Source organism: Cibotium barometz, chromosome 7 (genome assembly GCF_041138505.1).
Source record: "Cibotium barometz isolate CiBa-2024 chromosome 7, ASM4113850v1, whole genome shotgun sequence".
NCBI lineage: Eukaryota > Viridiplantae > Streptophyta > Polypodiopsida > Cyatheales > Cibotiaceae > Cibotium > Cibotium barometz.
In genome coordinates this window covers 59,610,315-59,754,493 of record NC_141052.1, presented here as the reverse complement: position 1 = coordinate 59,754,493, position 144,179 = coordinate 59,610,315, and the positions used below count along the sequence as shown (strand labels likewise).

The 144,179-nt window shown below is 41.1% G+C and overlaps 1 protein-coding gene across 6 annotated transcripts; it reads left to right on the top strand.

Moving 5' to 3' along the window:
• The first annotated feature begins 83,014 nt into the window (after positions 1-83,014).
• LOC147637262 (uncharacterized) lies at positions 83,015-140,308 on the top strand. 6 transcript variants are annotated; one of them, XM_086800882.1, is made up of 11 exons: positions 83,015-83,250; positions 83,415-83,492; positions 87,328-87,410; positions 131,126-131,227; positions 131,355-131,628; positions 131,820-131,924; positions 132,021-132,121; positions 138,012-138,150; positions 138,242-138,354; positions 138,478-138,929; positions 139,082-140,308. In XM_086800882.1, the coding sequence occupies exons 1-11, from the start codon at positions 83,188-83,190 to the stop codon at positions 139,750-139,752; spliced, it is 2,181 nt and encodes a 726-aa protein (XP_086657008.1). In that variant the 5' UTR covers positions 83,015-83,187; the 3' UTR covers positions 139,753-140,308. The 6 variants fall into 6 exon arrangements, with proteins under 6 accessions (XP_086657008.1, XP_086657015.1, XP_086657009.1 ...); XM_086800883.1 differs by having other exon boundaries at positions 83,117-83,250; positions 83,415-83,469; XM_086800887.1 differs by lacking the exon at positions 87,328-87,410 and having other exon boundaries at positions 83,142-83,250.
• Positions 140,309-144,179: the final 3,871 nt, after the last annotated feature.

Sequence of the window (144,179 nt, the reverse complement as noted above, 5' to 3'; positions counted from 1 at the left end):
TGTTTCTACAGTAGTTTACATCATGAACAGGACTCCAACTGCAGCCATACATGATGTAACTCTAGAGGAGAGGTTTACTGGCAAAAAACTTGATTTGTCTCATCTGAAAGTCTTTGGATGCATTGCATATGTGCATGTGCCAGATGAGCTGAGAACTAAGCTGGATCCAAAAGCTAAAAAATGTGTGTTTATTGGGTATTCCCTTGAGCAAAGGGATACAGGTGTTATAACCCTGCTACACGTGAGTTGAGGGTAAGCAGGGATGTTGTTTTTGATGAGATGAGCAGCTGGTATGCTGTTGAAAAAGAAGCTGTTGGGGCTGATGTGAGTGGAAATGTGGTTGCACAGAATGCAAGTCAGCAATCACAGTCTTTTTGAGTGGACCAGAAGAGTCCTCATCTAGTGGTTCCATTGATAGACCATGGAGTAGCAGGCTGTATCATAATACCAGTCCTGCAAATGTGATTAGTATATCACATAAAGACAAAGAGAAAGTGATTAAGCCCCTTAGTATGCTTGATATTTCTGCAGGGCATTCTCATGTTGATGAAGAGTCTAATGGCTCAGAGATGAGCCTTGATGAGGATCTTGGGATACCACCTATGAGAACACCTGGTGTAAAGAAGGCTATGGAAGCCATGAATGCAAAGCTATGAAGATCTAGGAGAGTGAAAAATCCTGTGCAGAGGTTTATGTATGATGGTTATGTGGCACATCACCATGCATACATGGCAAAAGTTGTGAAGGTTGTAGAGCCCACATGCATTGATGAGGCTGTTGGAAATGTGTGTTGGGAGAAAGCTATGGATGAGGAGATGGATGCACTCTATGGAAATGAGACTTGGGATTTAGTGCAATTGCCTGAAGGCAAGAAAGCCATTGGATGCAAGTTGGTGTACAAAGTAAAACATAAAAATGATGGAAGCATAAGCAGGTACAAGGCTAGATTGGTAGCCAAAGGATATGCGCAGACATATGGCATTGATTATGAGGAAACTTTCAGTCCAGTTGCGAAGATGGCAATAGTGAGAGTTGTGATAGCAGTGGCTGCATCAAAGCAATGGTCTTTACATCAGATGGACATAAAGAATGCATTCTTGCATGGGGATTTGCAGGAAGAGGTGTATATGTTGCAGCCACCTGGTTATGAGAATGTGAGTCACCCCGAGTATGTTTGCAGGTTGAAGAAAGCCTTGTATGGCTTAAAACAAGCACCAAGAGCATGGTCTGACAAGATTTCTGAATATCTTGTCACTATTGGCTTTCATGTAGCCAATGCAGACTTCTCACTGTTTGTGAGACACAGTGATAGAGGGGTTGTGCTTGTTGTCATCTATGTAGATGACCTGATCATTACGGGGGACCATGATGCAGAGATCTTTGATGTAAAGATCTTGCTTAGATAGAAGTTTGAGATGAAGGATCTAGGGAACTCAGATATTTCTTGGGCATTGAGGTGATTAGCTCACCACATGGTATTGGATTACTGCAGAGACAGTATGGCTTGGACATGTTGTCCAAGTATTATATGAGAGGCTGTAAGCCTATCTCAGTGCCATTGGATCAGAATGGCAAGTTGAGTGCAGATTCAGGATCCTACTATGTATAGGATCATAGCAGGAAGCTTGATCTACATGACGATCACCAGGCCAGATTTGAGCTATGCTGTGTTGGGTTAGTGAGTCAGTTTATGCAGGTTCCTCGGAAGCCGCATTTGGGTTAGTGAGTCAGTTTATGCACGTTCCTCAGAAGCCGCATTTGGATGCATTGAGACGCATACTGAGGTATGTGAGGTCTACTTTGCTGAAAGATCCCTGCCTCTCTCCCCGCAACGGACTCGAGGGTGCTAGCAGCGGAAGTAGAACTCCTTGCGCGGTGCAGGGTCCTCTCACTCGTGGCCTCGCCCACGGATATCTGGACAGGAGACTAATCCCTTGGTTCTTCCAAAACCGACGAACCCGAAAAAATTTCCCTTTCCCGAAAAGCACAGGTGATTCCTCCAGAATATTTTTACTCTAGCGTAGTCAAGGTCATTACTGACCAAACTGATCCGACCGAACCTAAAGTCACTTGGTCAGATCAAGGAAGAAACTTGCACTTGGATCATAGAGATCAACTCTTTTTTCCCCATCGAGAGGCACAACCGTTGATTCCTTTTTCCATAGAATAATTACTATCCGGGATTTACTTCATCTAACGTACCACAACAGAAATTGAGTCTCATTTTACGGATCCATCAGTCCAGCCTACAGTCCCATGGGTTAGCCAACCGCCCAACCACTATAGTGATGGGATCCAATTAAGAATTTGGTTAGGTTTTGTCCCGGGTACCAAGGAAAAGAGTTCCCAGGCCCCCTAGTCGGATGTTCATGCAAACTTAAAGCTAGTCACACCACTTACACACCCAATATGAAATTGCTTTCTTCACAGATTCAGCTATCTTTAAAACAATCATTTAATGAAGCCATAGTATCATCCTCCAAAATATCCGATTGATTCTTAATTTCCAATCATTCCTTCATCGGAGTATCTATGGCATCATTGGCAACCAGAACGCTCACCACCTGTCCACTCAGGGGCCTTTTCGATAGTTCCTAGCTCATAGTACCCAGCAATATATTCACTTATAAAAATTCAAGATGGAATCTCCGTTGAAGATCAGAAAGATCAACCAACAGATCCATATAAAAGAGCCATAGACTCATCCGTTGAGGACTAGCAAGGTTAATCAACCAGATCCATGCCCGGTTTCAGAAAACAACTCTTACTATGTGTGGGTATCTTCGGCGACTCAGAGCCCGAGCACCGTATGGTCAGTACCCTCTAGGATCCTTCGCAGGTCACCTAGCACTTCACTCATAGGCCGCTTCCTTGGTCCCTCATCCACCGTACCGGAAGCTCACCATTTAAATCAAACCGAGGCTAGTCAAGACCTCGGCTGACCTTGCTATGCAAGACATCCTTCATTGACTCTCCATCAGCTGTTACAATTTTATCAGTTAGGTCTCCACGACCTTATTCACAAGATGATCAAAATGCTTCCCTAGTATTCCTGACATAAAATAGTCATTTACAAACAGGTCACAAATACAGTTTCTATAATGAACTCTCCACATTGTTCCACATCAATCCATATTACTTAATCCACGTCTAATTCATATGTGTACCCATTCTCATCCAATCACATCATTTTCCATCTCATCACATTAGATTCATTCACATCACATATCATCCATTCACATCCCATATCATTCATTCATTCACATTCTGATTCACGTGACATCACATCTCATTCATTCTCATCCCGATTCACATAAATTCACTCACATCGACATCACATCCTTTCACATGCATATCCTCATTCATTCTTCCACATTCGTACTTTCACATACACATCCATATCCACTCTTCCACGTACACATTCACATCCACATCCATATCCACATCCATACATCCACATCCACATCCACATCCACATCCATACATCCACATCCATACATCTACATCCATATCCACATGCACATCCACATCCATACATCCACATCCATATCCACATCCACATCCACATCCACATCCATACATCCACATCCATACCCACATCCATACATCTACATCCATATCCACATACACATCCACATCCATACATCCACATCCACATGCACATACACATCTATACATCTACATCCATATCCACATCCATACATCCATATCCATATCCACATCCATACATCTACATCCATATCCACATCCATACATCCACATCCATACATCTACATCCATATCCATATCCACATCCACATCCATACATCCACATCCACATCCACATCCATACATCCACGTCCATACATTCACATACACATCTACATCCACATCCACATTTATTCATTCTCATACACATGCATACCCTTTCATATACATCCGCATTTACATCCAATCACATCCCATACTCATCTTATCACACCCGATTTACATATTATCACATCCCATACACATCCATTCACATGCTATTCCCATTTAATAGCTTTTTCTAGATTGATAGTGATAATAGGACTTTTTCTAAATTTCTGCCAATTGCTTGGCCTAATTAAAGATTTCTTTGCTGACAACTATTTCCATATTCCTTCTCAATTCCTTAATTGAATTATATTCAACATTCTTCTTTTGAATAAAGAATTCATGGGATTTGTAGAAATCAATTCTACCCATATTTCCACTTTTGGTAAATAATCATAAATCGAATTATACTAAAAATTCTTTTTCTTCCCATTTAATTTCTTGGATCCCAATTACCATGGGATTTTCTCTTTTTGCATTTAATTATTTACATTCCAATGTCATGGGAATTCCTCTTTTTCCATTAATTATTTCTCATAAAATAAATTTATCTGAATTAAAATATCCATTATTTCGATATGCTAGAAATTTCTCTTTGCCCGTCTAAATGATGGAATTCCAAATGTCATAAGAATTCCTCTTTGACATTTAAATATTTATCATAGATAAATAAATTTATCTAAAAATTTATCTTTGAATTTAAATAAATTATCCCATAATTTCAATATACTAGGAATTTCTCTTTTTCCATCCAAATGATGGAATTCCAAATGTAATAGGAATTCCTCTTTTAACATTTAATTATTTCTCATAGATAAATAAATTTATCTAAAAATTCATCTTTAAATTTAAATGAATTATCCAATAATTTCAATGTGATAGGAATTTCTCTTTTCCCATCCAATTGATGGAATTCCAAATGTAGTCAGAATTCCTCTTTTATCATTTAAACTTATCTATGCAAAAAGATAAATTTAACTAAATTTTCTCTTAAAAATTAAATAAAAATCTTCATTATTTCCTTTACACTAGGAGTTATACTTTTCTTATTTAATTATTTGAATTCCAATATGGTGGGATTTCCTCTTTCATCATATAAATTTATCTATGCAAAAAAAAAAATTAACTAAATCTTCTCTTGAAAATTAAATAAAAATCTTCATTAATTCCTTTACACTAGGAATTACACTTTCCTTATTTAATTATTTGAATTCCAATATGGAGGGAATTCCTCTTTCATCATATAAATTTATCTATGCAAAAAGATAAATTTAACTAAAATTTCTTTAATTTTTACATAAAATATACATTATATTAGTATTCTAATTTTTACTCTTAATTCTTTGGAATACATGGATTTCCATTATCATGGGGGATCTCTTTTAACATAAAAATAAATTACTAGAATTTCTCTTTTTTCTAATTTATTTATTAAGTATAAACATAAAAATTAATTTTTCCATGATTTCAATGAGAATCATTCAATTAATCTAGGATGATAATTCCTAGAATATGGTAGGAAGTCCTCTTTTCATATTATGAATGAAAATATTTTTATGTGTTTATTTTACAAAAATTTTGCCATAGCTCCGCTCTGCTGCTATTATTTTACTGATATTTTTCAATTTAATTGAAAGAATGAAGTTTAATATTATTGATATGATTATAATGACCACTAATTGGATCATTATCCAATTATGGATTGATTCATAATTTCTCTATGAAATAAATATCATAAAAGCATTAAAAAGCTATTATTTTGGCCTCTCCAAATAGACAAGCATAGAAATTACTTTTGGATTAGAGAAATGCTTCATGAGAAGCTTCATTTGGATTGAGAATAGGTCATAGGAATGACCTTTCTTTGGATGGGAGAGAGAGAAATGCTTAAAAACAAATAAAATTAAGCATAAATGAAAATTTATGTGTTTCTTTATTTTACAACTCATAAAAGAACTTTAATAGTAATCAAAAGCCATTCAAATTAAAGCTTCTCAAGCTTGAGAGGGGTTGAGAAGAGAAGCATTTGGAGTTTTAATAAGAAAAAGATAATAATCCACACTTTACCTTCTAATTTACTTTATTCTTTGATCATAGTAGAGGCCCCCAACCAATCAATTGGTTTGGTATGTTATAGGAGTCACCAAGGAAGATTGAAGAGAGAGAGAAGCTCTAATCTCTTCAATTTTGTAGAGGTTTTTAGAGGATAATAGAAAATATCATTATTTCATCATAATACTGGCATAGTATAGTTCTCCTATTTTTTACAAAGGGCTAAGGATCTATTTATAGGTGACGGAGGCCTCTACCCAAGTCCAACTAATTTCTAGAATTTTTTAGGTTCACTTTGGTTGAATTTGGACAAGATTTGGACCTGGTTTGGTTCCCTTTTGATTTGGTTTGATCCAAGAGAGAGGAGAGATAAAAATATCACAATATTTTTTAGTTTAGAACTCCACCACACATGTGAAACAGGCACCTCCTTAAAGGGCCCCCTTTTCCTTACACATGTGTCAACAATGAATCATTATACCCAAAATATCTCTTTTTTTTTAGTAATACTCATAGTTTTTACTAATAAACCTTGTACTCAGTCAACTCCATCTTATGTGGGCATTTACTCATTTTTGGATATTTTTCTTTTATAAATTGGATTTATCTCCTCCCCACACTTGGATTGATCCTATTGGCCCATAGGAACCTTAATTGGACCATAATCCAAAAATTTCTCAAAAACTAGACCCTTAGGCTAAGGTCCTTTATACCCATTTCTAATTAATTCCAATTGCACATTGGAAAGTTCTTTTTGAATTTCTGTTTCAGGGGAAACCATTTTAGACACTAGGAGGATTTTTATATCCAAAATTATCTCAATTTTGGACTACCTCCCTCTAGACATTTTCTCTCTCTAGGTCAAAACAGGATAAATAGAATCTTTCTTTTTTTCAGAGGGGGGAATAATTACAATAACAGAAGGGGAGGTTCTTACACTTGTACACTTTAAAGGCTAGGGGAGGAGGAATCTTACATCCTACCCCACTTAAAAAACGCGAGATGTCCTCATCTTGCAAACTAGAGGATAACTCTTTCCCTTAAGATCCAACTGATTCTGGGGTTCCTTATATTCTAGTCAACCCAATAGAATCTTGGGATATATATCCCTTATATAGAACTCATCATTAAATAACAATTCATTCAGATCATATCATTCATATCTTTAACACAATAATGGTCCATTAGAGCGAAAAATTTCTTTCTGAACATTCCTCCATGGGAATTTCAGTCAAGCAAGTTCTCAATTTGTCATCCTATTCACTTGATCCATCGGGTCAAGTGTTAACAGTAGCAATCTGACAGCACAATCCACTAATCTTATAGTGATTTACTGAGATCATTATCATCATTCTAGCTACAAACATTATCACATGGACTTATCCCATTCATCCTCATTATGGTTTTGCTCAGCTTATCACTTTTCAACCAAAATTCAGGAATCATCTTTTTCCAATCACAATCCAAATCAATTCATCAATTCTTAACCAGAATTTTAAAATCATATCAACCACATTTGAATTCATCATCTAGATAGCATTTTTGCTTATAATTTCAAGGTCTTAGATTTACTCATATTATACTGCCAGTAAAGAGCTGCAGTTATAACCTCGGTATATACGGGTAGTCACGGTCCTTGGAATTATAAGGTAAATACCATCATGTCTAGGCCTCAAGCAAGTCAGGGATTCCATACAATTACAGTACTTCCATCTGAAGACCCAATTACCAATTTACGAATTTCAGTCTGAATATCAATTTGTATGAATTTCATCACACACAATTCCAACCTTTTACTGTTACTTCATAAATTTTTGACATTTTTGGCTTCTCAGTTGGTCCACTATAGCCAATTTGCTCTGATACCACCTGAAAGATCCTTGCCCCCCTCCGCGCAACGGTGCTAGCAACGGAAGTAGCACTCCTTGCACGGTGCAGGGTCCTCTCACTCGGGTCCTTGCCCATGGATATCCAGACAGGAGACTAATCCCTCGATTCTTCCAAAACCGAACCCGAAAAAATTTTCTTTCCCGGAAAGCACGGGCGATTCCTTCAGGATATTTTTACTCTAACGTAGTCAAGGTCATTATTGACCAAACTGATCCGACCGAACCTAAAGTCACTAAGTCAGATCAAGGAAGAAACTTGCACTTGGATCATAGAGATCAACGCTTTTTTCCCCATCGAGAGGCACAACCGTTGATTCCTTTTTCCATAGAACAATTACTATCCGGGATTTACTTCATCTAGCGTACCACAACAAAAATTGAGTCTCATTTTATGGATCCATCAGTCCAACTTACTAACCCCATCCAATCCCATGGGTTAGCCAACCGCCCAACCACTGTAGTGATGGGATCCAATTAAGAATTTGGTTAGTTTTTGTACCGGGTACCAAGGAAAAGAGTTCCCAGGCCCCCTAGTCGGATGTTCATGCAAACTTAAAGCTAGTCACACCACTTACACACCCAATATGAAATTGCTTTCTTCACAGATTCAGCTATCTTTAAAACAATCATTTAATGAAGCCATAGTATCACTGATCACAATCCTTCAAAATATCCGATTGATTCTTAATTTCCAATCATTCCTTCATCAAAGTATCTATGGCATCATTGGCAACCAGAACGCTCACCACCTGTCCACTCAGGGGCCTTTTTGATAGTTTCTAGCTCATAGTACCCGGCAATATATTCACTTATAAAAATTCAAGATGGAATCTCCGTTGAAGATCAGCAAGATCAACCAACAGATCCATATAAAAGAGCCATGGACTCATCCGTTTGTTGAGGACCAGCAAGGTCAATCAACCAGATCCATGCCCGGTTTCAGAAAACAACTCTTACTCCTTATTCCAATATCTTCCACGACGCTCGTGTGGGTATCTTCGGTGACCTAGAGCCCGAGCACCGTATGGTCATTAGCACCCTCTAGGATCCTTCGCAGGTCACCTAGCGCTTCACTCATAGGCCGCTTCCTTGGTCCCTCATCCACCATACCGGAAGCTCACCATTTAAATGGTCAAGACCTCGGCCGACCTTGCTATACACGAGACGTCCTCCGTTGACTCTCCGTCAGCTGTTGCAACTTTATCAGTTAGGTCTCCACGACCTTATTCACAAGACGGTCAAAATGCTTCCCCAGCATTCTTGACATAAAATAGTCATTTATAAACAGGTCACAAATACAGTTTCTATAATGAACTCTTGTCTTTTCACATTATTCCACATCAATCCATATTCAGAAATATAGTTTCTATAATGAACTCTTGTCTTGACATAAAATAGTCATTTACAAATAGGTCACAAATACAGTTTCTATAATGAACTCTTGTCTTTCCACATTGTTCCACATCAATCCATATTACTTAATCCACGCCCAATTCATATGTGTACCCATTCTCATCCAATCACATCATTTTCCATCTCATCCATCAGATTCATTCACATCACATATCATCCATTCGCATCCCATATCATTCATTCACATTCTGATTCACATGACATCACATCTCATTCATTCTCATCCCGATTCACATCACATTACATCTCATCCATTCACTCACATCGACATCACATCCTTTCACATACACATCCTCATTCATTCTTCCACATTCACATCCACATTTGTACTTTCACATACACATCCATATCCACTCTTCCACGTACACATTCACATCCACATCCATTCTTCACATACACATCTGCATTCATACATCCACATACACATCCACATCCATACATCTCCACATCCATACATCCACATCCATACATCTACATCCATATCCACATACACATCCACATCCATACATCCACATCCACATCCACATCCATATCCACATCCATACATCCACATCCATAGCCTCATCCATACATCCACATCCATATCGACATCCATACATCTACATCCATATCCACATACACATCCACATCCATACATCCACATACATATATCCACATCTACATGCACATCCATATCCACATCCATACATCCATATCCATATCCACATCCATACATCTACATCCATACACATCCACATCCATACATCTACATCCACATCCACATCCACATCCATACATCCACATCCATACATTCACATACACATCTACACCCATATCCACATTTATTCATTCTCATACACATGCATACCCTTTCTTTCACATATACATCCACATTCACATCCAATCACATACCATACTCATCTTATCGCATCTGATTTACATATGATCACATCCCATACACATCTTATCACATCCATTCACCCATACACATCTTATCACATCCCATACACATCTTATCACATCCATTCACATGCTATTCCCATTTAATAGATTTTTCTAGATTGATGCTGATAATACGACTTTTTCTAAATTTCTGCTGATTGCTTGGCCTAATTAAAGATTTCTTTTCTCACAACTATTTCCATATTCCTTCTCAATTCCTCAATTGAATTATATTCAACATTCTTCTTTTGAATAAAATAATTCATGAGATTTGTAGAAATCAATTCTACCCATATTTTCACTTTTGGTAAATAATCATAAATCGAATTATACTAAAAATTCCTCTTCTTCCCATTTAATTTCTTGGATCCCAATAACCATGGAAATTCCTCTTTTTGCATTTAATTATTTACATTCCAATGTCATGGAAATTCCTTTTTTTCTCAATAATTATTTCTCATAAAATAAATTTATCTAAATTAAAATATCCATTATTTCAATATGCTAGAAATTTCTCTTTTCCCGTCTAAATGATGGAATTCCAAATGTCATAAGAACTCCTCTTTTGACATTTAAATATTTCTCATAGATAAAAAATTTGATCTAAAAATTCATATTTGAATTTAAATAAATTATCCCATAATTCCAATATACTAGGAATTTCTCTTTTCCCATCCAAATGATGGAATTCCAAATGTAATAGGAATTCCTCTTTTAACATTTAAATATTTCTCATAGATAAATAAATTTTTCTAAAAATTCATCTTTAAATTTAAATGAATTATCCAATAATTCCAATGTGATAGGAATTTCTCTTTTCCCATCCAATTGATGGAATTCCAAATGTAGTGGAAATTCCAAATGTAGTGGGAATTCCTCTTTTATCATTTAAACTTTCCTTATTTAAATATTTGAATTCCAATATAGTGAGAATTTCTGTTTCATCATATAAATTTATCTATGCAAAAAGATAAATTTAACTAAATTTTCCCTTGAAAATTAAATAAAAATCTTCATTAATTTCTTTACACTAGGAATTACACTTTCCTTATTTAATTATTTGAATTCCAATATGGTGGGAATTCCTCTTTTATCATATAAATTTATCTATGCAAAAAGATAAATTTAATTAAAATCTTTCTTTAATTTTTACATAAAATATACATTATATTAGTATTCTAATTTTTTCTCTTAATTCTTTGGAATACATGGATTTTCATTATCATGGGATTACTCTTTTAACATAAAAATAAATTACTAGAATTTCTCTTTTTTCTAATTTATTTATTAAGCATAAACATAAAAATCAATTTTTCCATGATTTCAATGAGAATCATTCAATTAATCTAGGATGATAATTCCTAGAATATGGTAGGAAGTCCTCTTTTCATATTATGAATGAAAATATTTTATGTGTTTATTTTATAAAAATTTTGCCATAGCTCCGCTTTACTGATATTTCTCAATTTAATTGAAAGAATGAAGTTTAATATTATTGATATGATTATAATGACCACTAATTGGATCATTATCCAATTATGGATTGATTCATAATTTCTCTATGAAATAAATATCATAAAAGCATTAAAAAGCTATTATTTTGGCCTCTCCAAATAGACAAGCATAGAAATTACTTTTGGATTAGAGAAATGCTTCATGAGAAGCTTCATTTGGATTGAGAATAGGTCATAGGAATGACCTTTCTTTGGGGGGGAGAGAGAGAAATGCTTAAAAACAAATAAAATTAAGCATAAATAGAAATTTATGTGTTTCTTTATTTTACAACTCATAAAAGAACTTCAATAGTAATCAAAAGCCATTCAAATTAAAGCTTCTTAAGCTTGAGAGGGGTTGAGAAGAGAAGCATTTGGAGTTTTAATAAGAAAAAGATAATAATCCACACTTTACCTTCTAATTTACTTGATTCTTTGATCATAGTAGAGGCCCCCAACCAATCAATTGGTTTGGTATGTTATAGGAGTCACCAAGGAAGATTGAAGAGAGAGAGAAGCTCTAATCTCTTCAATTTTGTAGAGGTTTTTAGAGGATAATAGAAAATATCATTATTTCATCATAATACTGGCATAGTATAGTTCTCCTATTTTTTTACAAAGGGCTAAGGATCTATTTATAGGTGAGGGAGGCCTCTAACCAAGTCCAACTAATTTCTAGAATTTTCCAGGTTCAGTTTGGTTGAATTTGGACAAGATTTGGACCTAGTTTGGTTCCCTTTTGATTTGGTTTGATCCAAGAGCGAGGAGAGATAAAAATATCACAATATTTTTGAGTTTAAAACTCCACCACACATGTGAAATAGGCGCCTCCTTGAAGGGCTCCCTTTTCCTTACACATGTGTCAAAAATGAATCATTATACCCAAAATATCTCATTTTTTTAGTAATACTCATAGTTTTTTACTAATAAACCTTGTACTCAGTCAACTCTTCATCTTATGTGGGCATTTACTCATTTTTGGGTATTTTTCTTTTATAAATTATATTTATCTCCTCCCCACACTTGGATTGATCCTATTGGCCCATAGGAACCTTAATTGGACCATAATCCAAAAATTTCTGAAAATCTAGACCCTTAGGCTAAGGTCCTTTATACCCATTTCTAATTAATTCCAATTGCACATTGGAAAGTTCGTTTTGAATTTTTGTTTCAAGGGAAACCATTTTAGACACTAGGAGGATTTTTATATCCAAAAATATCTCAATTTTGGACTATCTCCCTCTAGACACTTTCTCTCTCTAGGTCAAAACAGGATAAAACAGAATCTTTCTTTTTTTTCCAGAGGGGGGAATAATTACAATATCAGAAGGGGAGGTTCTTACACCTGTACACTTCAAAGGCTGGGGGGAGGAATCTTACATTTGCATTGTGGACTATTTTATGAAACTAGGACAGAGATATGTGTACATGGGTACATAGATGCTGATTGGGCCGGTAGTTTCTCAGATAGAAGATCTACTAGTGGCTTCATGTTTTCTTTAGGGAGTGTTGCTGTGACTTGGAGTAGCAAGAAGCAGCCTCCTATGGTTGCTCAGTACTACAAAGGCCGAGTACAGAGGTGCTGCTACTATGGCAACATGTGAGGTAGCTTGGTTGAGAAAGCTACTTACAGATTTGGGTCTATCAGTGACAAGTTGTCATTTTCTATGACAACATTAAAAGTATACAGTTGGCTAGGAACCTAGTTTTTCATGCTCGCACGAAGCATATAGAGGTCCACTACCATTTTGTCAAAGAGAAGGTTTTGGCAGGAGAGGTTGACCTTATTGATATCAGCACACAGGATCAGGTCACTGACATCTTCACCAAAGCATTGGGTACAGAGAAGCTTCGCAGATTCAGGGCTTTGCTTGGTGTACATGAGATGGAGTTGAGCTCGAGGGGGAGTGTTGAGATAGCGAGCTCATCTAGTGAGGCGGTGGACACTGATGACCCGCCTGGGGGATAGGCCCCACACTTACACCACTGGAATGGTTGGTGAGATCATGGGTGATATGCGGCCAGTGGGATGACAGGCTGTGTGACAGCCATTCTAGAGACTGGCATAGTTATAGCGCCAGCTCATTTAGTTGGGTTCACACTATAGAGAACCCTAGTATGTATTTGGTTGAATACCTTTTCATATAGTGTGTACTCTTATCTTTGTATATGGTGTGTTGAGTGTTGTGTGAAGAAGAAGAAGATTTTTAGCCTCTCACCTTGTGTGTTCTCTTTTAGGGTTTTGTGAGTGTGTGTGTGCTTGCAAGAGCTCAAGCTCTCTTCTTCCCTGCATCTTTTCAAAAACCAGCCTTTAGTTGCAACCACGGCAATCATAACTCTCACAGTTGCCATCTTTGCAATCGAGGAAAATGTCTCCTCATAATCAATCCCATGTGTCTACACATATCCTTTGGCTACCAATCTAGCCTTGTACCTGCTTATGCTACCATCACTGTTATGTTTCACCTTATACACCCACTTATAACCAATAGCTTTCTTGCCTTTAGGCAATGGCACCAAATCCCTAGTCTCATTTCCATACAACGCATCCATCTCCTCATCCATAGCTTTCTCCAAACACACATTTCCGATAGCCTCATCAAAACATGTGGGTTCTACAACCTGCACAACTTTTGCCATATAAGCATAGTGATGTGCTGTGAGACCCCCGCCCCCTCCGCGGTGCCCTCTCCGAGGGCGCTGGTGGCGGTGGCGGAAGCAGCATCAGCCTCTCACGACGCAGGGTAGGGATCCAAACTCGGGGCCTCGCCCACGGATATCTGGACAAGAGCCTAGTCCGGTGGTTCCTCTGAAACCAAACCTAGAAAAACTTCCCTCGCCAGGAAGGCATAGGCGATTCCACTAGGAAAATCATCTAGCAGGAGAATTAATCTAACGAGTCAAAGTTTTAACTATTCAAACTGATCCAACTGAACCTAAAGTCACATGGTCAGATCAAAGAAGAGACTTGCACTTGGTTCATAGAATCATCACTTTTTTCCTCCTTTAACGAGGCACAGCCACCGTTGATTCCCTCCCACGAAACAAGGGTCTTCCTAGGATTTAATCTAACTAATGTAACTAATCATAATGTAGGAATCCCCCGATCCAACCTAACCCCAACCGGCCCATGGGTTAGCCAACCGCCCACCGACCACTGTATTGGTGGGATTCCTTTATAAAAATTTGGTTATGTTTTTGCCCAGGTACCGAGGAAAAGAGTTCCCAGGCCCCCTAGCCGATGTTTTATGTAAAAATTAAGGTAGGCATACCACGTACACACTCAATATGAAATTGCCATTATAACAAATTCGGCTGTCTTGAAATCAATCTTTCAATGAAAATCAAATTAATAACTATCATAGTCCTCCAAAAATATTGAGCCCATTGTATTACAAAATATATCATCTGGACTCTCCGTTAAAGACCAGCTAGTCAACCAATGAGATCCAATATCAAAATGATTCATAAAAGTCATTCTTTTTAGTCCATCCGAATCTTCCTCGATGCATGCATGGGTGTCCTAGCAACTGCGAGCCCGTGCATCACCTGGTCAGAACCCTCTAGGATCCTACTTAGGTGTCCTAGCACTTCACTCAGGGACCGCTTCGTTGGGCCTCACCCATCATACCGGAAGCACACCATTTTAACCATACCAAGGCTGGACAGACTTTGTCACGGCGAGTGACGCCCTTGACGACTCCATGCTCCCCAGCTGTTGCAACAATGAACCTCTTCTTAGTTAAACACATACCAAATTCTTCCTCCAGCATTCTCATGTAAAACAGTCCTTTAAAAGAAACGAGAGGTTCTATGCAAGTAAAATTCCCGGTTTGAGATTGGTTCCACAAAACCCTTTTTCCTTAATCCATAATTTCATAATGAGAATCATTGATCTCTCATCAGGGTTATCTACCCCATCATTTGACTGAATGTCCAACTAGATTCTTGGTGATTTCAGTCAAGGAAAAACTAGGTTAATTCAACGGTAGTCTATTCTTTGTATTTAGGAACTGGAATTGGTCACAAAGTTTTTGCTTGATTTTTCAGATCGAGAGATGGACAAGTAGTTTACTGACCGTCCCTCTCATAGTCGTGGTCTACTAACCAAAATCATTCAGTTTAGTTCTAGCTTTGATTCCAAGGATTTTCTTCGAATAAACATCTATTGAACTTCTAACCGAAGAAAATTCCAACTTTATGAATTTCATTCCTTTCTTAACTATAATAGATTAAGAAATGGCTTTACATGATAATATCAGATTTTAATGAAAATACTCTTCTTCCATTTTGGAAAAATATCAATGTGGTGAATTATCCACATAAATATCTAAAGATTCTTTCTACCTATTTAATTTATCAACTCTAATTCTCTAGGTGGAATTATGGTGAAAATTCCTCTTTTGTCTCACCAAAAATTAATTCAAATCTTTCTCTACTTAAATACCATAAAAATTCTTCTTTTAACTAAATACAAATATCCATTTTTTTGCATAAGCTTAAAATTCCTCTTTTTCTCATTTAATGATTGGATTCCAATTGTCATGGGAATTCCTCTTTTATCATAAAATAAATTTATCTAAAATTTCTTTTTAAATTAAATTAAAAATTTATTAATTCAAATATGCCAAGAATTCCATTTTTACCATTTGAATGATTGAATTACAAATGTCATGGGACTTCCTTTTTTATCATTTCAATTTTCTCATGCATAAAAATAAATTTATTTAAAATTTCTCTTTAAATTTAAATAAAAATATCCATTAATTCAATTATGCCAAGAATTCCACTTTTACCATTTAAATGATTGAATTCCAAATGTCATGGTAATTTCTCTTTTATCATAAAATAAATTTATCTAAAATTTCTCTTTAAAATAAATATATTCATTATTTCAATATACCAAAATTTCTCTTTTTTCATTTAATTACATAGATCTCCCATTATCATGGAAATTCCTCTTTTTGCATAAAAATAAAAATACCAAAAATTTCTCTTTTCTTTAATTAATTATTTATGCATAAATACTAAAAAATAGTTTTCCATGAATGTGATGAAAATCATTCTTTTAGCATAGGATGACTAATCCTAAAATATGGTAGGAAGTCCTCTTTTCACATTATGCATAAAAATGAGTTATGTATTAATTTCTAAAAATTTTACCATAGCTTCGCTGCTATTACTGATAATTTTTAATATTTCTAGAAAGAATAAGACTTTGTAATACAATTATGATAGAATAACTATCCTTAGACTTAAATCCAATTTATGGAATTAAATCTAAGTTTACCATAATTTTATTAGCAAAAAAGCATAAAAAAGCCATTTTCTTAACCTCTAGCTTAACTAGCATAGAGTTTGAGTTTTGAATTGAGAATTTATCAATGAGAAGCATCCATTTGAATAAAGAATTAGTCATAGGAATGACTACTCTTTTGGGAGAGAGAGATATACATAAAAAGCATCCTAATTAAGCATAAAGATTAACTTTTTTTGTGATCAATCATTAGAATTCTTATAGAAAGCTTGATTTGCATTGAAAACAATTAATTTGAAACTTCTCAAGCTTGAGAGGGGTTGAGAAGTGAAATCTTTTGAGAATATTAATGAAAACCATGAAATTACTTCTTACCTCTAGATTTGGCTTGCTTCTTTATAATAGAAGGAAGCGCCTAACCAATCAATTGGTTTAGTGTGTTGAGAGGAAAGCTCCAAGGATCGTTGAAGATACTGGCATGGTATAGCTCACAGATGAGAATACAAAAGAATAAGGATCTATTTATAGGTGAGGAAGGCCACTAACTGAGTCCAACTAAGTTCTAGAATTTTTCAGCTTTAGTTTGGCTGAATTTGAACAAGATTTGGACCAGTTTAGCTCCCATTTTGATCCAAGTTAATCCAGGAGAGAGGAGAGATAAAAATATCTTAATATTTTTGAATTAAAAATCCTCCCACACATGTGAAGGAGGTGCCTACCTCAAAGGTCCCCTCTCCTTACCAAGGTGTTAAAAAATTCATCATTCCTCCAAAATATCTTATTTTTTTAGTAATATCTCTTAATTTTTAACAAATAAACCTTGTACTCAGTCAACTCCTCATCTTATGTGAGCATTTACTCATTTTTGGGTATTTTCTTTTATTCATTGGATTTATCTCATTCCAACACTTGGATTAATCGTATTGGCCCATAGGAACCTTAATTGGACCATAATCTAGAAATTTCTGAAAATCTCGACCCTTAGGCTAAGGTCACTTATATAATTTTAAATTGATTCCTAATGCACCTTGGAGAATTTATTTTGAACTTTTGTTTTAGGAAAATATATTTTTGATATTTTTAAAAGTTTTATATCCAAAAATATCTCAATATTGAATTACCTCTCTCTAGAATTTTTCTTCTCTCTAGACAAAAACATGGAAAATTAATATTTTCTTGTATTTAAAAATAGGAATGATTACAAGGGATTGAGGTAAAAGCTTATTCGTTATTCAGGCTGAGGAGGAATCTTACATCCTCTTCCACTCGAAAAACGCGAGATGTCCTCATCTCACAAAGTGGGGGTAATCTTTCGCCAACTCTTCTTCTTTCTCCCAGGTGGCGTCTTCTAGAGGGAAGAACTTCCACTTTACTAAAAATTCTCTGAGGACTCTACTCTTGAGAATCTTCTCCCAAACGTCAAGGATTACTTCATGTTGGAGTACCATCTCAGAGAAATCAATTGTTCGTCGTCATCAAGCACGTGACTCGGGCTGGGTACATATTTCTTAAGCAAACTGATGTGGAATGCATTATTTACCTTGAGATGGGGAGGTAGAAGAAGTTTATAAGCTAGATCACCCACTTTCTTCATAACAGCATACGGCCCACAATATCTGGGAGAGAGCTTCTTGTACTTCCCTAAAGATAAGGAACTTCTTTTTGGTCGTACTCAAATGAAGACCATATCTGATTCTTCAAACTCTCTCTCTCTGATCTCTTTTTATCTGCATACTATTTTTGCCTATCTTGGGCTACTTTAATATCTTTACGGATTAATTGCATTTGTTGGTCCATGTCATCAAGCATTTATGTGGACATCTCGACTCTGATCAATGGGTCGGACCAAGTCAACGTTGTAAGGCAATCTTGTCCATACAAAGCTTTTAAAGGACTCATCTCAATGCCTCGATAATAAGAAGCATTGTAAGCAAATTCAACCAGATGCAAATGGCTTAACCACTTCTTGGGTTCCCTGCTGCCGCAGCATGACCGAAGGATATCTTCTATTACCTAGTTCGCTCTTTCAATCTGGTCATTTATTTTGGGGTAATAGACTGTGCTAAGATCTAAGAAAGTTCCTACTGCTTCAAAGAATGCAGTCCAGATATTTGATGTGAATTTGGGATCTCTGTCAATAACTATCCTCCTAGGTTAGCCATGCAATCTGAAGATTTCTTTAAGGAAAACTTTGGCAACATCCACTAGAGTGTATGTTTCTTTCACTGGAATCAGATGGGCAACTTTGGTTAGTATGTCAACTACTACAAAAATGGAGTTGTAACCTGATTGCACTAAAGGTAATCCAGTGATAAAGTCCATATTGATACATTCCCACTTCATCTGTGGAATGTCTAGAGGCTGCAGTTTCCCTGGCATCTTGACTCTCTCTGCCTTGACTCTTTCACACATTAAGCATTTTCGCACATGATCAAGTACATCCTTTTTGAGTCCTGGGCCAGAAGAAGCTTTTCTTCACAAACATATAGGTTTTTATAAACCCTAGATGTTGAGCTATCAGGCTATCATGGGCTTCTCTCAGAATTCTTCCCTTTATTCCCTCATCATTAGGAATGCATAGCCGATTATTATAATATATGCATCCTTCATCCAGTTTTGTATACCCAAGAACTCGACTCATTTCCTGAGGAGTCTTGCGTTCCTGCATCAGTAGGGTAGCAATAGGGGGTAAAGAATTTGTCCTGCATGATTTTCTCCCTTGCTTCACTGATCAATGGATTTGGCACCATTGTAATTGCAAGCAATGGATTTGGCACCACTGTAATTGCAAGCAAGGAGGCTTTTTTGCTAAGCGAATCTCCCACCACATTTTCTTTCCCCCCCAGCGGATACTTAATTTCAAAATCAAATTCCTGCAGGGTCTGCATCCATCTCTTTTGATGCATGTTGAGATCCCTTTGGGTGAAGATCCACTTCAAACTTTGATGATCTGTCCATCAAGGTGAACCTCTGTCCCAAAAGATAATGTCTCCATAACTTCAGAGCATAACTATTGAGAGTAACTCCAAGTCATGGACAGCATAATTTCTCTCATGTGTTCTGAGTTTTTTGGATTCATAAGCCACTGCATGACCTTCCTGCATAAAAGCACTGCCTATTGCAAACCCACTGGCACCAGTAACTACCTCAAAAGGCTTGGTAAAATCTGGCAACTTAAGGACAGGATTGGTGAAAGACCAGGTTTTGTGGAAACAGGGGATGACACTGCTCATCCAATTTCCCATGTTGGAGATGTGCCATTGTCTATGCAGCAGGATGGCAAAGTGAAGTACCTTGCAGATGTACTTCATGTTTCGATCATAACAAAGAATCTGGTTTCAGTTGGCCAGATAATTGAGCAGGGTCTGCAGGTTTGGTTTAACCTTGATGGTTGTTATGTTGAAGACTTTAAAGACAAGTGCAAGTTGGTTGCAAAAGGCAACAGAGTGGGCAGAATGTTTACATTGAATGTAAACATGCCTGAAGTGAGTATTGCGATGCTTGCAAATGGTTCAACAAACACAAACATTTGGCATAAAAGAATTAGATGTGAATGTGCAGAGAATAAAGTCTATGCAGAATAAAGGAATTATGACAGGGTTGCCAAATTTTAAAGTTGAAGGTATGCAAAAAATATGTGAAGCATGCCAATTTGGAAAGCAAACAAAGCATGTATTTCCATGTGACAGAAATGTGAGCAGAAATGCACTAGATGTTGTGCATTCAGATATATGGGGTCCTACGAAGACCATGTCTATGGGAGGCTGCAGGTATTATGTGACATTTATTGATGATGACCACACAAGGAAAGTGTGGGTATACTTCATGAAGGAGAAGAGTGAGGTGTTCACTCATTTTCAGAATTTCAGAGTCATGGTTGAAAAGAAAACAGGGAAATATGTAAAGTGCCTAAGGTCAGATGGAGGGGGAGAGTACTTCTCCAATGAGTTCTCTGAATTTTTGAAGAAGAATGGTATTCAAAGACAGTTTACATGCAAATACACTCCACAGCAAAATGGAGTTGCTGAGCAAAAAAATAGGCACATTGCTGAGATTACGTGAGCATTGATGGGAGAGAAGAATATGCCGCATAGCTATTGGTTGAGGCTGTTTCTACCGCAATTTATATCATGAATAGGACTCCAACTGCAGCCATACATGATGTAACTCAAGAGGAGAGGTTTACTGGCAAAAAACCTAATTTGTCTCATCTGAAAGTCTTTGGATGCATTGCATATGTGCATGTACCAAATGAGCTGAGAACTAAGCTCGATCCAAAAGCTGAAAAATGTGTGTTTATTGGATATTCCCTTGAGCAAAAGGGATACAGGTGTTATAACCCTACTACACGTGAGTTGAGAGTAAGCAAGGATGTTGTTTTTGATGAGATGAGCAGCTGGTATGCTGCTGAAAAAGAAGCTATTAGGGCTGATGTGAGTGGGAATGTGGTTGCACAGAATGCAAGTCAGAAATCAGAGTCTTTGAGTGGACTAGAAGAGTCCTCATCTAGTGGTTCAGTTGATAGACCATGGAGTGGCAGGCTGCATCATAATACCAGTCCTGCAAATGTGATTAGTACATCACATAAACGCAAAGAGAAAGTGGGTGAGCCCCTTAGTACGCCTGACATTTCTGCAGGGCATTCTCATGTTGATGGGCAAGGCTCAGAGATGAGCCTTGAGATGAGGATCTTGGGATACCAGCTATGTAAACACCTGGTGTAAAGAAGGCTATGGAAGCCATGAATGCAAAGCTACGAAGATCTGGGAGAGTGAAGAATCCTGTGCAGAGGTTTACCTATGATAGTTATGTGGCACATAAATATGTGTACATGGCAAAAGTTGTGCAGGTTGTAGAGCCCACATGCATTGATGAGGCTGTTGGAAATGTGTGTTATTGCGCATGTTGGTAAAGTGCCATTGTCTATTCAGAATGATAAAATGAAGTACTTGGCAGATGTACTTCATGTTCCAAATATTACAAAGAACCTGGTTTTGGTGGGACAGATGGTTGACCAGCGTCTGCAAGTGAGGTTTAATCCTCAAGGATGCTTTGGAAAAGATTTCAAAAATCAGTGTCGCTTGGTTGCAAAGGGTAATAGAAGGGTAATAGAAGGATAATAGAAGTGGCAGGATGTTTACTTTGGATGTGAACATACCTGAGGTAAAGGTAGCAATGTTTACGCATGGAACAAGTGTGTCATTACACATATTGACATATGGCACAAGTGCATTGGTCATGTGAATATACAATTGTCTGAAGTCTAACATGCCCAAAATATTGTTCCAGGTTTACCAAAGTTTAAGGTTAATGGTATGCATAAAGTATGTGAAGCATGCCAGCTTGGTAAGCAGGCCAAACATACTTTCCCACACGAAAAGCATGCCAATGCAAGGCCATTATACATACAGATGTATGGAGACCGGCCAAGACTGTAACAATTGTAGGTTGCAGGTATTATGTTACATTCATTGATGACCACACTAGGAAAGTGTGGGTTTACTTTATGAAGGAGAAAAGTGAGGTGTTTTCTCACTTTCAAAGATTTAAAGCCTTGGTCTAGAAAGCAAAAGGAGTATAAGTAAAACGCATGAGATCAGATGGTGGGGGAGAATACTTCTCCACTGAGTTCAATTATTTCCTAAGAAAGCAAGAAATTAAGAGACAGTTTACATGTAGGTACACTCCACAAAATAAAATGGTGTTACAGAACGAAAGAATAGGCACATTGCAAATGTGGCACATGCCTTGATGGCTGAAAAGAATATGCCACATTGTTTTTGGGCCAGAAGTAGGTAGCTATGTTGTGTACATTATGAACAAGACATCCACTGCAGCATGTTCATGGCATGATGCCTGAACATAAGTTTACAAGCATAAGACTAGATGTGTCTCACTTGAAAGTGTTTGGGTATATTGCATATGTGCATGTTCTTTTGATAAAGTAAGAAAAATGTTGGGCAGAGAAATGCATCTTTATTGGTTATGCTATGGAGTAGAAAGGCAGAGATTGTTCTTGATGAAGTAAGAAAAACGTTGGATCCAAAGGTAGAGAAATGCATCTTTATTGGTTATGCCTTGATGGCTGAAAAGAATATGCCACATTATTTTTGGGCAAAAGCAGGTAGCTCTATTGTGTACATTATGAACAGGACACCCACTACAGCCTATTCATGGCGGCATGATGCCTGAACATAAGTTTACAAGCGTAAGACTGGAGGTGTCTCACTTGAAAGTGTTTGGGTATATTGCATGCATGCATGCTCTTAATGAAGTAAGAAAAATGTTGGATCCAAAGGGAGAGAAATGCATCTTTATTGGTTATGCTATGGAGTAGAAAGATTAGTTATGCTATGGAGAGAAATGCATCTTTATTGGTTATGCTATGGAGTAGAAAGATTAGTTATGCTATGGAGTAGAAAGGTTATAGGTGTTATAACCCTACCACTTGTGAGATGCAAGAAATCAAAGATATTGTCTTTGACAAGATGAGTAGATGGTATGCACCAATGGTGAAGGAAACAGAAGATGCAGATGTAAGAAGTGCCGATGCTACACCGCATGTAGATCAGCACAATCACAAGCGCTTAATGGACCTAGAGAGTCCTCTAGCAGTGGATCCAATGTTAGTCCATGATGGTAGGCAAGTTGAGGACAGATGTAGGTACACATGTATCATGCAAAGGGAAGGAAAAGGTAGATCAACCTTATGTTCTTGATCTATCTTAACAGGTCACTCATATGTGGATTGTGACTCTAGTAGCTCTGAGCAGAGCCTTGATGAGGAGCTTGGCATTCTAATTTATTTCTATGGTTACTCCTAGTGTAAGGATCTGTTCCTGATCTGTCTTAGCAAGTCACTCATATGTAGATGGTGACTCTAGTAGCTCCGAGGAGAGCCTTGATGAGGAGCTTGGCATTCTAATTTCTATCTATGGTTACTCCTGCTGCTGTAAGGAGAACAAAGGTTGTTTTGAGGACACATGGTAGTGATCTAGCGTATGTAGGTCTATGAGGGTTAGGTATCCTATTGACAGGTTGAGATATGATGGATATACAGCCCATCATTATGCTTACATATAGTGAAAGCAATACAAGAGTTGGAGCCCACTTGTTTTGAGAAGGCACTTGGAAATAAGAAATGGAAAGATGCCATGAATGAGGAGATGGCAGCATTGGATGCAAATGAAATGGGAGTTAGTGCCTTTGCCTAAGGAAAATGAGGCAATTAGATGTAAGTGGGTGTATAAAGTCAAGCATAGCGCGCTGATGGTTGAGTTAGTGCCTTTGCCTAAGGAAAAGAAGGCAATTGGATGTAAGTGGGTGTATAAAGTCAAGCATAGCACGCTGATGGTTGAGTTAGCAAGTATAAGGCAAGATTGGTTGCCAAGGGCTATGTGCAGACTTATGGCATTGACTATGAGGAGACATTTAGTCCGGTTGCAAGAATGGCAACCATGAGAGCTATCATTTCTATGGCTGTAGAAAAGGGTTGGTCTTTACATCAGATGGATGTAAATAATGCCTTCTTGCATGGTGATTTTTAAGAATAAGTATACATGATGTAGCCCACCAGGTTATGAGAGTGATGCACAACTAGATTTTGTGTGCAGGTTACGTAAAGCCTTGTATGGCTTGAATCAAGCACCCAAAGCATGGTCAAACAGATCGGGGATTATCTTGTTACCATTGGATTTTAGATATCAAATGTAGATTTTTCACTTTATGTGAAAAAGACAGATAGAGGGATCATACTATTAGTCATCTAGATTTTTCACTTTATGTGAAAAAGACAGATAGAGGGATCATACTATTAGTCATCTACGTGGATGACTCGATTATCATTGGTGATAGTGACGCTGACATACATGATGTCAGGAGGATTTTAAAGCAGAAGTTTAAGATGAAGGATTTAGGTGAGCTACGGTATTTCTTGGGCATAGAGATGGTGAGATCACCTCATGCATTTTGTTATGGTAGAGGCAGTATGGCTTGGACATGTTGTCCAAGTATGGTATGATAGGTTGTAAGCCTATTTTAGTGCCATTGGATCAGAACACAAAGCTTTCCATAGATACATGTGAGATTTTGGAAGACCCCACTATGTGCAAATGCATAGTGGGTAGCTTGATCTACATGAATATTACTAGGCCAGACTTGAGCTATGGTCTTGGACTTGTGAGTCAGTTTATGCAGGTGCCTAGGAAGCCACACTTGGATGTGGCTAGATGGATTCTCAGGTACATAAAGTCCACAGTTGATTATGGACTTTTTTATCAGCTGCTATAGAGATACAACTACATGGGTACACAGATGCTGATTGGGATGGTAGTGTTGTAGAGTGGAGGTCTACTTGTGGTTTTATGTTCTCATTTAGGAGTACTGCTATGAGTTGGAGTAGTAAGAAGTAACCAACAGTTGCCTTGTCGTCGAGTACTACAGAGGTAGAGTACAAGGGTGCTGCTACGGCAGCTTGTGAGGTAGCTTGGTTTCAGAAGCTACTTGGTGATATGGGTGAGCCCATGGATAGGGCAGCTGTCATTTATTGTGATAACATGAGTAGCATATAGTAACCCCATACCATTCTAGAGCAAAGCACATTGAGATGCACCATCACTTTGTGAGGGAATAAGTTCTAGTAGGTGATGTAGATCTGGTATATGTCTGCACAGATGATCAGGTGATTGACATCTTCACAAAGGCATTGGGCACAAAGAAGCTCCACAAGGTTAGGAGCTTACTTGGAGTGGTGTGTGGAGTTGAGCTCGAGGGGGAGTTTTAAGATATCAAGCTCAACTTGTGCTGCGATGGACATTGATGATCTACCTAAGTGATAGTTTTTGTAGTTATGCCACTAGCATGGTCGGTGAGACTATGGTTGATATAGCACCAATGGATGATAGGCTGTGTGACAGCCACTTTAGAGTATTATGGCATAGTTATAGCACCAACTCATATAATCAGGTTCACACTATAGACCAACCATTGTATGTTATTGTAGGAGAGTACTTTCCCTTTATGTATGTAGTCTTATCTTTTAGTTATATGTTCTCACCACCCAGGTGGACATTTTAGTGGGTCACCTGATTCAAATTAAGGGAGTTTAGGTGTCCGAGTACATCATCAGAGGGTTAGAGGATAGCTACAGAACCAATGGTCTATAGGTTTATCGATGAAGAGGCACTGGCTTCGATGTTGTTCCTTTGAGTCCCTTGTTAGAGATAGATGGTTGCACTTGGGGAACTTTTTCAAGAATAGCTGTTGATTGCAAGGTTTTGGCATTGAACTTTGTCGGGTGAGGATGGAGTGGAAGGGGTAGATGCTTTATCGGACTCAGTCACATTGATAGAGATGGTAGGTTTTTGTGGGCTTCCGAGGAAGAGGCTTGTAACTTTTTGCACTCAGCATCATAGAAATCCATTAGGGTTGGATCCTCTTCCTTGCAGTATGGTATTGTCAACTCTATGTCATTGACCATCATGATGACCCTATCGCTAGCAAAGCACAGTGGTGCTTGAGCAATAATAGTCTATTTATGCCCCAAGATCAAATCTACTTCTAACACATACTCAACCATAAAAAACTTGCAAGTAAGAGGATTATTTTCATATACATTGTATGTTCAAAGTACCCCAAACATGGCATGTTCAAGTCTTGTTTGAATGGAATTCTTTCAGGATGAGCATTGAGTGTTGGTTGACCTACTAATAAATCCCATAACTCGAGGGTCATGAGATTGTGTTCTCGTGTTGGATAAAGCTGTGCTTCGATTGTGGTGATTTTATTGGAAATTTCCAATCCAACCATGATTCTTGGAATATTTTCAGTAAGGTATGTTGGAAGTTCCAGCTCCTCCAAGGTCTCTTCCTCTCGTAATAGCAATTGCACAATGCCTGCATGAGTGTTCAAGGTGACTGTTTGCATGGATTCATCAATTGAATACAATGAGTCACGTATCCAGGACGACATCATACTCAAGGGGATCTGTGGTAACATGGAATCTAAATTCCACATCTCCACTGATTGTTTGAGTAGCATAGCTAAAGTAACCTGGAACTTCAATGTTTTACCCATTGGCTCCTCTTGCAAGACCATTGTCTTTAGGGATGATTTTAGGTTATCCCAATGACACCCAAGTGTCTATTGTCATGATGTTATGACTAGCTCGATGCCTAATCAATGCGCATTTATACTTAACATTTCCAGTAGGGAAATCTAGCCATACCATGATAGAATCTTCAAGAGGAACCATTGATGTTTCAGTTTTTGTTTCAGCTTCAGATCCCGTTTCGGTTTCATATTCCCATTCACTTCCATCCTCGTTTTGGCTCTTAGCTTTTTCAAGAGTCCCCAATGTGTACAATGGTGCACTCAGTCCTCTGACAATTTTGATTGAGGTCTGTTTGGAAACTTGTGAATTCTCAGAATCCTGTCCTATGTAACTCTTTATGTCTACCTTTAAAGATGCAAGTACTGATGCTATGCTGGCTTCACCCCATGAGAGAAGGGCACTCCTCCAAATGAGGATGCTATGCTGGTGGCTTCACCCCATGAGAGAAGGGCACTCCTCCAAATGAGGATTTGAGAGTCTCCTTTAATTTCGTAAGGGATTCATCGAATTCGTCACGTGCTTTTTCAACCGCATAATTCGTGCAATCTACCTCTAATGACTCGTCTTTAGAGAGTACGCCTTCCTCTTGAAAGAGGAAGCGATACTCCTCCGGTTCAAGCACAACCGATGATCTTGTGTGACACTCAACAATGTTATGTATGCTCTCCTGAGCTTGCTTTTTGCATTCTACATATGTCATGTTATCATGATTTTCAATTTGGGTTGTTGGGCGGGTTCGGATTGGTCTGTGAGGTGCACCTAGTGTCGAATCGGAACTTGATTCATCCTCACTTAGTGATGAACTAGAACTTGTTTCATCTTTTGAATTTCTTTGGATCGTCAGGTTTTCATTATGTTTACCCATGCGACAAGAACGAATTTTCTTTTGGGCTTTTTGTGTCGCACATGTGGGTGTCATGGTTTGTGTGGTAGCCTTTGAGATGGATGTTTTCGCATCATGTGTAGCTTTTGTCTCTTTTGGATTTATTTCCTCCACAAGCTCTCTTTTCTTATCCTTTATTGTAGCTTTGGTTTTGACAGTTTGTTGCCCCTTGTTTTTCTTGGGTTTAGAAGGTTTTGCTTGCTCTTTTGGTTTCTGCTTTAAAGCATGCTCTTCTACCCATTTTGAAGTGTTTTCTTTGGCATTCTTTTTGACTGTTTCTCGTGCCTTGGCCTTGTAAGCGTGGAAGGGTACCATGGACAATTTCTCATTTTGCACACTTAAGATGTTAAGAGTTATATTTTGCGAGACAGGTTGCAGTGAAGTAACTCGCCTTGGGCAATCTTGGAATAGGTGATTGATGCCACACCGTTCACATATGGGTTGTGAAGTATTAGTGATTATGGGCGCATGGAAGTATTCCAAACTGTGCAGTCTGCCGCTTTGTCCGGTCCACGACAATAGAAACACTGAAGTGTTTGCTTAATTGCTTCCTAAGCAGTTTCTACCCTTTTGACTGTTTCTATTTGGTGCACATGAGATGGAGGTTTTGAGTCAATTGTTGATGAATTGGGACACTGGGTAGTATCATGACCAAAGGTTTTATATGTTAACCCATTCCTAGGGTTAACAAGAGCTACCACCATTATCTTACATCAAAGAGTCAAGGTAGATACACCAAATTGTCATACATTCAAGATATGAAGCAATGGTGTCCAAATCTACAACTTGGATGAGCGCCTGTAATGGTGTGACGGAATAATTATGACGAATCCTGCTTCAAGAGCGTGTGGTAGCAGCAGGTAGGATGAAGTCCCAAGTGACGTGCTTCATGGATATATTATGAGAGTCATTGTAATAGCATTAAGCCTCTTATGAGCCTAAAGTTCCTGGCTGGCCACAGTTTAAGTGAGTTTGAACACTTATGGCCATGTATATAAGTGAATTTCTCTCATAATACGATATACTCTCCCATTGTGCAATAGAATTGCTCTTACTAATCTCTCTCTCTAATGCATGCTAATGAGTGTGTGAGTGATGTGAGGTGAGAGGAGGGACGAGTACACATAGTGCAACGCGGCAGTGTGACAATGCTTGTTGCGGGAGGTGCGGTGGAATTTCTTCTTAAGGAGTTGTAGAGCTTGGAGACCTCAAGGGTTACGAGCTCAGCCATTGGAAAGATCCTCACGACAGTTGCAGTTCACCAGATAATCTCTTGTTGGATGTGTTTTAAGGGAGTTTAGGGTGAGCCATAACATTACAATATATGCAGTACATAAAAATAGGTGCCTTGTACGCACAATGGGGATTGGGATGGTCATACTGATTGCACTGAACATAAGGCATTTAACTCATCACTTGGAGAGACATTAAGGATGTTTGGTTTTGAAGAATCTGATCCCCTCTTAGAGATGTCGGTTGAAAGCTTTTAAGCAAGGCTGCATAGAATTCGAGGAATGACAATTCCGAGATCGATTGTTCTTTAGCCATTGCTTCACTTGGTTTAGATAAGGAACATCTCGTATCATATCATCTTCCATCATGTTGTCATCTAAATGTATTGCTTCTTTACAACATTGATCGAATATTTTCGGAGATTGGACGATCAAATTGTGTAAGTTATTATTCTTTAAGCCCATCATGAAACATCTCTTCAATTGAGCATCATTTAGTTTCTCCCATGGCTCACATCGTGAGTCCAAGATTTTAATCCGAAGGATAAAATCTCTAATGGTTTCGCTTGGCTTATACTCAATTGAATAGAGTTCTATCGCTACACTCCACCAATCACCTTGTTTTGAAAAGCCGTTGAATAAAGGCCGACTTCAAGGTCCTAAAGTTTGTCTTGATCGCTAGCATCAATGTGATGAACCATCGACTAGCTTTTCCCACTAAGTATAGGTTCAACACATGTACCTTGGTGAGGCATTTTGGATTTCCAAAGGCTTCACAGCATCACTGTTCAAACATTTATATGAATTGAACAGGATCAGTTGTTCCATCATATTTACCCAACCATGATTTTGGAATCTGTATAGCCGTGTTTTTGTATGTCATTGAGGACATGTGTGAGTGCTCTTGTGGGTAGGATCTAATGTAGTCCTTTAGCAATCCCCCTTCCTAGATTAGTCAATGTGTGGGCATTGAGGGGTTGAAAAGGGTTAGTACCTATAGGATTTGTGGGAATGTTAGGTAAAGGACCGGATTCAAGTGATAGGGGGTGTAAAACCCGATGACATGCTTGTTGTTGGCATGGCAAATATTAATGGGAGTTGCAGTTGGGGCATAGATTTCAATGGCTCGAAGATGTCAGCCATTGGGTTCAATGAGACCCGAATATGGTTTGCAGTCGTTTTCACATTGTTTTGGGCGATTTTTAATGCTTTAAGGGCCGTTTTTTGCCTCGATTTTCGGGTCAAATTTTGAGGCTGTTGGTCAAGGGCCAAAACGATCGATTTTGCCTTCGGACGGTTAAGACCAAATTCGAAGAGCTCGATGTCAGCTTTCCGATGAAGACTAGACTGCATTCATCGGACTCACGGTTTAGAAGATACGAGCCTTGGAACAAGGGTGTTTTCCAGAGCTTTTTTGGCCGATGGACCCCCTTTCACATCGTGAACTAGCAGGGTGCAATTCTCGGCGTGAAGTGGACTTTATGAATTTTATCAAATTTGATTTGATTTTTTGTTAAGTGAGGCCTTAATTCATGAGACCCTTAAGGCGTGAACCGTGAAACACGCGATTTTTTTTGGGCGCGGAACCCTAGGACGTGAGATCTTAAGGCGTAAAAGTGCAAAAATGGTTCACGACGTGAAACACGTGGCTCATGTGATTTTTTATTTTATTTTTGGGTGCGGATCCCTAGGGCGTGAGACTTTAAGGCGTGAAAGTGTAGAAAATGATTCATGTCGTGAGACACGTGTCTCATGTGGTTTTTTTTTTGTGCACAAAGTGTTTCACGGTGTGAGAGTTCAAATGGTTCACAGTTTAAAACACGTGGCTCACGTGATTTTTTTTTTATTTAAAAATGGAGTCTAGAGGGAAATTCGAATTCCCTTGTTGGAGGGGGATATTTTTTGAATTTTAAAATGGGGAGATGTGGGCATTTTCCCAAGAAGGTAAGTGGGAACCAAAAAAGTCAACCTTTTTATGACACCTCCTTACACCCTCCATATCCAAAATGGACAATTGGACAACTCATTGGCATCTTCTCATTCAATGCTCATTAGCCTTAATGAGTTATATAAAAAACTGTTCAGAAATTAATCAAAAGATTAATTCTTCCACTAATCTTTCTCTTTTAGACTAATCAAGAGCTCTAATTAACTACTAATCACTAACTAATTCACACCATTGAGCACATCATTGGATAGAGCATAGAATTGCTAAGCTATGTGCATCAACTAATGTGTAAATTAATGTATAATTAAAGATTAATTAAACTCTTAATTAATGTCTCTTCTCTTTATGCAAAATTAACCTAAAGAGAGGGAATTTCATCCAATTGATGAAGAAATTGATGTAATTAGATGTTTTGATGCATCTAGATGCTCTCAAAACACTTAAAAACATTAATTTTAACTTCTTATATGATCAAATTGGATCCCAAAAAACACATTTTTTAAATGTTTTGCCTCTTGAATTGGATTAATTACTCTTAATGACAAAAATCGATCGATTAAGAGAAATTAGTTGATTTCAAGGACTTTTTGATCGTTTTAAGGAAATTTTTTAAATGATTAAGCTCTTCCTAATGCTTTCTAACACTCTAATTACCTGATGGGTGTGCTAGTCAAAGCACATGCTACGTCACTGGAGGAGACAAGATGTGTGTCATGGTGTAACACCTCTATGTGAAGCTTTGGATAAAAAAACTCAATGTGATCCTGGAGTAGGTAAAAGGGAAGGCCATGACGAGCCATATACAATAAAGATCCTCTATACACCATATCATGATGTGCAGACCATGTGTCCCCAAAGACCACTCAAGCAAGATCCTCCCATGCCGCTCTCAAAAATGAAATGAAATCCTAAATATCCTCATAATATGGAAGGATTTGCATGAAATTGGTGATGCAATTGTGTTCATGGGAGATGGGTAGTAGTTGATAAAGCAGTGACACCAATGAAACCATGCTAGATCACTAAGGAATGGAGATCAATGTGCATGTGCCGACTTATGTGCGCACAAATGGAGGCATACAATGTGAACCACTTTTTAAAAAGCGCATTACAGAGCGGCGACATTCACTTTCACATGCCTCCTCTGCTCCCTGTAATCCCCTACTCCTCGGTCCAGCCTTGCTCTTCCTTGGCCGAGATGAGCCACCTTCTGCAGGCTGATCTCAAGACCGTACTCTTGCGCTTCTATTATTGTAGACCTTCTAGATATTTTGCTTAAGCGGTTTCCCTGGCTCGCTGCCCAGCCGTGTCCACCACGACACACTTCATGACTCTGCGGCGCATCTTTTGGGTTGCTTTGCTGAGCCGACTTGCTAATAAAACACATCTTTTTCCCCCAGCTAAGCAGAGCTCCTTGCTTGCATTGCCACATGTCAAGGACTTCAAGCCATGCTTTATTTCTTTTGCTGCGTGCTAGTGGGATCCAAGCCTTATAATTTTCTCATGGTTTTTGCTGAAATCCCCTTTCACAGCTGCCCAATAGCTCAATGATGACATTGCATGCGCCGATAGCTCAGCGGTAAGAGCTCCTGATTTCGAGAAGATAGAGGTTTAACTCCTCTTTGGTGCAAATCTTTGTTATATGAAGTTCATGTTGAATATGAACAGTGATACTTCTTTTTTCAAGGTAGTTAGATGAGTAATCATTCAAAGTTGATGATAGGCCGCAAGCAAACGCTACAGCATGATGCACCGGATTTTGCCACATAGCAAGCATAGGAGTCACACAAAATACAACCAATGAGGTGTGGGGAAGCCCATCATCCCTATTACCTAAGGCAAATACCTTAGGCTATGTGCACAAAATAAATAATACGATGTGTGCAATGTGTAGCACCAAATAAATCATACAATGTGTGTAATATGCATGTACACCTAGAGTGGTCAATGAAGCTCAATATCGGCCTAGGTGTTAATTCTAGGGGTTAACATTCCCCCACCTCCTCTGATATGTGCACATCTAATCCCATCAGATATAGAAAAAGTTTCTAAGGTGGAAGTATAAGGGAGGAAGTATAGAAAAGAGATAAAATGATGTAGCATAATAGGCCGAAGAAGATCAAGAGATGTTTCAATGAAGCCCATGTCGAAAAAAGAGGTATAGTAACTTCCTCCACCTCTAATGTGAAGCACATGGCGATGAAGAGAGGCAAGAGGCTCCCCCACCTCTAATGTGTAGCCCATCCACCAGGATTCCAAATGAAGATAGGGATCTGAATGGGTTTCCATAAGTGTATTCTTGGATCCCAAACGTATGATGCTAAGGTTGGTGTCCGAGCTAATTGTAGTGTAAAAGGGTAAGTTGATGAAGCATATGTCGATGGTGAGGGTATGGTCCAAGGATCATCCAATGCGGATCCTGGATTCCAAATAAAAGTGGCTAGAGATGGTGCTCTAACAAAGGCCATAGATGTATAAGTACCATGAACCATAAGGCCTAGTGATGATGCATGTGGAGGTGATGACTCCAGATAAGGTATGGAATCGTAATGTGTACTAAGAGGCTTTCCCTCAATGAATGAGAAGTCCTCTTAATATAAGAAGAGCAAGCCAAATGATGGGAAATAGTCGCTGTCAAGGCTATCTACTGCATAGTGTCCATAGACACTGGCTCAAGATGATGTGAAGTGGCTATTGATGATGAGGATAAATGTAGCTCAACCATTGATGCAAGATAATCTGGATACCTGATGGGTGTGCTAGTCAAAGCACATGCGGAGGGGACAAGATGTGTGAAAGGTCCCTGCCCTCTCCGCGCAATGAATTCGGGGGTGCTAGCAAAGCAGAAGTAGCACTTCTTGCACAGGGCAGAGCCTCTCACTTGGGGCCTCGCCCACGGATATTCTCACAAGAGACTAATCCCTCGGTTCTTCCAAAACCTAACCCGGAAAGACTACCCTGGTGCCCCCAGTAGACATAGGCGATTCCTCTAGGATATTTTATTCTAACGTAGTCAAGGTCATCACTAACCAATTAATCCGATCGAACCCGTAAGTCTCATGGTCAGATAAAGGAAGAGACTTGCACTTGGATCATAGAGTCCAATGCTTTTTTCCTCATCAAGAGGCATAGCCGTTGATTCTTTTCCATAGAACAAGGGTTATCCGGGATTTACTTCAACTAACGTAACTTAACAGAATTGAGTCTCATTTTAGGGATCCATCAGTCCAGCCATCCAATCCCATGGGTTAGCTAACCGCCCAACCACTGAAGTGATAGGATCCATTTAGAAATTTGGTTATATTTTGCCCCAGATACTAGGGAAAAGAGTTTCCAAGCCCCCTAGCCAGCGCTTCAAGCAAACTTCAAGATAGTCACACCACTTATACAGACCCAATATGAAATTACCTGTTTCACAGATTCAGCTGTGAAATTGCATGTTTCACAGATTCAGCTGTCTTTAAAACAATCTTTTAATGAAACCATAGTATCCTCCAAAAGATCTAGCTTGAATTCTAATTTCCAATCATTCCTTCATTGGTGTACCTATAGCATCATTGGCAACCAGAACGCTCACCACCTGTTCACTCAAGGGCCTTTTCAATAGTTCCTAGCTCATAGTACTAGCGATATAATCACATAAGAAAATCCAAATAGACTCTCCGTTGAAGATCAGCCAGATCAACCAACAAATCCATATAAAAGAGCCATGGACTCATCCGTTGAGGACCAGCAAGCCAATCAACTAGATCCATGCCCGAGTTCAGAAAACAACTTTAACTCCTTGTTCCATTTTCTTCCTCAACGCACACGCGTGGGTATCTTCGGCGACCTCCCAGAGCACCGTATGGTTAGCACCCTCTAGGCTCTTTCGCAGGTCACCTAGCGCTTCACTCATAGCCCGCTTCCTTGGTCTCTCATCCACCGCACTGGAAGCTCACTATTTAAATCACATCTTTTCACATCGCATTCACATCGCATTCACATCGCATTCACATTGCATTCACATCGCATTCACATTGCATTCACATTACATTCACATTTAGGACCGTTTTCTACTTTCGATACCGATGGGACTTTTCTAAGTTTCTGTCAATTGCTTGGCCTAGTTAAAGGTACTTTTTCTCGATGGATATTTTCATATTCTTTCTCAAATTTCTCAAGTGAAATATATTCAATATTCTTCTTTTTGAGTAAAAGATTTATGGGATTTACAAAAATCAATTCTACCCATATTTTTCAATAAAAATAATAATACTCAAAATTTTACTTTTGATAAATACTCATAATTTGAACTATGCTAAAGGCATGGATCTGGTTGATTGGCCTTGCTGGTCTTCAACGAATGAGTTCATGGCTCTTTTAAATCGACCTTGTTGGGTTGATCTAGCTGATCTTCAATGGAGAGTCCATATGGATTTTATGGAATAATCGTGATTATACTCTTGGGTACTATGGGCTAGGAACTATTGAAAAGGCCCCTCAGTGAAGTAATAGGTGAGCCTAGAGGGAGCGACCAAGTGGTGAGTGTTCTGGTTACCGATGATACCATAGGTACGTCGAGGAAGGAATAGCTGAAATTGGATTTTATGGTTGGAAATTGGACCTGGAAATGGAATACTGAGGATTATGATGGAAACACTATGGTTTTATTGAAATTCTGTTTTGGAAATAGTTGAATCTGAGAAAAAGGCAATTTCATATTTGAGTGCACAAGTGGTGTGTTTGTTAATTTTTGCATAAGAGCTAGCTAGGGGCGGGACAAAACATAACCAAATTTTTATAATGGATCCGATCAAAACAGTGGTCTAACCCATGGGATTGGATGGGCTTTGGATCGATGGATTCCTATAATAAAATTCAATTCTCTTCAAGTTACGATAGTTGAAGTAAGTCACATGATAATCCTTGTTCTATGAAAAAGAATCAATGGTTGTGCCTCTTTTAATGGGAAAAAAAGCGTTGGTCTCTATAAACCAAGTGCAAGTTCCTCCTTTGAACTGGCCATGTGACCCGCGGGTTCGGTTGGAATACAAAGGATAGTTAAGGCTCTTGACTATGTTAGAAGATTTCTCTTGGAGGAATCACCTATGCTTTTTGGGCGAGGGAAGTTTTTTTCTGGGTTCTCGGTTTTGGAAGAACCGAGGGATTAGTCTCTTGTTCGGACATTCAATTAAATGGTAAAAGAAATTTTTGAAAAACAACTCCAACTCATTTTCTTCCTCGACGCACGCGTGGGTATCTTGAGCGACCCAGAGCTCGAGCACCATATGGTCAACACCCCCTAGGCTCCTTCGTAGAGGTGACCTAGCGCTTCCCTCATAGGCTGCTTCCTTGGCCCCTCATCCACCGTACCAAAAGCTCACCATTTTAACCTCGGCCGATCTTGCCACGCGAGATATTCTTCTTTGACTCTCCATCAGTTTTTATTGCAACATTTTCACTTAGGTCCTCACGGCCTCATTCCATAAGATAGTCAAAATGCGTCTCCAAGATTTCTTGACGTAAAACAATCTTTAAAAAATACGTTTCACATACAAAATACAGTTTCCAAACAAAATTCCCATCTTTCCATATCATTCCATCATTTGGTATCATTCCTCATCATTTCTCATTACTTCACATCATTCTTCATCATTTCTCATCATCTTTATCATTCGACATTATTACACATCATTCAACATCTTTCCACATTAATTCACATCACCCCACATCGTTTCCACATTCATTCACATCATCCCACATCCATTCACATCTTCCCACATTCATTCACATCATCCCACATCATTTCCACATTCATTCGCATCATCCCACATCAATCACACATCATCCACACGTCAATCCACATCAATGCACATTAACCACATCAATCCACACATCACTTTGCATCACTACACATCATTCCACACATTCATTTACATCACTCCACATCAATTTACATCTCAATCAAATTCCCACAAACAAGATGGTCTCTTTTCGCTTTGAGCGAATCAGGCTCGATTATCAACTTTCCTTGATCATTCGCATCATCCCACATTATTCCACATCAATCACACATCATCCACACATCAATCCATATCATCCACACATCAATCCACATCATCCACATCAATGCACATTAACCACATCAATCCACACATCCCACACATCACTTCTCATCACTCCACATCATTCCACACATTCATTCACATCACTCCACATCATTTTACACCTCAATACAATTCCCACAAACAAGATGGTCTCTTTTTGCTTTGAGCGAATCAGGTCTGATTGTCAACTTTCCTTGATCTAGTTATCAAAATTTTTGTTCCACAATCAACCAAGTTAAGAGTGCAGTTACTCTGCTTTTCACACAGATAGAACTTCTAAGTCTCGGCCATTACTTGGCTCAATTAAAGGCAACTTTTTCTTGACTCAATTTAATTAAGTCTAAATTTTCGTTCTCTTTTGGATCCTCGATCCTTTCAAGAATTCTAGATTCTTTTCCCAAGGAATCTAGAATAATTAGTCACAAGTATTTATGTTCATCCAACTATGCATGTTTCTGGTTTTTTCCTAGGAAATCCTTTTTTCCGTTCAGAATATACTCAAGATTCCATGTCTCGAGAGTCTAGATGTATACTTCATAATTCCAAAAGTTAATATGTTCGTGATTCCTCTTTCTGACTAAAACTTTATCCATGTTTTCTTGATGCATTCCTATGAATATTTTCACATTCTTTTCTTTATTTTCTCAAAATAAAATATACTCATTGTTCCTCTTTTTGAATAAAATATTTATACATATGATCTCATGGGATTTACAAAATCAATTATACCCATATTTCCTCTTTCAACATAAACATTTATGCATACATACTAATTCATTTTTAACTAAATGAATTATATTCATAATCATTTGCATAATTCTCATAAATTGAATGAATCTAGAAAATTTGTGCATAGCCTTCTTTATTTTTCTAGCAAATGAATAATGCTCAAAACTCCACTTTTAGCATAAAATTTATTATGCATAAATTCATTTTCTAATGATAAAAATTCTCCCATAGTTTCCCCACATTTTCTATGAAATGAGAATGCCCAAAATTCCACTTTTAATATAAAAATTAGTTTATGCAGATCCTTCATTTTCTAATGATAAGATTTTACCATAGCTTCCCCACATTTTATATGAAATGCGAATGCTTAAAATTACACTTTTAGAATAAAATTTATTATGCGTAAACCTTTATTTTTCAATAATAAAATTTTGCCATAACTTTCCCACATTTTTTATGAATTGAAAATGTTCATAATTACACTTTTAACATAAAAATTAGTTTATGCATAAACCTAAGCTTAAACATAAACATTAATTCATCATAAATCAAGAAAAGCATGGTTTTAAGAGGAAACCCATAAAATAAAATGCTTCCCAACAAGCATGAGGGAGGTTGGGAAGAAGATTACCATTCAAGAAGAGAGTAAAACATCATTGTTTTAGGCTTACCCTTGGTTTTGGCTTGATTCTTTAAGGAAATGTGTAGCCCTCAAAGATCTTTGCCACCAAGTAGAAGAGGGTAATCTCCAAGAGAATAAAAGGATTAGTGAAGCTCCAAAGCTTCACAATGGAGACATGAACTTTATTTCACAAATTTTTAAAAAATTTTGCCATAACCTCCTTTGTATGGCTGACCATTTTTTAATTTTTAACTTTCTAAAATTAATTAGAAGTTCACCAAGAGTATTTAAATCATTCTAATGTAAACATTTTCTACTTATTTAAGAGAAACATTATGAAAAACTTGATTTTATCCAATAATCAATCATCTAGGATAAAGAATGGTTGGATTTACTAAAGAAGAGAGGGGAATGCCTTTTTTCAATGAGGCATAACATCATTTCATTTTAGAGAAGACAAAATCCATAAAAAACCATAAAAGAAATAGAAAAGAGAAGAATCTCCAACTTACATAGATAATTTGAGAGCTTTCCTTTGGCTTGATGGTTTGAGGGTTCTACTCTTGTTTGAAACAAGAGTAGCCACCAATCTTTTAGAAGAGGGAAGGTCAAAAACTAATGAATAAAATTCACAGTTTTTGGCACTTGGGAGAAGCAGGGTAATAGTGAAAAATACTATTGAGTTTTAACAAAGGGGAAGGCTTCTATTTATAGGAAAAAGTGAGCTTCTAACCAAGCCAACTGATTCTAGAATTTTCCAGATCAGTTTGGTCAATTTTTGACCATTTTTGGGTCAGTTTAGTTCACTTTTTGGATCTAGTTGAAACAGGAGAGAGGAGAGATAAAAATATCTCATTATTTAGGAGTTTAAAACTCATTCAAGCATGTGAAATAGGCACCTCCTTCATGAGGGGAACTCCCCCATACTGAGGTGTCAAAAATGTATCATTTCACCTAAATATCTCTCTTTTTTAACTATTAACCTTGTCCTTAGTCAACTCTTCATCTTATATGAGTATTTACTCATTTTTGGGGGATTTTCCTTTTATTCTTCTATTTATCTCCTTCCTACATTTAGATGAATCTTATTGTCCATAGGAACCTTAATTTAAATTTTTGAAAAAATCTTGACTCCTAGGAGGATAATGCCTCTTGCACAGATTATACTTAATTTCTAATGCACCTTCTGAAAATCTTTTTGAACTTCTATTTCAGGGAAACTTATTTTAATAAGATGAGGTATTTTTCTATCCAAAAATATTTAAAAATTGAATATTCTCTCTCTAGAATATTTTCTCACTCTAGGCCAAAACTGGTAGAAACAAGATCTTTTATATTTCTGAAGAGGGATTTGATTACAGGGGAAGATGCTGGACATCTTGAGAGGTTGGGGAGGATTCTTACACAGTCGATCACTTCAAAACACCACGGTCGCTCATTCATCAAAGCCATAACCATTCCTCCATAAGGGAATGCCCGTTCATGTTGAGATTTGTGTGATCTAGCATCCATTAGCATTAGCCCTTAGTGGATACATATTGTGTGCACCTTATGGATAAATATCCTAAGGTCATTTAGTCTCTAATTACCATGGTTTACATGTGTAGGCATGGCAGTTTGTTCCCTTGATGTAGGAGTCACTTTATGGTGAGACTGGTGAGATAATTAGGGGATGGTGGAGCCAATCTAGGAAGCTCACACATTTTCCCCCTAGTTCTCTATATTAACAAGGTGCTACACTCTATGGTGAAAGGATATCGGGGAGAAGAGAGCTTGAGCTCTTACAAGCACACACACACTCACACAAATCCTAGAAGAGAACACACAAGAGGCTGAAAATTCTTCTTCTTCTTCACACAAAAAAAGAGGTCTACAAAGAAGATAAAGTGACTAGCACCCATAATAGAGTATATACAAGCGGTCCATAATGTGAACATGCTAAGTGGAGTGGGTAGGTGTGGACTAGTCAATGTAGTCCAGCTATAGAATCTTTGACGAAGATATGTCGGTGCCAGCTATCAAACCCACCAATGATGTAAATGTCGAACGGTCATGCAGGGACCTCGTGAGTGTCAGCTCATGTTGAGCTTGACATCTCAACACTCCCCCCCTCAAGCTCAACTCTAGCTCATGAAATCAAAGTATATCTTGAAATCTATGGAGCTTCTCAGCTCCCAAGGCCTTCGTGAAGATGTCAATGACTTGATCCTGTGTGTGCTGACACAGGCTAAGTCGATGTTGCCTGCCAACACTCTCTCCCTGATAAAGTGGTAATGTACCTCAATGTGTTTCATCCTTGTATGAAAAACTGGGTTCATGGCCAACTATATACTACTAAGATTGTCACAATATATGATAACCTTTCACTTCACATGCAACCCCAAATCAGCAGTAGCTTGCGTAACCAAGCTACCTCACACACTACCACTGCAGCTCCTCTGTACTCGACAAGGCAACTGTGTGTTGCTTCTTGCTGCTCCATGTCACAACAACTATTAACCCATTCCTAGGGTTAACAAGATCTACCACCATTATCTTACACCAAGGGGTCATACATTCAAGATATAAAGTAATAGTGTCCAAAGCTACAACTTGGATGATGCCCGTAATTGTGTGACGGAGTATTTATGGGTGGCAATTCCCGCTTCAAGAGCATGTGGTAGTAAGTTAGGATGAAGTCCTAAGTGATTTACTTCATGGATATATTATGAGAGTAGTCATTGTAATAGCATTAGGCCTCTTATGAGCCTAAAGTGCTTGGCCGACCACAGTTTAAGTGAGTGTGAACACTTATGGCCACGTATATAAGTGAATTTCTCTCATAATACAACAGACTCTAACATTGTGCAATTGAGTCTTACTCTTGCTAATCTCTCTCCCTAATGCATGCTAGTGAGTGTGTATGAGTGAAGTGAGGTGAGAGGAGGGACGAGTACCCGTAGTGTAACACGGCAGTGTGAATGCTCACGGAAGGCACAGTGGAATTGCTTCTCAAGGAGTTGTAGATCTTGGAGACCTCAAGGGTTACGATTTTAGCCATTGGAAAGATCCTCATGATAGTTGCAGTTCACCAAGTAATCTCTTATTGGATGTGTTTCAAGGAGGGTTAGGTGAGCCATAACATTTTGGCACCATTGTTGGTGGGGAGCCATCCCTTGGCTTTTTTCATCGTTTTTTCTCTAATCTACGCATTACCCATTGCCCATTATCTTGACTAATGGTTTCCCATTAAAAAAGCTATGGATTTGATGGTGATTTAGTGTAGAATAGCTCTCTTTTTTACATTTGTAAAGAATACTTTTTGCTTAATTTTTAGCTTAAATTATTGTTTTTGTTATTGTTATTGTTAATGTGTTTTTTAATGTTCTTAAGGCTTGCACATAGTTTTTATTAGGCTTAGTTTGTATCCATTGCATCAAACAATGCAATAGAATGTAATTTTTAATGGATGTTAGCTCTCTTTAGTGTTAAACATAGAACTAAAATCATTAATTTTTAGCTTAGTTGTGTGTTTTTTATTTTAATTGTTTGCATTAGAGTGTTAGTAAGCATTAGGAGTAGCTTAATCTTTCAAAAAAAATCTCAAAACCATAAAAAAACCCTTCAATTCGACTGATTTTTCTTAATGGACTGGTTTTTGTCATTAAGGGTGATCAATCTTATTTAAGGGGCTCAAAATTAGAAAATATGTTAATTGGGGTCTAAATTGATCATGTGAGTAGTCGAAATTAGTGTTTTGAGAGCATCTACATGCATCAAAACACCTAATTATATCAATTTCTTCATCAATTAGAGAAATTTGACTTTCTTTGCTTAACTTTGCCTTTAGAAGAGACCAAAATTAAGAGTCTAATTAACCTCCTATTGTAGATTAATTTACACAATTGTTGATGGGTGTCATTTATGTGAAGGGTATAAGGGGTGTCATAAAAAGGTTGACTTTTTTTTATTCTCACTTACCTTTTTGGAAAAATGCCCACATCTCCTTAATTTTAAATTCAAAAAATATCCCCCCCCCCGGAACAAGGAAATTCGTATTTCCCACTGGACTCCAAAAAACAAAATCGAAAAATTTTCTGTACTTTCATGTCTTAAGGTTTTACGGCATGAAACAAGGTTCACGCCCAAAAAAAAAAGGTTCACGTGTGAACCATTTTCTGCACTCACGTCTTAAGGTTTCACGACATGAAACAAGGTCACACCTCCAAAGAAAAATCGAATTTAATTTTTACGCGAAACCTTAAGGCGTGAAACACTAAGTGTTTCACGATGTGAACTAAGGTTCACGTCAAAAAAAAAATCAAAAATAATTTTTCCATGAAGTCCGGTTTACAACGTGAAACACTATGTGTTTCACGGCGTGAAACAAGGTTCACGTCCAAAAAAAAAATCAAATTTAATTTTTCCATGAAGTTCGTTTCACAGCGTGAAACCAAGTTCATGCCAAAAAACAAAAAAAAATAATTTTTTTGTGAAGTTCGGTTCACGTCGTGAAACCCTAAGCATTTCACGGCATGAAACACTAGGCAACTCACGATGTGAAATAGTATATATATATATATATATATATTAAAGATAAAATCATGAAGTTCGCTTCATGCCGTGAACTGCACCCTGCTAATTCATGACGTGGGGGTTTGTCGGTCAAAAAACACCCTTGTTTGTAGGCTCGTATCTCCAAAAACGTGAATCCGCCCCAGGGCTCATCGAAAAGCTGACATCGAGCTCTTCATCTTTGGTCTTGACCATCCAAAGTCAAAATTGATCGTTTTGACCTCTGACTCGCAGCCTCAAAATTCGACCCAAAAATCGATGCAAAAAATAGCCCGAAAAGTATGAAAAATCGTTAAAAAAACAGCACAAAAAGGACGTCGATGGGCTACTTTTTTAGGGTCTAATAAAAGAGGAACTACTATCATATTTTCATTACAAATCTTTAGAAAAAAATTAAGAATTATCAGTAATAGCAGCGAAGCTATGGCAAAATTTTCATACATATCTTATTTTATGCATAATGCTAAAAGAGGACTTCCTACCATATTCTAGGATTGGACATCCTATGCAAAAAGAATAATTTTCATCATATTAATGAGAAATAATTTTTTTGTAATTATGCATAATTAATTGATTATGAGAAAAGAGTAAATTTTGGTAAATTTATTTTTATACAAAAAGAGGAATTCCCATGATATTGAGATCCAAGTAATTAAATGGTAAAAGAGGAATTTTTAGCATAATTCAAATTGACCAAACCCAAAGTCACATGGTCAGATCAAAGAAGAGACTTTTACTTGGTCTATAGAATCACCGTTAGGCACAGCCGCTGATTCCTTCCCACAGAACAAGGGTCTTTCTAGGACTTAATCTAACTAACGTAACTAATCATAACTTATTTGTATCACAGGAATCCCCCGATCCCCCAACCGGCCTATGGGTTCGTCGTCGCCAACCACCCAACCACTGTATTGGTGGGATTCCTTTATAAAAAGGTGGGTTATGTTTTGCCCGGGTACCGAGGAAAAGAGTTCCCAGGCCCCCTAGAGCCGGCGTTTCAAGCAAAATTTAAGATAGGCATACCACGTACACACCCAATATGAAATTGCCATTATAACAGATTCGGCTGTCTTTAAAACAATCTTTCAATGAAAAATCGTAGTATTACTGATCATAATCCGCCAAAATATTGAGTCCATTGTATTACAAAATATATCATCCGGACTCTCCATTGAAGACCAGCTGGTCAACCAATGAGATCCAATATCAAATTCAGTTCACAAAGTCATTCTTCTCAGTTTATCCGAATCTTCCTTGACGCATGCATGGGTGTCCTAGCAACTGCGAGCCCGTGCATCACTTGGTCAGAACCTTCTAGGATCCTAGTTAGGTGTCCTAGCACTTCACTGAGGGACTGCTTCGTCGATCCTCGCCCATCGTACCGAAAGCGCACCATTTTAATCATACTAAGGCTGGTCAAGACCTCGATAGGCTTTGTCGTGAGCGACGTCCCTCGATGACTCCTCGCCAGTTGTTGCAAAATGAGCCTCTTCTTAGTTAAACACATACCAAATGCTTTCTCTAGCATTCTGGCATAAAACAGTTCTCTAAAAGAAAACAGAGGTTTTATGCAAGTAAAATTCCCGATTTGAGATTGGTTCCACAAAACCCTTTTTCGTTAATCCATATTTTCTTAATGAGAATCATTGATCTCTCATCAAGGTAATCTACCCATCATTTGACTGAATGTCCAACTAAATTCTTGGTGATTTCAATCAAGGGAAAACTAGGTTAATTCAACGGTAGTCTATTCTTTGTATTAAGAACTGGAATTGGTCTCACGAGGTTTTTGCTTGATTCAGATCGAGAGATGGACAAGTAGTTTACTGGCTGTCCCTCTCACAGTCGTGGTTTAACCAAAATTATTCGGTTTAATTCTAACTTTAATTCCAAGGATTTTCTTCAAATAAACATCTACATAACTTCTAACCGTAAGAAAATTCCAACTTTATGAATTTCATTCCTTCTAACCATAATAGATTAAGAAATGGTTTTATATGAGGATTTTTATAAAAATTCTTCTTCCATTTAATCTAATTTTGGGTAAATATTAAATTGGTGATTCATCCACATAAAATATCTAAAGATATTCTTTCTACCAATTTAATTTATCAACCCTAATTCTCTAGGTGGAATTATGGTAAAAAATTTCCTCTTTTGTCACCAAAATTTAATGCAAACCTTTCTCTACTTGAATACCATAAAAATTCTTCTTTTAACTAAATACAAATATCTATTTTTTTGAATAAGCTTAAAATTCCTCTTTTTCTCATTTAATGATTGAATTCCAAATGTCATGGGAATTCCTCTTTTACATAAAATAAATTTATCTAAAATTCCTCTTTTCTTTAATTAAAATAAAAATATCCATTATTTTCAATATGCCAAGAATTTCACTTTTACCATTTAAATGATTGAATTCCAAATGTCATGGGAATTCCTCTTTTATCATTTAAAATTTCTCATGCATAAAATAAATTTATCTAAAATTCCTCTTTAAATTAAATAAAAATATCCATTATTTTAATTATGCTAAGAATTTCACTTTTACCTTTTAAATGATTGAATTCCAAATATCGTGGGAGATAAAGTAAATCCCGGATAGTAATTGTTCTATGGATAGGAATCAACGGCTGTGCCTCTTGATGGGGAAAAAAGCGTTGATCCTAATGATCCAAGTGTAAGTTTCTTCCTTGATCTGACTGAGTACTTTTATAGGTGCAGTCGGATCAGTTTGATCAGTAATGGTCTTGACTACGTTAAGAGTAAAAAGTTATCCTGGTGGAATCGCCCGTGCTTTCCAGATAAAGGAAGTTTTTCCGGGTTCGATTTTGGAAAAACCAACGGATTAGTCTCTTATCCGGATATCCGTGGACGAGGCCCCGAATATGGAACCCTGTCCCACGCAAGAAGTGCTACTTCCGCTGCTAGCACGCCGAATCCGTTACGCGGTGGGAACAGGGATCTCACAAGGGTAGAGAGAAATCTGGCAGCTTCAGAACGGGACTGGTTACCAAGGCGATCTTCAACTTATCAAAAGCACTCTGGCACCTGGCAGATCACTGAAATGGGGTATTCTTTTTGAGAAGGTTAGTCAGGGGGGAAGCTATGAGAGCATACTTTGGTATAAAAATCCTATACCAACCAGTCAATCCCAAGAATCCTCTGACTTCTTTCACTGTCTTTGGGTCCGGCCAATCTATGACTGCTTCGACTTTTGCGGAATCCAGAGAAATTCCATCTTTGGATACCAGAAAGCCCAAGTATTCAACATGGTCAGCAGAGAAAGTGCATTTGCTCTTTTTGGCAAAGAGTTGATGCTTCCTTAGAATCTCAAGAACTTTTCAGACATGAGTCTCATGGTCAGCTGCATTCCTTGAGTAAATTAGAATGTCATCAAAGAAAACTAGAACAAAATCATCCAAGTATTCTTTGAGGATGTCCTGCATTAGGCGATTGAAAGTAGCTATGGCATTAGTTAATCCGAACGGCATGACAGTAAATTCATAATGCCCATAGCGAGTATTGATGGTTGTTTTTGGTATATCTTGATCATTGATCCTGATCTGGTAATACCCGGATTTGAGATCTATCTTTGTGAAGATCTAGGCTCCATTTAGCCTGTCCAAAAGCTCATCAATTCTTGGGATAGGATACTTATTCTTAACTGTCAACTCATTTAGACCTCTGTAGTCCACACAAAGTCTAAGCGTTTCATCTTTCTTTTTCTGAAAGAGAACCGGTGCACCCCAAGGTGAAACACTGGGTCTTACAAACCCTTATTCTAATAGCTGTCTAAGCTGTTCCTTGAGTTCAATGGCTTCAGGAACTGGCATTTTGTACGTGCACAGGGCTACTAGCTGAGCTCCGGGGGTTAATTCAATCACATGATCTACTTCCCGGATTGGAGACATTTCAGTTAGCTCTGTTGGGAATAGATCATCGAATTCACTTAACCATTCTAGTTCTTTAGCCTTAAGCTTTGAGTCTACTGGGTTCATTTTGACAACATGAATTTGCTGCTTCTTCCTAAGTCCTTTCAGCAACCTGGAAGCTTTTACTAATTGAAGGTCTGGGGATCTGGAAACTCTAGTTCCTTGAACTTTGTTCCCGTGAAGGTCATGGAAGGAAATGGTTCCATTGTGATAGTGTATGTCAGCTTGATTTTTGTGGAGCCAATCCATTCCAAGGATCCAGTCAAAAACTCCTAGAGGTAAGACTTTGAACTGACAGTCGGTCACATTACCATCTAGTTTGAACTGGATAAGATCTGTCTCATGGTGAGTGAAAAGAATCTTTCCACTGCCCAATTCAACTTGCATAGGTTTCCTTGATTTCTGTTCTAAGACTAGCTTACGCAAGCATCCAGGGGAAATGAAAGAATGAGAACTGCCTAAATCAATCAAAAGCTTAAAAGGCTTACCCTGATACTCTGCTGGAGTATGGATGACTGGGTTAGGCCCTTGATTTTCAATTACAGCATAGATTTGCCCTGTTTCCTCTTCTACTACATCTGAAATTGTGACTGCTCTAGCTGCTGCAGTCTAAGGTGGAACTCTTTCTCTTTGGTTGCCCCAGTTCTGGGAAGGAGTTCTAAGGTTACTCTGGACAGAGGCAGATGGCTGAGCTGGAGTTCTTCTGGGGTTTCCCTGGCTTGGGCGAGACACCCTGATTAGACTATGAAGGGGTTGGTCTCTCAACTCGGGATCCTTGACTTCCCTGTCCCCTTGACATGGCAGGAGTCAGGTAGTCTTTTAACTGGTGACCAAAACCCTGGCATCCAAAACATCGGTTTTCAGTTCTAAGCTCATCCCTCTAATTTCTTGAAAGAGGTGGGACTCCTGAGAAAGTATTCTGGGGGAAGGGTCTTCCTTCACTTCTGAATCTTCCTGCATCCTGATTCTGATTCATGCCTTGCTGTCTCTTTGGGGGTGGAAAGTTTGAAGTACTTCCCTGGGCTTAGAATCTTTTAAAGTTAGAGGGTGCAGGCTTTGGCGGGACCTTTACTACAAAGGCTTTGGCAAAATCCTTTGCCATTCTTACTACTTCAGCCATGGACACTGTCTTGGCATTTTTGACCAGTGTGTCCAAGGGTTCGTTCATTCCCCGAATGAACCTGGCCATGAGTTGCTCTTCATCTAGAGGTGGTGAATATTTGAGTAGAAGAGTAAAGGCCTGGTGATATTCCTCGATGGTATTGCTCTCCTGCTTTAGCTCTAAGAATTCGTTCATTTTGGTTTCCAAAAATCCAGGGGGACAAAATCTCTTTCTTAGATAGGTTTTTAGGTCGTTCCAGGATTGAGTATTTCTGTCTAGACGGTTGGTGTCATAGTGGTTCCTCCATGCTACCCTGGCTGTTTCTACTATTTTCAGCTGGGCAAGAGCCATTTTGCTCCGCTCATTGTAGCCTGTGACGTCAAAATATTCTTCCATGGCTTCCACCCATTTCTTCACAGCCTCGCCCAGGTTCTCCCCTTCTCCTTTGAAGGGTCCTGGCCGAGTCCTATGAAGAGCCTTGTGAACATCAAGGTCAAGCTCGTCATCTTCAGAGAGAGGGTTTGGCTGACGGCCATGGTTTCCTCATCTCATGATTCTGTCAAAAATTTATATATTTTTAAATTTTTATTTTGATATCATCCAGGAGATCCTAAGATTTAAGAGGTTCGAAAAACAATTTATTAAACAAGATAATGATCTTATTGGAGGTCTATGACATATGTCCGATAACAGATTTTTCTTTATCATATCGTCCGTAATTAATCACTTATACAACAGTTTATTTTTCTTCAGAAAACATTTTTATATTTATATAAAAGTTACAATATGTACATAGAGTAGCTCGGCTCCAGAATTCAAAATCTCCTCAGGAGACGCATATGACGACGGTACTGGGCCATAGCCATGCCCTGATACAAATGTCCACTTACTGACAAGGGAGCTATTATCTTCCATTTAGGAATAAAGCAACTAAGGAGTCTGTAGACTTGGCATGAAAGTCTGAAATTTCGAGGCGTCAAATGATATAGAATGACGCCACGCACCATTGTCAGCTTTAACAAGATCATAGCCAATGAGAGGTTCTGCCACAAAGCATTGCACGGCGGTCGCAACAAGAGGCATGGACATATTGCCCTGCAAACCACTTATGCTATAGTCTCTCCACTGGGTTAGAAAAATATAAATCCTCAAAATGGCATGCGAGTCTTGCTCGGCTTGTTCGAGTTGAAGCAGAAGAGATGAGATGCTCGAAGGCGAACGCAGTCATATCTTGAGACTGGGTGAGGTCGGGAATACCAGATAAATAAGGAACTTCCATCTATAAAAACAATTTCTTTGATTAAAAATTCTTCATTAAAGAAGCTTACGGAATGAAAATACATTATGAAAATGCTTTTTCTGAGTTCTTATTAGTTCTTATCAATTTCTGATAAGAATTTATTTATCTTTATTAGCTTTCAGCAAAGCTCTCATACCAACTGTGAGATCCCTCTGCCCCCTCCACACACCGGATTCCCAATAGCTGATAGTGGAAGCAACCCCCTAATGCGTCGGGCAGGGTTTCTCACTCGGGGCCTCGCCCACGAATGTCCGGGCACAAGACTATGCTGGTGGTCACTCCGAAAACCGAAACCAAAAAAATTTCCCATGCCCGAAAAGCGGGGACGATTCCATCTTTTTGAATTTTTCTTAACGAGTTTTCTAAAGAGATCAAAATCTAAACTATCCTCCACCTGAATAAACCAGATAGAAGGAAACTATCACTGATATAATTTGATCATCTGAGCAATTCAACGCTTTTTTCCTAATCAAGATTAGGCACAGCCGTTGATCCACTCAATAGAGAAATTTATGAGGGAATTAACTATCTACTCGAATCCTAGCGTAATCCTAAGATTTTTCAATTTGATTATTAAAACTCCACTGATTCGAGCCTATAGGTTAGCCACCACCCTACCACTGGAATCGGTGGAACCAAACAAGTACTCACCCACCCATAATTGAAATGCCTTTCTTAACTTTAGCTTTAGAAAATAGATACACACACTCCTCTTTAAAACTTTAATATATAAAAAATCCATTGACGAACAATTTACTAGTTACACATGTCATACTTCAAAATTTCCATTGAGTCTTTGTTTCTCACAAAATAGTATCACTCTGGACTCTCCGTTGAGACCAGCGAGTCAACAACGAGATCCAGTGATAGATTACAATAACATTGGTCTGTCATACAATATCTTCCTCGACATACGCATGGGTGTCCTTGGCACTGTGAGCTCGTGCATCGCCTAGTCAGAACCCTCTAGTCAGAACCCTCTGGTCAGAACCCTCCAAGATCCTCCTTAGGTGTCCTAGCACTTCACTCAGGGACCGCTTTGTCGACCCTCGCCCATCGTACCGGAAGCGCACCATTTTAACCATACTGAGGCTGGTCAAGACCTCGGTAGGCTTTGCCGCATGAGCTGTCCCTCGAACACTCCCCGTCAGCTGTTGCAACCGAACTTCCCTTAGATAAACATATATGCCAAATGCTCCCTCCAGCATTCTGGCGTAAGACAGTCCTTTAAGAAAACAGGGTTTCTATGCAAGTTTTCAGTTTTGATTTTTGTTTGAAAACCATGAATAATCTTAAATCCGTATCTCAATACTTCTAGATCCAGGTCTGAATTCCAAACAGAATTCCTCGAATTCTGTCAACTTGATCCTCAGATCAAAATCAAAAGTCCTAACTTAGTTTCAGATTCGGTGGGTGTTTTGAGTGCATTTTTCTTGAACTGAGCACATCGTCATTAACGAAGGAATTAGGTCTTGGTCAATAGTCAGAATCAGAGTTTGGGTCTGGAAAGGTTCTTCCTAAACTATCTTTCTCGAAAGGTACTATTTCAATTTCTCTTTTTCTAAATTTCGTTCAAACGAATATTTACTTTACAGATTTCTAAAACATGAATTGCTTATGAGGAATAAAATAATCTAAAAAACTAATCTCTTATGCATACTTCTATGCATGAAAATCAAATATGATAAAAGTAACACTTTTATATAAAAAATAATAATCTTTTATGCATACTTTTATGCATGATAATCAATTATGATAAAAGTAATACTTTTATAATAATAAAAAATCTTTTATGCATAAAAATCAATAATAATGAAAGTAATACTTTTATAATAAAACTAAATTTCTTTTATACAAATAATCAAAATGCATCTTCTGTGCATGAAAATGACACTTTAGAATATAGAAACCATAAGGATTACTCTTTTAGAATAATAAAAGATAATACTTATTCCTAAATTTTTTAAAAATTTCGCCATAACCTCCTTTGTATGGCTGACCATTTTTCAATTTTTAAGTCTCTAAAATTAATTAGAAATACACCAAGAGTATTTAAATCATTCTAAGTAATATTTCTCTACTTATTTAAGAGAAACATTATGAAAAACTTGATTTTATTCATTAATCATTCATCAGGATAAAGAATGGTTGGATTTACTAGAGAAGAGAGGGGAATGCCTTTTGCAATGAGGCGTAACATCATTTGCAAAATGTAGAGAAGACAAAAATGTAGAGAAGACAAAAATCATAAAAAACCATAAAAAGAATATAAAAGAGAAGAATCTCCAACTTACATTGATAATTTGAGAGCTTTCCTTTGGCTTGATGGTTTGAGGGTTCTACTCTTGTTTGAGACAAGAGTGGCCACCAATCTTCTAGAAGACAAGAGTGGCCACCAATCTTCTAGAAGAGGGAAGGTTAAAAACTAATGAATTATGAGTACAATTCACTGTTTTTGGCACTTGGGAGCTTTCCTTTGGCTTGATGGTTTGAGGGTTCTACTCTTGTTTGAGACAAGAGTGGCCACCAATCTTCTAGAAGAGGGAAGGTCAAAAACTAATGAATTATGAGTACAATTCACTGTTTTTGGCACTTGGGAGAGACAGGGTAACAGTGCAAAACACTATTGAGTTTCAACAAATGGGAGGGCTTCTATTTATAGGAAAAAGTGAGCTTCTAACCAAGCCAACTGATTCTAGAATTTTCCAGATCAGTTTGGTCAATTTTTGACCATTTTTAGGTCAGTTTTGCTCACTTTTTGGATCTAGTTGAAACAGGAGAGAGGAGAGATAAAAATATCTCATTATTTGGGAGTTTAAAACTCATTCAAGCATGTGAAATAGGCGCCTCCTTCATGAGGGGAATTACCCCATACTGAGGTGTCAAAAATGCATCATTTCACCTAAATATCTCTCTTTTTTAACTATTAACCTTGTCCTTAGTCAACTCTTCATCTTATGTGAATATTTACTCATTTTTGGGAGATTTTTCTTTTATTCTTCTATTTATCTCCTCCCTACATTTGGATGAATCTTATTGGTCCATAGGAACCTTAATTTGAAAAAAAATATTCACCCCTAGGATAATGCCTCTTGAACAGATTATACTTAATTTCTAATGCACCTTCTGGAATTCTTTTTGAACTTCTGTTTCAGGGGAACTTATTTTAATAAGATGAGAATTTTTTCCATCTAAAAATATTTAAAATCTGAATATTCTCTCTCTAGACCAAAACTGGTAGAAACAAGATCTTTTATATTTCTGAAGAGGGATTTGATTACAGGGGAAGATGCTGGACATCTTGAGAGGCTGGGGAGGAATCTTACATAAAGAAGAGGACGCTAGAAGTGCGTGTCGTCACATTGTGAAACCATTATGTCACTGATGACAATCCTCAAAGTCTCTGGTTGAATCCTTATTTCCAGTCATTCATTCATCGGTATACTTATGGCATCATTGGCAACCAAAACGCTCACCACCTGTTCACTCAGGGGCCTTTTCCATAGTTCCTAGCTCATAGTAACCGGCAATATATTCATATAATAGAATGGAATCTCCGTGGAAGATCAGCAAGATCAACCCACAGATCCATATAAAAGAGCCATGGACTCAGGACCCCTGTTCACTCAGGGGCCTTTTCCATAGTTCCTAGCTCATAGTAACCGGCAATATATTCATATAATAGAATGGAATCTCCGTGGAAGATCAGCAAGATCAACCCACAGATCCATATAAAAGAGCCATGGACTCATCCATTGAAGACCAGCAAGGTCCAAACAACCAGATCCATGCCTGGTTTCAGAAAACAACTCTTACTCCTTGTTCCCATATCTTCCTCGACGCACGTGTGGGTATCCTAGGCGACCCAGAGCCCGAGCACTGTATGGTCAGCACCCTCTAGGATCCTTCGCAGGACCTAGCGCTTCACTCATAGGCCGCTTCCTTGGTCCCTTATCCACCGTACCGAAAGCTCACCATTTTAATCGAACCGAGGCTGGTCAAGACCTCGACCGACTTTGCTACGCGAGACATCCTCCATTGACTCTCCGTCAGTAGTTGCAACTTTATCAGTTAGGTCTCCACGACTTAATCACAAGACGGTCAAAATGCTTCCCCAGCATTCTTGATATAAAACAACCATTTACAAACAGCATTTACAAACAGCCATTTACAAACAGTTTACAAATACAGTTTCTATATTAACTCTCATTTTTCCACATTATCCCTCATCAATCCACATTACTTATTCCATATTCCATTTATATGTGTACTCATCCCATCACATTATTTTCCATCTCATCACTTCAGATTCCTTCACATCACATATCATAATTTCACATCCACATCTACATGCACATTCATGCATCCTCATCCATACAATCACATCTACATGCACATTCACATCCATACATCCACGTCTATATACGTACATTCACATCTACATGCATACATCCACATCCACATTCATACATGTACATGCATACATCCACATCTCCATGCATACATCCACATCCACATTCACATTCACATCCATACATCTACATCTACATGCATACATCCACCTCCACATTCACATCCACATCTATACATCTACATCTACATGCATACATCCACCTCCACATTCACATCCACATCTATACATCTACATCTACATGCATACATCCACATCTCCATGCATACATCCACATTCACATTCTCATTCACATCCATACATCTACATCTACATGCACACATCCACATCTCCATGCATACATTCACATCCACATTCACATTCACATCCATACATCTACATCTACATGCATACATCCACCTCCACATTCACATCCACATCTATACATCTACATCTACATGCATACATCCACCTCCACATTCACATCCACATCTATACATCTACATCTACATGCATACATCCACATCTCCATGCATACATCCACATCCACATTCACATTCACATCCATATATCTACATCTACATGCATACATCCACCTCCACATTCACTTCTACATCTATACATCTACATTCCCATTCACATCCATACATCTATACTTCTACATCTATACATCTACATTCCCATTCACATCCATACATCTACATCTACATGCATACATCCACCTCCACATTCACATCCACATCTATACATCTACATCTACATGCATACATCCACCTCCACATTCACATCCACATCTATACATCTACATCTACATGCATACATCCACATCTCCATGCATACATCCACATCCACATTCACATTCACATCCATACATCTACATCTACATGCATACATCCACCTCCACATTCACATCCACATCTATACTTCTACATTCCCATTCACATCCATACATCTACATCTACATGCATACATCCACCTCCACATTCACATCCATGCATCCACATCCACATTCATACATCCATACATACCCATCCACATTTACATCCATACTCTCACCCTATCACAATCCATATACATCTTATCCCATCACATACACTTCTTACCTCATCCCATACACATCTTATCACTTCTTAACTCATCTTATCACATCCTAACTCATCTCATATGCATCTTATCACCTCTTATCACGTCCCATATCTTTTATGCATACCTCTATGCATGAAATTCAATTATGCTAAAAATAACACTTTTATAATAAAATATTAATCTTTTATGCATACCTCTATGCATGAAATTCAATTATGCTAAAAGTAACTCTTTTATAATAAAATATTCACCTTTTATGCATACCTCTATGCATGAAATTTAATTATGCTAAAAATAACACTTTTATAATAAAATATTCATCTTTTATGCATACCTCTGCATGAAATTCAATTATGCTAAAAGTAACACTTTTATAATAAAATATTCATCTTTTAATTTTTGGAGAGATTTTCTTTATTTCTTCTATTTGTCTTCTCCACACATTTGGATGAATCTGATTGGCCCCTCAAAACCTTAATTTAAAATTTTCAGAAAATCTGGACCCCTAGGATAAGGCCTCTTGAACAGATTATACTTGATTTCTAATGCACCTTCTGAAAATCTTTTTGAACTTTTGTTGTTTCGGGGGATTTATTTTAATAAGAAGAGATATTTTTCCATCCAAAAATATTCAAAATCTGAATAATCTCTCTCTAGAATATTTTCTCTCTCTAGGCCAAAACAGGTAGAAACAAGATCTTTTATATTTTTGAAGAGGGATTTGATTACAGGGGAAGATGCTGGACATCTTGAGAGGCTGGGGAGGAATCTTACAATAGTCTTACTCAAAAGTCTTCTAAATGAAGAGTATAGTAACATTGTTACCACTCTTACAAATCTATCAACATCAAAATTGGTGGATATTGAGGCTTATATCTTGGAGGAGGAAAGAAAGATTAAGAAAAGAAGCTCCAGCTCCACCTACAACAATGAAGGGGGGGACTACTTCATGAAGCAAAAGTAGAAGGGCTATATCAACACGTGGATTTTCTCCAAGGGTTTTACCAACAAAACCAATAATGGATGTGGATTCTATGGTAAGAAGAATCATAAGAAAGATAATTATTTTTAAAAACAAAAGACCAAAGATTTGATTGTTGAAGATAATCAAGAAGAAGATAATGATGAAGTGGATGCCTTAATAGAAGAGGCCAATCATGTGGTTGACTCTAATTGGGATTTTTAAGGCTACTCTTGCTACCAAGGACTTCTTGACTTGACATTTGACAGGAAACCTCCAACCAGGATTTGTATTAATCCTATGGGTATTAGATCTCTAATGTATTTAAATATGTATTAATTTTTAGAACATCTAGCATTGTATCAATCCCTAGGTATTAGAACATTTATTGTAGGGGAGTTTGTTGTAGACAACACATGTTCTCGTGCTTTATCATTGTATGAGTTCCAAAGTCAAAGGGTAGCTTGTGGATGAAGTGTGTAACTACACGTGAACATACCTTATGAGTGTACTTATGTGTAAGTGTACTTATGTAAGTGTGCTTATGTGTGTGAACCAACCCTTAGGTGGATAAGATATTATGTGTGTGTGAAGTAAGCAGTGATACCAATGGCCATGCCATGTGTCACTCACATAGTATATTTGATTGATCAAAAGATAAGGCCTTATGCCTATAAAAAGCATGTACTTTGGTGGAGGTTCTACATTAATCAATATCATTGAGTTTGTGCAATATAAGTCTCTCTCTACAACTAGTTCTCTCTCTCTCTCTCTCTCTCTCTCTCTCTCTCTCTCTCTCTCTCTCTCTCTCACACACACACACACACACACACAATGGAGTTTTATCCTCCATAGCCAAAACCTATGCTATTCATAATAGTCAAGATTGATTCCTAATAAACCTCTCCATCCATGATTAGTCTACACACCAGTCATTTTGAACCACCTCTTAGAGGTGGTTCACATGCACAAGTAAGACCTTGATTCCCAACAAAACTCTCCATCCATGATCATTTCATAGAAAAAGTGATAGTAAGTCTCAATGTGTTTTGTGCAAGCATGGAACACGAAAGTTCTTTACAATGCAATTTTTATTGTTGCATTATTGCAACTCCATTGGATGCTCCTGGATTGCTTCCATATCGTCTAAAATTCTCTTATCCACATTGATCCACATGAAGTAAAGCATGTAGCTGCTTAATAGATTAAAGAGCCATGGTATGCTATATTTGCGTGATCCGTAAGATAATTATAAATTTAAGAGAAAAATAGTTGCCTGTCAATGACCTCTTGCTAGCATAATAACTTGTCCAATCTAAGGCACAAAATGTAATCAAGATCTTGCATAAGGTATAGGTGATACCATTCTTGTGTGTGTAATCAAGATCTTGCATAGGGTATAGGAACATTTGGTATTCATGATACCATTCCTATGTATGTAATCAAGATCTTGCATAAGGTATAGGAATGGTAAAGGTGATACCACTCCTGTGTGTGTACCTTTGATGTATTTTAACATCCACACATTTGGTATTCGTGATACCATTCCTATGTATGTAATCAAGATCTTGCATAAGGTATAGGAATGGTAAAGGTGATACCACTCCTGTGTGTGTACCTTTGATGTATTTTAACATCCACACATTCCTATCTTTTAATGGTTCTCTTAGGGCTTAGAGAAACTAATCTCAATACATTAACTATATTATTTATCCACTAGTCACTTTTTCTTTCATCTTGGTGATTCATGTATATCATGGCTCATCACAAGAAGCAGCCAATTATGGCCACTTTGAGTTGTGACGCTAAGTACATGATGGTAGCTTTTACAATGACTGTGGAATGTATATAGCTCAAATGCCTTTTGGAAGACCTTGGTGTTAGACAACAGTCCCCCACCTCCAGAGTGCATTAGCTATTTGTGGAGGAACCTAGTGTTTCATCCTCAATCTTGCCTAGATGTATCCTTGGACATAGGATGAGGTAATCTATTGAGGGGGGATTTTTGGGAGTCAAGGTCTTACTTGTGCATGTGAACCACCTCTTAGAGAGGGGTCACTTATGTGTTTGTGTATGTGTGTGGTGTGAACCATCTCTTAGAGGTGGTTCACATGCATAGATAAGACCTTAAGTCCCAATAGACCTCTCCATCCATGATCAATTCAAACACAAAGTGATACTAAATTTCAATGTGTTTCGTGCAAGGATGGAACAAGATGTTCTTTACAATGCAAGTTTTATTGTTGCATTGTAACTCTATTGGCTACTCCTAGATTGCTTCCATATCCCTTGAAATTCTCTTAACTAGACTGATCCACATGAAGCAAATCATGTAGCATCTCAATAGATTAAAGAGCCATGGTAGGCTATATTTTCTTGATTCATAAGATAATTCTAAGTTTAAGAGAGAAATAGTTACCTACTATTAATGACCTGTTGAGCTATCATAATCACTTATCCAATCTAAGCCACAAAATGTAATCAAGATCTTGTTTGAGGTATAGATGATACCATTCCCTTTGTACTTTGATATATTTCAACATCCACACATTTTTATCTTTTAATGGTTCTCTTCGGGCTTAGATAAACTACTCTCAATAAATTAACTATATTATTTGTCTATTAGTGGCTTTAACTTTCATCTTGGTGATTCATAAATATCATAGCTTAAGGAAGCAACCACTTGGAGGCTATGAAGCTGACTACAAGGTAGCTACCATGATTGTGGAGTGTGTATAGCTCAAAAGACTTTTAGTAAATCTTGGTTTTGTTGGTGGTGGGATAGTAGTCCCACACCTCCATATTTACTAATAACCTGAATGCATTAGCCGCCGTTAAGAGGAACCTAGTGTTTCATGCTCAATCAGAGTCACTAAAAACATGCAACGGAATATAACCCCCCTTAGCATGCAATATCGCAAGGGAGGGAGTGTCTTCTTGTAAGTATTATAAGTGTTGGAATACTTGCTTGGTAACTTACTAATCTTACTTTTGGGATGTGCATAAACCTTTTCAACTGGAGACCACAAGCTAAATGTCTAGCCTAGTATTGCAAAGGGTAGATAAGACACCTAACCACCTGCTGATATAAAGTGATTCAACACAACCTTCTCAACTGGGAGACCCCAAGCTAAATGTCTAGCCTCATATTGAAAATGGTAGATGAGACACCTAACAAAGTGGTGCAACATAACCTTTTCAACTGAGATACCCCAAGCTAAATTTCTAGCCTTGTATTTCAAAGAGTAGATGAGACACCTAACAACATGTTGCTATAAAGTGATGCAAGAAAACCTTCTCAACTAGGAGACCTAAGATAAATGTCTACCCTTGCATTGCAAAGGGTAGATGAGACACCTAACAACCTGCTTGGTGATATAAAGTGATGCAACACAACCTTCTCAACTAGGAGACCCCAAACCAAATGTCTAGCATTGTATTGCAAAGGGTAGATGAAGTGATAAATCAAATGGTTCATCTACATTATAGAGTCATATTGTAAATGGTAGATGAATTGATAAATCAAATGGTTTAATTGCATTCTAGAGTCTAAGCCTAAAACCTCTCTTTTCTAGTGTACCAACATTCTTATAGTCTTCAAGACCAAAATTTACAAGTATCCTATGTATGTATGTACTTTGACTACAACATCACAATATCATCATCACACTGCATAAATTAATAATAATGTAATGAACCTAAATTTGTCATCTCAAATGACACATTTAATTCAGCCTTAAAGGCTGAAATATTCTCCTCATTATGGTTTGTAAGTAGCATGTTATCTCAACATATAAAATGATGGCCAAAAAAATCTTTACAAGATACTCTCAATTAGACTATTAAAAAAATTATTTGCAACCAAGTATGCACTCATTTTCTCATACCATGATCTGGGAGCATGCGTAAGGCCATATAAATCTTTCCTTAACTTGAGTACTTTAGACTCTTTCCCTTTCTCTTGAGCATAACCCTTTGCACAACAAACATAACCCGTTTTGCAACAAGCCTTGCCTCTTATAGCAGTCAATGATACCATCACACCTTTACACTTAAGCTTATAAACCCACTTTGTTCCAATGGCCTTTTTACCATAATGCAAGTATACCAAATACCAACTCATTTTTTAGGATTAAGTTGTGCTCATCTTGCATTTTAGGGATTGAGTCATACTAATCCTAGATGGCCTACATCTATCTAATGATCATTTTCATGTGCTTTCTTAAAGGAGTTAGGTTCCTCTTTAATTTATATATTGGATTGCATGGTCCACAAAAGAATAAGATGCATGATGAGAACCTACACATGTCCTACTAGGCAAAGGTGTAGCTAATTCACTACCCCCTATAATGTTTGTATACTAGCATTTTGGCATACTCTTAGATGCCTATAATAGCTTCCCTTTCTTCATCCAATGCATCATCCACAATTTCCTCATCAATAGGCTAATCTATGGGCTGAAATTTGAGTTGATTTTCAATTGGTATGGGCTGATTTGTAGCACCTTATTGAGAATTCATTTGCTCCACATATGGCTACCCGACATTGTACAAAGTTAGGAGTGTATCAAAGATGTCATGTAAGCATACATTTTTGTTTTAGCCTTGTGAATGGCTTGAATTTGTTCATAAGACAATAGCTCATAGTACTTCCTAAGTTTACTTACATTGAGGAATCCTTCCATATGGGCTCCATCAAGGGTCTCTAGGCATGCTACTCCTCTCATAATGAGTTTGTAGATCCTAAAAGGACCTATTCCTTTTAACTTCAATTTCCTTTTGTTATAAAGTAGGGACTAAGTCCCCTTCCTTCTTGAATCTCTTAGTTTTGATGTTATCATCAAACCACCTTTTTCTTCTTTTTTTCTTGGTGTACATGCCCCACCACAGAGTGTAGCCTCACTTCATCAAGTTTCTCAAGCTTTACAAGTCATTCAAAAAACTCCTTGTTGTCCGTCCCTTCCATTTTCTTTGCTACCCTCAAAGTTGGGATCATGAATTCTACTAGGAGTATAGCATCAAGTCTAAAGACTAGGTTACATGGAGCAGTCCCAATCAAAGCTTTGTAGGTGGTTCTAGAAGTCCATAAAGTGGATGAGAGCTTTTGCTCCCAATCTGTACTTGATGCTTCACCTATCTTTAAGCACACTGCATAGGACCTTGTTAGTGCTTTGAGCCTACTCGTTTGTTTCTAAATAGTATGGGTAAGACTTGTGGTGCATTACATTAGTTCTTCTAAGATAAATTCTACATCACTTTAGAAATTGGTCCCTTAGCTTGGACTAATTATATCAAGAAGACATCCGAATCTAGTGATAATGTGATGAACTTGGCAGTCATTACCACATCCGCTTTTACTATGGCCTTAGCTCTAGACCACATCTAAATCTAGTGATGATGTGCTCATAAATGAACTTGGCAAGGTCGTTACCACATCTCCTCTTACTGTGGCCTTAACCTCAGTCCCTTAGTCACATATGATATCCCCACAATGATGTATCGTGCTTGTGTGCCTCTAGCAGGGCTAATGGTTCCTGCATTGAGACCAGCTGGTCTCAGCATCAGCAAACGAGATCCAGTTAACAGATTACAATAATCATTTTGTCCATCATACATATCTTCCACGACATACGCATGGGTGTCCTAGGCCCTGCAAGCCGGTGCATCACCTGGTCTCAGAACCCTCCAGGATCCTCCTTAGGTGTCATGGCACTTCACTCAAGGACCGCTTCATCGGCCCTCATCCATCATACCGGAAGCGCACCATTTTTCAACCATACCGAGGCTGGTCAAGACAGGCTTTGCCACACATGAGCTGTCCTTTGAACACTCCCCGCCAGCTGTTGCAACCGAACCTCCCTTAGAAGAACATATACCAAATGCTCCCTCCAGCATCCTGGTGTAAGACAGTCCTTAAAGAAAACAGGGTTTCTATCCAAGATATCAATTTGATTTTCTTTTGAATACAAGGAGTATTACTTGAATCAATATCCCCAAAACTTCTTAATCGTAATTTTGAATTTCATACCAGAATTCCTCGAATTCTATAACCTTGATCCACAGATCAATTTGAAGGGTCTCAACTTAGTTTCAGATTTGGCGGGAGTTTTGAGTGTATTTTTCTAAATTGGTCACATCTTCTTTCCTCGAAACTGACGAAAGAGTTTGGTCTTAGTCATAGTCTAATTCAAGATTCGAGTCGGATAAGATTTTCCCTGAAGTATCTTTCTCGAAAAGGTTTGATAATTCAATTACTATTTTAATGAATTTCTTTCTTTAAATATTCACTTAACTGATTTCTAAATTAGTTACGAATTCTAATGAGGAATAAATTAATCATTTATCTGAATATTTCGATCTCAATAGATTTCTTGAACTTTCTTTTTACAATCCGTGTGAATATAAAATGATAGAAATTTCTCTCTTAGAGTATTTAATTATTCATTTATCAAATACTCATAGAATTTAAACATAGAATTTAAGAGAGTTCTAATTTTGATATAAAAATTCTTTATGCATCTATTTATGTATAAAAATCAACTATAATGGGAATTACACTTTAAAAAAAATCCTTTCATGCATATATTATGTATAAAATCAAATTTAATAGGAATAATACTTTTAAAACAAAAAGAATTTCTTTATGAATCTATTTATGCATAAAAATTAATTTTTATAAGAATAACGCTTTTATAATTAAAAAATTTCCTTTATGCATCATTCTATGCATAGAAATCAAATTTAATAAGAATAACACTTTTATAAAAAAATTCCTTTATGCACCTTTCTATGCATAAAAATTCAAATCTAATAAGAATAACACTTTTGTAATTAAAAAAATCCTTTATGCATCTTTTTATGCATAACAATCAAATTTAATAAGAATAACACTTTTATAATAAAAAAATTTGCATTATGCATCTTTCTATGCATAGAATCACTTTTAATGAGAATAACACTTTAATAATAAAAAAATTTCCATTATGCATCTTTCTATGCATAGAAATTAAATTTAATAAGAAAAACACTTTTATAATAAAAAAATTTCCATTATGCATCTTTCTATGCACAGAAATTAAATTTAATAAGAATAACACTTTTATAATTTAAAAAATTTCCATTATACACCTTTCTATGCATAGAAATCAATTTTAATAATTAATATCAGTGATATCCATGCATATTCATAGGTGAATATGTACATGGAGTAATTAGAATATTTCTTTTAGATGCAAAAATGGTGGGAATTACTCTTCTGGAATAGTATAAAAACAAACTTTCTTTTCCACAAAATTTTGGAAAATTTTGCCATAACCTCCTTTGTATGGCTAACCATTTCTCATTTTTATCATTCTTTATTTAACTTAGATTCCCCCAAATTAGATTTATAGAACTCTAATCTACATAATTTTCTAAATTCAAAAGAGTAAACAATAAGAAGAGTATAATTAATACCTTAGTTAATCTTTCTAGGATTGAGAAAGGTTGGGATGTAAAGAAGAGAAGGGGGTGGCCTTTTTATCAAGGCATAGCATTTGAATTTAATTCAGCATTAGCAAAACATAAAAATCAAGAAAACCATAGACTTTTCATTAAAATTTGTAAATAAAGTAAGAAAATTAGCTTACATGGAGCTTGTAAGCTCTCCTTTGGCTTGAGGGATTGAGGGTTCTACTCTTGTTTGAAGCAAGAGTGGCCACCAATTCACTTTGGAGAGGATTAGGCCAAAAATAATTGAATTATTAAAAAAATTCAATATAGATGGCTGAGGGCAGGAGTGAAGTAACAGTGCATAAACACCACTAAGATTTTACTAAGGGGGAGGCTTCTATTTATAGAAAAAGTGAGCCTCTAACCAAGCAAACTGATTCTAGAATTTTTCAGATTAATTTGGTCAATTTTTGACCATTTTTGGGTCAGTTCAGCTTACTTTTTGGATCTAGTTTTGAAACAAGAGAGAGGAGAGATGAAAATATCTCATTTTATTGATTAAAAATTAGGAGTAATGATGAGAAAAAGGCACCTACTTCATGAGGGGAGATTCCCATGCTGAGGTGTCAAATTTTAATTTTTTAATTCTTTTCTTTGGTTCTTAGTCCACTCTTCATCTTTTGTGAGCATTTACTCATTTTTTTGGGGGGGGGGGGGGGTTCTTTTATTCTTAAATTTATCTCCTCCCTACATTTGGATTAATCTTATTGGTCCATAGGAATTTTAATCCAAAATTTTCAGAAAATATTGACCCTTAGGCTAAGATCTTTTGTGCACATTATAATTTATTTCTAATGCACCTTAGGAATTTCTTTTTAAACTTCTGTTTCGGGGGAATTCATTTTAATAAGAAGGGATATTTTTCCATCCAAAGATATCTAAAAATTGAATTATCTCTCGCTAGAACATTTTCTCTCTCTAGGCCAAACAGGTAGAAACAAGATCTTTTATTATGCTGAAAAGGGGATTGATTACAGGGGAAGAAATTAGACATCTTGAGGGGCTGGGTAGGAATCTTACATCCTCCCCCACTTGAAAAACACAAGATGTCCTCATCTCACAAACTAGGGGTAATCTCGCATCAGTTTCGCTTCTTTCTCCTAGGCAGGTGGCGTCTTCAAAAGGATAGAAGTTCCATTTGACTAATAATTCTCTCAATATTCTATTGATGAAAACCTTCTCTCAAACATCAAGGATTTCTTTAGGTTGGAGTTCCATCCACCCTTGGGTTGAAGAAGTTAAGAGTTCATCATTAAGCACATGATTCAGGCTCGGTACATACTTCTTAAGTAGGCTGACTTGAAATACATTATGTACTTTGAGATGAGGAGGCAGAAGAAGTTCATAGGCTAAGTCACCTATCTGACCTCTTCTTATCTGCATACTGCTTCTATCTATCCTGGGCAGCTTTTATATCCTTGCAGATTGACTGTATCTGCTACTCCATGTCATCAAGCATCTATCTAGAGATCTCGAATGGTGTTAGGCAGTCTTGTCCACATAGGGAAAGGGCTCATCCCGATACTTCGGTGATAAGAAGCATTGTAGGCGAATTCGACTAGGTGCAGATAGCTTAGCCACTTCTTGGGTTCCCTGCCACCACAGCATGACCGAAGTATATCTTTGATTACTTGGTTCACCCTTTCTGTTTGACCATCGGTCTCGGGGTGGTAACCTGTGCTGAGATCCAAGAAAGTTCCTATTGCTTCGAAGAATGTAGTCCAGAATCTTGACGTGAATTTGGAATCTCGATCACTTACTATTCTCTTGGGCCATGCAATCTGAAGATTTCCTTGAGGAACACTCTGGCCACATCCACTGCAGTAGTGTAGGTTTCTTTTACTAGGATCAGATGGGCAAGTTTGGTTAGTCTGTCAACTACCACGAAGATGGAGTTGTAACGTTCTTCCACTGAAGGTAGTCCAATAATAAAATCCATACTGATACATTCCCACTTCATCTAGGGGATGTCTAATGGATGTAACTTCCCAGGCATTTTTACTCTCTCGGCTTAGACTTTCTAACATATGAGGCATTGACGTACATGATTAAGTACATCTTTTTTTAGTCCAAGCCAAAAGAAGCTTTTCTTTATAGACATGTAGGTCGATGAAACCTGGATGTCCTGCTATAAGGCTATCATGGGCTTCATTCAGAATTTGACCCTCAGTTCCCTCATCATTGGGAATGCAGAGCCTGCTATTATAAGACATAATTCCTTCATCCAAGATGTACCCTTGAACTCGGTTCAACTCCTGAGGAGTTTTGCTTTCCTGCATAATTAGGGTAGCAATAGGACCAAAGAATCTATCCTGCATGATCTTCTCTCTTACTTCATTAATCAATGGATTTGACACCACTGTGATTGCAAGAAAGGAGGCTTTTCTGCTGAGGGCATCTGCTACCACATTTTCTTTGCCTGGGCGGTACTTGATTTCAAAATCAAATTCCTACAGGGTCTGCATCCACCTTCTTTGCGCATGTTGAGATCCTTCTGAGTGAAGATCCACTTTAAGCTCTGATGAGATCCTTCTAAGTGAAGATCCACTTTAAGCTCTGATGATCTGTCATCAAAGTGAATCTTTGACCCAGTAGGTAATGTCTCCACCATTTCAGGGCATAGACTACTGAAAGTAGCTCTAGGTCATGGACAGCATAATTTCTCTCATGCGTTCTGAGTTTTTGGGATTCATAGGCCACTGCATAACCTTCCTGCATGATCCACTTTAAGCTCTGATGATCTGTCATCAAAGTGAATCTTTGACCCAGTAGGTAATGTCTCCACCATTTCAGGGCATAGACTACTGAAAGTAGCTCTAGGTCATGGACAGCATAATTTCTCTCATGCGTTCTGAGTTTTTGGGATTCATAGGCCACTGCATAACCTTCCTGCATGAGCGCACCTCCCAGGGCAAAACCACTGGCATCAGTTACTACCTCAAAGGGTAGAGAGAAATTTGGTAAATTCAAAACGAGATTGGTTACCAAGGCGGTCCTCAGCTTATCAAAAGTGCTCTAACACCTGGTAGACCATTGAAACGGGGTATTCTTCTTAAGAAGATTAGTCACGGGGGAAGCTATGAGAGCATACTTAGGTATAAAAATTCTATACCAACCAGTTAATCCCAAGAATCCCCTGACTTATTTCACTGTCTTTGGTTCAGGCCAATCTATGACTACTTAGACTTTTGCAAAATCTGGAGAAATCCCATCTTTGGATACCAGAAAGCCCAAGTATTCAACATGGTCGGCAGAGAAAGTGCATTTTCTCTTTTTTGCAAAGAGTTGGTGCTTCCTTAGAATCTCAACAACTTTACGAACACGAGCTTCATGGGTCAGTTGCATTCTTTGAGTAAATCAAAATATCATCAAAGAAAACAAGAACAAAATCATCCAGTATTCTCTGAGAATGTCATGCATTAGGTGATTGAATGTAGCTGAGGCATTTGTCAATCTAAATGGCATGACAGTAAATTCATAGTGCCCATATTGAGTAGCATTGATGGCTGTCTTCGGGATATCTGTTGAAATTTGAGAATAATGATGAGCTAGGGTGGATCATACACTAGAATCAACATGATTAACAAAGTGATTAAGAAATGATTAAGACGTAATTAGTGAATAATTAGCAGATAGATTAATGTAGGCATGGATACTCAAAAACCAGCAAATTCTCATTAGGGCTATGCCTCAATTTATAGAGTTTACATCAAGCATCAAATCCCATTGATTTCTCCATGATTTACTCCCTGAATATCTCCACCTTTTGCCTGATTCTCTCCACCTCTTCTCTTTTCCCTGAATATCTCCCAGAATAACTCCACACTCCTAAATTCCCTCATGCTACCCATTATTCTCTCCCAGTAGATTCTTCTAACCTTTTCACAGGTTCTTTCACAATTACATCTCCTCTTTTACAGCCTCTATCCAAGAGCTTGTTCCCACACACACCCTATTCACTTGTATATTTCAACATATCTTGATCATTAATTCTGATCTGGTAATACCCTGATTTGAGATCTATCTTTGTGAAGATCTGGGCTCCATTTAGCCTGTCCAGAAGCTCATCAATTCTAGGGATAGGATACTTATTCTTAACTATCATCTGATTGAGACCTCTGTAATCCACATAGAGTCTTAACGTTCCATCCTTCTTTTTCTGAAAGAGAACTGGCACTCCCCATGGTGAAACACTGGGTTGTACAAACCCTTGTTCTAACAGCTGCTACCTAAGCTATCCTTGAGTTCAATGGCTTCAGGGGACTAGCATTTTGTACGTGCGTTGGGCTACTGGTTGAGCTCCGGGGGTCAATTCTATCACATGATCTACTTCCCAAATTGGAGGCATCTCTGTTAGCTCTGTTGGGAATAAATCATCATACTCACAACCATTCTGGTTCTTTAGTCTTTAACTTTGTGTCTACCAGATTCATTTTGACAACATAAATGAGCTTCTTCTTTCTAAGTCCTTTCAGTAACCTAGAAGCTTTTACTAATTGCAGATCTAGGGATTCAAAAATTCCAGTTTCTTGAACTTTGTTCCCGTGAAGGTCACGGAAGGAAATGGCTCCATTGTGATAGTGAATGTCAGCTTGATTTTTGTGGAGCCAATCCATTCCAAGGATTCCTTCAAAAACTCCCAAAGGTAAGACTTTGAACTGGAAGTCAGTTACATTCCCATCTAGATTAAACTGAATAACGATCTGTCTCATGGTGAGTGAAAAGAATCTTCCCATTGACCACTTCAACTTGCATATTTCCCTGATTTCTGTTCTAAGACTAGCTTACACAAGCATCCTGGGGAAATAAATGAATAAGTACTACCTGAATCAATCAAAAGCTTAAATGGCTTACCCTTATACTCAGCTAGAGCATGGATGACAGAGAATTGATGATTTGGCCCTTGGTTTTCAATCGCGGCATAAATGTGACCTCTTTCCTCTTCCACTACTTCTGCTATCGTAACTGCTCTAGCTACTGCAAATTGGGGCGGAACTCTTCCTCTTTGGTTACCCTAGTTCTTAGAGGGAGTTCTAAGATTACTCTGAATAGAGGCAGATGGTTGAGAGCTGGAGTCCTCCTGGGATTGCCCTGATTTTGGCAAGATAGACTGATATGAAAGGGCTGGTCTCTGCACTCTGGGTCCTTGACTTCCCTGTCCTCTTGACATGGCAGGAGTCGGCGGGCAGTCTTTAAGCTAGTGATCGAAACCCTAACACCCAAAACACCTGTTCTCACTTCTAAGCTCATCCCTCTGAATCCTTGAAAAAGGTGGGGCTCCTGAGAAAGTGTTCTGAGGAGGGAAGGGTCTTCCTTCACTTTTGAATCTCCCAGCATCTTGATTCTGATTAGGGCCTTGCTGCCTCTTTCGGGGTGGAAAGTTTGAAGCACCCGCCGGGGACTGGAACCTTTTAAAGTTTGAGGGTGTAGGCTTCGACGGGACCTTAACAACAAATGCTTTGGCAAAGTCCTTTGCCATTCTGACAGCTTCTGCCATTGAGACTGGTTTGGCATTTTTCACTAAAGTGTCCAATGGCTCGTTCATCCCTCGAATGAATCTGGCCACCATCAGCTACTCTTCATCCAAAAGTGGAGAATATTTGAGGAGAAGGGCAAATGCCTGATGGTATTCTTCAATCGTCCGGCTATCTTGCTTTAGTTCCAAGAACTCATTCATTTTGGTTTCCAGGAAGCCCAGAGGACAGAACCTCTTCCTGAGGTAAGCTTTAAGATCTGACCAGGTCTGGGTATTTTGGTCAAGATGGTTTGTCTCGCAATGGTTCCTCCATGCGACCCTGGCCGTTTCCACAGTTTTCAATCTGGCAAGATCCACTACTTCTCCTAATTGTTCCCCTTCACCCTTGAAGGGACCAGGTTGGAATTGGTGGAGGGCTTTACAAACGTCTGGATCTAACTCTTCATCATCCGGTAAGAGGATCCGAATGCCTACCACACGGGCCACTCACCTTATGATTCTGACAAAACGATATATTTGTCAACTTAACCTTGTCATCAGCTTAATGACTATTTAATTTTTGAGATTTATTTCTTAAACAAATAAATATTTCATCATAATTCTTGAAAACAAGATTCACTCTGATAATTTTATTAACCAATATTCACAACCATGAAAACAATTTGGAATCTTTTGTAAAACATCATTTATTATCAAAAGTTTTTGATATATACATAGAGCGTCTCGGCTCCAAAAGTCACTGCCTCAATCGCGTACGCATAAAAAGGCGATACTACGATGGAGACATGCTATGATATACACGATTCATCACTGATAATGGTTCTGTAATTCTTCTCCTAGGAATAAAGCGGCTAAGAAGTCTAAAAATACGACAAGAATTTCTAAAATTCTGGGGTGAGTGATTATAGAGTTGTACATAATGAATAACTCCTAGCCTTATCAAGATCATGGTTAGTGAGATATTCTATCTGAGTCTCTGTCGTAGATTGGTATTGACATGAATACTTCACCCTCCAGAGAACCACATATGCTGATGTCGCTCTACTGGATCAAGAAAGTATAGATCCTCAAAGTGACGAGCGAGTCTCACTCTGCTTTCTCGGGTTGTAGTGGAGTTGATGAGATTTTCGAAGGCAAAGGTGATCATATCCTGACTCTGGGAGAGTCCAAGAATGCTAGATAAATTTGGGGTATCCATCTAAAAATCCAGTTCAATTTATGAGTTTTCAATTTATGAAGTTCATTTCAAACATAATCTTAACAAGTGAAAACGTTATTTCCCATATTTACTTTAAAATTTTGGGCAATTTTTGCTACAGTTTCGTAAGTTTACAACAGCGCTGTGAGACCCCTCTGCCCCCTCTGCGCACCGGATTCTCGGTTGTTAGCAGTGGAAGTAGCTTCCTCTTGCGCGGGGCACGGTTTCCCACTCAGGGCCTTGCCCTCGAATGTCTGGACACACGAGACTACACTGATGGTCATTCCAAAACCAAAACCGGGAAAATTTTCCTTGCCCGAAAAACGGGGACGAATCCACCTTTTTTATTTTTTTATCGAATTTTCTAATGGAGTCAAGAGACTAAACTATCCTTCACCTGATTAAACCAAATAGAAGGAAAACTATCACTGACTTAATTTGAAGAAATCAATGCTTTTTTCTATCCGAAATCAGGCACAGTCGTTGATCTAATCATTTGAGGAAATCAACGCTTTTTTCCTAACCGAAATCAGGCACAGTCGTTGATCTACAATGTTTTTATTTAACTACTCGAATTCGAAGCGTATTCCTATTATTTCAATTTAATTATTTCAATTTAATTATTAAAACTCCACTGATTCCAGCCTACCCCATCCGGCCCATGGGTTAGCCACCACCCAACCACTGGAATCGATAATTATTCACCCACCCATAATTGAATGCCTTTCTTAACTTTTGCTTTCGAATATAGATACGCACACACTCCTCTTTAAAACTTTAACATATAAAATAATCCATTCACAAACAGTTATTGGTTACAAATGGCATAACTCAAAAATTCCATCCAGTCTCTTGTTTCTCAAAAAACAATCACTCTGGACTCTCCGTTGAGACCAGCTGGTCAGCACAACAAGATCCAGTAGAGCAGATTACAATAACCATTTCGTCCATCATACATATCTTCCACGACATACACATGGGTGTCCTAGGCACCGCGAGCCCATGCATCGCCTGGTCAGAATCCTCGAGGATCCTCCTTAGGTGTCCTGGCACTTCACTCACGGACCGTTTCGTCAGCCCTCGTCCATTGTACCGGAAGCGCACCATTTTTCAACCATACCGAGAGGTTGGTCAAGGCTTTGCCACATGAGCTGTCCTTTGAACATGGGGAGCCAGCTGTTCCAACCAAACTTCCCTTAGAAAAACATATACCAAATGCTCCCTCCAGCATCTAGGCGTAAGACAATCCTTTAAGAAAATAGGGTTTCTATGCAAGATTTCAGTTTGATTTTCTTTTGAATACAAGGAGTATTTCTTGAATCAGTATCCCCAAAACGTCTTAATCATAATTTTGAATTTCATACCAAAATTCCTTGAATTCTATAACCTTGATCCACAGATCAATTTGAAGGGTCTCAACTTAGTTTCAGATTTGGCGAGAGTTTTGACTGCATTTTTCTAAACTGGTCACATCTTCTTTCCTCGAAACTGACGGAAGGGTTTGGTCTTGGTCATAGTCTGATTCAAGGTTCGAGTCGCGGATAAGATTTTCCCTTAACTATCTTTCTCGAAAAGGTTTGATAATTCAGTTACTATTTTACTGAATTTCTTTGTTTGAATATTCACTTAACTAATTTCTAAATTAGTTACAAATTCCAATGAGGAATAAATTAATCATTTATCTGAATATTTCGATCTTGATAGATTTCCTGAACTTTCTTTTTACAATCCGTGTGAATATAAAATGATAGAAATTTCTCTCTTATAGTATTTAATTATTCATTTATCAAATACTCATAGAATTTAAACATAGAATTTAAACATAGAATTTAAGAGAATTCTAATTTTGATATAAAAAATCTTTAGGTATCTATTTATGCATAAAAATCAACTTCAATGGGAATTACACTTTTTTTTAAAATCCTTTTATGCATCTATTTATGCATAAAATCAAATTTAATAGGAATACACTTTTAAAATAAAAAGAATTTCTTTATGCATCTATTTATGCATAAAAATTAATAATTATAAGAATAATGCTTTTATAATTAAAAAATTTCTTTATGCATCTTTCTATGCATAGAAATCAAATTTAATAAGAATAATACTTTTATAAAAAAATTCCTTTATGCATCTTTCTATGCATAAAAATTCAAATCTAATAAGAATAACACTTTTGTAATAAAAAAATTTCCTTTATGTATCTTTCTATGCATAAAAATCAAATTTAATAAGAATAACACTTTTATAATAAAAAATTTCCATTATGCATCTTTCTATGCATAGAATCAATTTTAATGAGAATAACATTTTTATAATTAAAAAAATTCATTATGCATCTTTCTATGCATAGAAATTAAATTCAATAAGAATAACACTTTTATAGTAAAAAAAATTCCATTATGCATCTTTCTATGCATAAAAATTAAATTTACTAAGAATAACACTTTTATAATAAAAAAATTTCCATTATGCATCTTTCTATGCATAAAAATCAATTTTAATGAGAATAACACTTTTATAATTTAAAAAATTTTCATTATGCATCTTTCTATGCATAGAAATCAATTTTAATAATTAATATCAGTGATATCCATGCATATTCATAGGTGTTAGAATATTTCTTTTAGATGCAAAAATGGTGGGAATTACTCTTTTGGAATAACATAAAAACAAACTTTCTTTTCCACAAAATTCTAGAAAATTTTACCATAACCTCCTTTGTATGGCTGACCATTTCTCATTTTTATCATTCTTTATTTAACTTAAATTAACCCAAATTAGATTTATAGAACTCTAATCTACACAATTTTCTAAATTCAAGAAGAGAGTAAACAATAAGAAGAGTTTAATTAATGCCTTAGTTAATCTTTCTAGGATTGAGAAAGGTTGGAATGTAAAGAAGAGAAGGGGGTGGCCTTTTTATCAAAGGCATAGCATTTGAATTTAATTCAACATTAGCAAAACATAAAAATCAAGAAAACCATAGACTTTTCATTAAAATTTGTAAATAAAGTAAGAAAATTAGCTTACATGGAGCTTGTAAGCTCTCCTTGACTTGAGGGATTGAGGGTTCTACTCTTGTTTTTGAAGCAAGAGTGGCCACCAATTCACTTTGGAGAGGATTAGGCCAAAAACAATTGAATTATTTAAAAAAATTCAATGTAGATGGCTCAGGGCAGGATGGCTCAGGACCAGGAGAGTAGAGTAACAGTGCATAAATACCATTAGGCTTTTACAAAGGGGGAGGCTTAATTTATAGGAAAAAGTGAGCCTCTAACCAAGCAAACTGATTTTAGAATTTTCCACGTCAGTTTGGTCAATTTTTGACCAGTTTTGGGTCAGTTCAGCTTACTTTTTGGATCTAGTTTTGAAACAAGAGAGAGGAGAGATGAAAATATCTCATTTTATTGATTAAAAATTGGGAGTAATGATGAGAAAAAGGCACCTACTTCATGAAGGGAGATCCCCACTCTGAGGAGATGTCAAAATTCAATTTTTTAATTCTTTTCTTTGGTCCTTAGTCCACTCTTCATCTTATGTGAGCATTTACTCATTTTTGGGGGGTTTTTCTTTTATTCTTCAATTTATCTCCTTTCCCTACATTTGGATTAATCTTATTGGTCCATAGGAACTTTAATCCAAAATTTTTAGAAAATCTTGACCCTTAGGCTAAGGTCTTTTGTGCACATTATAATTTATTTCTAATGTACCTTAGGAATTTCTTTTTAAGCTTCTGTTTTGGGGGAATTTATTTTAATAAGAAGGGATATTTTTCCATCCAAAGATATCTAAAAATTGAATGATCTCTCTCTAGAATATTTTCTCTCTCTAGGCCAAAACAGGTAGAAACAAGATCTTTTATTATTCTGAAAGGGGATTGATTACAGGGGGAAGAAATTGGACATCTTGAGGGGCTGGGGAGGAATCTTACAAGTGAAGTCAAACTCAAGCAAGATAAGCGGCCACCTGGTGATTCTAACCGTCGTATATAGGGCTGATTTACCAGGTATAGAAGAGCTTGATGGTCCACGAAGAAAATGAAATTGGTCTCGCCATAAGATAATGGCAAAACTTCTTAACCGTGTAGACCATAGCAAACCCTTCTCTCTCAGTTGTGGTATAATTTCTCTCAGCATCATGGAGTTGGTAGCTGGTAAAACTGACAGGGAAATCCATCTTGTGTTCACCTAGTTGAGTCAATGTGTTCCTTTCCAAGAGGAGTTGACACAAAGGTCATCCATAAATACCTCTAGGAATTTTCGAAGATACACCTTATAGGAAGTGCACATTAAATGCTGGAAGGTTCTAGGGGCATTGGTCAGCTCGAAGGGCATGACACAATATGCATATGTGCCCCATTCGGTGGCGAAGGCTGTTTTATGCTGATCCTTTGGGTTGATCACATGGTTATAACTAGAGAATCCATCAAGGAAACTATAGGCTTCCTTTTCTCGTTCTAGCACATGTTCCATGAAGGGTAAGAGATCATGATCCCTTATGGTGGTGGCATTAACCTTTTTGAGATCTATGCACACTCTGACTTTCACATTCTTCTTAGGCACTATCACAATGGGTGATACCCATTTTGCATGTTCTATTTCATAGATGAATCCGGCATCAATGAGTCTATCAATCTCTTCTCGTACCATCTTGGAATATTAAGGGTTCATAGGATATGCCCTTTGTTTGATCGGCCTTGCTCCATCAACCATCAAAATGGTATGTTTAACTACTTCGGGAGGTACATCCTTTGTATGGGTGGAGGCACTAGGCAGGTATGCTGAGCTAAGCATATATAGAGATGTAATCTCCTACCTGTCTACCGTAGTAGCAAACCTTGTGCTGGTGCATCTAGGTAGAATTTCAAGGGTGGCAAGGATATGCATCCAATTCTCAAAGTCTTCTAGCTCTGGAAGAGGCGCATATTCCTCACTATCCTTTTCATCACATCGAGTGTCTTGTGGCACGTTTGACACAGATGGACTATAGTAGATCGGGTTGTTGTGACTGAGTCCTCTGCTGCAAATGGTCTGCCACTCATTGGGTGTACCTTCCGGATTGATCTTTACAATTTGATCTTTTCTTCAAATGTAAATGTGGTGGGTATCCCAGTCGTGGATCATCTTTGATTCTCTCATGAATGGTCATCCAAGGCATCTTTGATTCTCTCATGAATGGTCATCCAAGGATACAATCATAAGAAACAAGTTGATGTCCAAAGTTCATCACCACAAAGCTGTGGAAGTAAAAAATGTTGAGATATCGAGCTCGTCTAGTGAGGCGGTGGCCACTGATGACCCGCCTGGGGGATAGGCCCCACACTTACACCACTGGCATGGTTGGTGAGATCATGGGAGATATGCAGCCAGTGGGATGACAGGCTGTGTGACAGCCATTCTAGAGACTGGCATAGTTATAGCGCCAGCTCATTTTAGTCGGGTTCACACTATAGAGAACCCGTGTATGTATTGGTTGAGTACCTTTCATATTGTGTGTACTCTTATTCTTGTATATGGTGTGTTGAGTGTTGAGTAGAGAAGAAGAAGATTTTCAGCCTCTCACCTTGTGTGTTCTCTATTAGGGTTTTGTGAGTGTGTGTGTGTGCTTGCAAGAGCTCAAGCTCTCTTCCCCCCTGCATCTTTTTATGGTATCAGAGCCTGGTTCGTGCTAAGGGCTGAGCTGCAAGCAAGAGAACCACATGAAGCAGTACGAGGGTAAGAGCTTCAACTACTCTTCCCTATTGTGTTGGTGACTACACCCTTGTCGGGAGCTCTACGGGAGGCACCGACAAACGGTCTCTGATTGAGGAGCTTTCTTCGTGGAAGTAAAGCTATAGGGCAACTATACAGTCCTATCGGACTACAATTTTCGGGCCGAAAACGCGTTTCGGGCGCGTCTGGACCTCCGTTTTTCAGAAAGCGGGCGATTTCGAGCACTGCAGGTAAGTCATCGATTCTCTGCAGAACTCTGTTTTAAGAACTGCAGGAAGACAGATTGACTGTGCAGACACTGTGGGTGCTGCAAAGAGGTCTACAGTTGCCATTGGGTGTATGTACGCATATTAAAGTCACTGGTTGTGACATTTGAGAGTACTACAGTACCACTGTGCAGAAAATACAGCAGTTTGTGCAGAAAAACTAGAGTGCAGTTTCTGGTAAAATTGTGTGTTTGGCAAGATGTCTAATGATGGCATAACACAGATTGTGGCTGAGAAGCTGGATAAGAATAACTTCCATGCTTGGAGGTTCAGGTTAACGAATTTCCTGATGGGAAAAGGCTATTGGGACTACATAGAAGGTGAGCATGAAGAGGCACCGGAGATACCGGAGATAAATCGGACTGCTGTGCAGATGTGAAAGAGTTTAAAGACTGGAACCAAGGAGCCAGGAAAGTAATGTATTGGCTTTCCATTAGTATACAGGACACCATGATTGGGCACATTCAGGATGCCAAGTCCCCCAAGGAGGCGTGGGACACCTTGGTAAAGCTTTATGAAACAAATACCAAGGCACGTAAGATACAGTTGAAGAATGAACTTCATACTGTGGAGAAAAAGAGCATGTCTGTGAATGACTATGTGTTGAAGATAAAGGGTATTGTGGAATCCCTTGCATCTATTGGTGTGTCAGTATAGATGATGATGACAAGGTGGAAGTCTGTCTACGTGGTCTCGGGCCACAATACAAGGCGTTTAAGATGTCTATTCAGACTCGGGAAAACATTCCCAACTTTACAGATTTGGTGTCTATGCTGATTATCGAAGAGAAGAACTTGGGTGAAGACCAACAGTCTTCACAAAGCAAAAACAGTTCAGAGCAACAGGCCTTCTACACGAGTTCAGGAAGAGGACGAGGTAGAGGAGGCCGTGGACGCGGTCAAGGAGGTGGCCGAACAGGTAATTAGAATTATGGCCAGCAGCAGCAACAACAACAGTCCCAGAATCAACAACAACAACAACACGCAGGTGGAAGAGGCAAATTCAGAGGCAGGGGGAGTCAAAGAGGCCGTGGAAATTGGCAAAGGCAATATAATGATGCACGTGAATGCTATTATTGTGGTAAGCCTGGACATGTACATTCAGAATGTTATAAGAAGCAGGCTGACATGCAAAATGGGAAAGTGCAGCAAAACAACTATGCATCCTCAAGCAGAAATAATGAGGATAATGAAAGGTTGTTTGTTATGCAGCATGTTGTGAATGCCATGTTTGAAAATGTTGATGCATCACAAAAAGATAATGTATGGTATGTGGATTCAGGCGCTTCGAACCACATGACGAGTCATGGGGAGTGGTTCAAGGAGATGAAAAACCCGGAAAGACCAGGTTTTGTGGAAACAGGGGATGACACTGCTCATCCAATTGCCCACATTGGAGATGTGTCATTGTCTATGCAGGATGGCAAAGTGAAGTACCTTGTAAATGTACTTCATGTACCGAACATAACAAAGAATCTGGTTTCAGTTGGCCAAATGATTGAGCAGGGTTTGCAGGTTCGGTTTAACCCTGATGGATGTTATGTTGAAGATTTTAAAGACAAGTGGTGCAGGTTGGTTGCAAAAGGCCACAGAGTGGGCAGAATGTTTACGTTGGATGTAGACATGCCTGAGATGAGTGCTGCGATGTTTGCAAATGGTTCAGGAATTGTTGCAGACACAGACATATGGCATAAAAGAATTGGACATGTGAATGTGCAGAGATTGAAGTTTATGCAGACAAAAGGAATTGTGACAGGGTTGCCAAAATTTAAAGTGGAAGGTATGCATAAAATCTGTGAAGCATGCCAATTTGGGAAGCAAACAAAGCATGTGTTTCCACGTAACAAATATGTGAGTAGAAATGCACTAGATGTTGTGCATTCAGATGTATGGGGTCCTACGAAGACCATATCTATGGGAGGCTGCAGGTATTATGTGACTTTCATTGATGACCACACAAGGAAAGTGTGGGTATATTTCATGAAGGAGAAGAGTGAGGTGTTCACTCACTTTCAGAATTTCAGAGTTTTGGTTGAAAAGCAAACAGGGAAATATGTAAAGTGCCTAAGGTCAGATGGAGGGGGAGAGTACTTCTCCAATGAGTTCTCTGAATTTTTGAAGAAGAATGGTATTCGGAGACAATATACATGCAGATACACTCCGCAGCAAAATGGAGTTGCTGAGCGGAAAAACAGGCACATTGCTGAGATTGCGCGAGCATTGATGGAAGAGAAGAATATGCCGCATTGCTATTGGGCTGAGGCTGTTTCTACAGCAGTATACATCATGAACAGGACTCCAACTGCAGCCATACATGATGTAACTTCAGAGGAGAGGTTTACTGGCAGAAAACCAGATTTGTCTCATCTGAAAGTCTTTGGATGCATTGCATATGTGCATGTGCCAGATGAGCTGAGAACTAAGCTGGATCCAAAAGCTGAAAAATGTGTGTTTATTGGATACTCCCTTGAGCAAAAGGGATACAGGTGTTATAACCCTGCTACACGTGAGTTGAGGGTAAGCAGGGATGTTGTCTTTGATGAGATGAGCAGCTGGTATGCTGCTAAAAAAGAAGCTGTTGGGGCTGATGTAAGTGGAAGTGTGGTTGCACAGAATGCAGGTCAGCAATCACAGTCTTTGAGTGGACCAGGAGAGTCCTCATCTAGTGGGTCTATTGATAGACCATGGAGTGGCAGGCTACGTCATAATACCAGCCCTGCAAATGTGATTAGTACATCACGTAAAGGAAAAGAGAAAGTGGTTGAGCCCCTTGGTATGCCTGACATCTCTGCAGGGCATTCTCATGTTGATGGAGAGTCTAGTGGCTCAGATATGAGCCTTGATGAGGAGCTTGGGATCCCAGCTATGAGAACACCTGGTGTAAAGAAGGCTATGGAAGCCATGAATGAAAAGCTGTGAAGATCAGGGAGAGTGAAGAACCCTGTGCAGAGATTTACATATGATGGTTATGTGGCACATCACTATGCATATATGGCAAAGGTTGTGCAGGTTGTAGAGCCCACATGCATTGATGAGGCTGTTGGAAATGTGTGTTGGGAGAAAGCTATGGATGAGGAGATGGATGCACTATATGGAAATGAAACTTGGGACTTAGTGCAATTGCCTGAAGGCAAGAAAGCCATTGGATGCAAGTGGGTGTACAAAGTTAAACATAACAGTGATGGAAGCATAAACAGGTACAAGGCTAGATTGGTAGCCAAAGGATATGCGCAGACATATGGGATTGATTATGAGGAAACTTTCAGCCCAGTTGCCAAGATGGCAACGGTGAGAGTTGTGATAGCAGTGGCTGCGTCAAAGCAATGGTCTTTACATCAGATGGATGTAAAGAATGCATTCTTGCATGGGGATTTGCAAGAAGAGGTGTATATGTTGCAGCCACCTGGCTATGAGGATGTGGGTCACCCCGAGTATGTTTGCAGGTTGAAGAAAGCCTTGTATGGCTTAAAGCAAGCACCAAGAGCATGGTCTGACAAGATTTCTGAATATCTTGTCACTATTGGCTTTCATGTAGCCAATGCAGATTTCTCGCTGTACGTGAGACATGGTGATAGAGGAGTTGTGCTTGTTGTCATCTATGTAGATGACTTGATCATTACGGGGGACCATGATGCAGAGATCCTTGATGTAAAGATCCTGCTTAGACAGAAGTTCGAGATGAAGGATCTGGGGGAGCTCAGATATTTCTTGGGCATTGAGGTGATTAGGTCACCACATGGTATTGGATTACTGCAGAGACAGTATGGCTTGGACATGTTGTCCAAGTATGGTATGACAGGCTGTAAGCCTATTTCTGTGCCATTGGATCAGAATGGCAAGTTGAGTGCAGATTCAGGAGAGATCTTGGAGGATCCTACTATGTACAGATGCATAGTAGGAAGTTTGATCTACATGACGATCACCAGACCAGATTTGAGCTATGCTGTTGGGTTGGTGAGTCAGTTTATGCAGGTTCCACGGAAACCGCATTTGGATGCAGTGAGACGCATACTGAGGTATGTGAAGTCTACTTTGCATTGTGGACTATTCTATGAGACTGGGACAGAGATATGTGTACATGGGTACACAGATGCTAATTGGGCTGGTAGTATCTCAGATAGAAGATCTACCAGTGGATTCATGTTTTCTTTGGGGAGTGCTGCTGTGACTTGGAGCAGCAAGAAGCAGCCTACGGTTGCTCTATCGAGTACAGAGGCCGAGTACAGAGCTGCTATGGCAGCATGTGAGGTAGCTTGGTTGAGAAAGCTACTTGCAGATTTGGGTCTATCAGTGGATAGACAAGTTGTTATTTTCTGTGACAACATTAGCAGTATACAGTTGGCCAGGAACCCAGTCTTTCATGCTCGTACGAAGCACATAGAGGTCCACTACCACTTCGTCAGAGAGAAGGTCTTGGCAGGAGATCTTGACCTTGTTTATGTCAGCATAGAGGATCAGGTAGCTGACATCTTCACCAAAGCATTGGGTACAGAGAAGCTCCGCAGATTTAGGGCTTCGCTTGGTGTACATGAGATGGAGTTGAGCTCGAGGGGGAGTGTTGAGATATCGAGCTTATCTAGTGAGGCAGTGGCCACTGATGACCCGCCTGGGGGATAGGCCCCACACTTACACCACTGGCATGGTTGGTGAGATCATGGGAGATATGCGGCCAGTGGGATGACATGCTGTGTGACAGCCATTCTAGAGACTGGCATAGTTATAGCGCCAGCTCATTTTAGTCGGGTTCACACTATAGAGAACCCGTGTATGTATTGGTTGAGTACCTTTCATATTGTGTGTACTCTTATTCTTGTATATGGTGTGTTGAGTGTTGAGTAGAGAAGAAGAAGATTTTCAGCCTCTCACCTTGTGTGTTCTCTATTAGGGTTTTGTGAGTGTGTGTGTGTGCTTGCAAGAGCTCAAGCTCTCTTCCCCCCTGCATCTTTTCAAAAAGTGGTTCCAAGGATCTTTATCTTCAAATCCTTCAGTAGACCAATGGGTCTAATAGCTGTGGCTCCATCAGCAAGTTTGATATGCAATGTGGTGTCATCGATGGCCAGTGCTCCCCATTGTTCCCAACATTGTTTTGTAACAATGCTTACTCTTGCTTCCCCATCCAGGATTGTTGTGACCTAGAGGCCATCAATGGTTATCGACAAATCTGCATTCAATTCATAAACAATGCTTACTTCTGCTCTCCCATCGAGGATTGTTGTGACCTGGAGACCATCGAAGGTTATTGGCAAAGCTGCATTCAATTCGTAATAACAATGCTCACTCTTGCTCCCCCATCCAGGATTATTGTAACCTTGTTGGAGGCCATCAAAGGTTATCAGCAAAGCTGCATTCAATTAGTCTCCTTTGAAATACTATCCAAGCTTATTTAGTCTGACTCTGGGGGTGCTAGTTATTTTGTGGGGTATAACGAGTTCATCTTCCTCTAACTCATTAGAGTTGTCTGGTTCCATGGATTCTTGTATACCTACCCCCTAGGTGTCCTTCCATCCAGTCCTTCATATCTTTACATAAATTTGGGCTACCTTGAAGCAAGGTGACAATAGGGATTTGGATCTGAGATCAAAGGAAAGGAAGAGAGACCAGCAATGTCTTTAGGGGTAGAGGCAGTTCCGTGAGTGTGAGATCCTTATCCCCTCTGCGCATCGAACTCTCGAGTGCTGGCAGCGGAAGTAGCAACCTTGCGTGCAGGACAGAGCTTCCCACTTGGTAAAATTTTCTTTCATACACAGAGTATTTACTTAATTCATTTACCCATATTCATGGGATTTAAACAAGGATTAAAGAGAACTCTTATTTTGATATAAAAATTCTGTATGTATCTATTTATGCATAAAAATCCATTTTGATGAAAGTAACACTTTTATAATTAAAAAAATATTCTTTTATGCATTTATTTATGCATAAAAATCCATAGTTACAAATTACCTTTGTAAAATATGTCATGCCTTTTTGTGGTTGAATTATTTTGCTCTTGTTACTTTTGGTTTGTTGTCGAAAGTTGTCCCATTTTTTGGGTGATAAATGCTCTTAGGGGTTTGATTCTATAATAGAAAACTAAGTGAATTAAATAATAGTTATCAAAATTTTAATTGTAATTAAATAGAAAACTAAGTGAATTAAATAATAGTTATTAAAATTTTAATTATAATTAAATTATACTTAGCAAGGCCAAACTTTAATTGGAAATTTAATCAAATAAAATTACTTTTTAAAGTTACGAGTGATTAGATCCAACACGCACACATAAATACACACATACACACACACAAATACACACATGCACGCACGCACGCACACATACACACACACGTGTACACACATGCACACACCTTCCTAAGGGGTGGGGGTGCACACACACACACACACACACACATAAGTACTACCCTAGGGGCAAGGGCACACACACACACACACACACACAAATACACATATGCATCACATAGTACTTGAGGGGTGGGGGTGCACACACACCCACACTAATACACACGTACACATGCATACACATGAACACATCACACACACACAAATACACATATGCATCACATAGTACTTGAGGGGTGTAGACACACGTGCGCATATATATACACACACAAACACACACACACACACACACACACACACACAAGCACTACCCTAAGGGTAGGGGCACACACACACACACACAAATACACACATGCACACACAGTACCCCAGGGACGAGGATGCACACACACACACGTGTACACAAACACTAGTATACACACACACACACACACACTAATATATACACACACACACACAAATATAGACATGCACACAAACACATAGATACACACACACGCACACACATGTACACACACATTATCCTAGGGGCAAGGGGGGTGCACACACACAAATAGGCACACGCACACACTACCTGAGGAGGAAGAGGGTTTTTTTTTTTGGGGGGGGTGGGGGGGGTCTAGGAGGGAGGATCTAGGGCAAGGTTGGGAAGAGAGTGGGGAAGGGGAAGGCACATACAAACACACACACACACACACATATATATATATATATATTGTGTGTGTTTATGTATGTATTTATATTATATGTATGTAAATACACACTTGCAATTATACATGTACACACATATTCACACGTACATTCACAAACACGCTTGAGTGTATGTGTATGCAAACATATTTTTTTGAGAAACATACCCTCACACGTCCATGCACAGACGTGAGCGCAAGAGCCATTGCACAGCATGGAACTCGGGACCTTAGACAACAGTCACAACACTCAACATCATCGAGTAGTCGCATATTTCGTGAGTATCTTACTGTCTTCGTTTTGAGAGTGCAGGGCTATGCATTTACATGGCTTGCTTGCTCTTAGTCCTCACATCATGTTGCACCTCTTAATTGCTCACCCAGCATAAAGCATTGCTGAGTTAATCCCTGCAGCTCACTACCGCTTACGCCCCATGTGCAGGATGTGGACTGCTTCTACGCCCAGGCTGAAGTGTTGAGACGCCCTCATCTCCAAGGTCGGCCTGTGGGTGTTACTCAGGTTTTTGTCCACACAGCACATTGTAATCTGCATGCTCATATGAATTTGTGCGTGCGTGTGCGTGTGCATGTGTGTGTGCGTGTGCGTGTGCGTGTGCGTGTGCATATTACATACATACATACATATATGTAGATAGATAATTGATTCTATCCACGTAGATAGCATCAATTATCTCAATTGTCAACTATGATAGGAGGGCCAGGCTCTGTTGTAGTTGCGCTGCCATGGCAACCCAAGTCATCAAATTGCCATTTATCCCAATAAGCATAAAAGGCTAACCCTAAAATTGTGAGATGTGGAAATCGAGCATTTCTTGGATCATGTCCAAGGATCCAATGAGGTCATCAGCTACACTCCATGTGGATGGCATGTGAAAGCTTGAGGATACAGGCCATTTGTTATTCTTAATGCTTGAAGACACCATGTGATGTACCCATCTCCAAAAGGTACCTCTTGTCACAAATCCCTAATTTCCCGGGCTTAAGAATAGATCCTCTGCACGTACATGGCAATGGATGGGTCACCATTTGACATATGTGCGTGGCATGCCAGGTGTTATGTTGACATGTACTATGGATGGATCCTGGGGAGCCCATTGACATGGTAGGACGTATTTCCAGGCGTCAGTAGTAGTGCTTTCAATTTGAGCTTATCAAGAAAAGAAGCCCTATCTACTAATGATGCTTGGTTTTGAAGGCTTGGGCAATTTTTTGTGCAAAAGCCTATGATGTTGAGATGATGGGGATGCCTTGATGGACAAGTGTGTTGCATCACTTGTTTGCCTAAGGGGACATTTGATGCGTTTTGTAGGTGGTAAGTATTTAGTTTAAAACCTTAGTTCATATTGAATGGTTGTCGGTTCGCATAACACTAAATTTTTGGATGGACAAAGTTTTGTCTAGACGGAACCCAAATGTCCACCCTCCCTGAACAAAACTCGAAAGCCCCAAAATTTGGGCTTTGGACGTAGGAAATTCTCTTTACTCTCTCTAGAATTTTTTCCGTATTTCTCTTTTTTTGATTTTGAGAGTTTTTGCTCATATTCTTTTTTTGGTCTAGAAACGGGCGACTACATGAAGGAGTCCAAATAATGTCCAGTGCCCAGTCTCTGGCCCCGCCACGTGTATTAAATAAGTCTTGCTCAATGTGTACTCACTTATAAGTTGTCCGGTCACTTATAAGTGGTCACTTATAAGTGAGTGTGAATCTGCATCCATAATTATTAACATGCGAACTCATAAAGCTGTAAATTGAGTTTTTGGGAATACTTACCACTTGCAAAACACATGTAGAATCCCTCCCTGTCAGTCCCAAACAGGTGTGCACATACATGTCCCCACAGGGTGCCCAGGCGTTCCCGGCCCCATGGACAACACAGGCAGAAATCTCAGGCATTGTCCAGGCAAACAAGACAAGTCATCCAAAGATAAAAGCAAAGTCATGCACACACGAGTGCAATTATATTGGAAGAAACACCCATCTGCTCAGTTGTATCCGATAAAATGTCCTGGACTCATGATCCTTCCGGAACCTTCCCAGAACATAAATACACAAGATCTCCAAGATAGCTAGTCCCAGAGACTTTCATCATGTTAGGCTCCATGGCCATACATGTACACCATGTCAGGCCCCACAAGCCACACATGTACTATCATGTCAGGCTACACCAGCCATACATGTACTGTCATGTCAGGCTCCATATGCCACACAGACACACCATGTCAGGCTACACCAGCCATACATGTATGTCATGTCAGTCTCCACATGCCACACATGAACAGTAGAAAAATAGAAGCTGGAAGGAATTTTGTGACAAAGTATGTACCAGTATAAGCGTTCTTTTAAAGGGCTGAATGATGCTGGTCAGCTGTTCGATTCAGGCCATGGGCTGGCTGATTAACGAAAGCCCAAATACGTAACCTTATAATAACACGTGATTGTCTACACGAGAGCACCCATGGCTGGCATTATTAATTTAGATTTCCTGTCCACATGAGAGCGCCCATGGATGGCCTTATTAATTTAGATTTCTTGTCACTACCCATAACCCGCCTAGTTGCGTTCTGCTTGACACAACCCACTTCCTTTGACTGATATGCCACAAGGTAGAGGGTCGGGCGTAGATAGGTGGAAGTATCTAGAATTGCTTAGTTTTTTCTTTTGGTGTGCTCCTTGCCTACCGAGCGATTCTCTGGAATACCCTAATTTGCAATTTGTTGTAGAAAAACACTTGCCTTTACTCCTATTTTGAAGTGGAGTGGTGATATCTTGGACTTGATGCTACCTTGGATGCTCTTGTGATGCTCTGCTGACCTGTACCCCGAACTGAGAAGCAAACGAGGAATGAGGGAAGAGGAGGGGCCTTTATATAGGGTTGTTTCTGCTCCCTATTGATGGTCAGCTTGCTCGACCAGTCCATGACCTGTTGCCTGATATGCCCGGCCTGTCAAGACAGTTCACGTGCTTTCCTGATGGGTTGTGTTGCATGACTTGGGCATTCTACCTCTTGACTGGTCTATGATTTCTGGTGCCCGATACTCGGCCTAATATGTTCGCCATACATTTGTATACACATCAACTTCTAGTTTTTTTTCATGCAAGGAACAAACTGTCAGGGTGGATTGTGTGAAAGTCTATGCAGCGGAGATGAAGACAAAATCTGAGAACACAAGAGCAAGTGCACTGCAGAAAATTACAGCAATAGAGAAGGAGAGAGAGAGAGGCGTGTAAATCTACTATATATACACAAGAAAATCCTGAATACTGAATACAACAAGTGGGGGAGCAAGGGGCCATTTTATATGGCCCCACATGAGCAGTCGGCCTGCTCAAAAGACAGCCGACAGGACCAAAATGTCCACGACCAGCACATGTCCCTAGTCGGCCAGCTTCTCAGAGTCGGCTAGCACACAGGACAAGTCGGGGACCAGTAGGGGCAGTCGGCCAGCATCCAGGACACCCTAACCAGCAATCGGCCAGTGTCTGGATCAGCCAGGAGCCACGGAACATCCTACCACACTTGGTAAAAATAGGGAAAAAATATGGAGAGGGGGGAAAAATGAGAAAACACCTAAATGGGGCGGGCACACCCACAACAGAGGCCATGGTGTAAATATACAGACAGGAGATGACTGCAAACAAAAGCATGTCTCTTTGAACATCTATGAAGCACAAAAATGAGGATATGTAGAGACAAGGAAGAGAGAGAAAGAGTGAAATACTCCTGAACTTATTGCTTATGTCGTGTGCTTTCATAGATCTAGGACTGAGGAACAGACCAAGGAATCCTTTTGCAACCCTCTCCCAAGTAGTCAAGTAGAAAAAACTTGGACTGGTCTGCATATATGATGACTGCTGCTCTTTGAGATGTTTCTGAAGGCTGGAACCAATGCTTTTTAGATATAACCTTGGACTGATCTGCGTATATGATGACTGCTCTTTGAGATGTTTCTGAAGGCTGGAACCTTGTTATATCTAAAAAGCATTGGTTCCAGCCTTCAGAAACATCTCAGAGAGCAGTCATCATTCACGCAGATCAGTCCAAGGTTTTTCTACTTGACTACTTGGGAGAGGGTTGCAAAAGGTTTCCTTGGTCTGTTCCTCAGTCCTAGATCTATGAAAGCACACGACATAAGCAATAAGTTCAGGAGTATTTCACTCTTTCTCTCTCTTCCTTGTCTCTACATAGCCGCTTCATAGATGTTCAAAGAGACATGCTTTCTCACAATGCACCCTGACTGTTTGTTCCTTGCATGAAAAAAAAACTTTGATAGAAAGAATCTTGCATGAGTGTAAATGCTATCAACTAACCTTGAATTGCTCGTTTTTCATGCAGAAATTTTTGGTTGTCACATGCAATTATGTGGCCCGCCAACTTGGTGTGCCAAAGATGGCATCAATTCAAGAGGCAAAACAACGGTACGTCAATGTGGCATTATTTGCTCTATAATTGTCGAATTGTGATTTCTCCCAACCTGTCACATGCTAATACGGAACCTTGTTGATTATGCACCTAATGTTGATTAAGGTGCAAAGATTCACCTAATCTATTGAATGCATTAATTGCATGAATAATCGTGAATATTTACAATCATGATTCAGATCTGGACGATGTACGCTAGCTTACCTACAAATGCAAAGGACCGACTCTACTTCCTGCTCTAGTGTTACAATTTTCTGTCTTTAGGCTGAATCTATTACTTTCTTGACTCTCTCTCTCTCTCTCTCTCTCTCCACTACACAGAGATAGATTTGTGAGGTTCTCCACCGACATGTCACGCTCCCATCACAGAGGCTTGACATTCTCTCCACCATCAGATCTGTTCTAGCTGAGGTGGGTATCGTCATTAGCTGATCACAACATATCTCACTCTACACAGGATCATCTGCTGATCACATGTACTGTCGGATGTTTTCATTTTACTTTTTCTTTTAGTTTTCCATGGCTCAGTATATCCATGGCACCATTGTATCACTTTTGGTCTCATAGGCCCTCGGGGTCTTCTGTAGACGTTAATATAACTTTCTCTCTCTCTCTCTCTCTCTCTCGTGAGGCGCCCCCAACCCAGAGCACCGAGGATCTCCACCACACAAAGACAGATCCATGAGATTTTCTGACGACATGACATGCCCTCACCATAGCCATATCTGCCATCAGGAGTCTTTTTTTTTTCTGGAAACAAGGTCCTTATATTAGTTAACAGAAAAATAGCCTCAAGAGGCTAGATACAAACTCGCCTCCATATATGGAGTGAGGATCAAAGAACAAAAAAGAGGGGGAAGGATGCACTTCTCCTCCGGCTGGCCGCTCTATGAGGAGAAGGCTATCTCATACAAGGGGTGGGGGAGGGAATTCCCATCAAGAGTCATGTTTCAGTTTTCACTTTTCATGTCCTTTTTTTAAAGTTTTTCCTGTTAGAAGTCATCTCTTGTCTTTATGTGGACACCAGGGCCTTTGTTGTGGGTGTGCCCCCCCATTGTAGGTGTTTTCTCATTTTTCCTCACTCCCCGTATTTTTCCCCGCTTTTTTTCCATTTTTCTGTGGTTTGGGTGGCAACCTAGAGGTGGCAGGATGTCTTAGCATGTGGCCGACTGCAGCTGTATGCGTTTACTGATGCTGGCCGACTGTGTGGACACCTTCTTGGTGCTGGCCGTTGTACACAGTACTGGCCAATTGGTTTATTACTAGTCGTCGTGGACAAGCTCTTGTTAGCTGCCCTACAGCAGGCCGACTGCTGTATGGGGGCCATATAAAATGGCCCCACAGTCCTTGCCACATCTTGTATCGTATTCGGGATCTTCTTTGTGTATATAGAGCAGAGTTACACGCCTCTCTCTCTCTCTCTCTCTCTCTCTCTCTCTCTCGTGTTGTTTTTCTGCATTGCGTTTGCTCGTGTTCCCAGATTTGGTCATCATCTGTGCTGCGTATTCTGACATGGTATCAAAGCCCGGGCATGTGTGGTCCTGGGCGACCCCCTCGCGCCTCGGTGGCCTGCGGAGCTCGAATCGAGGGAGGGTGTTGGAAGGTTGGCGTTTTCGAGCTTGTGATCTATGGCTAGAGCGTGCCTTGGATTAGCCCATAAGTGGAAGCATGGGAAGTTGAAGCGCCATATATAGGGTGTGGTGGCACCTTGTCATAGTCATCTCCTCCGGCTGGTGTTTTGGGAGGCAGCTCACTGGGAGATGGGAGCCCGGTGGAGGGATGCTGCAGTGCCCGTTGGGGGTGTTCGTGGAGCTCAATGGTGATGCGTCTCCTACGTGCGTTAGTCTTCCGTTGCGCATTTTGACATGGTATCAAAGCCCAGGCGTGTGTGCACTGTGGTCCTAGGCGACCCCCTCGCGCCTCAGAGATGCGAGCCCGGTGGAGGGATGCTGCAGCGCCCGTTGCGGGTGTTCGTGGAGCTCGATGGTGATGCGTCTCCTACGTGCGTTAGTCTTCCGCTGCGCATTTTGACATGGTATCAGAGCCCGGGCGCGTGTGGTCCGGGGCGGCTCAGGCGTGTGTGGTCCTGGGTGACCCCCTCGCGCCTCGGTGGCTTGCGGAGCTCGAATCGAGGGAGGGTGTTGGAAGGTTGGCGATTTCGAGCTTGTGATCTATGGCTAGAGCGTGCCTTGGATTATCCCATAAGTGGAAGCATGGGAAGTTGAAGCGCCATATATAGGGTATGGTGGCACCTTGTCATAGTCATCTTCTTCGGCCGGTGTTTTGGGAGGCAGCTCACTGGGAGATGGGAGCCCGGTGGAGGGATGCTGCAGTGCCTGTTGGGGGTGTTTGTGGAGCTCGATGGTGATGCGTCTCCTACGTGCGTTAGTCTTCCGCTGCGCATTCTGACACATGGCACAGCATATCCATGGTATCATTGTACCTCATAGGCCCTTCGGGTCTTTTGTATATATCTTTCTTTCTTTGAGCCAAACGCCAATGCCCCCAACCCGCAGCATTAGGACCCACCACCACACAGATAGATCCGGGAGGTTCTCCGCCGACATGACATGCTCCCATTTCAGAGGCCTGACCCTCTTTCTGTCCTGCGGTTGGTATTGGAGGAGGGATCATAGGAGAATCATATGCTATCTGGATGTATACACACATTGGTGTTTTCCCCTTTTTTTTTTTCATTTTCTTTTCAGTTCTTCCATGGCTCAGTATATCCATGGTACCATTGTATTACTTATGGTCTCTTGGGGTCTTCCGTAGACGTTAATATAACTTTATTTTTTCTTTCCTTCTTTCTCGGCTACTCAAAAAAGTCCTCATAGAAGATATTTTGAATGGGGCGTGATGGGCTTTATTTATAGGTAAGTTTCTTGTCCAAATACCTCTAGTTGGCTAGCCTTTTGTAAGCGCAAAGATAATTTCATAAAAGTGACTTAACACGTACTTGGCTAAAAATCATCTTGCTTTACCTCCACTTCGATTATCCATTTTCGCTTGTTTTCTTTTAATTGTTTATCGGGTTTTGAAGTGGTTCTCTGTGATGAAAGACATAACATCTGTGATGAAAGACATAACAGCCCAATCATCACAAAGCTTGTTGTCATTTGGTCACTATAACATGTGGCTCAATATGATTGTGCAAGAGAGGAAATATTTTTCAATCCAAAAATGCCGAGTTTGTGGATACACGTAGAACATAGAAACGAAAAAATCCACTTCTTGCCTATCTTCCGTCCCTTTTGTAGCCCATTGCTCATTCTTGCACCGCTTTACTTCCCTTCGGTTCCTCCTTGCTTCCCCCTAGGCTCACTTTTTTTTTTTTTTGATTTTCTTTTTCAAACTTTGCTCTTGTGCATCGATTTTTTTTGTCCCCTTTGGGCCTTTGCTCTTTTCTTCAATTTTTTTTTTTTTTTTTTTTGGGGGGTTTTTTTTCCCTCCTCTTCTTCGTCGAACCTCCATCTCTTATCTCCCATTTCACAGAATGCCTCGCTAAGATCGTTGTGATTCTACGTGTGCTATATGGAAAGACACCATTCGAAATCATACATATGGTACATCCAATAGGTCCCTTGAGTGTTGACATTACAGGCCCACATGACCACGAGAGCAGGGAGGCCTTGACCTCATAGATCCTGTAGTCGAGAGCAGAGCCCCACTCAACAAGCTCGTAGTCCGCGGTGTCCAGCTTGGGGTAGAACCATGGAAGGACTTTCTCTTTAGTCGCAGATCCCAACCTGGGGTGGGCCCCTAGACTTTAGATGTGCGATGGTTCTTCTCTATGTGACCCCCCCCCCTCCCTCCTTGTGAGAGTTCAGTACCTCCTTTACCTCTTCCGCACTTGGTGTGCCGTCTGCCTAGCTCTGATTCAGTCTCTCCTGTCGAGTGAGGAAGTCACAATGACATTGTCTTTGGGATTGCTCGAACGTCCAGAAAGTTTGGTGGCACATTCTCTAATTCCTCATCTCTGACCTCGACATTGCTCACACTGTCATTTGGGGAGCAGTAGCCTAGCAGGCCGAGGCCGTGTCACGATTGTGACTAACTCTCTTAATCTCTCCCTAATTACTCCTTAATCTCTCATTAAATGTAAAGACACCTGTGAAGTATCACACCCTTGCACATGGGTCACTATCAAAGGACATAACCATTGATTCAAGAGCCACACCCCTTCACAGGGATGTGCCTCTTCAATTGTACCTTTTCGGCCTCTATTTAAGAAAGGCCCCTGTATCACTCAGTCTTTAACTGCAGCATTTGTCTTATGTTCATTAATCAAGTCTTAATCATGTTAATTAAGCTATAAAAGCTTTATAGTGGTATCAGAGCAAACTTTTTCCGCCCTGTGACATGCCCAAACCCTAACCCTAACCCTAAAATTAGTCCTAACCCTAACCCTAACCCTAAAATCAGTCAGCCCAAACCCTAAAATTGGGTGTAGCATGTATTGAATGGAAGAGTAGGAGAGAATGCCCCATCAAATTCAGCCCCAAACTCCCAATTTTCGCTGATTAATGTCGGCCAGTCATATGCAAAAAACTCTTGAATAGAGGCAAGATAGCATGCAACCCCTCAATACGGAAGCTTACCTCTTCAGCCGGCACCCTTTCATGGACAGGCACCCCTCCATTGAATAGCCGCATCCCTTTGTGGATTTTCCCCAGCCGGCTACCCGTTGAGAAGCACACAACGATTTGCTGTTTTTTTAAATTAAAAAAACAAAAAAACATAACATAACCACACCCAAAGGTTATGGGTCTAAGGTTTTAAGTTGCCACGTATACAAGCAAGTTAAAAAAAAACATAAAAAACCAACTATACGGGCTCCTCACGAACCGGTGCCAACTGGTTGTGCAGTTTTCAGTGTGTGCCACCCTGCACTCGGTTTTCAGCGTGCGCCAGCCTGTAGCCGCCTCCTTTTCTTGATGGCTTCAGCCTGCCTCAGCCCCTTCATCGTGTGCTTCCTGCTGTCCACTCCCTTCGCTTGGACCAACCGCTTCTTGTTGAAGACTTTCGTATGATTGCCGGCCACCATCTCCTTGGTGCTTCTCCTACAACAACAACATTATTTATGGCAATCTTTTTCAGTGATTTTTCCATTTTCTTGGGCATTAAAATCTCACATAATGTGGCACATTAGAATATCGGAAACCCGTCACTTCATTCTTTTGCATGCTCTCCACTCATTAGGGACCAATATCACTTTTTATGGGTTTAAGAGCATCTCCCAGATCACGTGGACTCGCATTACCCTGTTCTCCGACGGCTTATGGCAGAGGAAACCTATGAATTCAGTTATTTACAGGATACACCCTCATAGTCCATAGTGCCCCCTCCTACCCGTGTTTCTCCACTGGTCTCTGCCCCTGTTCCAGTGAGTGTGCCCCCCTCTTTATAGCCCACTCATTACCGTGTTCAGATAGCCACACCGACTTCTCACCATCCTTGGCTTCACAGATCCAGCAGCTCAACATGGATCGCCACTCCCACACGAGTTTCGTACCTGTCACCAACCTGGACATTTCCTAGTATGAAAGGGGTCTGGTGGACTCCAAGATGTCTAAATATTTGAAAAGTACAATCTTTGGGAATGGGGGATTATCCTAGAATACAAAGGATCACTCTCCTAAAATTTAGGAGAGTTGCTATTTTTGGCCCGACTTCGATGGAAATTCTGTTCGCGTTATTACATCTGGAATTGAGCAGATACCAAGAGTTGGCAAAGTGCCTTATGACAGAATGTCTACAAGTTGGGATATTTTTAGAGATAAAGTTTATGGAAGGACCCATCTCTTAGATTGGGACATGTGGCAAGAAAGTGGACCAAAGTGAGACAAGTGGCCTGACACTTGTTAGAAAGTGGATCAAAGTGAGACAAGTGGCCTCACACTTGTCACTTCAGCTATTGTGTGGCTCTCCACTTGTCATTGTAGCCTTCTCTTGCCATTTTAGCTCATGGGAGGCCCAAATCTATAAATTGGAGCCCTCTCTCTTCATTAAGAGAGACTCTCTTGCTGCACGCTAGCCTCTACCACCGTTATAGGCTGCCCTAATGATGGCTACTCTCTTTCTCTCTCTCTCTTGAAGGCTGCCCATGAAGAATACCGGTTGTTGGGGATTGTTTTGGAGGCTTCCTTCACGAAGAAATATTGAAGGCAAGGATATTTAATCATTTATTATGATTTCTAGCCATTGTACTTGTTGTACCAGCCTTTGTACCTACTGTACCAGCCATTGTATTGGCTGTACCAATCTTTGTACTTGTTGTACTTGTACCACCCATTGTACTAGCTGTACTAGCTTCTGTACTTACTGTACCAGCCACTGTACCTGCTGTACTAGTCACTGTACATGCTATACCAGCATTTGTACTTGCGGTAGCGTTGTACAATCCTTCAATAGAAATCATAATATTTCTGATCATCATTTTCCAAAATTTCGAGTTCATTGTATTACAATAATATCCTCTGGACTCTCTGTTGTTGAAGACTTGCTGGCCAACCAACAAGATCTAGTATCAAAATTTGGTTCCCAAAAATCTTTCCTTTTAGTCCATCCAAAATCTTCCTCGACGTACGTATGGGTGTCCTAGCAGTCGCGAGCCCGTGCATCGCCTGGTCAGAACCCTCTAGGATCCTCGTTAGGTGTCCTAGCACTTCACTTACAAGCTCTATTGCATGAAGACCTGTGGTTTTTGGGGAAGAATCAGTACCCACACGGAGATATATGGATTATACTGTTGGCTCGGCATTACTACAGCCTATGTTCCGGCTTGGTTGCCTCGTGTTGGGCTGTGTTATGGAATTTGTATATGGATAATCCGGCATCTCCCGTGGGGAGAGTAAGGTCCTCAAAGCTTGTACATGATATTATTCTCCTTAAGTAATAAAATACTCCAAGGGGGGAGTCGGCCCATTCCGGCCTCTATGCGGTGTCACACGTGCAAGCTCCATTTTTAGCATTTGTGGATGTTTTGTCTAGCTTTTAAATGTTTTAATATGGATTGATGGCATCAACAAGTGTGTCAAAGACCCTAGTCCCCCGGGCGCCGCGAGTTTCATTGGTATCAAAGCATAGGCTTTCTTGGAAGCGGAGGCTTCCTTCTATCAATAAGGAAGAGAAAAGATCTCAAGTGGGGACCACACTTACCATCATTGCTATTAAGCATGGCCAGCGATTTCAGAGCTTATGAAGCAAGAGCATGAGCAGTAGACAGCTTGTTGATCTAAGGATATACGAATTCACAAAATTTTATCTTGGAAGTGTGGAGTTGGCTTTATGTGCACACGTTTAGAACTCTTTCCATATGGATATTGTGGATTATATTATCAAGCTTACAGGCAAGCTATATGGAGATATATCTCAGGATACCTTAAGGATATGGTGACGAGATATTTCTTTTGGCTTCATGACCAACCTGGCAAAGAAAAGCTAAGTATACTTTGAGTTTGCAAAGTTGGTGCTTTTGCTATTTACTATGAAGCGTTTTTGATGTTCACTAACCCTTGTATAGCCATGCAAGAAGAAAGGTGGTGTTGTTTGCCTTGAGATGGTTTCAGGGAAACATTGTTTATGGCTCCCTTTATTGGGATGGATTATATCTATGGAGATTTCTTTCTTGGACGAGATTTATATGATATTGAGCTTAACAAGCAATTTCTATGGACGAATCTGTCCCAGTTTATAGAGAAGAAATATTTGGATCTCTCATGGATATGATGCTTTTATGGATAAAAGTCCACCTCTACTCCTGTCACATGCACTCTGCACTTAGTGCATGGTGACAAGATGGCTCATCATCAGAAGTGCAACAGTTGTACAGTTTTAGAACCCAATAGGATGATAATTGTCATACGCTGTGACCCCATTGTACATCCTCAGTCCAGGATAAGTCATGCACGAGCTACGTAGGTCATTCCTTAGCCTTAGCGGGTCAGTCAGTCAGTCAAGTCCCTTAACCCACTTGGAGAGAATCATTTATGCATGTAGAGTCAGTAGAAGCCTTAGGGTTTGCATCAGAAAGCACTCTGCATCCTGCATAATATGCATTCATATGCCTGTGCATCATCTAGAACATCCCAGAAGCCTTAGGGAATTTACTAGGATTTATCTAGTATTTTTCCCATATTTTATAGTATTTATTTAGCATTATTTGCATTATTTGTCATTTATAAATATAAACTTTATTAAATGACCAGCCAACTTGACCAACCTCCAGTTAGTATAAATAGGCTTGCATAGGGCTTAGTTTTTCATTCAGTCTTCAGTGTGCTAAGAGCTTTCCTCCTCAGCCCTAGGAGTTTCCCTTGCCTTCAGCACTAGACTAGTCTCATCCAGCCCTTGGAGAGTTTGAGGTTGCTTCAGCCAGCCTTTTTCATCCAACACCTGCAGTTCAGCAGTCCCTAAAGCCCTAGGCGCCTGCCATCAGCATCAGTTCAGTCCCTGATTCATCATACAGCCTGCATTTTCTGCATGTGAACCAGCCGTACAGTCACCTGCGTTTCTGTCCAGCAGCAGCAGTACACTTATGCGTTTTTGTCCAGCAGCAGAACAGCCTGCGTTTCTGTCTAGTAGCATTTACTACCTGCGTTTCAGTCCAGCAGCATCCCTACAGGTCTGTGTTTCAGTCTACATCAGTTCTCAGCCATGAATCATGAGTTTACATTAGTATCCAGCCTTCTGTGTATCATCCATACATGCAACAGTCATCTGGTGAAGGTAACACAGCATTCATAAGCATTTACAGCATTCTAACATAGCGTAGAACAGTCCACCATCTTCTTTTCTCAGCCTCAGGTGTGCAGCCCTTCCTCATGCCCTTGGGAAGAGTGCATAGGCTTGAGATCAGTTCATCGAGGTGTTTCTACAGCCGTGTACAGTTCAGCCAAGCTTCGATTCTCCGAGATCTTTCGTTTGGCTTATCTACAGTCCACAGTCATTCTCTCTAAAGAAATAAAGCAAATACTATCTCGTTATCGGGATAGGGGGCCCTTCAGTGGGTAATTCGGAACCCAATCTGGTGTACAGTTCTCATATCTCTCTCTCATATCTCTTTAAAGTTTGAAGTATTAAAGTGGATTGCTAAACTCACGAAACTCAGGATACAGAAGATGGTGTGAGCATTTGTGTGACAAGATCTTCCAATACAAAGACTTCCGCTGCATATCACATTGGTATCAGATTCAGATTGTCCACACACACCGTATCCTAGCGTGGGGGCATCCTTGGATGGTTAGATTGCGTTCCGGCACGACCACAGACTTCAGCATCATGTCTACAGAAGAGAGTACTCATCAGCCGGAAGACGTCTCCCCGAAGGAGACCATTGTCACGTGCATCCCGCACTTGGATGCCACGTAGACATTTCTGTACAGAAGGTGCAGGACCTGGGATGGTGAACTGGTCCCATGTGAGCCCAGTCCGGGACGAGTCAGCCAGGGATCCATCTCAGTCGTCCGAGGTCAGGTGTGCATTGTCCTGCACAGGAAGCAGTGCCAGTCCGCGCTGTGAGTCTCCCTCTGGAATGATGTCAGATGTGCTGAGTATCTGGTTTGCAACTGGATGCCAGGCCTCTGTAGGCATGTAGGTTGCATGTAGAGATGGGGCCAGGCCATAGGGCTACCCCAGTGCACTTGCACTTGTAGTATGGGCATGGGGGAGGTGTAGAACCACCCCCAAGGGGCCAGGAGAGCCTAAGTTTTGCCCACCAGCCAAGGCATGGGGTTGGAGGGGCTGTCGGCCAGCTGTACTACTGCTGGACAGGCAGCCGTCTGGGTCCAAAGCCCTAAACAGCAGGCGGCCAGATGTAGGGGCAGTCCCCACACCCATGCGTAGCATGCCCAGCAGCCAGGGTGCTGTCCAGAAGCATGCGCAGAATGGCCAGATTATTGCCTAGTGTGAAAGCAGCAGTTATTAAAGTGTGAAAGTATTTTATTAAAATACTCAGTCGTGGAGCTTCCTGAAGCCAGCCGACTGGATGAAGGGAGGGGTATAAAAGCCCAGCCAAGAATTCATTGTAGTCATCTCATAATTCACCAAGAGCTCCAAGCAACCAAGGGCCAGGACAGCCAAGAACATTGCTAAAGCAAAGGGGTGAAGGACTGAAGGTCAAGGGCAGATTTTCCAGCCAAGAAAAGGTCAAGTACTTTGTATTTGTTTCAGATTTACATCATTCTAATAAAGCAAATACACCATCCGTGGTGGGGGCCCTACAGAGGGTAATTGGGACCCAATACTGTGTCTTTCTCCATCTCCCCCTTCTCTCTCTATTTTCTGCACAGCGTCTTTCAGTTTTGTGCGTTAATTCCGTCACGAAAAGAGTGCTGTTTTCTGAGTTTTGAAGTACCGATCCTTCTCCGAAGCTTCCGCATATTACAGTGGTATCAGAGCTCACTTCAAGGACAAAGATTCAGCAAAGAAAACCAGAAAATTTTTTCGCTAGTGTGGTTGGTTTTTAGACGCCGGTGGACTACCCCTTTCGGAGTGACTCCTGTCCCTCGAAGGACGGTTGGTTTTTAGCCTCCGGAAGCCTCTGGAAGTCTCCCACACAGATAGTGGATGGTCAGATTGCGTTTCGGAAAGGAACTGCATTTTTCCGCTATGGCGAACTTCGGCGACGAGAGAGAACCAGAACCATGGGACCAGAGTGCACCAGGCAGCCCAGCTAGGGCAGCCGGCTTGAGTGTACAAGACATGTTCCAGCAGATGATGCGAGCAATCGCAGACCAGACAACCAAGTTGGATGAACAGAAGGCGCGGATTTTGGCTCTGGAGGAGCGTTCTCGCTCTCCAGCGTCGCGTTTTCCATCTCCTCCTCCCTCTCCTTCCGTATCCCAGATACCAGATCCTCGTCACAGGGACCCTCTCGCAGGGTCACAGCCGCAGCCAAGCTCCTTGCTTGAGATGCAGATGCGTGCATTGGAGATTCGACAACGAGAAGACGAAGCCATGCGACGAGTGGAACACGAGCGTTACCTCCGAGCTTTGGATGCCAGATTGACACCGGCGGCGCCCTCGAATCATTTTCCCGAGAAAATGAATTTCAGTAAGTATAATGGTAAACTCGATCCCACTACTCTGTATTCATGGTTACATCAATTTGAAGCTTACTTTGCCGCAGTTAGGAAATCAGATATTGACAAAGTGATCTTAGCCAGTTGGTATTTGGAAGGTGAGGCCATTCCTTGGTGGACTCAGTGGGCTCATGCCCACACCAGATCAGGTATGGCAGCTTATGGGTGGGACGAGTTCGTCCGTGACCTTAAGCAGCGGTTTTTACCGCCCCACTACCTTGAGCGACTCGAAGACGAGTTCAGGGGTGCGCGTCAGAATGCGCAACCAGTCCTTCAGTTTGCCAATAGAATTTCGACCTTGTGTCTACAATTAGGCTTATCTGATGTGGACAAGAAAGGGCAGTTTTTGTATGGCCTGGACACGCACATCCAATGGGAGGTGCGTATGTTTAGACCAGCCACCTTTGAGGACGCACTCTCGCTTGCGCAGAGTGCATAAATGAAACACAATGGTGGCAAACCCAAGACTTCCCAGCCGGCTTCTCCCAAGGCTAACGCCTCGGGGGGCAAAAGCCAGAACCAGACGGGGTCTTCCCCAGGACAGAGCCCGGGAGCCTCTGGCTCCAAGAACTCGAACAATGCGTCTAAGCTTACTCTAGACCAGAAAGCGGAGGCAGGCAAGACAGGTGGCAAGTTGAGTGCTGAGGAGCTTGCTCAGTACAGGAAGGAGGGTAGATGTTACTTTTGTCACACAAAAGGACATACTTCTCGGGATTGTCCGAAGAAGCCTCCAAAGGCCGCCGCCGCCTCCACAGCTTCCGTGGTGAGCACAGCTCCCACACAGACCCCAGTGGCTACCCCTAGTTCTTCAACCCCCGGTGCTTCAGTTGGAGCAATTATTAGCCGGGAGCTCGAAGATAAGCAGAAGGGCGCCCATGACCAGGAGTATGAGCGCAACGAATTGCTCAAGTCCTTTGGCTACATAGGTGGCCAGAGAGTCGTCGTCTTGTTTGACAGCGGCAGCACGGAGGATGTGATCACGGAAGAGGCCGCTAGGCGTGTCCGTTTCGAGCTAACTCCGGTGGACAAACAAGTTGAGGGTTTTAGCACAGGTATGACAACGAGCGTCAAGTATGAAGCTCTAGGTGCTAAATTAGTGATTCAGGGCATAGTTTGTGCGTGACTTTATGGTTGCCCCTCTTGTAGGAGCAGACATAATTTTGGGTATCCAGTGGTTTCACAAGTTTCTTCCTGATGTCAAGTGGGACAAGCACACGTTCCAGATCGATCGGAATGTGTCAAACACCCCTGTGACCATTAAGTGTGAGCCAGGTATTCCAAACTTTCCGCTCATAAGCCACTTGCAGGCTAAGCGAGCAGTCAGGAAAGGCGCATAGTGTGCGATGATTTACGTCCAGACAGCCCAGACGGTGGCCAGTGCTTCCGAGAAGTACTCGGTTCTCCATGAAGAGTTCCAGAAGATTTTTCTTCGGGACAGTCTCCCTCCCTAGCTTCCCCCGTCCAGACCGGAGGATCACAAGATTGACCTCCTCCCAGGCTCGGAACCCCCGAGCAAGTTTCCGTATCGCCTTTCTAAGGCAATGGAATTGGAGTTGGACCGCCAACTCCAAGAATTGTTGCAAGCTGGCTTCATCCGCCCCAGCGTGTCGCCATTTGTAGCACCGATCTTATTTGTCAAGAAGAAAGATGGGTCTTCTCGGTTGTGTGTCGATTATCGTGCACTCAACAAGCTGACTATCAAGAGCAGATTCCCGATGCCTCGAATTGACTATATTCTCGAGAGGCTGAATGGAGCTAAGGTGTTCTCTAAATTGGATTTAAAGAGTGGGTACCACCAGGTTCGGATTGTTGAGGGGGACATCCCCAAGACAGCTTTCCGTACAGAACGGGCCCACTATGAATTTGTGGTCATGCCATTTGGTTTGACGAACGCCCCAGCTACATTTAACCGCATGATGATGCGTATTTTCCGGGAGTTGATTGGAGTGTGTGTGTTCATATTTCTGGACGACATACTCATATTTTCAGCTACAGTTGAGCAGCATGACATTGATGTGGAGAAAGTCCTTAAGTTGCTAGAAAGCAACGAGCTCTATGTCAATGAAAAGAAGTCAGAATTTTATCTGTTCCAGGTACATTACTTGGGATATATAATCAGTGCCGAAGGCATTCGACTGGATCCGGCTAAAGTGGCCGAGATTGTTAACTGGGAAGTACCTCAGACTGCTTATGACATTAGATCATTTGTGGGTATATGCCAGGCATATTCCACCCACATTGACAAGTTTTCTGATCTCTCGGCAGACCTCACCGATCTGCTAAAGGGAGTGAAAACAAGGAGGCAAAAGATTCGAATGACTCCACGAGCGTTGGAGGCATTCCAGAACCTCAAGGTGGCTTTGTCAGAAGCGCCTTGTTTAGCCCTTGCCTCGTGGGACGAACCATTTCAGGTGATCACCGATGCGAGTAACATCGCAATTGGAGGTGTATTGCAACAGAATGGTCATCCAGTAGCTTACATGTCTCGTAAGTTACTGCCCGCCGAAAAGAATTACTCAGTCTATGATCGTGAACTCCTAGCAGTCATTCAAGCCTTGAAACATTGGAAACATTTCCTGTATGGCCGTGACTTCGAGGTCCGCATTGACCATCAGGCATTGCGCTGGATTCAGACGATGCCAAGTGCACAGTGGAGTGATCGACAACACCGCTGGAGTCAGATATTCCAGCAGTTCGGTGGCATGATTGAGTACCTTCCAGGAAAGGCCAATCCGGTGGCCGATGCTTTGAGCAGGAAGGGACAAGTATCTGCGATTCAGACCACTAGACTTGCCCTTGTTGGTACAGGACTAGAAGACATGAAGCACACGTACGCGGATTCCGAGGAATTCGGTACTCAGTGGGAACAGGCATTGGATGCCACAAGACCATGCCATTTTCTGATACGCGATGGTTGGCTTTACTACAAAGGCCGACTGTGTGTCATGAAATCATTCCGGGCAGCTCTTCTCCATGATGCCCATGACGCCATTACAGGTGGTCATAGGGGCATGAATTCGACTCTGGAGAAATTAGAACGGCAATACTATTGGCCAAAGATGAGGCGTGATGTGTTTACATATGTACAACGCTGTGACATTTGTCAAAAGGTGAAAGCTCCTCGTGGAAAGAAGATAGGGTTGTTACAGCCTTTGCCAATTCCTGAGGGTCCTTTCCAAGACATTTCGATGGACTTCGTCACAAATCTGCCTCCCAGTCCGAGTAAGCGTAATACACAGTGTTTGACTATTGTTGACAGGTTCAGCAAATTTGTTATGCTTATTCCTTGCAGGGCCAATGTGACTGCCGAGGATGTTGCCCAGCTATTCATTCGGCATTGGTACCCGATTGGTGGGATTCCTAGGACCATAGTGTCAGACCGAGATGCCAAGTTTACCAGTCATTTTTGGAGGGCATTGTTTGATAATTTTGGTACTAAGTTGAATTTTTCCAGTGCATTCCACCCACAGACAGATGGCCAGACAGAGATCTACAACCAGTTGGCCTTTGATGTGCTGAAGTGTTATGTCCACGATCAGCAAGGTAAGTGGGAATCGTTTTTGCCTTTAGTTCAAGCTGTTTTGAATGACTCTTTTTCTTCAGCAATTGGCAGGACTCCGTATGAGGCAGCGTTTGGAAGGCCTTTCCAGTCGTTGTTAACCAGGACCTCGTCTTCAGTACCGGAGGCGAACAGAGTGACGGAGTCTTACCAGGAGATCCTAGAGTCCGTCAAAGACAGATTGGCTAAAGCGCAAGAGGCCTACACTCGACAGGCCAATAAAGACCGAAGGGACATGAAGTTTTCGGAAGGAGATTGGGTATATCTTCGGATTATGAAGCAAAGATTAAAGCAGGTGGGCAAGCGATGCCCAAAGTTGTCTTTCAGGAGCTTCGGACCATTCCCCATCCGAAAAAAGATTAATGAGGTGTCTATGCAGTTAAAGCTACCTCCGAGTTGGACTATGCACGATGTATTTCATGTCAGTTGGTTGAAGCCATATGCAGGTCCACCCCCTTCAGAGGTCAAAGACGAAGCGGAACCAGACATCATTGATGAAGCAGAAGTAATGGTTCCAGAACAGATCCTTCTGCACCGTTTCAAGCATGGCTCAGGCCGAAGACTACGACAGTTCCTCACGAAGTTTCAGGACGAGGAACTCATGAAGCGGTATGGCTCGACAAAGAATTTTTCGAAGACTATCCGGCATTATTGACGGATTATTTGGAGGCTATGCAGCTTCCGTCAAGTTAAGCAGAAGGGGATGTCACGTGCATCCCGCACTTGGATGCCACGTAGACATTTCTGTACAGAAGGTGCAGGACCTGGGATGGTGAACTGGTCCCATGTGAGCCCAGTCCGGGACGAGTCAGCCAGGGATCCATCTCAGTCGTCCGAGGTCAGGTGTGCATTGTCCTGCACAGGAAGCAGTGCCAGTCCGCGCTGTGAGTCTCCCTCTGGAATGATGTCAGATGTGCTGAGTATCTGGTTTGCAACTGGATGCCAGGCCTCTGTAGGCATGTAGGTTGCATGTAGAGATGGGGCCAGGCCATAGGGCTACCCCAGTGCACTTGCACTTGTAGTATGGGCATGGGGGAGGTGTAGAACCACCCCCAAGGGGCCAGGAGAGCCTAAGTTTTGCCCACCAGCCAAGGCATGGGGTTGGAGGGGCTGTCGGCCAGCTATACTACTGCTGGACAGGCAGCCGTCTGGGTCCAAAGCCCTAAACAGCAGGCGGCCAGATGTAGGGGCAGTCCCCACACCCATGCGTAGCATGCCCAGCAGCCAGGGTGCTGTCCAGAAGCATGCGCAGAATGGCCAGATTATTGCCTAGTGTGAAAGCAGCAGTTATTAAAGTGTGAAAGTATTTTATTAAAATACTCAGTCGTGGAGCTTCCTGAAGCCAGCCGACTGGATGAAGGGAGGGGTATAAAAGCCCAGCCAAGAATTCATTGTAGTCATCTCATAATTCACCAAGAGCTCCAAGCAACCAAGGGCCAGGACAGCCAAGAACATTGCTAAAGCAAAGGGGTGAAGGACTGAAGGTCAAGGGCAGGTTTTCCAGCCAAGAAAAGGTCAAGTACTTTGTATTTGTTTCAGATTTACATCATTCTAATACAGCAAATACACCATCCGTGGTGGGGGCCCTACAGGGTAATTGGGACCCAATACTGTGTCTTTCCCCATCTTCCCCTTCTCTCTCTATTTTCTGCACAGCGTCTTTCAGTTTTGTGCGTTAATTCCGTCGCGAAAAGAGTGCTGTTTTCTGAGTTTTGAAGTACCGATCCTTCTCCGAAGCTTCCGCATATTACAACCATGTTCTTCCGCCTATAGCAGACACCATAGCTATTCTTAGAGCTCAGAACCATCTGCTCATGGAGCGTCTCCAACTCTTGGAGGCAGCAGCAGCACGTCCTCCTACAACTCCAGCAGCACCCGACTACATCTCCCTCTTCTTTCAGATGGAACAACAAAGGAGAGAGGATGAGGCCCGAAGGAAAAGAGAAAAGGCAGAAAGACGGGACTATGAGGAAGCCCAACGTAGGATCGACGAAGACCGGCGTTAGGCTGAACTCGCCGCTTGGGAACACCAACGTGAGCTTGATCGAGAAGGTATGTTACTTGAGCACCAACGAGAAAAGGAGGCTATACACTTGAGGTATCAGCAGCTCTCCTCAGTCTCCCCAGTGCCAGGAGTCCGCAGCAGCATCAACCACCATCATTCGCAGTCAACCAAACTTCAGTAAGTATGATGGTAAGTGTGATCATTTATCAGTCAATCAATTTATTCACCAGTTTAATGCTCATTTTCCTTTAGCTAGGATCACAGACCCACAAGACAGTCCACTTAGCGGCTCCCCATCTCACTGGTGAGGCGGTCACTTGGTGGCAGCATTGGTCTAGTATTCATATAGACCAGGCCTTAAGTGTCACAGCCTTTGACTGGGACATCTTTGTCCATGACCTGAAGACCAGATTTCTCCTGCCCCAGTACATGACCGGTCTGAAAGACGAGTTCTATGGACTCAAACAGAACGGATCCCTAGTGCTTCAGTTTTCTGGTAAGGTTATTACTTTAGCACATCAGTTAGGGTTATCTGAGCAGGCTAAGATGGAGCAATTCATTCGTGGATTGGACTCTAACATTCGGTTCACAGTTTGTAACTTTGAACCAAGTACATATGACCGGGCTCTGACTCTCGCTCAGAATGAAGAAATGAAGCTTAACGGGGGCAAGCCCAAGCAGTCATCTCAGTCCAGTACTAAACCCCAGCAGCAGCAATCAGCTGCACAGATAGGGAAAGGTAACGTGTCTTCTAAAGATGCTAAGAAGGACAACAGTAATAGCTCCAGTTCAGGGGGTAAGAAGGATAAAGAACCTAAGAAAACCCCTGATGAAAAGGCTAAAGCAGGCATTACTGGAGGTTATTTTCCTCCAGAGGAGCAAAAGCGGCACAAGCCGCCAAAGCTCCTTCTGCCACAGTTGCCACAGCCTTCCCAGCTCCTCCAGCCCCGCCTTCTACCTCAAATGTTGGGGTAAAGGCATTATGCCCACCCTTATAGTGTGTACAAGCCCATAAGTTATAGTACATAGTACACTTAGTACTTTTAATGTACTAAGTGCACTATGTGTACTAGTGCAATATACATGTGTGATAGGGGAGTCACACACTCTCATCTATGATGAGTTGACTTATCCCCACAACTCACTCTCTCTCTCTCTCTCTCCCTCGTTCTCTCTGTGTATGTCTCCCACATGAATCTCTAACCCTAATTCTTCTTCTCCCATTCAACTGGTATCAGAGCTCCATTCAGTGCAAGCAGATTCTTCCCTGGTCCTTTGTTGTCTTCAGAGTCTCCAGCCAATCCAGAAGTTCCAACTCGTTGAAGAAAGCACGGTGACCAGCATCTGTCCAGCAGCAGGGACTCGTCCCGCCGGAAAACTGATCCGCAGTTCTACAGTGACGGAGATCTTTGTCAGGCGAACCCTCACACCCGCCATGGTGCCGTGGATCTTCATCCCGTAAACCCTGGTGACGAAGAAGGGATTCTTCAGCCAATTGCCGGTACACTACTAGCTTCGGCGACGCGGATCTCAGCAGAAGAGAGAGATGGAAGACAGGCTGCAGAGGTCCGTCAAGGACAGAGCTACCGGCGTGCAAAATTCTGTTGAAGCAGGCTTCGTCGGAATGAGAACTGGAAAGCTAGCGCGCACAACTGGCCGCGTAGCCAACATCTAGGCGGATAGGCGAAGGCTACAGGCGAAGGCGGCAACCAACTGCCTGCACGTGGCCGTGGATCCCACCTGCTCTGTGGTCTTTGTGGGCGACCTGCATGGCCAATTCCATGATTTCGTCCATCTCCTCGACAAGGCAGCTCGTCTGCTCTTCACGACTGCCCCAGCCCTCCGTCATCCGTACAGCAGCAAACGCATCAGCTTGATTGGAGCATCCATCAAATCTGCAGCAAGGATCACCTCCAAGAACCTGCACTGCAGCTCCTTCAATTGCCCATTTCTGCAAAAGCAGCAGCAGCATCATCAACCCCTTTCTCCTGCAACAACTGAAATTCAGCCTGCAGATCAGAGAAATTCAAAAAATTAAGAGGTATTTGCCTTCAATTTTGGGAATTTCTTATCAATTCAATCAATTGAGCAGGTACAGGTGCCCAATTGCTCAATTTTTGAGCAAAATTGGCAAAATTGGGTGACATTGGTCACAATCAGGATCAATTTGCAGGAAATTGGATGTCGAAATTTGGGGCTTTTGATGTAATTGTGCAATTAAGCACTCATACATGCTGTATGATGTGAGAAATCGCACATTTGGGCAAAATTGCAGCAAATTGCAATGCAAATCAAGGGGCTTTTGTGCCGATTGTATTGATTTACAAAATTTGCAGCAAATTGCAGTGCAAATCAAGGGGCTTTTGTGCCGATTGGATTGATTTGCATGCAGGCAATCGCATTTGATGCTGTGGATAATGTGTTGGTGCCTTACAAGCTCTCAATGTGCCTGTAAATCAAGGGGCTTTCATGTATTTGATGTATATGTGGCCAGGGGGAAGCATCGCGAAGACTCTGGATGCCTTCATGTGCGTCAATGTACCATGTATGATCAGCAATTGATCTTAAATCAAGGGGCTTTTCAAGATTTTATGCTTGTTAAGCTTGGCAAAGCAGCAGGCAAGACATTTATGCCTTGAATCCTCAGAAATCAGCTTGCAGTCAAGGGGCTTTTGCCCAATTTCTGTTCGGGACTGTTTTATGCAGTGTTCGGGACTGTAAAAGTCTGATTTTCACTCATTTGGACAGCCAGGAGAGCATTTATTGCTACTGTACCTGCTGGTACAGATTTGGCACAGCTTTGTGCAAGTTTTGGCATGGCTGTACACTGATTTGAGTGAGGAAAAGGTTCAATTTCAGCTGCTGTACTTGCCGGTACAGGTTTGGTACATCACAGGTGAGCACTTGGTACTGTTGTACAGTGCTTTGGAAGGGCAATAGAGCACATTTAAGGTGCTGTCCTAAATCTGCAGCAACCAGATTTTGGTGATTTCATCACATAAAGTGGGAGAAAAGTTGCATTCTTGCTTCCGCAGTGGGAGATAAAGCTTGGGAGAACAACTGTGAGCACTTTGTGTGCTTTTGGTGCAGTGTTTGCACATTTTGCAGGGAGTCAGGCATTGACAGGTTGCATATTGCTATGGCAACCACAGGTGAGAGCTCTTCATTGCTTCACATCAAGAAGCTTGAAGGCTCGCATAATTATAATATTTGGCAAGCCCAGTGCTACAATGTGTTGCTCCAGAAAAAGCAGCACAAGCCTATCAAAGAAAGGGGTGTAATGCCCGCTTCTCTAACTGCTGAAGAGTGGGAAGATATGGATGAGCTGGCAAGATCTACTATCATGTTGTCTGTGTCAGACTCATTACTTTTCAGCATTCGTGAAGAGAAGACAGCTTGGGGAATGTGGCAGAGATTGCAGGACTTGTATGCCCAACAAAGTGCCTCAAGCAAAGTGTATTGGTTGAAGAAACTCATAAGTCTTCAAATGAAGGAAGGGGCGTCTATGACAGCCCATCTAAATGAGTTTAATGGTATTGTCAGTCAGGTCATTAATCAAAAGTTGGCAATGGACGATGAGTTCAAAGCCACTTTTCTGTTATGCACTTTGCCAGAGAGTTGGGACACATTCAGGACAGCCACTAGCAATTCGCATGCTATGCTGTCATATGCAGATGTTGAGGGTGCTCTTCTTCAAGAAGAGATGAATAGGAAAAACAACTCTGTTGGAAAGTCCAATGCAATGAATGCACGTGGGAGATCCCAGCAAAGGGGAAAAAGCCAAGAAAGGGGAAGGAGCAAGTCTCGCTCCAAAAAGGATTTGGAATGCCATTATTGTGGCAAGAAGGGACACATTAAAAAGCAATGCTACAAATGGAAAAATGATCAAAAGGAAAAGGGAAAAGGCAAGGACAAAGACAAAGATGAAGCCAAAGATGTAAAGCCAAAGGGCAAAAGTGGAGTCAAGATTGAAGAAATCAATATGTCACATGCAGGTGGCAGTGAGGATGAGGTCCTATTTACGTCTTCACTTGATGCCCATTCACTTCTTACAGGTGGTCATGGTATGCACTCATGGATCATTGATTCAGGTGCCTCCTTTCATGTCACAGGTTGCAGAGACTTGTTTGTCAGGTATACTGCTAGCAATGAAGGAGTGGTTTATTTGGGTGATAACCATGCATGCAAGATTCTTGGCAGAGGTGATGTGAGGCTTGTGTTTTCAGATGGCTCAGCTTATGCTCCATGATGTCAGGCATGTGCCTGAGATCAAGAAGAATCTGCTTTCTACTGGACAGCTTGATGATGCTGATTATGTTACCACATTTGGTCGTGGAAAGTGGAAGATTAGTAAGGGCTCACTGGTTGTTGCCAGAGGCTCTAAGGTGGACACTCTTTACTTTATGCATGCAGGTGTTTGTCACCATGCTAATGTAAATGCAACCGAGCTGCCGGAAATTTCTATGTGGCATAGCCGGTTGGGACACATGAGTGTCAAAGGAATGGAGCAATTGTCTCGTTTGGGTTACTTGCCTTCTCTAAAGTTTTCAAGTTTTCAGTTTTGTCAGCATTGTATATATGGTAGGCAACTACAGTGCCCCCACAAGAAAGCTCTTGGACAGAAAGATGCTCAGTTAGAGCTTGTGCATACAGATGTATGTGAGATGCCTCAGCTTTCTTTGGGAGGGGCAAAATACTTTGTGTCTTTTATTGATGATGCCACACGCAAGGTGTGGGTTTATCCTCTTCGTTTGAAGAGTGATACATTCTCAGTGTTTCAGAAGTTTGTTGCTCTTGTTGAGAATCAAACTGGCAAAACACTGAAGGCTTTGCGTTCCGACAATGGTGGAGAGTATATGTCCAAACAGTTTCAGGACTTTTGTGATGCTAAAGGCATCAAGAGGGAGCTCTCTACTCCTTATGATCCTCCACAAAACGGGACAGCAGAGAGGATGAACAGGACCATTCAGGAAAAGGTCCGTTCTATGTTGTCACATGCTGCGTTACCTCATGGTTTTTGGGCTGAAGCTGTTATGACAGCCGTTCACCTTATAAACAGGTCACCTAACACGAGGCTTGGTGGAAAAGTGCCAGAGGAAGTATGGACAGGGAAGCCTCCGTCATACAAGCACTTGAGAGTGTTTGGTTGCGTTGCGTACGTGCACATACGCAGGGAAATGCGCACCAAACTTGATCCTAAGTCTCACAAATGCATATTCCTAGGATATGGTGACAGAGGTGAAATGGGGTATAGACTTTGGGATCCCGTGAATAGAAAGATTATACGCAGCAATGATGTCATTTTTGATGAAACATGCATGTATAAGGAGCCTGCAAGGCAACAGGAGCCTAGCAGAGTCATCTTTGATGATGATGGACATCATGGACAACAACCAAGGGCTGTAAATCAGCCATTACAGCAGGAAAACCAGCCCTTAAATGGTGCTGAAAATGGTCCAAATGGACAGCCAGAGATGGCAGAAGATATCCCTATGGATATACCACAGTTAGAAGAAATACCGGGCATGATATTTCAGCCTTATGGCATGGAACAGGAGCCACCAATGGGTGATATGCAGGCTGGACAGCAACCTGCAAATGATGGTCATTGGGTACGGAGGTCCACAAGACCCTCCAGAGCCCCTGACAGGTTTGTTCCAGGGGTTGACTACTTGATGCTCACTGACTGTGGGGAGCCCTCATGTTATAAGGAGGCTTTACAGAGGGCAGACAAGGTTCTTTGGGAGCGTGCCATGAAGTCAGAGATGGATTCTCTGCACAAAAATGGAACATGGAAGTTGGTGCATTTGCCTGCAGGCAAGAAGGTTTTGCCATGCAAGTGGGTTTACAGGCTCAAAGTTGCACCAGATGCAAAGCCAAGATACAAAGCCAGGTTAGTGGCTAAGGGCTTCAAGCAGGAATATGGTGTGGACTTTGATGAGATCTTCTCTCCAGTGGTCAAAATGACCACACTTAGAGCTGTGTTAGCTTTGGTTGCGCATGATGATCTGGACTTGATTCAGATGGATGTGAAGACTGCTTTTCTTCACGGTGATCTCCATGAGGAGATATATATGCAACAGCCAGAGGGTTATGCAGTAAGTGGAAAGGAGAAGCTTGTATGCAAGCTGAAAAAGAGTCTTTATGGGCTCAAACAGGCACCAAGAGAATGGTATCATAAATTTGATACATTCATGAAATCTCAGAAATTCAGGAGAAGTGACATAGATCACTGCCTATACACCAAGAAAGCTTTGGATGGCAGTCTATTGATCCTTATCTTGTATGTTGATGATATGTTGATTGCCGGGAAATCTCGTAAGGAGATGGATGCCTTGAAGCAGAGGCTGCATCAAACATTTGATATGAAGGATTTGGGTGATGCAAATCACATTTTGGGTATGCGAATACTTCGGGACAGAAATCAGCATGTGTTGTATTTGTCTCAGAAGGAATACATTGGCAAAGTTTTGCAGAGGTTCAATATGGACGGGGGGAAGAAGACTAGTACTCCTTTGCCTCCATATGTGAAACTCAGTGCTATGGACAGCCCACAGTCGGATAGTGACAGGGCTAATATGGCCAAGATTCCGTATGCTTCAGCTTGTGGCAATCTCATGTATGCCATGGTTGCTACTAGGCCGGACATTGCATTTGCAGTGGGAGTGGTTTCTAGATACATGGCCAAACCTGGCAAGAAGCATTGGGAAGCAGTGAAAGGTGTCATGAGATACCTAAAGGGCACATAGGATATGTGCATTTGTTTTGGCAAACAGGATGCATTAGTGCATGGTTACACGGATTCGGATTATGCCGGTCATCCAGATAACCGGAAGTCTACTACCGGTTATGTGTTTACATTCACAGGAGGTGCTGTGTCATGGATATCCAGGATGCAGAAGTGCACAGCCTTATCTACTACAGAGGCCGAGTATATTGCAGCCACAGAGGCTTGCAAGGAGGCATTATGGCTATCTCGGTTAGTGGTTGATTTGGGTTATACAGGGGATATTCCATTGTTGCATTGTGACAGTCAGAGTGCCATCCAGTTGGCAAAGAACCCTGTTTTTCATGCAAAGACGAAGCATGTGGATGTGAAGTATCACTTCATCAGAGAGGTGATAGAGAACAAGCAAATTCAGCTTGTTAAGATTCATACGGATGACAACCCGGCTGATCTGTTGACAAAGAGTTTGCCTCCGGAGCGATTTGCTCATTGCAGACACTTGATGGGTATTGGATGAGGCCAGTTTCAGCCTTGATATGGCCTTGTATATTATCATGTACATGCTGATTTTTCTTTTCCTTCATTTAAGGGCACTTTGCCTTTAAGTGGGAGGTTGTTGGGGTAAAGGCATTATGCCCACCCTTATAGTGTGTACAAGCCCATAAGTTATAGTACATAGTACACTTAGTACTTTTAATGTACTAAGTGCACTATGTGTACTAGTGCAATATACATGTGTGATAGGGGAGTCACACACTCTCATCTATGATGAGTTGTGTAAGAAAGCATTATGGGCCCAAGGCCATGGACAACTAGTAAGTAGGTGTGAACTCTTGGGTGGAGTATAAATAGCAATGTAAATGGGATTATGGGTCATTCATGATAATGTTATCTGTTCCAAGAATCAATGGTGAGCTTCTCCCGTGAGATGCTAAGTGGTGACTCCTTCATGAGCCACTCCCTTGGTGAGGGACTAACCTACCCCTGTTACTTTCTTTCATTGGTATCAGAGCCTGGCTTTTGATCCATGATTTTTAATTTTTCTTTTCTTCTTCTCATTTCGTGAAATTTCTGCTTCATTTGATTCATGGGGGAAGGGGATATGGCTAAGGTAGAGTTTGTGGTTCAAATCTGAGCACATGGACTTATTTTTTTTTTTTGAATGAGTGGACCAAATTGGGGAAAATTTCTAATCTTGATTAGCAGTTGTTAATCAAAAACGTTTTTTTTTGGGAGCTTTCTTGCAAACCCTAGCCATGGAATCTCAACATGAGCAAAGGGCATTGAGTCTCTCATGTATCTAGCAATGTTTTATGAAGTATTTCACCTATTTTCCATGAGCAATGGGACTCCCAATGTGGCTGAAAATCACTACCAAAGCTGCCCACGTTTTTCACCAAAGTGACCCTTATCTTCATCTCCTTCAACAAATTCAAGCATTAAGGCTTCCCGGGTGACATTGGTGAGTTGCTCCATCACTTCCTTACAATTTTGAAGCATTCTTTCAAGCTATGGAGTGAATTAGGGTTTTATTACACATAAAACCCAAATTTTCAGAAATTGGACTTTAATCATGGCCATTCATGCTGCTCTTTATGCATTATGAATGCTTGAATGCTACACATAGCCATTCAATGCTATGCCTTGCATATTGGCATAAGTGAGCATAGCTTTTGGCACATTTGGGGGATTGAATAAAATATTTTGGGTTGGAAGCCCACTTTTTGGTGACATCATTTTCCAAATCCTTTCTTACAAACCATCCCTTCCCCAATGGTTTCGTCCTCGAAACCTCAATTGAATACCCCAAATTCGGAGAAGAATGTTCCATGTGGCTGAATTTACACCAACCCATATTGCTCTATCAATGCTTCATATCCCTCCAATGCTGAAATAGGTTGCCATGAAGCTTCTTCCTTAGGTAAACCTTTCCATTGAACAAGATACTCCACCAAGGTACGAGTGCGAAGTACCTTTTTCCTTGTACCCAAGATAGCTTCTGGAATGTATTCAATCATTCCCTCTTCATTCATTGGAGGTAACTCATCAACCATTTGATCGATCATACCTACATATCCTTTCAAGTGAGAGACATGAAACACATCATGAATCTTTGTTGTAGATGGAAGTAAGAGTTGATATGCAACCTCCCCAACTCTTCGTATCACTTGATAAGGACCATAATAGCGATGAGCTAGTTTGGTGTTGGTGCTTCCCTTCAAAGACGCATATCTTGACTTTGGTATTCTCAAAAGAACCCAATCTCCCACTTTGAATTCCAATGGTCTTCGATGAACATTGGCATATTGTCTCATTTTCTCTTGTGCAACCTTCAAATTACTTTTGCATTGTTGCAACAAAGCTTGCATCCTTTCAGCTTCCTCCTTGGCATTATGGTTAGAAGTCTCATATGTACCCACCAACATAGGCAAATTGACCTTGTAACCATATAAAGCCTCAAAGGGTGACATGCCAATGCTCACATGATATGTTGAGTTGTAAGCAAACTCAGCCAAAGGTAACCAATCATCCCATGTGCTTTGAGTATCATGACAATAGTGGCGTAGATATGTTTCCACCCATTTGTTTACTCTTTCTGTTTGACCATCGGTTTCGGGATGATAGGCGGTGCTTGGAGTAAGCTTGGTTCCCATATATTCAAACAATGTTCTCCAAAAAGTGCTCATGAATTTGACATCGCGATCACTCACAATTTGTGACGGCATACCATGCAACTTGAAAACCCCATCAACAAATTGCTTGGCAACATTTTGGGCTGAATATGTGACCTTGGAAGGAATGAAATGGGCCACTTTGGTCAATCTATCCACCACAACATACAAGCTGTCCCACCCTTTCTTTGTGCGTGGAAGGTTAGTAATGAAATCCATTGATATATGACTCCATTTGCCTTCGGGAATGGGCAATGGCTGAAGCAAACCTCCCGGTTTATGTGTAGGATCCTTGTTCAATTGACATGACCGGCACCCACTTACATAAGCATGAATGCTCTTCCACATCCCCTTCCAAAAGAAACTTTTCCTTATTGCATCAAAGGTTTTGTAGACACCCAAATGACCAGCCATAGGAGTACAATGCATCTCTTCCATGATCTTCTTGATAAATGATGAAGTAGAAACCAAGTAGACTTTTCCTTTGTAGTAGAGGAGACCATTTTTCAGCTCATAATGGGGTAACTCTTCACATACACCTTGCTGTAATTTCTGCACTATTTGTGAGGTTTCTTCATCAAACAAGTACTCTTCTTGTATCTCCATGATCCAATCTTTATGCACCTCAGAAATAGCATACAATGAGCAGGCCCACATACGAGACAAGGAATCGGCAACCACATTTTCTTTGCCCTTTGTGTATGTGATTTCAAAATCATAGTTTTGTAGTGTTGCTACCCACCTTCTTTGCTTAGGAGACAAATTGGGTTGTGTGAGGAAATACTTCAGCACCCTATGATCACTTCTCACATAAAAATGACTCCCATATAAGTAATGGTGCCATTTCTTGATAGCATGGAGTATAGCAATCATCTCTTGCTCATACACATGGAGTTCTCTTTCTTTGTCATTCAGCTTTCTACTTTCATAAGCAATGACTCCATGGTCTTGGTAAAGTACCGCACCAATCCCTCTTCCACTTGCATCCGCCCTTATTGTGAAAGGTTTGGTGAAGTCTGGACATACCAAAATAGGTGCTGATGTGAGCATCTTCTTCATATCTTCAAAGCTTTTGTTGGCAATGGCATCCCAAAAGAAGGTTTCCTTCTTCAATTTGTCCGTCATTGGGGCTGCAATTTCTGCATAGTGGGCAATAAAGCGCCTATAGAATGAAGATAACCCCAAAAATCCCCTCAATTGAGTAGTGTTTGAAGGAACCGGCCAATTCCTAATACATTCCACTTTCTTTGGATCCACACAAATGCCATCCTTGCTCACAATGTGACCCAAATATTCCACCTCATGTGCCATGAAGGTACATTTTGTCTCCTTAACATACAACTTGTTTTGCCTCAAGACCTCCAAAACCTCTTTCACGTGCTTCAAATGCACTTCCTCATGTTTACTATAGATAAGTATGTCGTCGAAAAAGACCAATACAAACTTGTAGAGGAAAGGTTGAAGCACTTTGTTCATCAATGCTTGAAAAGTTGCCGGTGCATTGCATAATCCAAACGGCATAACCATGAATTGGTAAAGACCCCTTTCTGTACGAAATGTTGTTTTGAACTCATCACCACTTTTCATCCTTATTTGATGGTATCCGGAACGCAAATCAATCTTTGAAAAGCATGTGGCACCCTTCAACTCATCCAAAAGATCATCCACCCTTGGTATTGGAAAACGATTTTTGATGGTGATCTTATTCAAATCACGGTAATCAATGCACATGCGGAAAGTACCATCCTTTTTCTTCACAAGTAGCACCGGAGAAGCAAAAGGAGATTGACTTGGTTCAACCCATCCCATGTCAATGAGTTCTTTGACTTGCTTTCCCACCTCTTCCTTTTCAACCTTTGACAAACGATAGGGAGGCTTGTTGATTGGTTTGGCATTTGGTTCCAAATCAATAGCGTGATCAACACTCCTCTTTGGCGGCATTGATTTTGGCATGGTAAACACGTCTTCATAATCCTTAAGTAGCTTAACTATGTCCACATTTTCGATGCAATCCTTTTTGCTATTATCTTCCTCTTTGCAAAGCTGTAGTACATAAACATAGCCCTCTTTCTTGAACTCTTTCTTCATTTGAGTAGCATTGATCATGAAGAGCTTGGACCCTTGCATTCCATTCAATGTAATAACCCCTCCATGATGCACAAAACTCATGAAACTTTTCTGTAAGTTCATGGTAAAAGAGTTCAAAGTGGACAGCCAATCACATCCAAGTACTATGTCAATTGGTCCCAACTCAATCACCAAAAGATCAACTTTGCAAGAGTAGCTCTTGGACAACTCCAATTCTGTACTTTGACACTTCATATTGCAACCCATTGAATCACCATTGGCCACTTGCACCATGTGCTTGTTTGGTAAAGAAGTTGGTTGCATTTTGAGAGTGTTCAAAGACCTTTTATTGACAAAACTATGCGTGCTTCCAGTATCAATGAGTGCATATGCTGTTCTCCCATTCACCTTGATCTTCAATCTCAATGTGTTGGCACCCTTACTTCCCGCATAAGCATCATGAGAGATTGTACACAAGGTAGTATGTGCACTATTGTTTTCATTCCACACGCATAGAGGCATCCCATCATCCATTTTGTCATGAGCAAACTTTAGTTTCCCACCCGGATCAAAAGGAAACTCGGGATTTTCTTCATCAAAACCATCATCATGAGAACCTCCACCCTCATGAGGATCTCCCCATCCTAAGGCATCATTGCATTCAAGGAATTCCTCCTCCTCATGATTAGCATTGTCCTCAGTGATAATGTAGCTTATGGAAATATCCTTGGATTTGCATACTTTGAAGTGATCCTTGTTCCATTTTTCTCCACATTTGAAACATAGACCTTTGAGCCTCATTTCATGCAAACGGTCCTCCTTGATAACCTTGCTTTTTGAACCCCCATTTGCTGGCTTGGACTCATTGTATGTAGCTTTGTTGGACATAAATGGTGGTTTAAATGGAAGTCTATTAGACCCTCTACCATACACGGTAGGAAATCTTGGAAGATTAGGTCTTGTGTTTGCATGAGAACCCATGTCAGTCCTTGTGATCACTTCCCCTTTGATATTCCCTTTGCTAGCCCACTTTGTCAAGTACTTCTCTTCATGAATTTCTGCAAGCATCATTGCCTTCTTCAAAGTGGCGGGTTCATGAGACTTGACATCACCACCAATAGGAGCTTTCAAGCCCCTTATATACTTGACAACAAGATAATGCTCATCAAAGTCGTCCAAGTATAATAGAAGCTTTAGAAACTTATGAGAATATTCCTTCACGGTAGTGATTTGCTCTAGCTTGTCCCATTCCACAATGTGATTGTCCCTTTGCATGCGAGAAGTAAACTCTTCTGCCATGTCATTCTTGAATTCTTCCCAAGTAGTGATGACATAACCATGAGATTGCTTCCTCCTCCACCAAGTGTGAGTAAAACCTTCAAGATGAAGTGAGGCGAAGTAGACTTTGGCAATCTCGCTCCTTGGGCTGATTTCGAAGTAGAGATCCATCTTGTTTGCCCACTCTTCAAAGTCTTCGATAAAATTTGATTCTCCTTTGAACTTATTAAATATGATTTTGTCCTTCACAGCATTGTCAAAATCACCATGCATTCTTGAACCCCTCTGCCGTGCTCTTGGATCATCAAATCCTCTTCCTTCACCCAAGTGTCTATGCATTTGCTCATCTTCCAATTGCCAATCACCTACATCTTTAAATCCCTTCTGTTCATACCCTCTTCTTGCATCTTGCATAAAGGATGAAGTTCTTGGAATACTGGCATTGGATCTCTCATAAGAAGCATCACCCATAGGTCTCTTGCCCTTGTCCATGTAAGAAGAATGTGGCATCATTTGAGGTGGCATCATTTGTCTTACTTTGTTCTCTTCTGGCATAGAAGGCTTTCCATCATGTTTGGCATCATAATGTACACCATCCATTGCATTCATATCGGCTTCTTGGTTGAGCTTGAGAGAAGCCAATGCACTAATGGCTTCTCCAAGTCTTTTAACCCTCTTTGCATCACGTCATCCAAGTAGTGGTGTCGCTTGTCGAACCGTTCCATGAGGTGTTCACCAAATTGTTGTTGCCGATTTGTTTGGTTATTTTCAATCCTTTGAAACATACTCTCCATAGCCATTAACATCATGTCCACTGTTAGCGGAGTAGTTCCCAAAGATTGAGGCATTTCCACTGGCTGAGATTCATCTGGAGATGGTGCTTTTATGGTTGAACTTTCTTCATTCCTCGTTGATGAACTCGTTGCCATCATTGCTTCCGGTTGTCTTTGATCATTTTCATTCCGGGCTCCCTTGTTTTGACCTCCTCTAGTCATTTCCATGCGCGTAATTGATCCCTCCTTGCGAAGACCACTTACTTGATTTTTTTTTTCTCTATTCAAACGGTATCCGATTTGGGTGATCTTTATATCGATGCGAAGCTCTTGACGAGACGAATAAGAATCCTGAAAAACAGATCTGAAAAAGTCAACAGCCTTTGACCAGTCAACTGTACCGGCTGAAAGTCAACTCTTGATGTTAACCGCTCAATTCTTATCCGATTTGGGTGATCTTTATATCGATGCGAAGCTCTTGACGAGACGAGTAAGGATCCCCAAAAACAGATTTGAAAAAGTCAACAGCCTTTGACCAGTCAACTGTTCTAGCTGAAAGTCAACTCTTAACTTTGACCGCTCAATACTACTCCGATTTGAGTGATCTTTAGCTTGTTTGAAAGAGGTTTTCGGGTAGATTGAAGAGCTTTCAGGATAGATTTAAAAAGCTTTTGAAAAACCCTAGAAATTCAAGGATTTGTCCTGACTGCAAGTAGGCAAATTTTGCAAAAATTTTACCATGGTCTCCCCTCTTTTTGCACCAAATCTCAATCAAATCAAAGCATCTCAATCAAGTATTAAAATCCTTATGCATTTGACCACTGTAAGCAAATCAATCCTCAATCATTTTTCCATCTGAGCATGTGACCTTATGGCATCAATTTTGTCCTTTTGCATAAGAAGTCGATGTAGAGGATTTGCTTATTTGCTCAAGTCGAATGAAGTGGTCGATGAAGCGCGTCGATGCTTGCCGATCTCCCGGCCAAGCACTTCTCACCCCTTCACCAAGTTTAGGCATCCCATTGATTTCGCATCTCCAGGCCAGACGAGCTATCCACAAGGGAGCAAAAGGAGCACTCCTTTATGTTCGTGCTCAAGCAGCCCCTCCCTCATTAGTAGCATCCGTTACATCTTCAGTCCCTCAGTTAGCAGACCTCCTGTCCAGCCACCAGGACATTATGCTTAGGGACGATCTCCCGCCCAGTCTCCTACCCTCTCGCCTTGAGGACCATCACATTGATTTGGTCCCTCGATCAGATCCTCCTAGTAGGTTTCCCTATCGTCTTTCCAAGACTTTAGAGGGCGAGTTAGAAAAGCAGTTATCTGAGCTTCTCCGAGCCGGATTCATTCGGCCTTCTTCCTCCCCATTTGCTGCACCTATCCTATTTGTCCAAAAGAAGGAAAAGTCTGCACGCCTTTGTGTAGACTACAAGGCATTAAACAAACTCACTATCAAGAATAAGTTTCCTATGCCCAGGATAGAGAACATTTTGGAGCGTTTAGACGGTGCCAAGTTTTTCACTAAGATCGACCTCAAGAGTGGTTACCATCAGGTCCGCATTTTTGAAGCTGACATTCCAAAAACAGCTTTTCGGACAGAGCGTGGTCACTACGAGTTCGTAGTCATGCTAGGCTTACAAATGCACCTGCAACGTTCAATAAGATGATGTCCAGGATTTTCGCAATCCACATTGGGAAGTGTGTTTTCATATTCCTTGATGACATACTAGTCTTCTCAGCCACTGCGGAGCAGCATGAGAAAGATGTGGAGAAAGTCTTGCAACTTTTGCGAGATAATCAGCTCTACATAAACGCCAAAAAGTCTGTCTTTGGTGTTAAGGAAGTTTAGTATTTGGGCTACATCATCGGTTCCGATGGGATTAGACTGGACCCATCAAAGGTTTAGGAGATCTTAGATTGGGACATTCCTAAGACCGCCCAAGAAATCCGTTCATTCGTAGGTCTTTGTCAAGCCTATAGCACCCATGTCCATCAGTTTTCCAACCTTGTAGCACCTCTTACCGACTTGCTCAAGGGGGTGAAGACTCGCAAGCAGAAAGTCTCAGTTACAGGTAAGGCACTTCATGCATTCCGTGCACTCCAGAAAGCTGCCTCCACTTAAGTGGCTTCAGACTATGCCAAGTGCCCAGTGTAGTGATCGACAGGCCAGGTGGAGTCAAATCTTCCAACAGTTTGGAGGTATGATTGAATACATCCCTGGTAAGTATAACCCAGTAGCAGATGCTCTCAGTCGAAAGTCCAGCATCCAGGCAGTCCAAGAAACTACCATTCTCGAAATCACGGGGAAGGACGTGGATGGTATGAAAGACCAATATGTCGACTCCCCTGAGTTTGGTACTCAGTATAGTGTGGCCCTCACTTTTGAGCCTGGCCACTATTCAGTACAGAACGGTTGGTTGTTCTACAAGAACCGTCTCTGTGTTACTCGGGAAAAGCGTTCTGCTCTTCTCCACGATGCCTATGACTCCTTAGTTGGAGGACATAGGGGTATCAACAGTACCCTCGAGAACTAGAACGGTCCTTTTATTGGCCAAAGATGAGGCGCGATGTCTATGCACATGTACAAGCCTGTAAGATTTGTCAAAAAGTCAAGGTTCCCCATACAAAGAAGGTAGGTTTACTTCAACCTTTGCCTATCCTCGACGGACCTTTCATCGACATATCTATGGACTTTGTAGGGCCTCTACCAGCGTCCACTGGATCCCGTAACACTCAGTGTTTTACCATTGTGGATCGCTTTAGTAAATTCTGCATGCTCATCCCATGCAAGCATACGGCCACAGCCGAGGACGTAGCCCGTCTGTTTCTCAAGCATTGGTATCCAATTTGTGGTTTGCCTAGCACCATAACATCAGATAGAGATTCCAAGTTTACCTCGCATTTCTGGAGGGCATTATTTGAAAACTTCGGAACTAAGTTGCAGTTGTCTAATGCATTCCATCCCTGGACAGATGGCCAGACAGAAATTTATAACCAGTTGGCCTTTGATGTTCTCAAGTCATACTGTCATGACCAGCAGTCCAAATGGGAGCACTATCTTCCATTGGTCCAAGTTATCTTGAACGACACTCATTCATCCAGTGTCGGATGGACTCCATATGAAGCAGCCTTTGGTCGCCGTTTTTCTTCTCTTTTGACGAGAATGGTGTCTCCATCTTTAGAGGCTAATAAAACCACGGAAGCATTTTCCGAGATCATTGAGTCAGTCAAGGACCGCTTGACCAAAGCTCAGGAAGCATATAGCAGATAGGCAAATAAGTCTAGACGAGATGTCCACTTCAAGGAAGGGGATTGGGTCTATTTGCGTATCATGAAACAGAGATTGAAACAAGTGGGCAAACGTTGTCCCAAGCTTTCATTCCGTAGTTTTGGCCCTTTTCCAATAGTTAAGAAGTTAAGTGATGTCTCCATGAAGTTAAAGTTGCCTGCCAGTTGATGTTTTCCATGTTTCTTGGCCAAAACCATATGTTGTTTGATGTTTCAGATGAACAGCAGCCAGACGTGGTAGACGAGGCAGAAGTGATTGAGCCTGAGCAGATCCTTCTTCATCGATGGAAGCATGGTTCCGGTCGACGGATTCGTTAGTTCTATACGAAATTCCGAGATCGAGGCACCCACGAAGCCGTATGGCTCGACGAGGAGTTCTTCCAGGAGTACCTCCAGTTGTTGGTGGACTACTTAGAAGCCATGAACCTGCCGCCAAGCTAATCAGGAGGGAATGTCACATGCACTCTGCACTCAGTGCATGGTGACAAGATGGCTCATCATCAGAAGTGCAACAGTTGTACAGTTTTAGAATCCAATAGGATGATAATTGTCGTACGCCGTGACCCCATTGTACATCCTCAATCCAGGATAAGTCAGGCACGAGCTACATAGGTCATTGCTCAGCCTTAGCGGGTCGGTCAGTCAGTCAGTCAAGTCCCTTAACCCACTTGGAGAGAATCATTCATGCATGTAGAGTCAGTAGAAGCCTTAGGGTTTGCATCAGAAAGCACTCTGCATCCTGCATAATATGCATTCATATGCCTGTGCATCATCTAGAACATCCCAGAAGCCTTAGGGAATTTACTAGGATTTATCTGGTATTTTTTCCATATTTTATAGTATTTATTTAGCATTATTTGCATTATTTGTCATTTATAAATATAAACTTTATTAAATCACCAGCCAACTTGACCAACCTCCAGTTAGTATAAATAGGCTTGCATAGGGCTTAGTTTTTCATTCAGTCTTCAGTGTGCTAGGAGTTTCCCTTGCCTTCAGCACTAGACTAGTCTCATCCAGCCCTTGGAGAGTTTGAGGTTGCTTCAGCCAGCCTTGTTCATCCAACACCTGCAGTTCAGCAGTCCCTACAGCCCTAGGCGCCTGCCATCAGCATTAGTTCAGTCCCTAATTCAGCATACAGCCTGCGTTTTCTGCATGTGAACCAGCCGTACAGTCACCTGCGTTTCTGTCCAGCAGTAGCAGTACACTTATGCGTTTCTGTCCAGCAGCAGAACAGCCTGCGTTTCTGTCCAGCAGTATCCCTACAGGTCTGCGTTTCAGTCCAGCAGCATCCCTACAGGTCTGCGTTTCAGTCTACATCATTTCTCAGCCCTGAATCACGAGTTTACATCAGTATCCAGCCTTCTGTGCATCATCCTTACATGCAACAGTCATCTGGTGAAGGTAACACAGCATTCATAAGCATTTACAGCATTCTAACATAGCGTAGAACAGTCCACCATCTTCTTTTCTCAGCCTCAGGTGTGCAGCCCTTCCTCATGCCCTTGGGAAGAGTGCATAGGCTCGAGATCAGTTCATCGAGGTGTTTCTACAGCCGTGTACAGTTCAGCCAAGCTTCGATCCTCCGAGATCTTGCGTTTGGCTTATCTACAGTCCACAGTCATTCTCTCTAAAGAAATAAAGCAAATACTATCTCGTTATCGGGATAGTGGGCCCTTCAGTGGGTAATTCGGGACCCAATCTGGTATACAGCTCTCATATCTCTCTCTCATATCTCTTTAAAGTTTGAAATATTAAAGTGGATTGCTAAACTCACGAAACTCAGGATACAGAAGACGGTGTGAGCATTTGTGTGACAAGATCTTCCAATACAAAGACTTCCGCTGCATATCACAACTCCAAGGTGTGTGGAGTATGTGGTAAGAGTTATGGTATACAAGTCTATGGATTCCTGGACTTCTTTTCTAGGGATTTGGATCTATCCTCAGGTTTATGGATTATTCTTTTTGGCTCCCTTTATTTGGGATGCATTGGACTTATGAAACTCATGGTTCACATACCCTGTGTAGTGTTCTCTTGTCGTCCTACGTGCTCTCTTGAAGATTGTTTTTACCATGTGTGGGTGGAACAATAGAGAGCAAATGGAAGGGAACATGGGCACTTCAGAGGGTAGTGTTGAGCACAACATGCCGTGTGTAGTGTTCTCTTTTCCTACGTGCTCTCTTGAAGATTGTTTCTACCATGTGTGGGTGGAACAATAGAGAGCAGATGGAAGGGAACATGGGCATTACAAAGGGTAGTGTTGAGCACAACATGCCGTGTGTAGTGTTCAATTGTCCTACGTGCTCTCTTGAAGATTGTTTCTACCATATCTGGGTGGAATAAGAGAGAGCAGATGGAAGGGAACATGGGCACTTGAGAGGGTAGTGTGAGTTGGTGGCCGAAATGCCTACAAACTATTGGTGGCCGAAATGCCTATAAACTATGTGTAGCAGAAATGCTTATGGAACACCAGGCTATCTATGCGTGTGAGTGATTGTTTTATCTTGTTACTTGAGCCCACCTCTCATCTAAGGCGTGTGGTCAGAGTACCAACATGGAGTGCAAGTGGTAAAGTGGACATGACGCCTGGTTGGCACGGGACTTATGTCTATGTCAAGGGTCATGTGGACCGATGCCTTGTTGGCAGGAGACTGATTTGTCTCGCCCATTTACTTGGGACATGGATTATGATATCTGGACTTATGGGATTGTTTTGTCTCGCCCTTTTTATTTGGGACATGGATTTATTTATCTTTATGCCATATTAGAATTACTATCTTCCCATACAATTGTTCATCTCACCATGCATGTGGATTCATGTTAGGATTGTGAGAGGGCAATTCAATGAACACTCCACTATACACGTGGATTCGTGTTGCGATTGTGGAGTGAATGTTTCATTGTTTCCACACCATGCTTGTTGATCAGAGTTGGGATTGTATGGGAGAACATGGGAACTGTTGGGATTGGGAGAAAGGATTGCCAGAACTATGGAGATCCAGCTTTTCTGTCACCATGGTTTGTGCTCTTGAATGGCACCAGTTTGTGTGCATAGCACATGTTTCTGTGCGAGGCACTAGTTTCTTGTGCATGGCACTTATTTAAGTGCCTTAGCACTTGGTTCGTGATTTTCATTGGCATATGATTATCTCATTGATATTGGTGATTGAGACACAATTGGCTCTTGTGCCTGTGTCTAGTATATCTTCCATGGAATTCTCGCCCATTTATTTTGGGACATGATTTTGATATTGGTATTATGGAGACTTATTTAGTCTCATCCATTTCTTTGGGACATGGATTCTTCAGATATATTGGATTTTTGAGACTATCTCGTCTCACTTGATGGGACATGATTATATCTTGAATATATGGCTTGAAGCTTAAAGTTGCGGACAACTTTTAAGAAGCTGGGGAGGATGTCACCAGCCTGGACATTTCCCAGTATGAAAGGGGTCTGGTGGACTCCAAGATGTCTAAATATTTGGAAAGTACAAGCTTTGGGAATTGGGGATTATCCTAGAATACAAAGGACCACACTCCTAAAATTTAGGAGAGTTGCTATTTTTGGCCTGCGACTCCGATGGAAATTCTGTTTGCGTCATTACATCTGGAATAATTGAGCAGATACCAAGAGTTGGCAAAGTGCCTATGACAGAATGTCTACCAGTTGGGATATTTTTAGAGATAAAGTTTATGGAAGGACCCATCTCTTAGATTGGGACATGTGGCAAGAAAGTGGACCAAAGTGAGACAAGTGGCCTGACACTTGTTAGAAAGTGGATCAAAGTGAGACAAGTGGCCTCACACTTGTCACTTCAGCTATTGTGTGGCTCTCCACTTGTCATTGTAGTCTTCTCTTGCCATTTTAGCTCATGGGAGGCCCAAATCTATAAATTGGAGCCCTCTCTCTTCATTAAGAGAGGCTCTCTTGCTGCACACTAGCCTCTACCACCGCTACAGGCTGCCCTAATGAGGGCTACTCTCTCTCTCTCTCTCTTGAAGGCTGCCCATGAAGAATACCGGCTGTTGGGGACTGTTTTGGAGGCTTCCTTCGCGAAGAAATACTGAAGGCAAGGGTGTTTAATCATTTATTATGATTTCTAGCCATTGTACTTGTTGTACCAGTCTTTGTACCTGCTGTACCAGCCATTGTACTGGCTGTATCAGTCCTTGTACTTGTTGTACTTATTGTACCACCCATTGTACCGATTGTACCAGCTTTTGTACTTGTACCAGCCACTGTACATACTGTACTAGTCATTGTACATGCTGTACCAACATTTGTACTTGCGGTACCTGTTGTACCAGCCACTGTACCGGCTGTACCAGCCATCGTACCCGCTGTACCGGCTGAACGGAGAGTTGTACTTGCTGTACCAGCTCTATTGCATGAAGACCCGTGGTTTTTGGGGAAGAATCAGTACCCACACGGAGGTATATGGATTATATTGTTGACTCGGCGTTACTACAGCCTATGTTCCGGCTTGGTTGCCTCGTGTTGGGCTGTGTTATGGCATTTGTATATGGATAATCCGGCATCTCCCGTGGGGAGAGTAAGGCCCTCAAAGCTTGTACATGATATTATTCTCCTTGGGTAATAAAATACTCCAAGGGGGGGGGGTCGGCCCATTCCGGCCTCTATGCGGTGTCACACGTGCAAGCTCCATTTTCAGCATTTGCGGATGTTTTGTCCAGCTTTTAAATGTTTTAATATGCATTGATGGTATCAACAAGTGTGTCAAAGGCCCTAGTCCCTCGGGCGCCGCGAGTTTCAGTACCAGTAGTAGTAGATGTTTCAGCAACAGTACCAACAGATGAAGACGTCATTCCTTCTGAGGTAGAAGGCGACGACCTTAAAACTCTGTATCGTCTTTTACAAGCCAGTAAAACAAAGAAATTGAAAATTAAATCCCCTGAATTTTATGGTGGTCAGCGTAATAAGCACATCTTAGACCAATGGCTTTACAAACTGCGGTTATACTTTGAAACCATGACCCTTTCTGATTCCAAAGAGGTGATTTTTGTGGTATCCCTTCTCAAAGACATTGCTGTATTGTGGTGGCAACGACGATAGCACGCCGGAAAATCGGTTACAACGTGGGAAAAATTCGAGCAGGTCCTCTGTAAGCAGTTTATACCTGCCAATGCGGATTTCCAAGCCCGTACTTGCATACGCCATTTGGACCAAAATGGTTCCTTGGCCTTTTATATCTCCCAGTTCACCAACTTGATACTGGAGATTGACTCCTTGTTTTCCCAGTAGACGAACTCCATGCCTTCGTTGAAGGTCTTAACCCCACATTGCGTGCCGATGTTCAGAAATATAATCCTTTTGATCCATACGTTATGCCGGGCGCGTTGTTGACATTAATTCTCGAAATTCGGCCTCTTCCGGTCGAGCTAATGCCTTTCAGAAAGCCAGTGGGTCTCGTATGAACCGAGATAGTCGAAGAGAATCTTCTGGCACTTCTACCTCCCAGCCTAATCCCCAATGGAATAATTCTCAACACCCTTGCCGATAAGAAGGATCGTCCTCTTTTCAGTCCTGACGTCCTCAGTCCTTCCAACCACGCAGTTTGGATCGTGGACGGGACCAAGGACGTGACCAATCTTGCAATCCTCGTCCTTCCACTGTCCCTTCTGGACAGGATCAACAAAAGATAGGATTGTGCACAATTTGCAATGGACCTCATCGTTGGTTTGAGTGCCCCAAAAGACCAACCCATCGACAGAATTCTAATGCTGAACCCTCTACTTCCGAGGAGAAATCCCCAGTTGCTAACAAAGGAAAGCATGCGGTTAATCACCATGCTATTGCACATGCTTCGTTGATCACTGCTACTGCCACAGCTCAATTTGCCTCTTCACCGTTACCCCAGCGGTCTACTCAGGTTTTGGTTCTTTAAGGTTCTATTTCCAATCACCCTATTCATGTGCTCATCGACAGTGGGTGTTCTCATAACTTTGTGGGAACCACCTTGACCTAGAGATTGAAGATTCAGACTTCTCAAAGTGCTGTTATTTATGGAGTAGAGCTTGCCGATGGTTCCATAGCCTTGTGTAACACCGTTGTGCCAAACACCTCTCCTTTCGAATTTAGCACTATCGTGACAAATTGGATTTCCAAGTCATGTCTTTGGCACATTATGATATGATTCTTGGTCTAGAATGGTTGTATCAATATGATCCCCTGATTAGTTTCCGGAACCATTCCATACAATTTGCTCAAAATGATACGCTTGTGGCACTCGAAGGTATCAGAGACCAACCCTCTACACCAACCCTTTCAGCTCTTCAAGCAAAACGGTGGGTCCACAAGAGTGGTTGTTCCTCAGCACTTTTAATGGTCTATTTAACCAAAGATCCTCCCGAGGACATGGATACGAAGATGATGTACCTCAAGCAACCTTTCTTTGCTCCATACTTGGAACTTTTTCCTCAGGAACTTCCTGCGGTTCTCCCACCTCGGCGACCAGTCAACCATGCTATTGATCTCCTTCTTGGCAGTGCACCACCTACTCGTACTCCATATCGAGTTTCTTTTACGGAATCTCAGGAGATACAGCGACAACTTACTAAACTTTTGGAGAAAGGATACATTCGACCAAGCAAAAGCCCTTTTGGAGCTCTAGTACTTTTGGTGAAAAAGAAGGATAAGTCTATGCACCTTTGCATCGACTATCGTGTCCTTAATGAGTTGACTATCAAGAATAAGTAGCCTCTTCCGCGCATTGATGAATTGTTTGATCAATTGCTTCATCCAAAGGTCTTGACTCTTCTCCAAAATTGATCTTAAGTCTGGATATCATTAGACTCGCATTCGCGAAGGTGATGAATATAAGATAGCTTTTCACACAAAATATGGTCATTATGAGTACTTGGTCATGCCATTCGGGTTAACCAATGCCCCTGGAACATTTATGAGTCTGATGAATGATCTTTTTCTTCCTTTTCTGGACAAGTTCATTATTATCTATCTTGACAACATCCTGGTGTTCAGTCATGATATGGAAGAACACAAGGCACATCTTAAGATCGTTTTCCAGGTGCTTCGTGACAATGCTCTTTACATTAATCCAGGCAAAAGTGAATTCTTCAAAACATCCTCGGAGTACCTCGGATATGTTGTTTCAGCAGACGGTATTTATGTGGATCCGAAGAAAATATAGGTTATTGTCAATTGGCCAACTTCCATAAACGTCCATGATGTTCGTTCTTTCTTGGGACTTGCTAACTTCTATCACACAAAGGTTCATTGATTTTCAAAAATAGTTGCTCCTCTCACATAACTTTTAAAGTCCGCTCCTGCATTCAAGTGGATTGAAGCTGCAACACAAGCTTTTGAAAGTTTAAAAACAGCTTTGACCACAACTCCTGTCATGGCTATTCCTGACCTTACTCTCCCTTTTGATGTTTATACGGATGCTTCCAATATTGCCACTGGTGCCGTCTTGATGCAACAAGGATGTGCTGCATTTGACAGTCATAAGCACTCTGCGATTCAAGTAAGATATCCAGTATATGACAAGGAATTTTGGGCTATTGTTCATGCCTATCGTGCATGGAAACATTATCTCCTTGGTGTGGATTCAGTGGTGAAAACAGATTATCATTCTTTACATCTTCACGCAGCCAGTTATGAATGCTAGGCAAGCGCGTTGGGTTGAATTCTTAGCCAATTTTCATATGACAATTGAGTATGTTCCTGGTCTTACCAATGTGGTTGCGGATGCTCTCAGTCGTATGCCGCCAGCTTCGGTCTTGGCTATTTTTACAGTTGAAATGGATATACCTCAAAGTTTTAAAGATCGTTATTCAAAGGATCGTGATTTTGGAAATGCATTTCGAATTCTCAATTCTCAAAATGCAACTCCTTCCGAATTGAAGATTTATGGAGCATATACATTAGTGGATGGTTTACTATATTATCAAGACTGTATTTGTGTACCTCATGATACTCATGTTCGAAGAGTCTTGGTCAAAGAACATCACAAGGTCACTTGTGCTGCACACCCATGCATCAACAAGACGTATCGTCTTTTGACGGTTACATACTATTGGCCTCAAATGAAGCAAGATGTTATTAAGTTTGTCACAGCATGTCTTTCGTGCCAACGTATGAAAGCTAGTAGACAAGTTTCAGCTGGTCTTCTTCAACCACTTCTAGTTCCCAATGAAGGCTGGGAAAGTATTAGTCTGGATTTTATCACTTCATTGCCACGTTCTTCTAAAGGCAATACACAGATTCTTGTGGTGGTTGACAGATTTTCTAAGATGGCACATTTCATTCCGTGCAAGAAAGCAGCCCAGGCTTCGGATATTGCAATACTGTTCATACAATATATCTTCAAACTTCATGGGTTGCCAAAATCTATAGTTTCTGATCAAGATCCAAAATTTACAGGACATTGCTTTACAAGCCGGCCCAACACTCTTCTATGAGGATGATGGAGGAGGCATAGCCCTCGTCCTCTTGCACCATTGCATTTCAGTGGCATTAGTGGCCACAGCCCACGTGCGATGTTGGACCCCAGAGACCTCGTCACATGCCAGTGCTGGAGTAGCCTGGCAGGCAAAGGCCGGCCCATGATGGAGGAGGTATAGGCCTCGCGCTCTCTTACCACGGCATTTCAGTGGCGTCAGTGGCCACATCCCCTGTGCGATGACATTGGACCCGAGAGATCACGTCACATGCCAACGCTGGGAGCTCATATGCAGTTTGGCCACCTGGCACATTTGGCATGTGCGCTGCAGTGAAATCATCGGAGGTCACCCGGAGTGCATGACTAGGGGCTTAGATCGCGCATGCAAAGATGGGGTGCGGCTTTTCATTGCACCTGGAGCACCGGATCCTTCTACTTGAGAGAGTAGGGATCCTTCTACTTGAGAGAGTAGGGCATCGTTATTACCTTGCATTAGGATGCGAGTTTGGCTCTGCCCTCCCCTCCCCGCTCCACCCCTATGATGTAGCTTCCCTCCAAGAGTGGTCAGCCATGGATAGAGCCCCTGTTAGAAAAGCATTTGCTTAATGCTTCGCCGTCGTGGTGTCACTGCGAGTGAAGGATGTGCTCCATCTTGTAAGGCCCCCTATATGAGGAGTGGCCATTGTGGTGAGCATCCGGGCACCTGACAGTTCCCAGTTTAGACACTAGATGATGGCTAAATGTGGCCAGATGGTTAGGAGACGACTTTTGTAGACTTTGTACCTTGCCAAGTAGGATGCATGCAAATGTGGGCCAATGGACCACGCTCTTTGGTAGAAGGAGATCTTCGTGGAATAGCTTATCCTTGGGTTGTGGAGTTGGTTCATGTACGCATGTACCCAGTCGGGGATATGGCCGACAATAGCTAGTTGAGGCTATGGCCGATAATAGTCGGCTGGTACATTGCTACCACTAGGAGACTACATATAGTCTAGTGGTCGTCCTCGTAGAGATTGCGATCTACCTTCATTGCGATAGTGCACCCTTGTATATGCAAGACATCCTCAGCTCAAAGTCCGTCTAGAACGCCATCAAAGCTCCTTACCCGGGGCACATGGGTGGGTGGACAACCATTAGTATTGTAAGCAGTAATATTGTTTACTCTCCACTTGTTTTTGCAATTCAGTGCTTTGTGTTGTGAAGATTTTGCTTCTGCTGTTCTATATTCTTACCCCTCCCCCCCCCCCCTCTTTCTTTTTCACTGTCATGGACAGAGTTGTATTACACCGTTTGCTGTTGTTTCTTTTAACTAATAGAAGGATCAAAAAAACATGTGGGTATTTATCATGAAGAATACAATTGGAGAACTTAGGGGATGATGTTCCTTTCATTACCAATCCATTAACCAACCATAAAGTTACAACTGGTCATTCTGTTTAATTTGAAGGGTAGGGAATGGTGTCTCTCTCATCACCAAACCAACCATAGAGATTCGTGCTAACATGGAGTTAACATAAGTCCACTTGTATACTCTACAGCGGTAATGCAGTGTGGTAATAACATATTACACAGAGGCCATTATTGGAGACCTCACTCTAGCCCTAGCCCTAATCAGTCATTTGAAACAACAACGCTACTCTGATTGCAGGTAGTAGTCAAGTGGATTTACCCTCAGTCAGGGGTACCCTCTTCTATAAAGGCCTGTTTGGGTCTCTTCTTTGTGGAAATCTGTGACAATGTTTTTTCTTCTTCCATTGAGCATATTTTAGATTTTCCTCACTTAATAATTAATCTTCATCTTTTCGGTGGCTTGTGGTGACCCTGTTCAGATGTCCTGACTTGGTGCTAATTAATGGAGAAGATTTAACACCGTACAGAGCTGCAAGCAAGAATATAATGGCTGTGCTGGGCCGGTTTGGTGTCTTAGAAAGGTCTATTTCTTCAGCTTATGCACCTTGCTTTGCCCAGTGTCAATGTATTTGTCTTTAGCTTTGTAGCCTTCTAGTTTGGGATGCTTCAACTCTCACACTTATCATCCCATTAACTTGGTGTCTGTAGGCGAGGTCTTGATGAAGCTGCACTAGATATTACCATGGAGGTGCTTAAGCGTTCTGCATCCATGCCAACTTGTATGGGATTCTCAGGCCATGTGCTTGGCCTGAAAGGCCAAGGGGAGATGGGTTTTGAGATTTCTGGACCCTCATGCTTTCAAGGTGCCGATCCAAGCAGAAGTGATTATTACCTTATGGTTGGAAGCCAACTTGTTGCAGAAATTCGTGCTGCTGTTGAGAAAGAAACAGGATATAGGTGTTCTTCTGGAATAGCTTCCAATGTATTATCTCATGCTTCCACTCTCTATTGTATTTTTTGTGAAGGATTGGCTATTCTTGCTCCTTACTCCATATAAAGTTATTGGCTTACGCTATGATGAGCATGTACGCTTGACAGGTTTGTAGCATGCAGTGTGCTACCTAGCTAGATTTTTGAGAAGATGACGTATTTTAAAATGGTTTGGTGTGACAGAAAATGCTTGCAAAGTTGGTCTCGTCAGTAAACAAACCAAACAAACAGACTTGCATACTGGAGTCTGCTGTATCTGCATTTCTTGAACCTCTCCATGTGCGCAAGGTAAACATAATATTGCATCTCGTTATAGCATGTGTGTCAGATTTTCACCACCATCACTACCTTTTATGACTTGATCTTTGTTGGACTGTATCACAGTTGCCCGGCATTGGCCATCAGACTGAGTCTGTGCTGAAAGATATGGGAATAACAACGGTGACCGATCTACAGCAAACCACTTTGCAACAGCTGTCAAGCAAGTACGTTTTGTAATGTTAATACAAAAGCACCATGGCATGATAGAGTAAGTGTCATGACCCTGTGTTTTTCTCTGGACAAGATGCAGATGTGCACGGGGACATGGTGGACAGTGTGAATGGCATGAGGTGGGAGTGAAGATGGAAGCCCATGTGTGGATAACCCCATGTGTGAAAGGGGGCAAAGAGATTTTAGCTTTGAAGGTTTAAAAACCTTTAAAATCATTTATTAAGCCCTTCATTAAAGAAAAACGTAGCCCATATTCTAATTTGGGGCCACGTGTGCTTTTTGGGAAAAAGGAGGGCTAGCAGGCAAAAGAGGCGCCTATCCCTACAGCAGGCGCATGTGCTTTTTGGAGGCGACTGCTGGATTCTGAAGGAGGGAGCTTCTAAGCCTTTCTCTGTCTCGCGACTGATGGCCTGAACTTCCACGTGGATGGACTACACGTGGGCTGGACAGAGGGACAGATTTGAGCAGCAGGCAGGCGGTCTGTTTACAGGTGGCATACGGGGGCTGAACAGCACGTGGAGGTTCTCCCTCTCTAGCTACAAGTCGGGTCAGCAGATGGGGGTGCTTCTTCTTTGACGGCTGGTCACCAAGGAGCGCATGTGGGCAGATTGCAGGGCAGCGCACAGCTCAGCAAGCTCACCCACTCTCTATCTCCTTTTTTGGAAAGCTAGCAGACTGCAACACTTTATCTCTCTCTCTCTCTAGCTCTTGGAGGATGCGTTTTCTTGCTCTCTCTAGGCGGCTGGCTGGTCTGCAGAAAAGTACAGCTTTGGATTCCATGTGGTCAAGACTGTTGGCCGATAAGATCTCTTCCGGAGGGTGGCAAGTTGCAGGAGAAATAGTAGAAGGGCTGAAGCTGCGGCACATGCTCTCTTTTCTCTCTCGCTCTCTCTCGCTTGGTGCACAGGAGGGCTGGACTGCAGGCGTTTAGGGCTGCGTGCTTTTCTCCTAGGTGGCCAAGGGTTGGTTTCTCTTGATACAAAGGTGGACAGAGGTTGTTTTTCCATGAACATAGACATCATGTCGATGGCGTTCAACTGATGGAACTTTCAGCTTCTCTTTGCTTTGGATTCGGGACTGTTTTGGGACAGTTTATGGGCTGTTTTTGTTTGGTCGCAAATTCAGCTATGTGCTTGGGTTTTTGGCTACAAGCACAGGTCACTTGAATATGTTTCTTGGCATGGGAGAGATGCAAGCTCGCAGGGCTGCGTGCTCATGGAGCAGATTGTTTTCTTCCTGCTAGAAAGGAACAGTGGGACCTACAGTTATGAGTATCTCTATGTTGCCAGATGTTTCATGAGGGAACAGGTAACTAGATGTATGGAAACAGGACATAAGTTTCAAAGGGAAACAGGCCTAAGGGTTTCATGTGGAAACAGGTCGTAGGTTTTCTCGAAGAGACATGTTTTTGGGTTTCTCCAGGAGATAGGTCACATGCAGGCAGAAGGTACAGGAGTGGACACATGTTTGCTACAGCCTTGCTACTGATAGGACAGGGGACAGGGAATCCATAACAGAGATGGATAGTACCCTTGGAAGGTAGAGAGGGTTTGTACAGGTGTGTCAACTGTATGGTATGCTGTGCTGTGATACTCTCTTGAGAGACAGTTTGGGAGTCTGTGTTGTGATGCAGGAGCATTGGATGTGTCAGGGTGTGATGCTGTTCATAGTGTGAGAGGCTATGGATGGTTGTGGCAGCCTTGATCATGGGAGAAAGCTTCTGTATGCAGACTCAATGTGAGAAGAGTCTTTCGATGTGAACAATGGCTGGATTTATTTGTGGATGCCGTGTGGACAAGAAGCCAAATACAGGTTCTTTGCAGGCTTCAGGAGTTCTACTGGGACGGCTGAATTACCAGCTTTATATTGTAATCAAAGCTCTTATAATCAATTAAAGAAATACCGCAAGGGGCGGCGCCACTGCGATTTGGGGCCAATCGGTGTCCGTGTACTATTTGCAGGAGCACTCTAGCTCCCTATGTTTGTTTTCCTTTTCTAGGTCCTCAATGGTGTTGAAGTGTTTTATGTGCAAATGTTTGTTCCACCGCCCTTTGCTCTCTGAAGGCCGGTTTACAAGGTTCCGTTTGCCGGGACACATCGTCGACTTTCTCAAGGAGGCGAGCCCGTGGTTGTCACATTAAAAGCTTCAACATGAGGAAAGTGAAAAGGAAGTGCAGGACACAGTGCAGGATTGTGTGTCTTTGTCCATATGAGGTGAAGAGCAAGAGCTGAAGATGAAGCTCAGGAGAAAAGACACCAAGGACAAGAAGTAGTCGGCCAGGAACAAGAAGCAATTGACGTGTTATGGTGCAGGAGATGCGTTGAAGGCTATGGCTTTCGACAGTTTGTCACCAGTGGTATCTTCATAGAGGCTTCATGGGTTCGGAAGACAGTTTCTTTCTATGTTTAGCAATGGTGATCTACTATGCTTCATCGAGGACTTGTGCTTACCACTTGGGTGGAGTGCAAGTAGGTTTTGGGTGCCTAAGGATGTATCAGATGAGGCTCAGACGGAAGCGGAGAAACTTGACGAGGTTCTTATTCCCGAGCAGATACTGGCACATTAGGTACAGGGTAAAGTTTCCCATCGCTATCCTGTGAAATTCAAGAGCTGTTCACTGCTGGATACGAAGTGGATGGAGGAGGTTCACTGATGGATGCGAAGTGGATGGAGGAGGGTGACTCAGCAGATTCACCTCAGGAGTTGCAGCTTTATCTTGATGCCTATGAGTTGGAGTCGACTCTTGTTACGACTCATTCAGGCTCAGCAGAGCATAGGTCTGGAGCATTGCCTGATGCTCAAGAGGGGGGTAGCACCTCCGCTCCCTTGTTACTGACAAGCTCATTTGTTGTCTAGGAGTCGCTTGGTGACATCTTGGTATTCACCCGAAGGTACTGAGGCTGACAGTATATCTGCTTATGGGACTTCTATGATATTGTGTACTAGTCACAGGAGATGGTGGTTGAGTATGGTTCACAGTCGCGCGCACCTGGAACTCTAACTGCAACTATGGATAACTCTATGGAGGACATAAGTCTTGCGAGAAGTCCTAGAGTTGGTTTGGTTCATGGAAATATGGATCGAACTCTGTTTGTGCATGTATGCATTCACTTTTTGAGGTAGAGGTATTTTTGTATTCTGGTTCCATTGGATCCTGGTACCATTGAGAATACATTGGGAAATACTCTGCATTGTGTCATGTGCTGCATGTATGTTGGTATGATACATCAAGTGCTTTATTATGTTCATGGATGCACCACTGGGTGTGACTCCTGCGGGATGACCATCAGACATATGTGGGAAAGTACTTAGCGGATGTAGTGTTTGGATGCATTGAATGCTTTCATATGCTCATGTTTTACCTTCAGTCATGGGTCCTGCGGGATGCCCATGGGCGTAAGGCTTGCTAACAGCCCTTAGACTGTTACTTTGGAGTAGGTAGAGCATTTTGAGGAGCATATTGTTTGCGAATGCATATGTGTGTGTCATGCATATGTGTGCCATATGTAGAATGACGCATGGTTTTATTTTTGGCTAACACAGTTAACGTGTTTCCATTTGGTTTTAGACTTTTGCTGTAGATTCTGAAGGAACAAGCAAGAGGACAGTGTGGCTTATTGTGCAGGATGATTATTTTATCATCCAGATGCATTGGACGGCCATTGTTTTTGCCATACGGGGTGTCTTTGCTCATGAGATGCTTTACTGTGCCATTGAGTGCAATCGAGGACGCTTGCTATTTTTCAAGAGGGGGGTATGTCATGACCCTGTGTTTTTCTCTGGACAAGATGCAGATGTGCACGGGGACATGGTGGACAGTGTGAATGGCATGAGGTGGGAGTGAAGATGGAAGCCCATGTGTGGATAACCCCATGTGTGAAAGGGGGCAAAGAGATTTTAGCTTTGAAGGTTTAAAAACCTTTAAAATCATTTATTAAGCCCTTCATTAAAGAAAAACGTGGCCCATATTCTAATTTGGGGCCACGTGTGCTTTTTGGGAAAAAGGAGGGCTAGCAGGCAAAAGAGGCGCCTATCCCTACAGCAGGCGCATGTGCTTTTTGGAGGCGACTGCTGGATTCTGAAGGAGGGAGCTTCTAAGCCTTTCTCTGTCGCGACTGATGGCCTGAACTTCCACGTGGATGGACTGCACGTGGGCTGGACAGAGGGACAGATTTGAGCAGCAGGCAGGCGGTCTGTTTACAGGTGGCATACGGGGGCTGAACAGCACGTGGAGGTTCTCCCTCTCTAGCTACAAGTCAGGTCAGCAGATGGGGGTGCTTCTTCTTTGACGGCTGGTCACCAAGGAGCGCATGTGGGCAGATTGCAGGGCAGCGCACAGCTCAGCAAGCTCACCCGCTCTCTATCTCCTTTTTTGGAAAGCTAGCAGACTGCAACGCTTTATCTCTCTCTCTCTCTAGCTCTTGGAGGATGCGTTTTCTTGCTCTCTCCAGGCGGCTGGCTGGTCTGCAGAAAAGTACAGCTTTGGATTCCATGTGGTCAGGACTGTTGGCCGATAAGATCTCTTCCGGAGGGTGGCAAGTTGTAGGAGAAATAGTAGAAGGGCTGAAGCTGTGGCACATGCTCTCTTTTCTCTCTCTCTCTCTCGCTTGGTGCACAGGAGGGCTGGACTGCAGGCGTTTAGGGCTGCGTGCTTTTCTCCTAGGTGGCCAAGGGTTGGTTTCTCTTGATACAAAGGTGGACAGAGGTTGTTTTTCCATGAACATAGACATCATGTCGATGGCGTTCAACTGATGGAACTTTCAGCTTCTCTTTGCTTTATATTCGGGACTGTTTTGGGACAGTTTATGGGCTGTTTTTGTTTGGTCGCAAATTCAGCTATGTGCTTGGGTTTTTGGCTACAAGCACAGGTCACTTGAATATGTTTCTTGGCATGGGAGAGATGCAAGCTCGCATGGCTGCGTGCTCATGGAGCAGATTGTTTTCTTCCTGCTAGAAAGGAACAGTGGGACCTATAGTTATGAGTATCTCTATGTTGCCAGATGTTTCATGAGGGAACAGGTAACTAGATGTATGGAAACAGGACATAAGTTTCAAAGGGAAACAGGCCTAAGGGTTTCATGTGGAAACAGGTCGTAGGTTTTCTCGAAGAGACATGTTTTTGGGTTTCTCCAGGAGATAGGTCACATGCAGGCAGAAGGTACAGGAGTGGACACATGTTTGCTACAGCCTTGCTACTGATAGGACAGGGGACCTGGAATCCATGACAGAGATGGATAGTACCCTTGGAAGGTAGAGAGGGTTTGTACAGGTGTGTCAACTGTATGGTATGCTGTGCTGTGATACTCTCTTGAGAGACAGTTTGGGAGTCTGTGTTGTGATGCAGGAGCACTGGATGTGTCAGGGTGTGATGCTGTTCATAGTGTGAGAGGCTATGGATGGTTGTGGCAGCCTTGATCATGGGAGAAAGCTTCTGTATGCAGACTCAATGTGAGAAGAGTCTTTCGATGTGAACAATGGCTGGATTTATTTGTGGATGCCGTGTGGACAAGAAGCCAAATGCAGGTTCTTTGCAGGCTTCAGGAGTTCTACTGGGACGGCTGAATTACCAGCTTTATATTGTAATCAAAGCTCTTATAATCAATTAAAGAAATACCGCAAGGGGCGCCACTGCGATTTGGGGCCAATCGGTGTCCGTGTACTATTTGCAGGAGCACTCTAGCTCCCCCTGTTTGTTTTCCTTTTCTAGGTCCTCAATGGTGTTGAAGTGTTTTATGTGCAAATGTTTGTTCCACCGCCCTTTGCTCTCTGAAGGCCGGTTTACAGTAAGAGCTTCTAGCATGAAGTGCTACCATGAAATCTAGATGTGTTGTTTATAGAGCTTGAGACAGTCTAATCATAGCTTCCATCTGTTATGGTGATAGGTTTGGAAACAGGGTGGGCATGCTTCTATACGACAGCTGCAGAGGTGTGGACAACAGCCTTGTGCAAAACAAAGGGCCACCTAAATCCCTTTCAGTTGAAGACTCCTTTCAGCCTTGCACATCTTTCAAGCAGGCAGAGGTACCATGCCATGTGCTTAAACTTGCAAACAATTTTCTTCATTGAGAGTTGAAGAGCTCGTATACGCAGTGAAAATTGTGTGTTTGCTCAGGAGATTATCAGAAGCTTGGCTCCTGATTTGATAGCCAGGCTTGATGAGGACAAGGAAGAACATTCTAGAAGACCTAAAGTCTTTACTGTGAAGTGGAGATATCCAGGGAACTGGTAGATAAGCTTTGCTGCCTATTGCTGTCTAGATTTTTCTGTCCCTTGCAGAAAATCTCATATAGAAGTGGGTTTTTGGCTTTAAAATCACGTCTGTAAATTCTAACTCCATGTCCTTGACAGTGCTTTCAAAAGTGCTTCTGCCCCTATGCCACTAGAGCTGCTTTCAGCAAGTGTTCCTCTTGAAAAACGGCTAGAAACTGTGGTGGAAGTTGCAGTGAAGTTGCTATCACATGCTCTAGGGAGGCAATCTTTTTCTCTTGTTGTGCTTAACATTGGTGCAACGAGCTTCACAGTCAGTTCTAGTGGTAGCAGTGGTGCTTCTCATGATATTCGCTCCTTCTTGCATAGCCCTGGGCAGTCATCAAAGCAGACATCAAAGGTCATGATGAGCAAGCGGGAAGCAAGGGTCTATAGGGAAGAGTGCGAAAAAGAAAAGGTTAATGCTGACTTGGTCCTTCCTCTCTTTGGGAACCTTGGGACGAATGGTGCATGGCATGCCCACAGTGTGCAAACACATAGCTATAACACGTTGGAAATGGAGGAACAAAATTATGAGTTAGATTCACATGAAGGTAATGCTTTTATCCCCACTGTGACCTCACTAAAAGCTTAGCAAGTTTTTGGTTTTGCTTTCCACTATGTGCTATACTTTCTTGCAAAGTATTTTATATCTTGTGCAAGTGGCTAAACAATGTGTGTAAATGGTTTTGTATGTTTGAAGCAGAGGAAAGGGCACTGAAGCTCTACAACAATCTTATGGAGCAACCATTCCTCGTGCATAGAGTCCCACAAGAAAGGCTTCAAGCGTCTAGAGATTTGCATTATTCTAGTTCCTCCCATGGTCTGGCTTCTCCCACACATGAAAGTACCTTCCACAAGGAATCACCAAGTAAAGCCTCTTCTGGTACTCCTTTGAGTAGTTCCTATGGCATCGTTGATCATGCCACTTGTGGCAGTATGATTAATGGTGTTGCACCAGATGATCTAATTGAAACCTTGAATCCAAACATGGCAAGGTTTGACGAAAATTCAACAGCATTGGTTAGTCTCTCTCAAGAAAGGCTAGTGGAGGGTATCACGGACTCATATGGAATACGGTCAGATAGTGTGGCCTTGCAAAATCATAATGACTTCGTTTGTGAAGCATGTGGACAAGAGCTTAGAGGAGATGCTCAATCCAGACAGGAGCATGACGACTATCACTTTGCATTAGAATTGAACTCTCAGGAGAAAACCTTGGCAAAGTCATTTGCTAAACCATGCACATCATCATCTATTACTTTGAGAGGCAAAAAGAAGAATAATAAGGCTGCACTCCATCGCCAGTTACCGCTCAAAAGAACAAAGACTCAAAATGGCACTCTGGATTGTTTTGTGTACCGCTCTCAAGGTTGACCTTATCACCATGTTCTCTATGTTAGCTCCCTGATGTAATGCGATGGTGGGAATTTTGAGGGCCTTTTTACACGGAATAGGGATGGATGGGCACGGATCCCCCTCTCGCAGGAAGGGTGGGGACCATGGATTTCTTCTGACAGGTGCCATGGAATATGAAAAGACGAAGGTCAATATCACTCCTCAGGGCAATCTTGCCCGTCCAACCATTTCCATGGCCCACTGCAGCAATGTGCTAAGACCCTTATCCTAGTGTCTTATGACAATGATGGTTTGCACCTTGCCTTTTAGATTGGTAAAGGTTGCAAGGACATACTCCAATTGCGTGTGCAGCTTTTTATGGGCACCCCTTCAGGCATGGTTCCTCCTGTAAGGCAGCATGAAATGTTGTCAACCCCTGGCTCGATCTCTCTCTGAAGATAGGCTTCCGTGTAACCTGATATCAATGGCTTGGAAACATGAGATGAAGAAGCCTATTGTCTCGTTTGTCGATGTAGTCTGAGGCGGTTTTTCTCTTCAAATTTTACTTCATGGAAATTTATGATTAATTTGTCTACTTTCTGAAGGTGATGCAAGTTGATGTTAAAGTTTTCTGTCAGTGTGTATGTATCTGATTCTAATGGTAGGTAGTAGGAGATAAAGGATAGCATGATTTTTCATTTGATTACAAACACCCAGTGCGAATATTGAGACTTGACATGATTATGCACACTGCAAAAAGGGTAATGCATTAGATATTTGATGCCAAGTCATGAAGGATCAGGTTGCATTTGCGATAGTAGCTGAAGAGATTGAGTTGTTGGAAGGTCCTTCATTTACAGTGGGATGTTTAGAAAGTACACCATCACTTGATGTGTCTTTTGAAACCTCACCAGAAGAGTTTTTGTGAATATGTGAGGGTGTTGAGGGGAGCTTTTGTAGGCATTTCAGAGCCAAGCCATTTTTTTTCGTACACCCGGGGCCCACTCAAGTGGGTGGAGCCGATTTCCCCTTCCAACAATTAGCCAATTATCATGGTCGGGCAAGGGCCACGTACCATCGGGCAAGAGCCACGAATTAGGCATCCCCATGACCACCACGATGAGTCGAGCGCTGGAACAGCGGAGGGGTCTCGTATGGATCCTCCTATCTCAGGTGATCCACCACCCGAGGAGGAGGAGTCACTCCAGTGTTCAAGGGGCAAGAGCCCGAGCAACCAAACACATCAAGCGAGCATAGGTGTCCCTTTATAACATGAGAGAGCCTAGTGGGACTTGAACTCATAACCTAGAGGTTACAAGTCACAAGCTTGACCACTACACTAACTCAGTTGGTATTTCAGAGCCAAGCCATTTGAATTCCAAGCAATGAGTTGAAAGGGAGCTGACACCAAGATAGGATAGCATGGATGGATTATCTATAATTCTTACATCGTGTAAAAGCTTGAAGTTAAGAAAAGATTGCATGATGCATATCATGACTGTAAAAGGGGGCCTTCACTTCATGGAAAGCTAAGTGAGTAGAAAAAATATGGGCAGAGCATATACTAGGTAGTGCGGATTGGAAACCATTTGGCTTTCATGTTTATAGCTACATGCCCGTTGAAATGCCCTGGCATTCCAAGGCATCCTTTGTTTTTGTCTTTTACAAGAGAGTATCTCCTGTTATGGGATTATGTGGTGTCTGCAGTACATTTTGCCACCCAAATGTAATAAAATAGAAGGTTGATATACTAGATCATTGTTTAGTATAACAAGAGTTGATTTAGCTTTATTGCAAATATAACACTAGGTAGAGACGGAGGCCTTCAAAAACTGTGTGGAAAAGCATGAGTATAGCATGGACCTACTTCAGCATGGTCAATTTAGAGTGTGAAAACCCCAAAATGTAAAAAGGGTTATCTTTATTACTGTTAACTAATAACTGTAAAGAGTGGTGATGACTGGAATACGTCCCAGAGAATGAGAGCTTGTGGGTGTCTTCTTGCAGACTTGTGTATTATATGAGAGAGATGAGGTAGTGTGGTGTATTATGAGAGAGAGGTATGGTATGTTATGTGATAATCCATGAGAGCTTAAGATAAGAGCTTATCTCAATTAAACACCTAGATTAGCATTTTTACTAGTTTCTAAAGGGTTATTAATGGTGTTGGAGTGTTTGGGATCCTTAGGATAAGAGCGTATCTCAATTAAACACCTAGATTGAGGAAAAGCTAATCTTCTACTATTTACAAATTTAGTAATGTTTAGAGTAATCACCAACAAAGAAAAACCATAAATTTCAATGAAAAAACTCGCTTGGAGTGGAGGCAAAGGAGGGAAAAAGTATCCCAGCCCATTATTAGCCTCTACATCCACATCACTACCATATAAATGATTACAAATCTCCCATGTAGTGATGGTGTGAACATGTAGAGGGATCATGTGGCAGATCAATCCCCAAATGACAATAAGCCAAAAGCTTTGTGAAAAGCTTCCAACTTCTCTCATGCGAGAGCCTCCGTGAACATATCCGCCACATTATTGTGTGCGTAGAGACATAAGCCCTATTAATATCTTGCAATGAGTCTCTTCCTGACATAATGATAATGCATCTCAATGTGCTTTGTGTGAGTATGAAACACTGGGTTTGTCTAGCCAAACAACCAATGCACTCTGGCTGTTAATGAAGATGGAGGTAGGAAATTACTGTCCAACACCAAGATCTACCAAAAGGTGTCTGAGCTATATACACACTCCAGAGTCACTGTAAAAAGATGCCCTGTACTCAGCTTCACACTGCCTTCGCTCCTTATTGATCCATGATTTACATTAATCACAATGATGAAAAAGCCATTGGTGGTGGACACTCTCATGTCATAACATCCAACACAAAATTGTAGTCATTGAAAGCATGCAATATCAGCCTCCTCAACATAGAATAGCCCAAGGGATTGAGTGCCCTATAAGTATAAGAATACTCGCTAAGCAGCCTAGCATCCTACCAATGCTTACTTCCGAGATTGTGCACAAACTTGCTCAGCTCGAAAACCCTAAATTAATTGTCTGGCCTCATATTGCATGGATAGATGAGGCACCCAATAGCCTGTTGATAAAGTGATGAATCAAATGGTTTGCATCGTGGAGATTGAGCATAGCACTTGTCTTTACTCGTGTAAACAACATGCTTATAGTCTTTAAGACCAAACCGTGTAAGCAATCTCTGTATATACTTTGATTGAAACATCACAATACCATTGTCACACTACATAAACTGTATGTCCAAATAATAATGCAATGTGCCCAAATCTGGAGATTGAGCATAGCACTTGTCTTTACTCGTGTAAACAACATGCTTATAGTCTTTAAGACCAAACCGTGTAAGCAATCTCTGTATATACTTTGATTGAAACATCACAATACCATTGTCACACTACATAAACTGTATGTCCAAATAATAATGCAATGTGCCCAAATCTATCATCTCAAATGACACATGTAATTCAACCTTATGAAGGGCTGAAATCTTCTTCTCGTTAGGGTATCTGAGAAGCATGTCGTCAACGTATAAAACGATGAGAAAAAAATAATTCTTACTTCTCTTTACATAGAGGGTACTCTCAGTTGGATTATTGCAAAAACATTTGCAACCAAGTATGTATTTATTTTCTCATAACATGCTCTACGAGCCTTTTTAGGAGCCTCCTTAAGGCCATGTAAAGCTTTTCTTAGCGTGCATACTTTCGATTACTATCCCTTCTCAACAAAACCACAAGGCTGAGATACATAAACTCTCTCATGCAAAATCACCATTCAAGAAGGTAATTGTGATATCTAATTGAGTATATTTTCATCCACGATGTGCTACCAATGCAATAATACACTGGATTGTAGGCATATGAGATGTGGAGGCAAAGGTCTCATCATAATCTATGGCCTTCTCTTGAGCATATAACCCTTTGCAACAAGCCTTGTCTTAGAGCAGTCAACAATACCATTAGCTTTATACTTAAGCTTATAAACACATTTTGTACCAATGGTCTTTTTACCAAAAGGCAAATGTGCCAAGTGTTAAAATAACAAGTGACGTGGAGTAAATGTTTGGATTAAAGGAGGAGTGATATGTGACCGTCAAATATATGTAAGAGTTGCAGAAGTCACAGAATATGGTTTGAAAGGTTAAAGGGAGCCCAAATGATGAAGAATATGTGGAATGGCTAGTCCATGTGGAGGCAAAAAGTAGGTGCCTAAAAGAAGTGGAAAAAGATGCCGATGGGTGCTCATTTCAAAGGAGATGGTGCTCAAATCTAGAGAATATTAGGGGATGCTTAGCGAAGCTAATGGGTGCTCATTTCAAAGGAGATGGTGCTCAAATCTAGAGAATATTAGGGGATGCTTAGCGATGCTAATGGGCATGTTTAATGGATAATGGAGATGTACTCATGCCTATAAAAAGACACTCTATCTAAT

What these genes read in the sequence shown, in the direction of transcription:
- LOC147637262 (XM_086800882.1), top strand. Translation starts at nt 83,188, where the DNA reads ATGGAACTCGGGACCTTAGACAACAGTCACAACACTCAACATCATCGA. An exon ending in CGGTTTGGTGTCTTAGAAAG is followed by an intron (nt 131,228 to 131,354) that starts GTCTATTTCTTC and finishes TGGTGTCTGTAG; the next exon opens with GCGAGGTCTTGATGAAGCTG. An exon ending in TGGAGATATCCAGGGAACTG is followed by an intron (nt 138,355 to 138,477) that starts GTAGATAAGCTT and finishes TGTCCTTGACAG; the next exon opens with TGCTTTCAAAAGTGCTTCTG.